We start from the raw sequence: 144,179 nt of genomic DNA on the forward strand, positions 1-144,179 counted from the left end.
ATCAGTGGTGGGGCTGGGTTACACAGATTAGCTTGACTGCTCTTCAGATGTAGTCCTGTAATGATAATCTTCTGCTGATAAAACAGATTGAATGAAAACTATAATACATAGCCTAATAAGTGACACATTCCTGGAATCAGGACTTCTTTATTTTTATTATGCTTCTCTCATATTAAATAGCAAGAACCTGCTGACAGATTCCCTTTAAAAACGACATTACCGAAGAAAGTTTTACTATAGTCCCCTGTAAAATTGTACCTATTGTTTCATATCTTTAATCTAAATACAACCAAACATTGTACAGCCTAATTCCATTATATCTTTATATATTTTATGTATTATAAAAAGCTTTAATCCTTGTGAACACACGGTAAAACAATGAAAGGGAATCCGTGACAAAGCAGCAGAATGTTGGGACTGAGACCGATTCCAGCTATGCGTCACTTTTGATACAGGCACTGTATTCTCTGCTGCAGATCTCAGTGCTCAGAATACTGAGCCCTATATCACCCTGTGCACACCAGATTGACAAAAATCTGCTAATTATTGGTAGGGACTGAGTTACACAGACTAGGTGACTCACAAACACGAGGCAGCTAGTCCTGTAGTGATAATCTCCTAATGATAAAACACAGATTGTATTAAAACACACAGCCCAGTAAGTGACAAATTACTGGAATCAGGCTCTCAGCCCCTACATCATCTTGTTCGCAGATTACAATAATATAAACCTGCTGACTGATTCCTTTTTGCCAACATAGAATTTGGGATGTATTTGAGTTTGGTAAATAGAATACACTAAATGTAAAAAGCAGTTGCTTGGATTCAGAAGTTGTACAATGCTCTTTGACATTACTATTATTTGAAATAGACATGGTTATTATGTGCTTTTGGGGAAAAGAGCAGTAATATATATTTTTTAAATGTTTTACTTGTAAACAGTTACTCATGAAAAATACAATGGAATATTTTAAGAAAAATCAAATTGCACTCTCAGGGTACATCCACATGATCAGTGTCTGCAGCGTTTTGGATGTAGCGCGTTTTCCGTGTCCAAAACGCTGCGATGTACAGTACACGCACAGTGGATGGATTTATAGAAATCTCATGCCCAATGTACTTTTTTTAGCAGCATAAACTGCCTGAGCTGCAGCATGTCACTTTATTCTTGTGTAGACACAAGTATTCTCCGCGTGGAGAATACAGCAAAAGTCTACAGCACCCCAAACCCTGATAGTGGCCATGGGCTGCTGCAGTCTCCTGCAGATAACACTCACATCTATGCAAGAGAAATGTCACGGTGTCTAGGACGCAGGGTCATCTGGATTGTGGGAATGTACCGCAAAGATGGACTGATCTCCATCAATGTTTTGGATTGGATTTTCCATCATTGTTTGGTCAGTAGGTTAGTTTTATATTAGTGTTTTATTAGGTTTTCTTTCCTAAATGAGGAGGCTCTCTCTTAGGCTGGGCACTTGCGTATGGCTTCTGATGCAAGAGCAACGGATGCAATACGCAGATCCCTGGCTCAGGCTCTGCTGCGAGCTTGAGCTGAGCCTCATGCGACTGTGACTAGATCTTGCGATTGGGTCACAGCTGCGGAGGAGAGGGCGGGCGCTGCGGAGGAGAGGGAGGGGTTAATCTCCCCATCTCTTCCATTGTCAGCCTGTGCCTATATCGCACTGCACTTGAATGACATCCGAGTGCAGTCTGATGGTTTTCTCGCACCCCTAGATTTGAATGGGTGCGAGTGACAGGGCTCTTGCAGACAATCGCAGCATACTGCGATTTTGTCCTCAGTTCGTTTAGGGCTGAAGAGAAACTCGCAGATCTGAGCTGCAGCATTGTCTTAAATGGGGCCGAGTGCAATGCGAGATTTTCTCTTATTGCACTTGTGTGAGTCATATGCAAGTGTGACTCTGGCCTTAGAAACAGTCAGTGAAAAACAGACAACACTAGGATGCAATCAAGATGCCATCACTGTTCTGTCCGAGTTTTTCAATGCCCAATGGACTTGAGCATGCAAATTTTGATTGGATCGAGATCAGACATCTTTTTTTCTTTAAATAAAAGGATATATGAACAGCTACATACAACATGTACCCTTTAAAGTCTGTGAAAAGCTACATTAGATGATAGAACTCATATGTGAAACACAGACATCGGTATGAGGCCTTAACATTCAGGTTTTGGAGTTAATCTCCCACTTTATTTTTATGTATGAGATACAAAACGTGTGTTAGTGCTGCCTAGACTACAAATCAGGTCTTCATTTTCAACCCCCTACTCCAAAAAGCAGGTTAGACAGTTTGCTATGATGCCACACACCTTGTTACAATAGATTCTGGCTCAGATGCACGAGGACCTCCCCTCCAGGTCAGGACGCTTAGCTGGCCCAGATCACTACAGAATTTATTTCACTAAGAAATAACTGTTCGGATCACAGATCACACACACAAAGACATGGCATGGTGATTTTTCCACACTGGTGATATTTTGACATGGGATGAAAGTCATCCGATGCCAATGTTTGCTCCATGTCAGTATTTTTAGGATATGATTGCCTAAAGTAGCACACTAGTTATGTATACAACCATAAATATCTGCTCTGGATGACATGACAAAATTAATTGTGCTTAATGGAGTATTTCACCAAATGTACTCTTTTAATTTAATTAACAATACAGGCTCGCAACACTTTCCAAAGAGTCTGTCTCCGATAATCTAGGTATTTTTTTTTTAAGTTAGAAAAAAATTGATAAAGTGATTTGATAAAAGATGGACGACTTTCAATGCCTCCAGTTAACCATTAAAGTGAACCTGTCAGGTGCAATATGGACCCAGAGCCACCAGCATTTCTGGGTGTATATTGCTGATCTCTGCCTACCAGTCCCTGCATCTAGTAGCATAGATAGAGATCTTTAGAAAAAGTATTTCTAAAGATCCTTTATATGCTATGCTAATGAGGCCAGCAACTAGTCGCAAGGGTGTTACTTTCCTTGGCTAGTCAGCCCCCTCAGCATATTAGCACACCCCTGTGGGTGTACTAACATGCTAATAAATAATAATAAATGCGCAGAGTCAGAGACATGGTTACTCTCACCTCTGCTGCCACCGCTGGTTTTTGGCTCAACGCGCACAATCAGAACATCCCCGGACTTTTGGTCGTGCACACTACACCAGTTTTAAGCCGGAAAGCAGACACCTGGCTTCATAGTGCGCATGACTGGAAGTCCGGAACTTCTAATCATGCATACTGAGCAGAAACCCAGCATCGCATGCGGTGTCAGCAGAGAGCGGTGAGACTGACCATGCCTCTGACGCTGCGCATTCATTAGCAAGTTAGCATGCCCGTAGGTATACTAACATGCTAAGGGGATCATCTAGCCAACGGAACTAATGCCCTTGTGACTAGTTCCTGGCCTCATTAGCATATCATAAAGGATCTTTAGAAATACTTTCTCTAAAAATCTCTATATCTATACTACAAGCTACAAGGACAGTTAGGCAGGGATTAGCACTATGCACCCAGAAGGGCTCGTGGTTCTCTGTGCCTATTCCACCTGACAAGTTCCCTTTAAATAGAAAAGATATACTAATTAAGAACAGCTCAGGTATCAGACACATTTTTGAAAGGAAAGCTGGATTCACAGTTTAAAAATTGTACTAGGGGCGGTTTCTGAAACTTTACAGACCTGGCAGGGGCCCTATAATAGCTAAATCAGATCTCCAGTTATTATAAAGATGGTTAAAAATTGAATGAAAATGTCCAATTGCTTCCAAGAGGTCACTGAACATTTACTGTAAACTAACTTTTATAGATACATTCACAATATATTAGGATAGCGATTTTGAGTTCATTCATGATGTCAATGCTGGAATTCAGGTGGGGTGTAACATTGCCAACTAATGAGGTCAACCAAGTAAAGAAGATAAGAAAATCACGACTATCAATTGGAAAAAGACTTATAATAACAGAAACTGCTGTTAATTATAGGTTTCTACTCTCTGTGGTTTCTGATATATACTGATGGAAACAGAAACCATCTCTACAGCTGCACTACTCACCCACAGTCAGAGGCAGACCTGTGAATAACAATCTGCTTGTAACTAGCTTATACTAGGCTCATAGTCACAGACTACAACTATTTGGTAACATGAGAAATTTTGGTAATAAATAGGCAAAAAACAAAAACGTTGACAATATGGTGTTAAAAACAAAAGTTATTGTCCAATATCTGCATCCAATGAGTTGTTCTCAATTACTTGAAATATTAACAAAACAAAAAAAACAAACAAAAACATAGAAATGTTATAGCCAAGATTACCACTATGGTGACAAATTGTACAGATGTGTCCTGCGTTACCTTTTCTCTTGGCTTGATATATGCCGAGATGTGTGGGCTATATGATTGCCATCTTTAAATTAGAAAAAAAATAAAACATGATTTTACAATTTATGGGACTTGTTCTATGATTTACATGGCCACCGAGTAGCTGTGTTGTGTATAGGTGCTTGTTGGGGTAATGTATTGATTTGTATTGTAAAGGAATCGGGAGTGCTTTATGAAATTCCAGGCATGGAAAGGTGCACACATTGGAATAATCTGCTACTGTTTTCTCATGTCAGGTACCCATAAACTACAGTTTTAACCTCCCTTTATCCATAAAATCTCTTTAATTATTTGGATCTCTCTGCAGCATGACATTGTGGACCACCATCTCCTCCTCAATAGACTCTGCTCATCTTTCTAGGATACTGCATACTTTTGGTTCTCTTCTCCTGACATTTCCTCGCATTACTACAAAATAACAATGATTGTTTGTGGTCTCTAACATCATGTCCTTTCTAATTTAAAATTAAACATTTCTAAAACTGAGCATCTTGTATTTCCTCTCTCTACTAACCTACCAAAACGCACCGTCATCATAGCTTTATGTGATTTAACCTTAAAGGGAACCTCTCAGGTGCACTATGTTCCCAGAACCATGAGCAGTTCTGGGTGTATATTGATAATCCCTGCCTAAGTGTTCCTGTATACACTAGCATAGATAAACAGATCTTTAGAAAAAGTATTTCTAAAGATCCCACATGATAGGCCAGTGAGTAGTTGCAAGGGAGTTCACTTGGTTAGTCGGCCCCCTTAGAATGTAAGCACACCCCTGTGGGCGTACTGACATGCTAATGAACGAGCAGCGTCAGAGGCATGGTCGCACTCACCTCTCTGACCACTGTATCAGACGCTGGAGTTCAGCTCAGTGCGCATGACCCCGGACGTTCAGTCATGCACACTACATGAGTTTGAAGCCAGGACAGACCAGGATAATGCACACAGACCAAAAATCCAGGAGTCTGACGGGATGGCAGCAGAGATGTAAGCGCGACCATACTCTGATGCTGTGCATTCATAAGCATGTAAGTACGCCCAAAAGGATATGCTTACATGCTAAGGGGGCTGACTAGCCAAAGAAGTAACACCCTTATGACTAGTCGCTGGCCTCATTAACATATCATACGTGATCTTTAGAAATAGGTTTTCTAAAGATCTCTTTATGCATGCCACTATAGGCTGGGACTGCTAGGCAGGGATTAGGAATAAGTACCCAGAACTGTGCGTGGTTCTGGGTGCATATTGCACCAGACAGGTTCCCTTTAACTCCCAAAAATAGTACGCATATCGTCTTGGGGTTATATTTGATCTTTCCTTCACTCCATATAGCCAATTACTTACTCGCTGCTCATGACAGCTTCACCTTAAAAACATTTCCACAATCCAAACGTTTCTTACCTCTGTACTGCAAAGACTTTTATTGACACTGTCTAATACTACTACGACGCCCTATTAATCAGTCTCCCCATTACTAAACTCTCCCCCTTATAATCTACACTACATGCAACAGCCAGGCTCACAGTTCTGTCTAGCTGCTACACCAATGTTTCCATGCTATGTCAGTGATTGCACTGATTACCCATTCTCTAAAGAAAACAACCTAAACTTATTACAATCAAATCAACCCAGATTTTGCCCTCAGTCCTTTCACATGTTCTCCGTTCTGCTAATGATTCAATATCTTCCTTCTTTTCCTCTCGCTTCCTAAAGCTCTATGTGGCCAAAACTAAACTGATCATCTTTCCTCCATCTCGCCTACACTCTCTACCTGATCTACCCATTACAATAAATAACATCACGCTCTCCCCAGCACACAAAGTTCGGTGCCTCGGAGTGACCTTTGACTCTGCTTTGTCCTTCATACCACACATCCAATCCCTGACCACCTCCTGCCGTCTTCAACTCAAAAATATTTCCAGAATCCGCCCTTTCCTCAATTCCCAATCTACAAAAATGCTAGTGCATGCCCTCATAATCTCCCACCTCGACTACTGCAACATCCTCCTCTGTGGTCTCCCTGCTTACACGCTCGCCACTCCCCAGTCCATCCTTAATTCTGCTGCCCGAATGATCCACCTCTCTCCTCAATACCACACCGCTTCTCCTCTGTGCAAATCCCTTCATTGGCTCCCAATCTTCCACCGTATCCAATTCAAATTACTAACACTGACCTACAAAGCCATGCATAATCTATCTCCTCTGCATATCTCTGAACTAATTTCTCACTACTCTCCAAAACTCAATCTCCGATCCTCCCAAGACCTCCTTCTCTCCTCCTCTCTCATTTGCTCCTCACGCAACCGACTCAAAGACTTCTCCCAAGCATCCCCAGTCTCCTGGAACTCGCTGCCTCAACATGTCCGACTATCTACTACACTTGCAAACTTCAAAACAGAACTTAAAAACTCCTCTGTTCAGAAATGCCTATAACCTTCAATGACCTCACTGCTTCACCACCACCATGCGGAGCTGCCACCCCACCACCGTGCGGAGCTGCCGCCCCACCTACACCCCACCTACAGTTTCCTCCCCAAAATCCTATAGAATGTAAGCCCGCAAGGGCAGGGCCCTCTTCCCTCTGTACTAGTCTGTCTATTGTAACTTGTATATGTATTCTGTATGTAACCCCCTTCTCATGTACAGCACCATGGAATCAATGGTGCTCTATAAATAAATAATAATAATAATAATAAAAACATCCTCGCTAATACAACTGTCCCACTCATATCTCCAAGAATTTTCTCATGCTGGACCAGTTCTCTGGAATGCACTCCCGCAGACAATCCAGCTAGTTGCCAGTATCCACCGATACTCTCAGTATCAGTATCCGATACTCTCGGTGCACTCTGTATCTGTACATGCAAATACTGGCTCAGGACCAGTACATACAGCTTTACTCGACAATAAATGACAAATACCTTTTACTTTTTAGGTCACTCCTAGCTTGCAAACAGGCCCTTTTCTCCTCATGTATTGTTTTATTTCCTGCCCATGCCCATTTTGAATTACAGAGTGCTGCAGAATAAGGGGGTTCTGTAAAAATAAACATTGTGAAAAATAAATAGGTCTAGTCATCTTAATATGTCATTTGCCCTTACACTTAGGAATAGCAGCTGTCCCAGCGACAAATAATCAAACTCCCCATTAAAAATTCATGCTTGGTGGATGTACATGTGGTTTTAAGGGTGAGAAGAAGCCCCTGCGAGATACATCCAAAAGTAAAATCTTTTTTATTGGACGGCACACAGACTATGTCCTATTGTCATTGTCAACATCAGATGAGAATAGGACACGATGAATTTCACAGATCTCATAAGCAGTGATTTTCTCAGATATGTGAATGGATCTGTGAGACTATGGATCTGGGTTTCTCCCATAAAATATTGGCCAGCACTCGGCCACTTCACATGGGTGTGTGAATATACCCCAAGTTATCACCAGGAAGTCGGATTTACTGTTGGTTACTAGATTTTTCAGACTCCCTATGGCAATAGCCCTACTGCTCATCCCGAAAGGGTTCGTTAACAGAAAAAGTACTACATGTGTTCTTACTGAATATTAAAAAAAAAAAAAAAAAGGCAGAGATTTCTTCCAAGAGGAGGCCACAATATAGGCATACACTATCTTATACAGCATTTGGAAGTCAGTAAAGTAAAGATATTATAAATTAAAAGAATAGAATATATAGGAACAGTAAATTTATTTTAATTTGATATCAATGGGATCTGATCCAGGTCATTATCCATGCCAGACGATTTCCATATATTCTTTAATTTCCAGAAGAGAATGTAAGGAGTCTTGTCAGAAAATCTTCAGGGTAATCTTCTCATAAAAATTGGCATTGTTGGTTATGAGTAATCTTTCGATGGATAATGTATAACTGATGGAGTAGCGTTGAACCGGATTTTTTTTTTCCTTCAACCGATAACCTTATTTTGGTTGTAAGCATTAATATCCAGGAAAAAGCCCAAAACAAAGTGTTTATCCAATATATGTCATTATACATTTTTTATTAATCTCTCAGTGATTCACATCATCTACTTTGACGCTATGTTACAGTAGCTGTAAACATGTGTTAGATTAAAGGAATTTCTAGATTTTCATAATTCTCTGGGCTACATAATCCATTAAAATCATATACTGAAATGTGCTGCAATTGTTAAAATTAGTTTCCCTTCAAAGCCAAAGAATCTGACTTGTATCTTCAATGTATATAATTTACGCTACGGTCTTTTTATAGTGTGTATCGATCAGGCTTACAATAAATTAGAAATAACCTATAGAACTGCAGAACAATGGACACATCAATTCACAAGGTATGCAAGTAAATGACTCAGAATTATCTTGAGAGATATTTTGGCAAGCATAGCTGGAGAACATACAATAGGAGATAAACTGGAAATGTACAATATAAAACAAAACAAAGGTTAAATAAAGCAATCAGAATTATTCTTTACAATAGCAGATAAAAATAAAAAAAAGTATTTGAGCAAGGAGTGTTAATTAATAGGGATGTACAGTAAATGCCTAAATCTTGCCCAGTGTAGGACGCTTTACATACTGAATACATTTCTTGCTACTTGCCAGTGTGTCACTTTTTATAAAGACATGTCAGGATTAGTAGATATATACATCATGTGCATGACTTAGAAGACAATTATGCAATGAAATCCACATCTTCTTCACATTTTATGTCTCAGTAGAGAGCTCATTCTTAGGTTTGCAGGGTTTTCTGCATTACAGAGAGCACAAAGGCACTAATATCCGACACTGTAGACTCCAGGACAGCACGATATATGTTGGTCCAGATTTGTGACCCATATTGCAATTGCTTTGCAATAATACAAAAGTATACGCTGTATTTTTCTCTTCTTACTAAGGCAAGTCTTAACCTATGCCCACAGCATCTTCAACAGTAGTTTAGCAGCCTTCTGGAACCATCCATTAGAATAGCACCATCAGTACCCCAGTGAAAGGCTTTAGGTGGCTTTTTTCTGTTGTCACCGTAGATGTGTCACTACTCCTGAAAAGGTCCCAAGCAATATAATGTGTTCCATCTGTAGAGAATAGAGAATTGTAAGTTGGTTTTCACAACAGTAAACTAAAGTTTAAAATTTAGAAATGTTAACAAGTCGCCACCTAGTGGGCATTAGTTGACGTTCACAAGTAAAGACCTTATTATTTAAAGGGAACCTGTCACCAGATTTGGTGAGTTGTGATCACCACCCGTAGGCTCTTATATACAGAATTCCAGAATGGGTGTCTACTCTCCGGTCCGGTGGCTCCCCTTTGCAGTAATGTCCGTCCTCTTCCTACCCAGCCCAGATTGGCATTGCGGTCTTGTGCAGGTGCACTTTGATTTGCCCTGAGCAGGGCAGATCAAAGTACTGCAATGCGCAGACTCGAGGAAAGGTTAAAGGCCAGCCGCTCATGTACACTACAGTACTTTGAGCTACCCTGAGCATGCCTGCGCAGAAGTGCAATGGAGGACTCTGTGGATGACGTAGGACATGTCATGCACACAGGCCTCAGAAAAAGGAGGACAGCGATCTCCGCAGGGAGGAGGCGCCAGACCGGAGAGCAGCGACAGCAATCAGACTGGCCTGTCTCCTAGGTGAGTATAATAAAAGTGTTTAAGTTATGCAGATTGGCCTGGGATGTTATATACAGTCATATGAAAAAGTTTGGGCACCCCTATTAATGTTAACCTTATTTCTTTATAACAATTTGGGTTTTTGCAACAGCTATTTCAGTTTCATATATCTAATAACTGATGAACTCAGTAATATTTCTGAATTGAAATGAGGTTTATTGTACTAACAGAAAATGTGCAATCCGCATTTAAACAAAATTTGCCAGGTGCAAAAGTATGGGCACCTCAACGTAAAAGTGACATTAATATTTTGTAGATCCTCCTTTTGCAAAAATAACAGCCTCTAGTCGCTTCCTGTAGCTTTTAATGAGTTCCTGGATCCTGGATGAAGGTATATTTGACCATTCCTGTTTACAAAACAATTCAAGTTCTGCTAAATTTGATGGTCGCCGAGCATGGACAGCACACATCAAATCATCCCACAGATTTTCAATGATATTCAGGTCTGGGGACTGGGATGGCCATTCCAGAACATTGTAATTGTTCCTCTGCATGAATGCCTGAGTAGATTTGGAGCGGTGTTTTGGATCATTGTCTTGCTGAAATATCCACCCCCTGCGTAACTTCAACTTCGTCACTGATTCTTTCACATTATTGTCAAGAATCTGCTGATACTGAGTTGAATCCAAGCAACCCTCAACTTTAACAAGATTCCTGGAGCCGGCATTGGCCACACAGCCCCAAAGCATGATGGAACCTCCACCAAATTTTACTATGGGTAGCAAGTGCTTTTCTTGGAATGTCGTGTTTTTTTTCCTCCAGGCATAATGCCTTTTTGTATGACCAAACAACTCAATATCTGTTTCATCAGTCCACAGGACGTTCTTCCAAAATGTAACTGGCTTGTCCAAATGAGCTTTTGCATACCTCAGGCGACTCTGTTTGTGGCGTGCTTGCAGAAACGGCTTCTTTTGCATCACTCTCCCATACAGCTTCTCCTTGTGCAAAGTGCGCTGTATTGTTGACCGATGCACATTGACGCCATCTGCAGCAAGATGATGCTGCAGGTCTTTGGAGGTGGTCTGTGGATTGTCCTAGACTGTTCTCACCATTCTTCTTCTCTGCCTTTCTTATATTTTTCTTGGCCTGCCGCTTCTGTTTTCTTCCATTTCCTTACTATGTTCCTCACAGTGGAAACTGACAGTTTAAGTTTCTGAGACAACTGTTTGTATCCTTCTCCTGAACAACTATGTTGAATAATCTTTGTTTTCAGATCATTTGAGAGTTGTTTTGAGGATCCCATGATGCCACTCTTCATAGGAGATTCAAATAGGAGAACAACTTGCAAGTGGCCACCTTAAATACCTTTTCTCATGATTGGACACACCTGCCTATGAAGTTCAAAACTCAATGAGGTTAGAAAACCAATTTAGTGCTTCAGTAAGTCAGTAAAAAGTAGTTAGGAGTGTTCAAATCAAGAAATTGATAAGGGTGCCCATACTTTTGCACCTGGCAAATTTTGTTTAAATGCAAATTGCACATTTTCTGTTAGTACAATAAACCTCATTTCAATCCAGAAATATTACTGAGTCCATCAGTTATTAGATATATGAAACTGAAATAGCTGTTGCAAAAACCCAAATTGTTATAAAGAAAAAAGGTTAATATGGAAACTAGAAAAGAGAAGCGCTGATAGGGTTTTACCAGATTACACATATGGTTTAGCATATATCACAATACACTCACCGATTCAGGTTGTGAGAGGTTACAACCACCATAGATAGCATCAGATAATGGCGGCTGCAGCGGCCCCACGTGTTTGCAGATCAAAGTGGAGAAGGAGAAGGGGTTAAACCCGTGCAATCCGCCAGATAAATTCAGAGGAGATGTTGATAATTCAGAACATTCTTTTAATCCATGGGTCTACGCGTTTCAAGGTCTGTGACCTCTTCTTCAGGACCAGCAAATCAACACTACATGTACATACAAATGAAGCCTTTTTATACCTGTGGTAACCACCAAGTACCGCCTCCCGGCACTTTGAAAAAAGTCAGAAGGGAAAGAAAAAAAAAAAAAAAAGGATCTGCATGCATGATACAGCGTTTTTCACAGATATCATATACTTTGTAGAATGCTATTATACTGGTCATAAAAACAATTTATATGAGAAATACACATTCATAAAATGGAAAATTATAAAATAAAAAGAAAAGGAAAGAAAAAAATGTCAAAGATCAGGACACGAACTCCAAGAAAGTTGCCCATAAGGTAACCTTCGATTTTTGTGGTGTACGCCACCAGTAGTTCTCAAAAAGCTGTGTATCCCTAAAGTTATGTTCACAAGGTTGTCATATATGCGTACGATTAAATAAAACATATGTTTAATAAATATATTAAAAACATTTCAATATAGAAAAAATGATAAAGGAAAGAGATGAAATAAAATGATAATAAAAATGCATAATTTGCTGTGAACTTTTTATGCTGGTCCTGAAGAAGAGGTCACAGACCTTGAAACGCGTAGACCCATGGATTAAAAGAATGTTCTGAATTATCAACATCTCCTCTGAATTTATCGGGAAAGAAAAAAGGTTAACATTAATAGGGGTGCCCAAACTTTTTCATATGACTGTACAGTATTCTAGCATGCTGTATATAAGCGCTCACTGGTGGTGGCCGCAGCTTATAGCCACCAAATCTGGTAACAGATTCCTTTTAAAAGGAAATATGTACTACATCATCCACAGATCACTGCAAATCTAGTACTTGCACAGTTAAAGCAAAGACCTGTGCAGGCACTCTATGCTCTACCCTGCTAAGGGCAGACCAAATTCCTAAAATATACAGACACCTATTAACCTGGAAGTGAATTCGGTGCCGGCGTGTGCACACTAAAAGACTTTGCTCTGCCTTTAGTAGGGCAGAGCAAAGTGACTGTCCAAGTCTGCACTTCAACTATGTGGGTAGAAGATTCGTAGCAATTTGTGAACGATGAAGGACACATCATTGACATCAATCAAAAAAATGACGCCCATTGGAATGGAGCGCGCTTCATGCCAGAGGCATTTCAGGTATTTTTTGACATATGCAAGGAGCGCTCAGGGCCTAAAAACAGGTTAATGGACATTAGTAGTAGAGCAGATCAAAATGAAGACTTTAGTTTATTTGGAATCCCTAGTGACAGTTTCCTGTTAACCTAATGTAAATCACAAAAGTGAGTACACCCCTCACATTTAAGTACATTTTTATTATATGTATTCATGGGACAACACTGAAGATCTGACACTTTGATACAATGTAAAGTAGCCAGTGTACAGCTTGTATAACAGTGTAATGTGGTGTTCTCGCTAAATAATTTGCACTATAGGAGTAAAATAAATATACATTAATAAAAAAATCTGTACACCCCTCATGTTTGTAATTTTTACATTTTTTTTTACATCTTTTAGGTCTTAACAGCTGGCAAGAAAAGTGAGTACACCCCCAAATTAATATGGCCAAATTGTGCCTAAAGTGTCAATATTTTGTGTGGCCACCATTATTTTCAAGCACTTGCTTATCTCTCTTGGGCCTGGAGTTCACTAGAGCTTCACAGGAGCCGCTGGATCCTCTTCCATCCTCAATGATGGCATCACGGAGCTGGTGGATGTTAGAGACCTTGTGCTCCCCCATCTTCTATTTGGTGATGCTCCACAGATGCTCAATAGGGGTTAGGGCTGCAGACATGCTTAACCAGTCCAGCACCTTCACTGTCAGTTTCTTTAGCAAAGAAGTGGTCCTCTTGGAGGTGTGTCTGGGGTCGTTACATTGGAATAGTGTCCTGCAGCCCAGTTTCTGAAGAGAGGAGATCATGCACCGCTTCTGTATATCACAGTACATATTTGCATTCATGGTTCCCTCAATGAACTGTAGCTCCCCACAGCAGTCAGCATTCATGCAGCCACAAAGCATGTCACTCCCACCACTATGCTTGACTATAGGCAAGACACACTTGTCTTTGTACTCCTCACCTGGTTGTCATCATCTGAACCAACTAAGTTTATTTTGGTCTCATTAGACAACAAGACATGGTTCCAGTAAGCCACGTCAGTCTCCTTGTTTCATGTAAACGGTTTGCAGGCTTTCATGTGCATCATCTTTAGAAGAGGCCTCCTGACAGCCATGCAGACCAATTTTATGCAGTGTGCAGCATATGGTCTAAGCACTGACAGGCTCACCCCTCATCCCTGTAACAATTCTGGCAGCACTCATATGTCTATTTTGAAAAGACAACCTCTGGATATAATGCTGAACACGTGCACTCAACTTCTATGGTCGACCATGGTGAGACCTGTTCTGAGTGGAATCTGTCTTGGCCACCATGCTGCAGCTCAGTGTCAGGGTATTGGCAATATAGCCTAGGTCATCTTTATGTAGAGCAACAATTTTTTTTGTTCAGATCCTCAGAGGACTCTTTGCCATGAGGTGCCATGTTGAATGTCCAGTGACCAGTATGAGAGAGTGTGTGAGCGATAACACCAAATGTTAACACGTGATCCCCATTCACACCTTGAGACCTTGTAACATTAATGAGTCACATGATACTGGGAAGGGAAAATGGATAATTATGCATAATTTGGCAGTTTTCACTTAGGGGTGTTCTCACTTTTGTTGCCAGTGGTTTAGACATTAATGGCTGCGTGTTGAGTTTAGAGAACACCAAATTTACATTGTTATACAAGCTGTACAGTGACATTACATTGTATCACAGTGTCATATCTTCAGTGATGTGCCATGAATACACATAATAAAAAGAAAATTACAAGACATGAGGGGTGTACGCACTTTTTTATTACTGTATATTTATTTTACTCACCTATATTGTGTTATTAATTCCACAGCACTTTACACAAATTATCACTATTTCCCCTGGGGATCACAATCTAACTTCCCTAAATGAGGGCTTGTGACAAGGCGCGGTGGTTTTTATAACCATTCTGTGATACACAGAAGCTGGAGTTTGTTTATTTTAACTGGTCACCCATTAAGGCTACTTTCACACATCAGTTTTCTGCATTCAGGCACAATCCTTTTTTTTCCTGATGCAAAGGATCCGGCAAAAACGGATGCAAACTGTATCCACCGGATCCGGTTTTTAACGGATCCGTTATGCCGGATGCGTACAAAACCGGATCCGGTGGATACGGTTTGCATCCGTTTTTGCATCCGGTTTGTCCTTTTTTTTGAAGGATCAGCTTTTTTAATTAATTTGGTGCATGCGCAGTTTACAAAAACGGATCCGGTAGCCGCATCCATTTTTTACCGCATTGCGCCGGATCCGGCGTCCATAGGCTTTCATTGTAAAACACGCCGTATCGCGCCGGATCCGGCGCGATGCGGTTTTTTTGCCGGACAAAAAAACGTTGCAAGATACGTTGCCTCCGGCCGCCGCTTTGATAAATTTTGCCGCATCCGGAAAAAAACGGATGCACCGCAAAGCCATCAGGTACAATCCGGTACCAATGCAAGTCTATGGGGAAAAAACGGATGCGGTACCGGATCCGTTTTACCCGTTTTTTTCCGGATTGAACCTGATGGCAAAAAACTGATGTGTGAAAGTAGCCTTACATGAATATTTTGATTATTGCAGACTGTTACAGTAATCTGAGAATCATTACAACGAAATATTGAGTTTTCAAAGGAATATTTTTTACTTACTTTACTAAATGAGAGATTTTTCACTGTCTTGTTTTTCCTCAACATCTTCATCGGAATCTGCAAGCAAGAAAAACTATTCAAAATTGAAGTAGTGGAAAAAGGAACAATATAATATTTATTCACTGATATAGTGCCATTAATTCCACAGCGCTTTACATACATCAGCAACACTGTCCCCATTGGGGATCACAATATAAAGGTCCCTATCACTAGGTCTTTGGGGTGTGGGAGGAAACTGGAGAACCTTATTAGGTGGCAGATTCCTTTTAAAGGAGATAAGCTGCCATTAGGCATAGCAGCATATTTTTATGGGAGCTGAAATTGCCTATATTTGTAAAAACCACAGACTGTAGCTTGTGAGCAGGACCCTCACTCCTCTTGCAAGCTGTTGAATTGTATTACTCTGTAATGTGTGATATTGCCTGTATATGTCCCCTCTGAATTGTAAAGTGCTGTAGAATATGCTGGTGCTATAGAAATAAAAATCATTATTATTACTTGTAAAAAAAAAACAAAAAAAAACAAAAACAGAAACCAAACCCTGAAGGAATACAGAAACATTTTCCCAAGTGGGCAACTCTACAAAGCGTCAGCTATCAAAGGGATCAACAAATTAGAGCCTTCAAGGTGGAAGCAGAGGAGGTGGTAGTGTCCACAGCATCCGTCTTCTGATGCACTGTGGGCTCTAAAATGAAGCGTAATCAAATATGAAGTAGATAAAGTAGTGAAGGAATGGTAGGGGATTTTAATCAGTATATTAGAAAAGAGAAAGGATTCTTACAATAAGTACATAGCCACTTAAAATCAATATTCGTTTCAGACCAGCCATTGACACCTCAAAATTGCATCACAAGCAATATAAGCCACTGCACACCAACACTGGCAAATCAGTTGATTTAAACGATGACACCCTACACTCTGGGTCAATAGTAGTTTTATGTAGGGTTACTCCAATATGAAGGATTGCTTCACCTGCAGGAGATTCCGGGGGTGAGTAGAACTGACCATCCGACCTTGGTCCTGGCGTCAGCAGTGCAGCTCGCTCAGAAACACTCTGGATTACTAAACGACCTGAAAAGAAAAATGCCACCTTTTTTTGCATATTTTTTACATTTCAAAATAGAATACCATATATAAATTATTATATACAGATGAAGGCTATATTTAGCCATTTACGGGCTACAAATAAAGCTTGTCTAGGCCGGGGTAAGAAAATCACATGATAAATCGACTGACTGTCAACTATATTACACAGATCGTATTCTATCCGTATGTCTGTATTTTATGTCAGTGTGACATTAACACTTTAAAATATACAAGATCAAATACAGTTTTTTAATATTGGCAATGTATCCGTTAGGAATATGGCTGGGCGGATCCGAACTGTAAAAGTCCGAAATCCACGTGGTTTCAAAGATTTCCGGGTGCAGGACCCGGATGCAGTATTCTGAGTGCACGATCCGGATCCGGCACTGGTGAAAATAATTGAAAAATAAAAGAAAGAACAGGAATAAAACAGCATTTCATACTTACCGAGACTCGGTGTCATGGCGGCACACTGCTTCCGGGTCGCGCATTCACTTCCTGTACTGTGCATTGTATACACACAGCTTTCCGTGTTTTCCCCGCCCACCGGCTGTGATTGGTTGCAGTCAGCTGACACGCTGCCACTCAGGGTGGGGGCGCATCTAGCTGCAACCAATTACACATGCCAGTGGGTGGGCAAAACAATGAATATTGAATTGTCGGCTCCGGAAGGGAAAAGCGTGACCCGGAAGGAGTGTGCAGCCATGACACAGCTTCGGGTAAGTACACCACGCACGCTCCTACCCCCTTATCCCTTCCACAAACGTTTTTAGTCTCCGGATTCTGGTCCCCATAGACTTATATGGGCACCGGAACCCGGAGCGAATCCGGATTTTATTTTCAATAGTTTATAGTTCACCCATATGCAAAACAAGAATGCCGCGGAGACACCATCACGTTTCTCCACGCTGGCAGGAAACTGGCCAGGTCTTTCACCGGGAAGGAACAACCACGGAAAGGGCAGTCTCCAGTCAAGGAAACCGCCTATACCAAAACATGGTATACATCCACAGACAGCAGTTTTGGGGTATTTGCCCCTCATCAGTGTGGAGTAGGAAACTGGCTAGTGGGAGCAATGCCTAGTGGAAGACTGCATAGGTAAGGATGGTTGACCTTGACCTGCCAGCGTTGAGAAACATGTGATGGTGTCTCCGCGGCATTCTTGTTTTGCATATTTTCCCAGGGGGCCTTGTTCTAGTGTCACTGCGTTGAGAAACACGTGATGGTGTTGGATGTTAATCTCCCCGTGGTCAACCATCCTTACCTATGTAGTCTTCCACTAGGCATTGCTCCCACTAGCCAGTGTCCTACTCCACACTGATGAGGGGCAAATACCCCAAAACAGCTGTCTGTGGACGGATACCATGTTTTGGTATAGACGGTTTCCTTGACTGGAGACTGCCCTTCCCGTGGTTGTTCCTTCCCGGTGAAAGACCTGGCGAGTTTCCTACCAGCGTTGAGAAACAGGTGATGGTGTCTCCGCGGCATTCTTGTTTTGCATATTTTCCCAGGGGGCCTTGTTCTAGTGTCACTGCATTGAGAAACACGTGATGGTGTCTCCGCGGTGTTGGATGTTGATCTCCCCGAGGTCAACCATCCTTACCTATATAGTTCATCCATCATAGGCTGGAATAGGCAAGTCTCATTTGTAACACAGAAGATAATGTTGCATGATTCCCCCCCACATAGACTAAAGCGGGCTTTACACAGTGCGATCTCGCTAGCGAGATCGCAAGTGATCGTACCCGCCCCCGTCGGATGTGCGACACTGGCAAATCGCTGCCCATGGCGCACAAGATCGCTTACTCCAGTCACACGCACTTACCGGCCCTGCGACGTCGGTCTGGCCGGTGATCCGCCTCCTTTCTAAGGGGGCGGTTCGTGCGGCATCACAGTGACATCACACAGCAGCCGTCCAATAGAAGCGGAGGGGCGGAGATGAGCGGGACGTAACATCCCGGCCACCTTCTTCCTTCCGCATTGCCGGTGGACACAGGTAAGGAGATGTTCCTCGCTCCTGCGGTGTCACACACAGCGATGTGTGCTGCCGCAGGAACGAGGAACAACATTGCTAATAAGCAGAAAACGATTTTCTTGTTTTAAGACGACCTCTCCGCAGCAAACGATTTTGACCGCTTTTGCGATCGTTTAAGGTCGCTCATAAGTGTCACACGCTGCGATATCGTTAATGACGCCGGATGTGCGTCACAAACAACGTGAACCCGACGATAAAACATTAACAATATCGCAGCGTGTAAAGCCCGCTTTAGTGTCCGTGAAAAACAAAACGGTCATCCATGCTGCCAGAAAAAAAAAAGGACATGTGTGTTGCACTGATATGTCAACAGCACCATAGATTATAAAGGGTACGTGTGACATTCGTGAAAAAAATGGAAACGCGGACATGTGCAGGAGGCCTTAGTCTGTTCTTTTTACAGGTTCTTTAATCTTCAAATTTTGTACTGTATATATGAAACAATGGGCTGAAATGCTTTGGAAATCCATGCAGCACATGAACAAGAGTCTGATATTAGGGGACATAAAAGGTATACTGTAATATAAAGCATGACATCATAAAGGAAACCAGTCAGCTCCCAGCCCTTCCAAAGCTGCCTTTATAACTTTGTATAAGCCTATTCCTGGATTATAAGAAGGTCTGCTATGTGCCATACACTTGTTTGTAAAAAAAAAAATTATAAATCTAATTATAAATCTAGCTTATGGTATACAAATTGGTCAGGACTAGTCCTGCCTCAGAACCGTGAGTATGCTGGCCGCTGCCAGTATTGAGGAGGAGAGGGATGCCCACCAACAGTCCCCTTGGTGGGGTGGGGGGGAGGGCACCCTGAAGCTGCGGCTGGAGACACAGATCCTGGAAAATCAGAGCCCATGCTTACTGATGTGCTAACGACTGTGAATTCTTGACATAGCATGCTGGTCACTTTAATTCCTCCCATCTGCATGTTTGAAGTGGAAATCTCATCTATCAGACAGGAGCTGCAGGTGGTGTTAATGTGCGGGTAGGGGCCCTGGAGGAACATGTCAGCTCCACAGAGGGTAATCTCTCCCATCGGACAGAGAACCTTGGCAGAGCAATCCACAATATCTCGCTGATCAGGGCCAAGGTGGACGACCTGTTAAATAGGTCCCGCAGAAGCGATCTCCGCTTCGTTGTCCCAGAGAAGGCAGAAGACAATAACCCAGTGGCCTTTTCTGAAACATGGCTTCCTAAGACCTTGGGCACGTATCTGTTTTTTTCCTTCTTTACCATCAAGAGGGCACATAGGGTGCCCACCTGACCCACACCAACAGAGGCACCTCCCCGTCCTATACTCAATAAGTTGCTGCCCTTCAGGAACAGGGATTCTGCGCTCCGCAGGGCCTGGGAGATTAAGGATCTGGCTATTGTTGGCCACAAGGCCTCACTGTTCCCGGATTATTCCGCAAAAATCCAGCAGTGGAGAGCGCAGTTTATTTATGTCAAAAAACGTCTGAGGCAGATCCCTTACTCAATGATGTACCCTACCAGACAGAGTGGTGGGGGATGGTGGGACACAATTTTTGACATGCCAAAAGATGCAGCAGTATGGTTCGATACTTGTCTTGCCTCAGAACTTGTACGCACACCCTTTGGGCATGACCACTGGGCACCAGTAAAGCAGAATGTTGCATTAACACACGAGAGTAGCAGTCACCTGTGTAGTGGATGTTAGTCATGTTCCCCTGGGTATAAAGATCTGAATCAGGACTAGTCTGGGAACCAATGTCCTGCCGCATTAGTCCTGGATCATCTGCATACCACAAGCCAGATTTATAATTTAATAAAGTGTATGGCACAGAGAGGACCTTCTTATATTCCAGGAATAGGCTTATACAATGTTATGGTGGCAAGGATTTCCAAGAGCACATTCTATTTAGGATTACAAAACACACATTTTTTAGTGACTGTGGCACTAAACACAAAGCTGGTGCTGAATCAAGAGAGTAGGTATATTAACCCTTTAGTGACGGAGCTAATTTTCACCTTAATGACCAGACCAAATTTTGCAATTCTGACCAGTGTCACTTCATGAGGTTATAACTCTGGAACGCTTCAACGGATCCCGGTGATTCTGAGATTGTTTTTTCGTCACATATTGGACTTCATGTTAGTACCAAATTTAGGACAATATTTTTTGTGTTTATTTATGAAAAAAATTGAATATTGGCAAAAATTTTGAAAATTTAGCAATTTTCAACTTTTGAATTTTTATACCGTTAAACCAGAGATTTCTGTGACACAAAATAGTTAATAAATAACATTTCCCACATGTCTACTTTACATCAGCACAATTTTCGAAACAAAATTTTTTTTCGTTAGGAAGTTAGAGGGGTTCAAAGTTTATCAGCAATTTCTCATTTTTACATCAAAATTTACAAAACCAGTTTTTTAGGGACCACATCACATTTGAAGTGACTTCAATAGGCCTAGATGACAGAAAATACCCAAAAGTGACACCATTCTAAAAACTGCACCCCCCAAAGTACTCAAAACCACATTCAAGAAGTTTATTAACCCTTCAGGTGCTTCACATGAACAAAAGCAATGTGGAATGAAAAAAAGCAAAAATTAAATTTTACCTAAAAATGTTGCTCTAACCCAAATTTATTCACTTTTAGAAGAAATAAAACAACAAAATGGACCCCAAAACTTGTTCCCCACTTTCTTATGAGCGCGCCGATACCCCACATGTGGTCAGAAACCTCTGTTTGGACAAATGGGAGGGCTCGGAACAGAAGGAGCAATATTTGAATTTTGGAAAGCAAATTTGGCTGAAATAGATTGCGAGCACCATGTTGCATTTACAGGTCCGCTAAGGTACCTAAACAGAAGAAATCCCTCACAAGTGACACCATTTTGGAAACTAGACCCCTCAAGGCTTCTATCTAGGGGTATAGTGAGCATTTTGGATCCACAGGTACTTCACAGATTTTGTTAACGTTACGTTGTCATATTGAAAATTTTAATAATTTTCTCAAAAATGTTGCTTTAGCATCAATTTTCTCACTTTTTCAAGAGGTAATTCCAAAAATTTGACCTCAAAGTTTGTTAACCATTTTTTTATGAGCGCGGTGATACCTCACATGTGGTCTGAAACCTTTGTTTGGACAAATGGGAGGGCTTGGAACGAAAGGAGCAATATTTGAATTTTAGAAAGGAAATTTGGCTGAAAAAGATTGCGGGCACCATGTCGCATTTGGAGGTCCCCTAAGGTACCTAAACAGCAGAAACCCCGCACAAGTGGCCCCATTTTGGAAACTAGGCCCCTCAAGGAATTTATCTAGATGTTTGGTGAGTACCCTGAACCCTCAGGTGCTTCACAGAATTTTATAACGTTGAGCCATGAAAAAAAAAAAATAAAATTTTACCACAAAATTGTTATTTCAACCAGGTAGCTTTTTTTTTTACAAGAGTAAAAGGAAAAAATTCAGCATAAAATTTATTGTGCAATTTCTCCTGAGTTTGGCGATACCTTATATGTGGTGGAAATCAACTGTTTGGGCGCATGGCAGGGCTCGGAAGGGAAGGAGTGCCATTTGACTGCAAAATTGGCTGGAATCAATAGCGGACGCCAGGTTGCATTTGGAGAGCCCCTGAGGTGCCTAAACAGTGGCGGTCCCCCACAAGTGACTTCATTCTGGAAACAAGACACCTCAAGGCTTTTATCAAGGTGTATAGTGAGCAGTTTGAATCCACGAGTACTTCACAGAATTTGATAAGCTTAGGTTGCCATATTGAAAATTTTCATTTTTTTCACAAAACTGTTGCTTTAGCATCAAATTTCTCACTTTTTCAAGAGACAACAACAAACCGTGGACCCCACAGGTTGTTATCCAATGTCTTATGAGCACAGGGATACCCCACATGTGGCCAAAAACCTCTGTTTGGATAAATGAGAGGGCTTGGAATGGAGGGAGCACCATTTGAATTCTGGAAAAGTTGAAATAAATTGCGGGCACCATGTCACATTTGCAGGGCCCCTTGGGTACCTATACATCAGAAAACCCCCACAAGTGACCCCATTTTGGAAACTGGATTTTATTCAGGAGTATAGTAAGCATTTTGAATCCACAGGTACTTCACAAAAATGTTGCTGTAGCAACAAATGTCTCACTGTTAGGCTATGTGGCCATGATCCAGCGACACGGCATCTAGTACACAGTGTCAGCCTCCTGCAGAGATGTGAGTGTTGTCCACGGGAGAACGCAGCTGCCCAAGCCCACGATTTGGGTTCAGGCCGCTGTGGAGCTCTATGCTACCTGCAGAGAACACTCATCTCCGCAGCATAAATTGACATGCTGAGGCTCGGGAAGCTGCGCCACAGGTCGGTTTATGCTGCGGAGAAAAGAAGCACAGTGGGCATGGGATTTCTAAAAATCCTTCCACTGTGCTTCTACTGCACAACGCAGCGTTATGGACACAGGGAAAACACTCTGCGCCCAAAACGCTGCAAACCCTGATTGTGGGCACACAGCGTAAAATGCTACAATGGATGAATGGATAGATGTCAAACAAATATAACGTCCCATTCCCCTGCATATTCTAAGCTGGCGCCCTTTAGTGCCTTTCATGTGGCACTAAAGGGTGCCTAGCCTTGTATTTAGCCCCCCAAAAAATTAATAATTAAAATAAACGACGTGGGGTCCCCCCTATTTTTGATAGCCAGCTAGGGTAAAGCAGACAGCTGTAGCCTGCAAACCACAGCTGACAGCTTCACCTTGGCTGGTGATCAATTTGGAGGGCTCCCCAGGCGTTTTTTAAAAAAAAAAAAAAACGTGGGGTCCCCCCCAAATTAGATCACCAGCCAAGGTGAAGCGGACAGCTGGGGTCTGGTATTCTCAGGGTGGGAAGAGCCATGGTTATTGGACTCTTCCCAGCCTAAAAATAGCAGGCCGCAGCCGCCCCAGAAGTGGCGCATCCATTAGATGCGCCAATCCTGGCGCTTCGCCCCAGCTCATCCCGCGCCCTGGTGCGGTGGCAGACGGGGTAATATATGGGGTTGATACCAGCTGTAATGTCACCTGGCATCAAGCCCTGGGGTTAGTGATGTCACGGCATCTGAACAGATACCCGACATCACTAACCCAGTCAGTAATAGAAAAAAAAAAGACAAAAAAAAAATTTATTTGAAAAAACACTCCCCGAAACATTCCTCTTTTACCAATTTATTGAAAATAAAGAAATTCCGGTCGCTATAATCCATTTTGGAGGTCCCACGCCGGCTCTGGATCTTCTAGAATATGGGGGGCACGTTCAGGGAACGTATCCCCCATTTTCTGGAAGAGCAAGCTCTCCATGAGCAGTGTGGGTGCAGTAATCTGAGAATACTGCACTCACACTGCCCCGGTCCAACCTAGGGCAGAGTGACCTGCAGTAACCTCATTCCAGAATATGAGGGGCACGCTCACAGAACGTACCCCCCATTTTCTGGAACAGCAGCCTCTCCATGTGAGGAGTGTGGCTGCAGATCACTGCACTCACCCTCCCCCGGTCCACAGTGGAGCCTGTGCATCAGCGACGTCAGCAGGATTCCTGCTTGCAGGGATCCAGCTGACAGCCGCTGTCTGCGCATGCGCCGCCAGCATTGAAGAAGGAGGCGGCGATCGCGGGCCCGGAGCGGCAGACAGGTAACGTATAACCGGGGGCTTGGGGGGGGGGGGGATGACGGGGGGTGACCTAGTGGGACCTGGGGACACCTTTCTGCCGCATGTGACGTGTCACATGCGGCAGAAAGAGCAGAATGAAGGCGGCCGCGCGCTGTGCGCCGCCATCTTCCACGCTCCGGAGGGGGGAGGGGGGAGGCGGCTCTGGAGACCGGAGGGGGCTCCGGTGACCAGAGGGCTCCGGTGGACCGGAGGAGGGGTCAGGGGGAGGACATTTCCCTCCGATCTGAAATGCTTGATCATTTCAGATCGGAGGGAAATGACTGCAGAGCCGGCGCCGGCGGCAGTTTTCTGTGCGCTTCGGCGCCATTTTGGATGTCCGGTGGGGGTAGGGGTGGGGGTGGGGGGACTCTCCGGTACCGGGGGCTTTGGGGGCACTAGGGGGTTAGATTTCTTTCTCATCTGACATGTTTGATCATGTCAGATGAAAAAGAAATCAGTTTTACCGGCCATTTCTTTTTTTTTCATGTGTTCGTCGGTATACGGTGTATACCGGCGATCACATTATCGGGGTCCAAAAAAAACACCCCGATTCATAATCTGGGGGGTCTCAGCTACCCCCGGTAGCTGAAACCCCCGAGATTTTCGGTCGCTGGGGGGCGCTACAGGGTTTTTTCGGGCCGCCGCTTTAAAGCGGCGGAACAGAATAAGTACCCTGTTTTGCCGCCGCTTTAAGTCGTACGGCCGTCGTTATGAGGTTAAAGATTAAGGTCATCATGTCATGTATTGTTTTTTTATATGTTTTATGTGAGGCCTTGGAAGCTACTGTAAGTTGATGAGGTTTGTTATAGAGCGACTGCATGCTGTATCTGTACTTCAAAAGGAAAAGCTCTTATGTTTTCTGTACACAAGACTAGAAATGCAGAGTTGGCTTTACACATGTTTTTGCAACAAGCAGAAGTTGAATTCCTGAGTGTGAGGGTAAAAAGCCAACTCACTAGAGAAAGCAATAGATCCTTGTCACATAGCAAACAAAAGGAATATGGAAACCCCATGCCCCCTGGTCTTTAGTGCTCTGCATTCAATACTTGTCTAATACGTCTCCATACAGGCTAACATTATCAGAACCCAACAATATTGGCTGCATCGGCTGATAGTCTATTCATGGGGCCCACCAGATTCTCCCAATAGAAGATGTTAGGGAAGGGTCTGCAGAAAGACGTCTGCTGGAGACAGATATCGAGTGAGGGCAGTATTCCTCTGTTCACCGAACCAGACAAGACAAGCGGAGGAGCAGAGTGAGGACAAAAGGCGAATATAACCTTTCTGACCGAGATAGAACTATTTTCTTATCAGCGTGACAGATTTATGGAAGGGCAGGCCAGCATGGCGCTACTGGAATAAATTGTACAAACTGTCTTCTGCTTTCCCTGTCAGGATCTGTGAACAGAGGAACGCATGTTCATGATACCCGACAGGACACTGCCCTCACCCGATGTCTGTCTCCAGCCTTTTTACACAGCAGGTCCTAAGACGTGGGATGGCTGGTAGCTGACGTTTTTCAAGTCCTCAGTGCACCAACTATAGATTACCTTTTTGCTGCATTTTTGCTAAATAAGGTATTCAATAAAATTTTTAATATTTACAGTAAGTGTACTGTGTGTTAGTCATTTATTCTTATAACATTTCTAGGAGTAACCTTTAACAAACTTTGCTGCCTCAGGAGCAAAGGTCTTTTTGCATTGCTTGTTATTTCAGTTTGTGGCATATACAGTGCCTTGCAAAAGTATTCAGTCCCCTTAAATTTTTTTCTCACATTTCAGGCTTCAAACATAAAGATGTAAATGTTATGGTGAAGAATCAACAACAAGTGGGACACAAACTGTGAAGTTGAATGAAATTTATTGCTTATTTTAAACTTTTGTAAAAAAAGAATAAACTGAAAATTGGGGCGTGCAATATTATTCATCCTCTTTACTTTCAGTGCAGCAAACTCACTCCAGAAGTTCATTGAGGATCTCTGAATGATCCAATGTTGTCCTAAATGACTGATTATGATAAATATAAGCCACCTGTGTGTAATCAAGTCTCTGTATAAATGCACCTGCTCTGTGATAGTCTCAGTGTTCTGTTTAAAGAGCAGATAGCATCATGAAGACCAAGGAACACAACAGACAGGTCTGTGATACTGTTGTGGAGAAGTTTAAAGCTGGATTTGGTTACAAAGAGTTCCACAAGTTTAAACATCCCAAGAAGCACTGTGCAAGCGATCATATTGAAATGGAAGGAGTATCATACCACTGCAAATCTATGAAGACCCGGCCGTCCCTCAAAAATTTCATCTCAAACAAGGAAAAGACTGAACAGAGATGCAGCCAAGAGGCCCATGATCACTCTGGATGAACTGCAGAGATTTACAGCTGAGGTGAGAGAATCTGTCCATGGGACAACAATCAGTCGTACACTGCACAAATCTGGCCTTTATGGAAGAGTGGCAAGACTAAAGCCATTTCTCAAAGATATCCATAAAAAGTGTCATTTAAAGTTTGCCACAAGCCACCTGGGAGACACACCAAACATGTGGAAGAAGGTGCTCTGGTCAAATGAAACCAAAATCGAACTTTTTGGGCACAATGCCAAACGATATGTTTGGCGTAGAAGCAACACAGCTCATCACCCTGAACACTCCATCCCCACCGTCAAACATGGTGGTGGCAGCATCATGGTTTGGGCCTGCTTTTCTTCAGCAGGGAAAGGGAAGATGGTTAAAATTGATGGGAAGATGGATGGAGCCAAATACAGGACCATTCTTGAAGAAAACCTGTTGGAGTCTGCAAAAGACCTGAGACTGGGACTGAGAGATTTGTTTTCCAACAAGACAATGATCCCAAACATAAACCAAAATCTATAATGGAATGGTTCAAAAATAAACGTATCCAGGTGTTAGAATGGCCAAGTCACAGTCCAGACCTGAATCCAATTGAGAATCTGTGGAAAGAGCTGAAAACTGCTGTTCACAAACGCTCTCCATCCAACCTCACTCAGCTCCAGCTGTTTGCAAAGGATGAATGGACAAGAATTTCAGTCTCTCGATGTGCAAAACTGATAGACATACCCCAAGCAACGTACAGCTGTAATCGCAGCAAAAGGTGGTGCTACAAAGTATTAACTTAAAGGGATGAATAATATTGCACGCCCCACTTTTCAGTTTATTATTTTTTATAAACGTTTAAAATAGGCAATAAATATCGTTCACCTTCACAATTGTGTCCCACTTGTTGTTGATTCTTCACTATAACATTTTAATTTTTTATCCTTATGTTTGAAGCCAGAAATGTTGGAAAAGGCTGAAAAATTCAAAGGGGCCGAATACTTTCTCAAGGCACAAAGTCTAAAATACCCCATCTAACAGACAGGGATCAATTTGCAGAGGCCTCTATCTTTTTTCATGTATGGAATAGCGCTACTTGCTGTTAAATCTGTCAGAATAATATACTCGAAATGTGACTGCTGCAGGCAATCACTACACTTCACTGTCACGTGTTGAGATATACGGTAAGCAGCAGAAGAGGAATGTACTGACTTCAACCCTTATGGATATATCAATTTGTGGCATATTTAGTTCATGAAGTATGGACGTACGGCAGATTTCTTTTTGATGGGAATGCTTTTCCATTAAAGGTGAATCTGTCACCAAGTTTGCTATCCCACCTAAAAGCAGCAGAGACCATCCAGCATTATCACTTACAGTGTTGCTTGCTGCAGTTTTGATATCATCACTATATCTGCTGCAGATCTACCAGATGTCTGCATGCTGAGCTCTGTATATCAACCCCCCCACACTAGTCACTGTGCATAGGCAGAAACTTGGCATAAAATGGTGGGGGCAGAGATTATACAGAGCTCATGAATATGCAGAGCTACATGGCATCAGGTTTACTTGTCTTCTCGTGATCATCTCTTGCTGATTAAAAAAAAACAAAAAAAACCAAAACTATTTTATCAAGACGGCAGCAAGCAGCTCAGTAAGTGACACATCGCTGAAATCAGAGTCTCTGTCTCTACATTATGCTGCTCTCAAATTAGGTGGCAAACAAATGGTGGCACATTTCCTTTAAAAGAGGCATAACCCTAACAACAACAACAACAATAATAAAAACAATACAAAATATTGAACAAAATTTATAACTCACGATTTTCTTCTTCAGCTTCTTGTGGTAAAACTTTAAAATCTAGGAACCAAGCTTCTATCCAGGCCAAGATAAAGGACATAATAGGAAGGACATAACCAAAAGCACCTTGGGAAAATATCTGGGAAATACAAGTATTTATACTTTTATTATCACTTTTATATGAGGAAAAAAGACCAAATAGAAGAAAAAAAAAATATATACCATATTTTTCAGATTATGAGACACTTTTCCTCCCAAAAATGTGGGAGCAAAATGAGAGGTGTGACGACATGGACTCTCATGGGTTAAAGTTTCTTAAAATTCAGCCAGACAGGATGATAGATTGTTTATAGACGGGGGATAAGTCCCTCATTGTTTTTACAAGACTCTTGTTGACTCATGTAATTGTGTAGGCCACTGAAAGCCAGACGTATTGTTTCTCCAGACTCTTCCAGTAATCATTGTATTGTAGTTGTGTATTGCTAATGTGATTACCTTAGTAGCCATTGTCGAGCCTGTGACTTGCAGACTTCATGTAGATACCCTCAGTCTTTCTGTAGACATCATTTGGATGAACATTGTCCATGCAGCTTGAGGTTCATCCAATGGGAGAGGCGATCTTGTCCAACCAATCGATGAGGACGCAGTGTATCCAAGTGGAAGGCTGTGGCTATAAAAGGGATTTCTTTAAGCCACCAGGTGGTTGTTGATGGATGCTGATGGATCCAGTCTAAGCTCTTAGGAGCTGACTAGAGGATCAGGATATCTTATGGCTTCAATCTAGGGACTCCGGTTCCGGTTGGAGACCATATCCACAGCCTAGGGATTTCGACTCCGGCTGCCAGGATTGTAACATCATACCAGGACTACATAAGGAGGACACTCAGATTGGGACAGTTCAGTCACCTGTTACAGACTTTGCAGACCTCAGACAGCTTCCTAAATCTGGCATTATTCCTTTCTCGGTGGGTGCCCGCCAAAAGCGGGGTGCTGCTGGATTGGAGTAAATAGCCCTGGAACCTCTGAGGCATGGACATTCTAAATCCCTGGTGAGCCAGCGGAAGGGTGAGACTCTGTTGCCTGTTACATTGTGATTTGCTGGTTATATGTTATGTGCCGTTAATTGTTTGGGGATCCAATAAAGTCTAATTATTGTGGTTCCCTCACCCTGTGTTGTCCGAGTAGTGTTACGCCCACGGTTGAGGAGGCCGGCGTTCAGTTGGGATGAGCCCTGAGCCACGCTGTCTTTCTAAAGGCAGCGGGTTTTAGTGGACGAGAGCACCCACTGAGCCCCGTGTCTCCACAAGGGGTGTGTCTTATAATACGAATGTAGCTTAGGCCCGTTTCACACGTCAGTGAAAAACACAGACGTTTTTCACTGGCGTGTAAAACACGCACATGTCCCTGCGTGTGCCGAAAATCACGGCACACGTGGGTTGTCTAAGTGCAATCCGGGCTCCGTTCTCCGTGGCCCGTGATTGCATTTAGAGATTCACTCACCTGCGCCCGCTCCTGCTGTCCATGGTGCTGATCGCTCCCGCGACGCAGCATCCGGCCGGCGGTGACCCCTGCAGAAGCTGCTTCCGGGTCGGCTGTGTCGCGCATAATGAATATGCGCGACAGTAATCAGCCGGCTTAAAAGCAGCAGGGAGAACAGGCTGCAGAGGACATCGCTGGACGCCGGGTGAGTTGAAATGTTTTTTATTTTAAAAGCACGTTTTTTTCTGGCACGTGTTTCACGGACCACACCACTGCGTGGTCCGTGGAACATCAGTGATGCCAGAAAAAAATGGACATGTCTCCGTGCAGCAATCACGCACACGCGGGTACGCTGCACGGAGACACGTGCAGTGACAAATCACTGACGTGTGAGCAGATCCATTCATTATAATGGGTCTGCGTATGTCCGTGATTCTGGTACGTTTAAAAAAAGCACAAACGTACCAGAATCACTGACGTGTGAAAGGGGCCTTACAGGGATGTGGAGAAAGGGCGCTGTGCTGGCTGCGGTGGGGGCTGTGCTGAGCAGGTCAGTGCGGTGGGTGAGAAGCCCTGTCGGCGGTGTGGGTTTCAAATAATGGTGCCCGGAGTCGCACTGCCTCCGGCCCACTGATCTCCAAGCAGCATACTTAAGGAAATGGCGCCCGGAGGTGGCACGTGCGCAGATGAGATCTTGGCTTTTCATTGAGCAGAGAGCTCAATCTGCACACGGCGCTGACGCTGGGCGCCGTTTCCTTGAAGCCAGCACTGCTCCGCCTCCCGTGACCCTGCTCCAACACCGCTGCCACTCCCCCTCCGGTAGGACACCACCGTAGTATAAAGGCCACTTTACACGCTGCGATCTCGCTAGCGTGCGCACCCGCCCCCATCGTTTGTGCGTCACGGGCAAATCGCTGCCTGTGGCGCCCAAAATCGAGCGGACCAGTCACACTACTTACCTGCCTAGCGACGTCACTGTGACCGGCGAACCGCCTCCTTTCTAAGGGGGTGGTTCGTTCGGTGTTACAGCAACGTCATTAAGCGGCCACCCAATCGAAGCGGAGGGGCGGAGATGAGCGGGACTGCCACCACCTCCTTCCTTCCTCATTGCCGGTGGAGGCAGGTAAGGAAATGTTTGCCGTTCCTGCAGTGTCACATAGCGATGTGTGCTGCCGCAGGAACGACGAACAACATCGTACCTGCAGCAGCAATGATAATTGGGAATAGGGGAGCATGTCAACAATTAGCGATTTTACACGTGTTTGCGACGATTTTCAATCGCACGTGTCACACGCAACGGCATCGCTAACTCGGCCGGATGTGCGACCCGAATTCCGTGACCCCCAACGACATCGCTTTAGCGATGTCGCAGCGTGTAAAGCGGCTTTTAGACAGACCTTTTTTTTGTGAAAATTTAAATTTGGAAATTTGACCTAAATTTGGGGTGCGTCTTATAAAACGAAAAATACGGTACATATATGAAATGGATAACTGTCATTGCACAGTACACAGCAGGGGCATATAAATAAGATAGTAATTCCAAGATCTATTGCTTAAAATGTACTTTGTTCATGAGACAATCCCTTTAATAAAGCTGTGTGAGACAAAATTAAAGGACTTCTCATCTCACAGAAATAACACCACCCTTGTCTGTAGACTATCTGGTACTGGAGCCCTGTCTCATTAAAATAAATAAGCTTATAAACTCTTATTCACAAAAAAAACTGGAAAACCTGTTTTTACCATGGACCAGACCATTATGTTCTAGGAATAAAGGTTATAGTTGGCACAAATTTCTGTAATAATTTGGTGCATTTATAGTGTGAGCATAGTAGCTGTACTGAAGCCATCATTTGTAGAAGCTGGCGGTTAGAAACTGCTGACAGCCCGCTCTATGCGGCTGTTATTAGAAAATTCTGATCCTGGCAGTTCCAGAGAGGCGGAATAATAATCTTTTATATATATATATATATATATATATATATATATATATATATATATATATATATATATATATATATATATATATATATATATATATATATATATATATATGTGTCCCTGCGGTGTACTGTGTAATGGCCGTGTCTGACTGCACAGGGACATGGTCTGATCACACCACAGCTCCTAGGCAGGGGAATGAATGATAAGTGAGTATACAGACAAATTAGCAAGGGGTCTCAGCTGCTGCTTTCCGAAATATCAGATTTCCCTGCTTGAGCGAACTCATTTTCTTTCCTAAGGTAGCACAAGAGCGAGTGTTCTGACGCATTTCCAGCCCTCTGAGCTAACCATAAAAGTAAAGTCAGTGACAGGTGCTTCAGCGGCCACTAAGTTTATATATCACTGGCTAAATTTATGATGAGCTCACAGAACAGGTGACATGACAAATACTCATTCCTGTGATAAGACAGGTCAGGGAAATGCGTTACCTCACAAAGAAGCAGCATGAGCTCCTATGGTTTCATCTGAATACTCATTTATCACAAGTGACTTCCCCTGCCCAGGAGCTGTGGTATGATCAGACCATGTCCTTGTGTACAGTCATGGCCAAAAGATTTGAGAATGCTACAAATATCAATTTTTACAAAGTCTACTGCTTAAGTTTTTCTAATGGCAATTTGCATATACTCCAGAATGTCATAAAGAGTGATCAGCTTAACAACAATTACTTTCAAAGTCAATATTGGCTAAGAAAATGAACTTCAACCCCCAAGACACATTTCAACATCATTGCATTCCAGCCTTAAAAGGAGCAGCTAACATTGTTTTAGTGATTGTTCCATTAACACAGGTGTGGGTGTTGATGAGGACAGGGCTGGCGATCAATCAGTCATGATTAAGTAAGAATGACACCACTGGACACTTTAAAAGGAGGCTGGTGCTTGGTATCATTGTTTCTCTTCAGTTAACCATGGTTATCTCTAAAGAAACACGTACAGCCATCATTGCTCTGCACAAAAATGGCCTAACAGGGAAGAGTATCGCAGCTACAAAGATTGCACCTCAGTCAACAATCTATCGCATCATCAAGAACTTCAAGGAGAGAGCTTCCATTGCTGCCAAAAAGGCTCCAGGGCGCCCAAGAAGGACCAGCAAACGCCAGGACCGTATCTTAAAACTGTTTCAGCTGCGGGATCGGACTACCAGCAGTGCCGAGCTAGCTCAGCAATGGCAGCAGGCTGGTGTGAGTGCTTCTGCACGCATTGTGAGGCGGAGACTGCTTGAGCAAGGCCTGGTTTCAAGGAGGGCAGCAAAGAAGCCACTTCTCTGCTGAGGACTGGGGTAAAGTCATTTTGTCAGATGAATCCCCTTTTCGATTGTTTGGGACATCTGGAAAACAGCTTATTAGGAGAAGAAGAGGTGAGCGCTACCACCAGTCTTGTCTCATGCCAACTGTTAAGCATCCTGAAACGATTCATGTGTGGGGTTGCTTCTCAGCCAAGGGAATCGGCTCACTCACAGTCTTGCCTAAAAACACAGCCATGAATAAAGAATGGTACCAGAATGTCCTCCAAGAGCAACTTCTACCAACTGTCCAAGAGCAGTTTGGCGCCCAACAATGCCTTTTCCAGCATGATGGAGCACCTTGCCATAAAGCAAAGGTGATCACTAAATGGCTCATGGAACAAAACAGAGATTTTGGGTCCATGGCATGGAAACTCCCCAGATCCTAATCCCATTGAGAACTTGTGGGCAATCATCAAGAGACAAGTGGACAAACAAAAACCAACAAATTCTGGCAAAATGCAAGCATTGCTTATGCAAGAATGGACAGCTATCAGTCAGGATTTGGTCCAGAAGTTGATTGAGAGCATGCCAGGGAGAATTGCAGAGGTCCTGAAGAAGAAGGGTCAACACTGCAAATATTGACTTGCTGCATTAACTCATTCTAACTGTCAATATAACCTTTTGAAACTCATAATACGATTGCAATTATATTTCTGTATGTGATGTAAACATCAGACAAACACAATTAAAAACCAGAGGGCAACAGATCATGTGAAAATATAATTTTGGTGTCATTCTCAAAACGTTTGGCCATGACTGTAGTCATACACGGCCATTACACAGTACATAGGAGAAACACATATATAAGATAATCTCAGCACAGGAACATTTTATATAACATCCAATTGTGGAAATTATTATTATTTCCAGATCTACATCTTTATCTATGATAAATATCATCAATTTGTTGCCATTCCTTACTAACTCTAAATCCTTTTAAATAATTTAGCCCCTTTAGATAGAAGAAAATCTTATGTAAAAGAAAAGACCCTGCTCACATAAGTACATTTTACAAGTTAGGTGCCCACAAAGTCATATTTAGGAGATCTGATTATCATTGTGAGAGGGAAATTACTCACGCTTCTGCTTACCTTGGATAAAATGACTTTCACTATTAGGAAGGCACAAGTAATTGCAGTGGTCACCTATGGGGGAAGGAGAATAAAAAGTCATTTTAAAATCATACATAAACAGGTTGTTTATGACTTATTCAAATGTACGTCAAACTATTAGAACCCTTTTAACAACCCGGAGGTCAACAACCAAGGTGACCACTAAACATTCTTTCTTGCAGTCTGCAAATACCTTCTGCTACATATAACATGTACAGTATACATTTTACATAATTACCGTATTTTTCGCTTTATAAGACGCACCGGAATATAAGACGCACCCCAAACTTAGACATAAAAAAAGGTAAAAAAAAGAAAAATGGGGTCCGTCTTATACTCCGATGTTCTCTTACCGGAGGGGGGCAGCAGTGGTGGTGAAGCGGGGTCACAGGAGGCACAGGTTGTGCTGGCAGGCGCGGCAGGTCAGTGGCAGCGGGGTCCGTGGTTGCAGGTGCCGTGGCGTCCGTGGTTGCAGGCGCGGTGGTGTCCGCGGTGGCAGGATCCGTGGGGTCCGTGGTGGCGGCAGCAGCCGTGGCATGAGAGCCGTGCAGCAGGCCGGTGCAGTGAGTGTCCGCGGTCCCGGTTCAGTGGTGGCAGCGGCGGCGGCGGCGGCTCAGTGGTGGGAGCGGCGGCAACTGCTCAGTGGTGGCAGCGGCAGGGACTGCTCAGTGGTGGCGTGTGTCCGCGGTCCCGGTTCAGTGGTGGCAGCGGCGGCGGCGGCGGCTCAGTGGTGGGAGCGGCGGCGACGGCTCAGTGGTGGAGTGTGTCCGCGGTCCCGATTCAAGTAATGGCGCCCGGAGCGACGCATGCGCAGATGGAGCTCTCATCCAAGGGCTCCATCTGCGCACGCGCTGACTCCCGGAGCAGCGCGTGCGCAGATGGAGCTCTCATCCAAGAGCTCCACCGGCGCCATCATTTGAAAGTGGGACCGCGGACAACTGGTAAGCTGCACAGCCGCCCGCCCCGCATGCACAGAGTGGCAGCCAGCAGGCTGCCCGCCCACTCTGCGTACAAGCCGCCGGGTACCTGTGCTTGCGTGCGGTGGCAGCCGGGTACCCATGGCTGTGTGCGGGCGGCAGATGGGTGACTGTGTGAGGGCGGCAGCCGGGTACCTGCACGGTCACCCGACTGCCGCTCGCACACAGCACCCGGCTGCCGCCCGCACACAGCCATGGGTACCCGTCTGCCACCGCATGCAAGCACAGGTACCTGGCTGCCGACCCCACACAGCACCCGCTGCCGCCCGCACACAGCCACGGGTACCCGGCTGCCGCTGCATGCAAGTACAGGTACCCGGCCGCTTGCATGCAGCCACAGGCACCCGCCCGATCGCTTCAGACAGGACCCCCCCCCCCCGCTACCGCTTTATAAGACGCACCCCCCATTTTCCTCCCAAAATTTGGGGAGGAAAAGTGCGTCTTATAAAGCGAAAAATACGGTATATACCATTCAAGAAGGGAATACCATATCTTATATACAACTTAACATCACAAAAGCTGCACCCAAATGGATTTACAATCCAGTGGCTGTAAAGGTGGTGTCACACACAGCGACGACGACAACGACGTCGCTGCTACGTCACCATTTTCTGTGACGTTGTAGCGACGTCCCATTGCTGTCGCTGTCTGTAACATCCAGCAACGAGCTGGCCCCTGCTGTGAGGTCGTTGCTCGTTGCTGAATGTCCTGCTTCATTTTTTCGTCGTCGCTCTCCCGCTGTGAAGCACACATCGCTGTGTGTGACAGCGAGAGAGCGACGAAATGAAGCGAGCAGGGAGCGGGAGCCGGCATCTGGCAGCTGCGGAAAGCTGTAACCAAGGTAAACATCGGGTAACCAAGGGAAGACCTTTCCCTGGTTACCCGATATTTACCTTCGTTACCAGCCTCCGCCGCTCTTGCTGCTAGTGCCGGCTCCTGCTCTCTGCACATGTAGCTGCAGTACACATCGGGTAATTAACCCTATGTGTACTGTAGCTAGGAGAGCAAGGAGCCAGCGCTAAGCAGTGTGCGCGGCTCCCTGCTCTCTGCACATGTAGCGACGTTATGATCACTGGTGCGTCGCTGTGTTTGACAGCTAAGCAGCGATCATAACAGCAACTTACAAGGTCGCTGTTACGTCACAGAAAATGGTGACGTAACAGCGATGTCGTTGTCGCTGTCGCTATGTGTGAACCCAGCTTAAGATACAGGGCTGTGAAGACTTAATTTTGGTCTCATTAAGGCTGTGTGCACACATTGTGCTTTTAAGGCTAGTTTCACACTTGCATTGTGCAGCATCTGTCGCATTGCGTTGTGTGACGGATGTAACGGATGCGTTGCATATAGTGGCACAACTGATGTGACGGATCCTGCAAAAGAACGGAATCCGTTGTCGCTTTTTTTTCAGCAATTTACTCAACCGAGCATGCGCAGTTGTGTAAAGACTGATCCGTAACAGGAATCCGTTAAATGACAGATTTCGACAGATTCTGCCACCATAGGCTTCCATTATAAAAATTACAAAACGCTGACGGAATCTTGCACATTGCATTTTTTTTTACGCTCAGCGAAGCGTAGAAAAACGCTACACACTGCTTTCTTTCCGCCGGCGGATGCAACGCAAGGCCATCAGTCGCAATGCGTCGTCCATACAAGTCCATGGGAAGCAGCGGAATCTGCTAACGGATTGCGCCGTTTTCCAAAACGGCGGATTGCGACTGAAGGAAAAAAACGCAAGTGTGAAACTAGCCTAGTATTGTTTTTTGATGTATTTTGTCACAAAACCACAATCAAATCCTTATGCCAGCAAAGTCAATGAGAACCCCGAAGTGTAGTGCACATTATTGAGCATTTGTTCCTTACAGATTTGGTACAGAAAATATTTTTCAGCATGTCAATTCTTTCTGCGTTTTTCACCATTGAAAAGAACGAATAATGCATCAAAAACGCATGCAAAAAAGAGCAAAAACGCGTAAAAAAAAAAAAAAAAATCAGATGAAAAATGCACGTTTTTCCTGCAAAGAGATGCAGAAATTTCTGCATCTAAATAATCAACGTGTGCAAATACCCTAAGGCTATGTGCGCACTAGAAAATGGACTTTTCTTAAGAAAAATCCGCATCCTCTGGCAGAATACCGCACCCGCGGCAAAAACCATGCTAAAAACACACCCGTATTTTTGCCGCGAGTTGGTCCCTGCGGTTTTTTACCATTATCTATGGCAAAAATCGCAGGTACCTGCCGAAAGGAAGTGACATGCACATTCTTTTTGCTGCAGAAATTCTGCAGCATGATTACAGCAATCCTCCAAAGAGGGGTACCACTTAGAATTAGATTAATCAAGCAAAATTAAGAGGCATAAAATGTAACTTTTAATCTAGTTATATTAAAAGCTTTTTGACAATCTAGTAACCCAAAGCTCACTGGACTGCTGATATAACCAGCTTCAAGTACAACGTCCAGGGAGCCTATGATATATAACAAAATAATCAAAAAAACACAACATACATAAAAGAAAAATTGAGTAGGATAGTCTCACTCAGGAAAGAGACAGTGGTCCCATTAATGAGTGCCAAAAAAAATTATCAAACTTAACTCAATACAAGAAAAACCATATAGTGTGAGGTGGTCCTCAAAGAGGAATCCACCACTATAAAAGCTTATTTACAGAATGAGTTGTAAACGGTCTCACCCATTCATCGCAGCTTGGGGTAAACAGAACTTCCTCTATGGGTCCTCACAGCATCCAGCTGGCCCTATAATATCCCTGAGGAAAACTAATAATGTCTGTTACCCCAATAGCTTCTGCCCTTACAAGGGCAGACCACATCTAACCCTCTCTCTTAGTGCCCCTACAATGTTCCTGGCCCTCGTCCTGACGCGTTTCATCTCTCTAGATTCATCAGGGGACTCTGGTAACACATAGGAGGTTAGAGGTCCTAAGCCCAAGCTCACATAGCACACTGAGGAGCCGGGGCGAGCAAAACAGAGGGTATATAGGCATAGTAGAACCAATCATAGAATGCATATAATTAAGAAACTTACCAATGAACTGGTTTTATTCCCAGATGTTAGCATTCAGCCATTAGGATCACCCTTCCCACTATTACTGGTCAGCCCCATGAGCTAAGCACATGGTCCCAGAATGTAGATGCAGCGTGCGTTCCACCAGGAATTAAACATCCGGTGTGTGTTCACATCCGGACTCGCCCCATAGGGCGTGCCTATGGAGACGTCATACATAAAGTTCCATTTCATCAAAGGGGATCCAGCGTGACAAGCACGTTTGGCTCTTTCTGGTGGGCGTGTCGATCATACGCGTCACATACAGAGGGAACGCCCCCAGACTTCCTGTGCCGGCTCCAAGGCATTGGAACGCACATATCCGCGTTCCACAGGGATGGAGGAAGTACCTCACATGTAGGGGCGTCACAAAGGAAACATTGTGACTATCGCGTCCAGGTCTCATTGGTAGACGTGTCAGAAGGCACGTCACAAATGCAGAGGGAACGCCCCCAGGTCTTCTACGCAGACTCCACTAATGGAACGCACACATCCGCGCTCCATACTACAGGGGAGGTGCCACACCTGGAGGGGCATCACATAGCAGAAATTTTGCAGCAAAACCTGTAGAGGAGAAAAAACGCAGTGTGCACATGCCATCTTTTTTTTACCATACGTTTTGCTGGGGAAGGACTGCAGAAAGGTTATGAACATTTTCTGCAGCAATTTATAATTCATGCGGCAAATCTGCGGCAAAAACCATAGCGTGCGCACAGGGCCTAACATAGGTTTAAGGCTATATGCACACGTTGCTTTTTTGTGTGCTTCTTTTCTGCACATAAAGCATGTTTGGCAGGTAAAAAGTAGCTGAAAAAAACCACGCATTTTTATTGGGTTTGTCTGTTTTTCCCTGCTTTTATTTTTTAGTCATGATGATAATGGGGGTTCAGACACTATGCCCCTTCGATTGCCGCCAGGAACCTGGCTCTCTCTGCCCGGAGCAGTGTCCGTGCCGATCCCGGTAGTTTAACCCCCTGAATGTTGCAATCCATGAGATCGCAGCATTCAGAAGGCAGGGAAAGGAATCGCTTACCTCTCCCTGGCGATAGGGTCCCTGTAATGTGATCACAGGGACCTGATCACTGCCATGGTAACCCTGGGTCGTCACCATGGTGACCCTAGGTTACTGAGCTACAGAGAGGCTCACACACCATGCTGAATGCACGGTGTGTGAGGCAAAGTGCAGCGATATACTCCCCAGTAGTGATAAAGCTCTGCAGGGGATTATAGAAATGTAGGAAAACAAACACAGAAACAAGTGACATGCTGCTTCTGTTTTCAGCAACAAAATCTGCAAGGAAAAAAAGAAGCAGCGTGTGCACAGAAAGTCAGGAATCTCAGACTTTGATGGGATGCTTTTTCCTTACTTTTATTGATTTACATCTGCAACGAAAAATGCTTGAAAAAACACAACAGTTGCAGATAGCCGAAAATTCTCCAAAGCATATTCTGTAAAGGAGACTACAAAGTCCCAGGCTTCGCCAAGCATTTTAGTTTGTGATTTAAAAGGCTTTATGTGGTCCAGTCTTACTGGCCACATCTACTTGTTCAGTGGGGACCAATCCAGTACACTTCATTATTTATCAATCCATTATTAAGTCTAAAATATATCTAGTGATTATATAGAAATGATTCTCCATCAGAATGAATAGCCAGAATCCACCAAAACATACTTTAATGACCCAATGTATGGCTACTTTCACATTATGTCTCAGGCTCTCCTGTCTATGAGGAAAAGTCTGCGGTCACTCTACATTACAGCAGACTGACCAATTGTGAGAGTGTGAAATACATACACTGTCAGGATTCCTCCAGGAGGACCCGTGTCAGCGAGCGGCAATTTGCATACTTGCAGTCACATGTCGACTAGTGTCATCAGGTTTCTATCAATAGAAGGGGATTGTGAGAAGCCAAGTGAGACTAGTCTGCACTGGAATCAAGTATGCAAAATCGCAGACCTACTCCCACGCATAATACAGGGGAGTTGTGACACTGTTGGCATCGCACTCACTCACATTTACGTATTTTTTGCATGTATATATAATTAAATGTAAATTTTAAGTACCCATTATTAACATTCAGTTTCTACAGGAATAATATCATTGATATAATACTTACTGCTACTGCCCACCAGTGACGGATTTTGCATATCGCATAAGCAATAATTAGGACATTAAATCGAAGGAATGATAACAACTGTAGAGAAAAAGAAAGTTACATTAAAACAATACAAAGTTCAATACATTAAACAGGTTGTCTAATAGTTGTGAAATAAAAGTAAGATCCTCACCTCCCGCACTGGCGCTGTTCCAGCAATGTCGGTGCTGGGTCTCCAGTGACATTATTTTGCCATGTGAGCCCTGCAGCCAAACAGTGGCTGGTTTTGGGCTGCTGCGCTGTCATATCTTCCACTTGTTGTGAGGTTTGTCCAATAGAAGCGAGAGCGCAGAAGCCCAATTGGCTGCAGGGCTCATATGTAATAATGTCACTCAAGCCCCAGGAGGCTGGAAACCGAAAATCGCTGCGATGAGTATCTGTTAATTTTATTTTACAAAGGGGACTACTTCATTTAGAAAGTAATTGTCTATGTAAATGGCCAACCCTTGTAAATGTATAAGGAACAACAAGTTATGAAGAGAAGCAGTGTTTACGTATGATATTTCAGCACATTATGCCAAACAGCATCCTGAACCTGTCTGCCTCGCTCCCTAGACCCCATATTCAGTATTTGGTCTACAGAAGCTGCTTCTAGATCCAGGGAAAGGCGTTAGGGGTCCTGTACATCTACGTGCTAATCCCCAGAAAGTATTCAATTCATCCAGGAAATGCTGGGTGATTTGTAGGAATCCAGGAAACCACTAGCAATTTTTTTTTAAGTACCTGTTCACCTTAGGCTGGTTTCAGACGTCCGTGTTTTAGGTACGTGTGACATCCGTTTTTAACACTGATGTCACACGTACCCATGTTAGCCTATTATGTACTACACACGGCCTTGTTTTCACATGGACCGTGTGGCCCCGCTATTTTACACGGAGACGTGTCAGTTTTTCTGCGACAGCACGGGTGTCACACGGACCGCACACTGATGTGATCCGTGTGACATCAGTGTGACACGTACCGGAGAAAATACGGGTTTTTAAATAATATTTTCTATATTTAACTGTATCCAGCGATGCTGTCTTCGGCTCTGCTGCCTCCCGCTCCTGACCCCCACTCATTTTCATTGATTATTCACTGCAGTGAGCAGCTGGGAACAGGGGCATCGCGGTGACAGAGCAGGAGACAGCATCGCCGAGGACAGCATCGCTTGGGACATCGCTAGTGACAGGTGAGTATCCTGCCAGCAGTGTGTGTGCAGGGACGTCCAGGAGGTCATCGGATTTACCAATTAACTCTGATGACCTCCTGATGACACCACTGCAACAACTGCGCTACAGCGAGTGTCACGATGGTGACTTCCAGGGGTTCATGAGAGTTCATTGGGAAATCAGATGACCCCCTGGATGTCACTGCACAAACTGCTGTATACTCACCTGTCACCGGCGATGTTGCCGGCAGTGCTGTCTGGCTCTGTCCCCATGATGCTCCGGCTTCCAAATCCTCGGGCAGTGAATAATCAATGAAAATAATGAGCGGGGGTCAGGAGCGGGAGGCAGCAGAGCCGAAGACAGCATCACTGGATACAGGTAAATATAGAACATCTTTTCATTGCAGAGACATGTGTTTTACCCGGTACGTGTCACACGTATGCAAACACGGATGTCACACGTGTGACCATAATCATGTGTGTGACTGGTACCTGATTAAACACGGACGTCTGAAACCGGCCTTAGGGGAATTATTCTTTTACTTTGCATGTATTTTAGGATTAAAAATCATTTTTGCAATTAGGATTCATTAAACAAGTTGTATTATTCAGCTTCGCAGGCCTTTTTGTTTCCTTGCAAATTGAACTTTGATGTGGTCTGTGGCCATAAATCAGCTGCGAGGCGCTCAGAAAAAGAAAGGCGAAAAAGTTACTAACTCCCCATCAGACTATTAGAATGAGGTCACTGCGAGAATCACAGATAAGGGTACTTTCACACGTGTGTTAATTACCTTCAGTTACAATCCGCTCTTTTGGAAAACAGCGGAATCAGTTAATGGATTCCACTGTTTCCCATAGACTTGTATGGGTGACGGATTGTGCCAAAAGTACCTGCGTTGCTTCCGCTGGCCGACGCAGCGTTGCTTCTGCCGGGCGGAAGGCACGCAGCATGTAAAGTTTTTTGAGCGGCGGAATCCTCTATTTTTCACTGCGCATGCTCATCATTTTTTTCTTTTAAAATTACAGAAACTTTATTTTGTCTCTCGGTGGCCGAACGTTCAGCTGAGCGCCCGGTCGCCGGCATGTGAGAGCGCTCAGCTCAGCCATTGTGCCATTATATGCAACGCATCCATTGCATCCGTCACACAACGCAACGCATCCGTTACACAACGAAATGCAACGGATGCCGTTCAACGCAAGTGTGAAACTAGCTTTACTCATTCTGCAGGCAAAAATGGACCCAATTGGCAAAAGTATTATTCATGCATTTAACATAAAAATAAACAAATAAAAAAAGAAAAAAATTGTTCCCAAAGATGGGCAACCTTTGGAAATTTCTATTTTCTGGCCTGGATCTTTATGGAACGATAGACTGCGGGTCTGGTAGCCCTTCCTGGCCTGCTTTTGCCTTTACTGCTTATTCATTATTTAGGATGGTTGGATAAAGCTGTCTGAAGAGGCAGAACTTGTCTGTTCAGGACACTGTTCATCGTCAGTTTTACTGGTGTGAGATCGTACATGACTATATTTTGTTTCTTCTTCAGGTAGTTGGTAGCTTGCCTGTATAGCCAGAAAAGATGATGTCTAGTGAGTGCTCAGCTGTGCAGGTGTTATGATGATGGGGTTATGGTGAATGGGAAGAGCGCAGGGGACAGCAGCTCCTAGACTGGACCTCAGGCTAGAGGACCCTGGCTATACCTTATCTCAGAGTTACCTATGAAGGTGAGGATGTCTAAGCCGCAACATCCTGTCCCTGCTCATGCCCAGCCCTCATCTTATACCCTCCCCCCCACCCCTGGGGAGGGCCAGGACAGGAGTATGATAAAATCAACAGAGATAGCCAAACAGAGGTAACCAAAACTATCTCACAGCATGCTCACACAGAGGTATAAGACAATAACCGCATAGGAGGAAAATAAGAGCAGGGAGGAAACAAGACAATGGGTTTCTTCACAACAACCACAAAACAACACACTCACCAGCAGGACTGGTACACAACAGCACACAGACCAACACAGCATACGACTATAGTCGGCATGGGAAGATAGATTCCACCATCTTAACAAGGCAGGCAGTAACTGATAGGTTTCCAATAACATGTGATCCCAGATGTATCCAGCAGGCTAGTAGAGTTTAACTCTTGCTAGCCTGATCATTAACAAGCACACAGCAGATCAATGCCCAAGTCCGGCTGTGTAACACTAAAGAAACCATAGTGTGAAGTGTAGAGGTACCGTCACACTAAGCGACGCTCCAGCGATCCCACCAGCAACCTGACCTTGTAGGGATCGCTGGAGCGTCACTACACGGGTTGCTGGTGAGCTGTCAAACAGGCAGATCTCACCAGCAACCAGCCCCCAGCCAGCAGCAACGCGTGGAAGCAATGCTGCGCTTGGTAACTAAAGTAAATATCGGGTAACCAACCCGATATTTACCTTGGTTACTAGCGCACACCGCTTAGCGCTGGCTCCCTGCACTCCTAGCCAGAGTAGACATCGGGTTAATTACCCGATGTGTAGTCTGGCTATGTGTGCAGGGACTGGCAGCATGAGAACGGCGGACGCTGGTAACGAAGGTAAATATCGGGTAACCAAGGAAAGGGCTTCTTGGTTACCCGATACTTACATTGGTTACCAGCGTCCGCAGAAGCCGGCTCTCTGCTCACTGCACATTTAGTTGTTGCTGTCTCGCTGTCACACACAGCGATCTGTGCTGCACAGCGGGAGAGCAACAACTAAAAAATGGTCCAGGACATTCAGCAACAACCAACGACCTCACAGCAGGGGCCAGGTTGTTGCTGGATGTCACACACAGCGACATCACTAGCAACATCGCTGTTACGTCACAAAAGTCGTGCCTCAGCAGCGATGTTGCTAGCGATGTTGCTTAGTGTGACGGTACCTTAAGAATCTGTAGTGTGAACAGCGCCTGATGCCACCATGAGACTCGGCGAGTTTTGAGCAAAACTCCATGTCACAGCAGGACTTCAATCTGTTTTGTGCCTGCATATTAAGGCATGGCATTTATGTTGTACACCAAATATAAAGAACAGATGAATCCATGTCTCAGACACAGCTAATCTTACACAACATACACAAACAACAACGTAACTACATATATCATATTTCCTGTAGCCACAAATAAGGGGAACCGGTCAGGTCAGATAACGCTATTAATCAGTGTTAAGAAGGTGCTTGGCCTCTGTAGTGAAAGTGCCAAACCCGGGAGAAAATGAATTTATTTGCTCCCGGGATCCCGTCGGCTTTTAGCCATACACTCATGTAAGTTATCGCTCAGTACACAGTGAGCAGCGGCTGTATACATGTCCTAGCACTTGGACTGACAGCACTACAGTGCATTGGTAAAGATACAGCTGTCATTCAAAGTGCCAGAATGCATGTATGACTGAAAGCCGGCGGCTCCTGAAATGAAAAAATAAAATAAAAATAAAAAAATGCTATTGGGAGCCATCCTTTCAGTAAAGCGGTTGGGCACCTTCTTAACGCAATTAGACTGCAGATTAGCGGTATCCGAAGTGACAGGTTGCCATTACTGTACCTATATTCCAACACTCCATGCATGTCTCCTCTTTTACTACTGATTGCAAACTAATACCAACTATAGCAGATGTATCTTAAACTTCTTTCTTCACACCTAAATACTTACAAAGATGTCAAAAAATGAATAGTAGTAGTCATATTGCAAAACCTCTTTCTGCAGGGCTTCTAGAATATTTTTTGCCTAAACGAAAAAAAAAAAAAATAATAACAATTTCATATATTTTAGCATGATACCGAAAGTCCTTAAAATGCAGATGAGTTGCTTCAAATCCAATAAAGGTGATTAATAGATTACAGTCAGAATAGCAACACTGCACTCTCAAGAGCAAAAATGAAGACTGAACAAGGCTTGTTCTTTGCAAAATTCGTGTAGTTTTATTTTTATTGAAAATGTGACAGGGGAACGTTTCGGCCTAATAGAAGGCCTTTCTCAGGCAGCAAGAGGATTCAGTCCACCGCTTCATAGTAACCCCTGATGAACAAGCCACAGATGGAAATTCCCTTCACCTTATAGCTAGCGCTACATTACAAACAAGATTCCCCATTTTCTACAAGCTTAAGGTACAGCGTATGAAATATCTCCTTAACTACCTTAACTACCATACACACCTCCAAGGACGTGTATTCCCTTTAAAGGGTAACAAAACAGAAATTGTTTACTGTGAGCTCAAACCAGCCATATTCTTGGTGGATCTCATCTATGTATCCCTGCACCTGCAGAACCTCCTTTATAAAAGTCAAATCTCCTACTTGAAGGCGTGAGAAAGGCCTTCTATTAGGCCGAAACGTTCCCTTGTCACATTTTCAATAAAAATAAAACTACACGAATTTTGCAAAGAACAAGCCTTGTTCAGTCTTCATTTTTGCTCTTGAGAGTGCAGTGTTGCTATTCTGTGTTTCTGGACCTTGGTCCCCACATTTGCACCTCGAAACCCCCCCCTCTTTTGGCCGTGTGCACACCATACATCCTTAAAATTAATAGATTACAGGCAGTGTGTAAATGTGTGTAGAGAACACAACTGTTTATATATACGGCAGTACGAATATTGCATCAACATCATCATCAGCCGCATAAAGTACAAACACAACATTTTTACCAAACCCCAAACACAAAAAAAAAAAAAAAAAAGAAAAATCAGCAGAAGTTTCAGAATGTGATATTGGTTTTAGAATAGTGGCCACACGCAAGTTAAAATAACACGTGCAAATAATATGACTGAATTATTACTTAATCTTCTGCACCAAAAAAGTCTAAGGCGGGCTTTGCACGTTGCGACATCGCAAGCAGATGCTGCGATGTCGCACGCGATAGTTCCCGCCCCCGTCGCAGGTACGATATCTTGTGATAGCTGGCGTAGCGAAAATTATCGCTATGCCAGCTTCACATGCACTCACCTGCCCTGCGACCGTCGCTCTGGCCGGCGACTCGCCTCCTTCCTAAGGGGGACGGGTTGTGCGGCGTCATAGCGACGTCACACGGCAGGCGGCCAATAGCGGCGGAGATGAGCAGGATGTAAACATCCCGCCCACCTCCTTCCTTCCGTATAGCCGCCGGCGGCAGGTAAGGTGAAGTTCCTCGCTCCTGCGGCGTAACACACAGCGATGTGTGTTGCCGCAGGAACGAGGAACTGCATCGTACCTGTCGCGGCAGCTTAATTATGGAAAAGTTGGAGCCTGCACCGATGATACGATAATGATGCTTTTGCGCTCGTTAATCGTATCATCTAGAATTTACACACAACGATGTCGAAAGTGACGCCGGATGTGCGTCACTTTCGATTTGACCCCACCTACATCGCACGTGCGATGTTGCAACGTGCAAAGCCGCCCTAAGTCTGAATTCATTGGTCTGTGTATCAAGGTCCGAGTATGAACACGATGCATGGGCTGGTAATGGGTCTACTGAGCCAAACCTGGCAGCTTCATAGGCATATACAGTTCTGTTTAGGCATTTGTGGATAAAACACTGCAAAATAAGAATGCTATGAAAAATCAAAGCAGTAAAAATAAATTTGGATCAATTAACAGAATACAAAGTGAATGAACAAAAGAGTAATGCGGGCGTCACACAAGACGATATATTGTGCAATATATCGGCGGGGTCACGTTGTAAGTGACGCACATCTGGCATCGTTTGATATATCATAGCGTGTGACAGCTACGAGCGACGGTGAACGAGCAAAAATACTCACCTTATCGTTGCTCGTTGACACGTCGCTCATTTTCAAAAAGTCGTTTCTTCTTCTCTGCGCCGGTTGTTCATCGTACCCGGGGCAGCACACATCGCTCTGTGTGACACCCCGGGAACGACAAACACAGCTTACCTGCGTCCCGCCGGCAATGCGGAAGGAAGGAGGTGGGCGGGATGTTTACGTCCCGATCATCTCCGCACCTCCGCTTCTATTGGCCGGCCGCTGTGTGACGACGCTGTGACACCGAACGTCCCACCCCCTTCAGGAAGAGGATGTTCGCCGCCCACAGCGACGTCACTCAGCAGGTAAGTACGTGTGATGGGGGTTTAACAACTTTGTGCGCCACAGGCAACTAATTGCCCGTGACGCATAAAACGACGGGGGCCGGTGCGATCGCTCGTGCGATCGCACGATAGATCGTCTCGTGTGACACCTGCATAAGTCTAAATCAAATCAATGTTTGCTGTAACCGCTCTTTGCCTTAAAAAAAAAAAATCAATTCTTCTAGGTTCACTTCCACACAGTTTTTGTGAGAACTAGGTAATGAGGTTGTTCCAAACAACTTGGAGAACTAACCACAGATCTGTGGTTGTCTGTTTTGTCGTTCAGGCTCTTTATGTATTTCCAGGCAGACTTGATGTTGAGCTCAGGTCTCTGTGGGGCAATATCATCACTTCCAGGACTCCTTGTTCCTCTTTAAGATGAAGATTATTCTTAATAACGTGCTCCAAATTTATGCTGCAGCAGGACAATGGCCCCAAAGATACAGCCACTCAGATACCTCCCTAATGGTATTGCATGATGAATAAGCATTTTTCTTTATTTCTCAGAATTGAGAATAATAATTCTGACAAAATTCCTAACACAAATTGCTGAAAAACAGACCCAAACTTGCAAGAAACCTCTACCATGCTGCACTATCACCTGCAGACACTCGTTTTTATACTGCTTTCCAGATGTCCAGAGACCAAAGTGTTACAGCCAAATATTTCAAATCTGACTCATCAGTAGAGATGGGTGAACTTGAACAGTAATGTCCAGTGCAGAACCCAGACTCTACCTATACGTCCATGTTTTTTATTTATTTCAAATAACGACAAAAACACAGAGAAAAAAACCCAAAAACTTTATTTCTGTTGACCCACAAAGTTAGTAATGGGGGTGTCTCAGACATCTCTCCATTACTAACCCAGGGCTTGATGGCAGCTGTGATTTTTGACAAATCACATGCATCATCAACCACATATATTACTTCGATTGCCACAGCACCAGGCAATCGAGGTGAGCAGGGTAAAGCACCAGATTTGGTGCACGTAATGTGATGAGCCACTTCTGGAGCAGCTGCAGATTCCTATATTTCAGCTCGGAAGGGCCATTAACTTTGGACTATCCCAGCCTGATAGTAGAAGCTCGCAGCTGTCTGCTTTATCTGTGCTGGCTGGGAAAAAAAGGGGGGCACCCCACGCCATTTTTTTTAATTAATTATTTACTGCATGTGTCTAGTGCTGACTACTCTCTTCAGCATTGCCTGGTTTCGCTGTTTGCATGAATACCAGACGAGTATAATGACAGTTGTAATCAGCAACCGGCAGCTGTAAAAGCAGCAAATTCAGCGCTATTCACAGCCGCTGGGTACAGACTACAACTGTGTGGTCTCCCTGTGATCAGCGAGACCAGGAAAGGATGATGACAGTTGTAATAATCACAAAAGTTTGGGCCCCCCATTTAATTGTATGGGGTTCAGGGTCAAGTTCAGGTACTGTTCTGTTACCCAAATCAAACTTTGTACTAAAGTTCAGCAGAACTTGCTGAACCTGAACGTCCCTGGGTCCTCACATCCTTTACTCGTCAGTGCAGAGCACTTGCTGCAATTTTTATGCACAGTAGTTCCTATGTTTTTATGCATGGTTAAGTCGCTTGGCCTTGCCTATGTAAAAGGGATGGCTTTTTGGGCGCAATTCTTCCAAGGAAACCATTTTTGGCCAGACTTCTCTGAACAGTAGCTGAGTGTATCATGGGTCCCACTAGTTGTTGCACATCTTCCGATTATGAAGGAAAGCATTATGTGCCTTTCATCTGCTGTACTAAGTTTCCTTGGCTAACCACTGTGTCTACTGTCCTCAATGTTTCCCATTTGTTTGTACTTCCTCAAAAGAGCTTGAAAAGGACATTTTGAAACACCAGTCTGCATTGGAATCTTTGGCTAGGAAAACTTGGTAGTGCAGTAGAACTACCTTGTGTCTTATTGCTGTGCTCAGTCTTTGTATGATTTATGACCTGAGACGTGGAAGAACAACAAAAAGTTCTAAAAGTGATTCAATGGCCCCCACAGAGCCTTGATCTCATCATTACCAAGTCTGTCTGGGATTTTAATGAAGAGACTGAAGGATCTGAACAAGCCTATATCCAAATTTATGAGGTTTGGGACAACGTCACTGCAAAGTTTCTTCAAAAACTGTGTGCAAGTGTACTTAGAAGAACTGATGTTGTTTTGAGAGTAATGGTGGTCATATCAAAAATTGATTTCACTTTGATTTGTCTTTTGGTCATTCAATTTGCTAATTGATAATAAACTTTTATATCCTCAATTTTATAAAGAATTCTTACTTTGCAACATTTTTGTTCTACATCTGTCTAAAATGTTTACATAATACTGTAAGAGACTGTCAAGCTCTGGTCAGGAGACCGCGGTCATCTGGTGCGTACCTGGACCATGATACATGGACATCTAAATGAGGCTTAGGTCTTTATAATAAATTTGCATACTTTGAAATGTAAAATAGAATATGTAATTCAAAAGAATATATTACTACTCAATTAATGAAAAGGGAAAAAAACATTAGGACACATAAAAGGGGAACATATATTTAAAGGGTATCACTCACATTTAGTTCTATAATCCACAACAAAGCGACAAACAGGAAATCAAAAGTGACGAAAAGGCAAAATGTTCTTCTGACATCCGATATGCTTTTTTTCCCTGAGCTCTCATAGGATTCAAGTCTTGCCACCAACTCAGCACTATTAATTGAATGGACGTCAAGCAGAGAACCATGAGACTCCAAAATCCTGTTCTGCGCGTACTCGTCAACCGGCGGCTGGTTCATTGTGACTGAGCCCAGGTTGGCTTCTTTTTTTCTCTATCATCACCTAAAGGTATGTGTATCTGTGCAAAGGAATAAACTGTTAGAAGACATATATAAAGTCAAGTACCATTAATGTTTCAGAGCCAGTCAGTCAGCTTTACAGCATTGTGTCATTACACGAATGGTCCATCTTGGTGGTGATGGCACAATATGAATGGAGTTGCCTTATTTCAACAACCCCTTCTCAATCACCTATTAGGGTATATGAACATCATAGAACTATCATTTCTAGGAGTGAAGGGCACCTAACAAGCAGTGGCAGACACACTTTTTCTAGGAATTACAAGGGTGGCCATTTATTTACATGACTGCATATGATGCTACAACTCCCATGTAGCACGAGCAGCCAGCCTTCCAGGAACAGGTCTGCTGGAGTCTTAAGACCATGGCAAGGTTTAAGGTGACTATCCACATTACGTGAATGCCTGCAGAAACGACTGCCATGAATGCTTGGCTTATATTTGCAGGGAGAGGTAAAAGTGAAGAGCTGAAAAGTGTTTGGCCAACAGCTATCTAAAGTGTACCACCACCTTAACCCCGTTTTCCGTTGTTGTTCCCTCCCCTTCTTTCAAGAGCCATAACATTTTTATTGTTCTGTCAATATAGCCATATGAGAGCTTGTTATTTGCAGGAGGAATTTCCAACTTATCAAACTATTTTCAGGGTCATCAAATATCAGAAATTCCAAATAATTCAAATGACCCGAATTCTCATAAAACATTAAATTCTTTATTATTTTATTTAGACAAACACACAAGAAAAATATTAAAAAGATGGATAATGATATAAAAATATCCTGGGTTTAACAAATGTTAATTTTTCTTTTTTTTAAATATTATACATAATCAATTCACAGGTTCATCACACAATTTTTTTGAACAAATTTTTTGTACATATGTTTTTGTAAAGTTGGTCTCTTGCAAAAGTATTCAACCCCTAATCCGCCCGCATCAAGGTCGACTATAATATATAATTTATGATCTATAGGAAAGTGCTAGTGCATTAGCATACAACTAAAAAAAAAAAAAAAAGTAAAGAAAAATTAACACTTGTTAAACCCAGGATATTTTTATATCATTATCCATCTTTTTAATATTTTTCTTGTGTGTTTGTCTAAATAAAATAATAAAGAATTTAAAGTTTTATGAGAATTCGGGTCATTTGAATTATTTGGAATTTCTATTTGCAGGAGGAGTTGTAATTTTGAAGAACACCATTCACTCTGCCCTATATTGTACTGGAATATGCAAAAAAAAATTCCAAGCGTGGAGAAATTGCAAAAATAAAAGATTTTTTTTATTTACCATGGTCACTATTTGGTAAAAAAGGACCTGGAATTATGATTCTTCAGGTCATGACGAGTTTGTAGATATCAAACATGTTCAAAAATTGTTAAAAAAAAAATTGCGCTTTTTTCACCATTTGACGAGACTCTCAATGTTCTTATTTTTTGAGATCTGGGGCTCAGCGATTGCTTATTTTTTGTGTCTTGAGGTTTTTAAGTATACTATTTTTGGGTAGATGCAATGTTTTGATCGCTTGAAATTGGATTTTATTGTAATGTTGCAGCAAACAAAAAAAACGTAATTTTGGTGGTTTGATTTTTTTCTCACTATGCGCTTTAACGATTAGATTAATTGATTTTATGTTTTTATAGATCATGCATTTCTGACAGAAGCAATACCAAATGTGTTTTTTTTTTAATTGCTTCATTTTCAAATAGGGCAAAAAGGGTGTGATTTGAATTCATTTTTTTTCTTTTAAAAACAATTTTTTAACCTTTTTATAAATTTTTCTAGTCCCCTTAGGGAACTTGAAGCCGACACGCTCCGATCGCTTCTGCTGTTCATCATAGCCATGCATCAGCCCTGCTCTGAACAGCAGAAAGGCTGATCTCCTGTGAATGCCAGCACTCACAGGAACTATGTCATGACAGCCACAGGAGTCATCAATTGACCCCCAGCTGTCATAACAGCCCATCGGCACCCAGCAATCGCTCACGGGGCCGCCGATTGCAGCAGGGAATGGCGAGCTCCATGCTGGATCACGTTAAATTCTGCTGTCAGAGATTGACAGCGGGATTTAATTAGTTAACAGGTGAGGGTGGATCGCCGATCCAACGACACCTGGTGGCTGCACATGTAGGCTTATCAGATCAGATGACATTGACATGTGCAGGGAAAAATGTGGGCTTGTCTTCAGCAAACGTTTTGTCGGCTTTCTTGTGCATTATCTTTAGAAGAGGCTTCCTTCTGGAACAACAGCCATGCAGACCAAATTTGATGCAGTGTCTGATGTATGGTCTGAGCAAGGAAAGGCTGACCCTGACCCCTTTAACTTCTGCACCAATGCTGTCAGCACTCATATATCTATTTTGAAAAGACAACATCTGCATAGGACACTGAGCACTGGCACTCAACTTCTATGGTTGACCATGGTGAGGCTTGTTCTGATTGGAACCCATTTTGTTAAACCACTGTATAGTCTTGGCCACAGTGCTGCAGCTCAGTGTCAGGGTGTTGGCAATCTTTTTATAGCCTAGGCCGTAGAGCAACAATTGTTTGTTTTCTTTCAGATCTTCAGTGAATTCTTTGCCATGAGGAGCCACGTAGAACTTCCAGTGACCAGTATGAGAGAGCGTGTGAGTGATAACACCAAATGTAACACCTGAGCAAAGGAAAAAAAACCTAAAAATATACTTTATTAAACAACAATTAAAAACATGGTATTAAAAACCAAGTGTAGTGAATCTGCCACAGTCAGTACAGGGTCAGAAAATAGTGAATGGTCAAACTTCTACAGACAGATCAAATTGATCAAGAAAAATGGGGAGGGGGGGAAAAGGGGGTTTTCATACCCTCAGTGTGCCTAACTGCAGAGGTTGGTACCCTAAAGTAGATCTGGTGCTCCCTCTTAACGTGAGCTAGCCCTAAGCGACCCTAGTGTGGCCTCCCTTCCAAAAACCACCACCGTCACGCAATAAAGTGCTGAAGTGTGTAATAATAATAATGCTGTCTAGTTATACAGAGCCTTAATCAAATTTCAAGCTGTACAATTGAATATAGCGTAGACAGTTATTGGTCTATTTAAGTAGATAATAGATGCTTAATACTTTGATAAGTAACCTATGTATCTTTAGACCCATCCCAATGCTTTTCCCCCTATAATCAAGTCAAACGGTTCATCAGGGCATGATTCGTAATGGAGGCTAGAGAGCTACAATGAGCCTTCTGCCCACCTGTAGATGGAAAGCGGAGTGGGTTCCACAGTAGGAACGCCCTTTTTTTTATCAGCAGGGACATCCCCGAATCATCACGTGGAGAAACACACTCATCATCCAACACTAGCCACTTATGGTACATTACCTAGGTTTAACGCATGTGTACTCTAGTGCGAACGTCACTTTGGGTGACGCAATATGCTCACTGTGAGTGTCCGAATCTATGGAACGTATTATGCGCTCAGTGGGTTGAGTGTGTTAATCCTTGAGATGATATGGGAATTTTCAAGCTACAAATACTAAAAACTCAAGACATCGTTAGGCCTAAAAATTTCTATATGTAACTCTTATGTTGGCTTTATATATCAGTAGACAACGTTTTCCCCCCTGCACACAATAAAAAGATTAATCAAAGAAACCCGTGTGAAGCTGGGTAATTCTACGAATAATCCATAGTGAACACGCGGAAAACTTATTGGCCACCAGAGTGACCTTTCAGAAGATCAGCACAATAATGTGTGCAGAGGTTGGAGCTCACTTAGCATATCTATATACCTGTAAGAAGCATTCTTCACACTTCTCTATCCACAGAATAGGACAAAAGTGTTTTCTCACAGATCTTTATTGGCCAGAGTCCAGAACACGTCGCCTTCCCCATGTGATAGTATTGTAAATGAAGCCTGGGTCATTGAACTCTGTGCAAAGAGGAAACTGGAGAGGGAAAGAAAAAAGAATGTATTTACATGAGTGAAACTTCTCTTCTGTGCCATTTTAGATGTTAGGAGAACAAAAATAAAATAAAAAGAAAAAAAGCTATAGGAAGGGTATTTCTGTCTGCAGGCAAGAAGAACATCAAATACGAGGTGAGGAAGGACTTCTCCAAATCCTATGACTGTTACCTTGTAATCACAAATTCTGATGTTCCTGTTATACTGTGGCTGAAGGCAATATGTTCATTCCTCTTGTCACTTCATTCGTTTAGCGCGTTGATATTAATTTGGCTGAGTTCCATACCTGACAATACAAAAATACACAAAACTGTCAGGAGCCGATCATTTGCATATATTGAGACTTCAAACTTAAATTGCTAAAATAATCCATTATCCACATCAAAATGTCCAGACACGTCACACCTTCTAAGCAATAATGTTATAAAAGTGTAGGCCAAATGAAGAATAACTATCCAAACCTATGAAGTGAAATTTACAGAGATCACCAAACAACTTAATACACTGTATCACAATAGGCAAAGGTCCAAGTATTGAGGAAGGTCTGACAGATAAGATTTGGAGTCAGACATTGCTGTCAGCCTGACTTTTAAGTACAATTTTTGCTAAGATTTTTTTAATATGTTGTTCTCCTCTTAATTGCAGGTAGATCAGTGGAGGATTTGGGTTCCCAGATTCCCACCGATTACTCAAACATTCTTCAAGAGATGCACAGCTCAGGAGAAGACCTCACACATACAGTGCTATGCAGAAGTTTGAGCACCACTGGTCAAAATTACTGTTATTGTGAACAGTTAATCAAGTTGAAAATGAAATGATCTCTAAAAGGCATAAAGTTAAAGATGACACATTTCCTTTATATTTTAGGTAAGAACAAAAAAAAATATTTTCATCTTAAACATTTTAAAAACTACAAAAATGAAAATGGGCCAATGCAAAAGTTTGAACACCCTTGGAGATTTGTGTGCTCAGATAACTTTAACTATCATTTCAGACCTTAATTAGCCTGTTAGGAAAGGGCAGGTGATGCAAATTTCACAGCTTTATAAAAACCCAGCTTCCTCTAACCTTGTGGAAATAAAACAACAGCCATGGGTTTTTCAAAGCAGCTGCCTAGCAGTCTGAAAATCAAAATGGTGAAGGCCCACAAAGCCGAAGAAAGCTAGAAGAAAATAGCAAAGCGTTTTCAAGTTGCCCTTTCCTCGGTTCGAAAAGTAATTCAGAAATGGCACTTACAGAAACAGTGGAGGTCAGGATAAGGTCTGGAAAACCAAGGCAAATTTCTGTGAGAGCTGCTCGTAGGATTGCTAGAGAGGCAAATCAGAACCTTCACTTCACTGCAAAAATCCTTCAGGAAGATTTAGCCAACTCTGGAGTTGTGGTACATTGTTCTACTGTTCAGAGACACCTACAGAAAAATGGCCTTCATGGACGAGTCATCTGAAGAAAACCTCTCCTGCATTCTAACCATAACATATAGCATCAGAAGTATGCAAAATAACATCTAAACAAGACTGATGTATTTTGGAAACAAGTCGTGTTAACTGACAATGCTTTTTCCTGGGAGATAAGACGCCACCAGGCATGTGATGAACTGCTCCTGTCTCTTACTGAAAACACTGCACAAATGTCCTAATATGTTTTTATATGCAGTAGAAAGGATATATACCTGTTTGTTAAACAAGAGTTTGGAAAACTGTTATCTAAACTGTATGGGCACAGCGTGCTACCCGCAATGCATGGCGGCAGTGAGGAGGAATTTGAATGGAGTGCCACTCAAGCATTGCTACTCTATTTTTGAGGTACTGGGGTACCTGTATTGTTTTTAAAGCAGAAGACGCTCCGGGGAATTGCTGGCAGTATTTTTTCAGAATAGTCTTTGACGTCCTTTGCGTTATTTTTGTGGCAACTTTGCTGCTGGCTTTTGATGTTTGAAGCAGTTGAAAATAAGTTACGAAAGACACAACATACAGGCAGTAAGCTGTTTTGACTTTGCAGTACATATGTTCATTCTTTTGGTATTTTTTTTTTAATCCACCTAAATAAGGCACCGTGTGCACATACCCTTAGGGGCTAAATGTGCTGCTGTACATGGTCTGTGGCAGGGCAAACATTTTGAAGGAAATGTGAAATCCAATTTTTTTTAGTTTAAATAGCAATATTTTTCATCAATTTTTCATATGCCAAGGTGTTGAAAACCTCACTACTGAAAGAAAAAAAAAAAAAGGAGCGATGTGTAATTTCTCCAAGGCAGAATCAGGATGGAATCCACTCCAGACTTGTCATTGTCACTTCAAAATCACTGTGTGGAAAACTGCTTAGAAAAACACTTCAGGAAAAAAAAACCTGACGGTGGCTCAGTGGTTAGCACTGCAGTCTTGCAGCGCTGGGGTCCTGGGTTCAAATCCCACCAAGGACACCATCTGCAAGGAGTTTGTATGTTCTCCCTGTGTTTGCGTGGGTTTCCTCCGGGGTCTCCGGTTTCCTCCCACACTCCAAAGACATACAGATAGGGACTCTTGATTGTGAGCCCCAATGGGGACAGTGTTGCCAATGTATGTAAAGCGCTGTGGAATTAATACCACTATATAAATGAATAAAATTATTATTATTATTCTACTCTTAAAAAGCTTGTTGGATTTTTTTCCACCTCCAAAATAATCTTAAAGGGAATCTGTCAGCAGGTTGTTGCTATGTATGCTGAAGCCAGCATGCTGCAAGACATAACACAGAAAATTCAGGGTTGCCTGTCTTGTCACAGTTTGATCTGTTGTTTGCTATGTTTAAGCAGCAGGACCCTTATCATTTCATGACTACAAAGTCAAGCCCATGGCAGTCAAACATGCCCCCTCCAATGAGGTGTCAATCTCTGTTGAGAGCCTGGAGTGGGCAGAGTCAGCTCCCTGGACTCTGCTACATGACTAAACCTAAATATTCTGATTGTGTCAGAATGGCTGCAGCCAGTAATCTAAGTGATACATCATTGGATTGTGGATCTCTTTGCCTACATCATGCTACTCTCAGATGAGGAAGAAAAAAACCTACTGACAGATTCCCTTTAATATTCTGGCTTCCCTCCCCCCATTTGATTCAAAATTGACAGCACTCTGTTACATTTACCTTGTATATGTAACATGTCACACTCAGCACTGACACTCATTGCTGCTATATTTCAAGGGAAAGTGTATAGTAAGATCATGTCAGTAAGGCCGAGAGATCCTCTTTAAAATAAACATATATAGTAAATTAAGGGTAACTTCCCATGATGAGTGTTTGATGCTGCATATTTTCACTTCTCAAAAAATGTAGCATATTACAGTTTCTGCAAACTCGAAAGGATTTCCAGAAATCTCATGCCCACTGTGTTTTTTGGGTTGTTTTTTTTAAACCTGTGTAATCTGACCTGGGGTAAGTTTGAAATCTGTAACAGGTTAATTTCTCTTGTGGATAAGCTGAATTTTACATGCATATCTTCCTTACAGAATTGCATTAGATGCAGATAATCTGCAGGTAAATCAAGCATATGTATTTCTGCTGCAAAAACGCACTAAAAACGCATGGAATTCACACATGATTGTATCAATAAAGTCTTGTCAAAGCCAATACTAAGAGGTATCACAAACAATGCATTTTTATTAAAAACATGACATGCTAAAAAGAGACAAAAAATTACATATATATATTACACACACGCACATATATATATATATACTAGCTGTAGTACCCGGGTGTTGCCCGGGATAGTAACTGTCTCTCTCCCAGTCTCTGTCTGTGTGTCGCTGTCTGTCTCTTTCCTTGTCTGTCTGTTTCTATCTCTCTGTATTTGCATCAGTCTGTCTCAATCTCTGTATCTGTCTCTTTGCCCGGGCTGTCTCTGTCTCTCTCTATCCGTCTATCCTATCTTATACTAACAGTTTATTTTGTTCCTATAGCAACCACTGACAGTTGCTATTTACAGCCTACTGTATAGCTCGCAGCTCCATTCAGTTTAATGGCTGCAGGATTTTTGTAGAGTAACTGGAAAGCACGGGGTTAAATTTTCCCGCCCAAACATAGTCTATGACGTTCCCTGGGTCCCTGGGCGTCTGTGCAAAATTACGTGATTGTAAATGCGACGGTGCGGATTCCTTTAGCGGACATACATACACACACACTGAGCTCATATTATAATATATTTATATATATATATATATATATATATATATATATATATATATATATATATATATATATATATATATATATATATATATATATATATATATATATATCAATAATCAGAGCAAAAAACTACATGGAAAAACACTGACAAATGAAAGATGCAAGTAAGCTAATTTACCTAATAGAAGCAGAAGTTCTGCAGCATAAAAAAAAACAAACTCCCCAAATATTCATTGTGCAAACATAGCCTAAAGGAAAATAAATGTAACACCCTCTAAAAGATTAATTCTAAATAACAGTGATTAGATGACTCATTTATGCAGACTTATGAGAAGTAAAGTGGTTACCACTGCAATCATCAGATCCTGTAACACGACTGCTAAGTGTACGTCTTCCATTAGATCTAGAGTGGGCTGGCGGCCAGCTCAACACATTCCTTAGTCTCCTGAAGATTCTACATTGTAATGTTGTCAGCCAAAAGAAAACCTCAACTGTGGAATTGCTGCAAAGACAATGGAGACGTTTCAGCAAGAAGTTTTTGTGACATTTTCTGGGGTAGATTATATTGAAATGTTGCAAAACTCAATGTGACTCAAAAATATAGCCACTTTTGGTGGTCTTGGGCTATGTGCGCACGTAGCGTAATTACATGCAGTTACGCTGCGCTTTGTAGCGCAGCGTAACTGCATGCGTCCTGCGTCCCCTGCATAATCTATGGAGATTATGCAGGAGACGTGCGCATGTGGCGTTTTAGAGCGCAGCGCTTCGGCTGCTGCCCGAAGCGCGCGATCTAAGAAGTGACATGTCACTTCTTTCGTGCGCTTTGCCGGCAGCCCCTGCTCTGTCTATGGGAGAGGCTGCAGGCAGAGCGCATGGAATTGGCTTTTTTTTTTTTTTCTCTACGGACATTTTCTGCAGCGATTTGAAGCACACGTGTGCTCTTCAGATCGCTGCAGAAATTTCTGCAGGGCTAGTACGCAACGTGCGCACATTACGTCTGTCCGGGAGAGCTCCATCAAAATAGGTGGAGCGGGACGGGGTGTGCCGAAGCCTGCCCAGCAAATTCATCAACATTTACACCACTTTGGAAGCGTATATGACGCCAGAAATGTACTCCAGTCAGTAACATTTCTGGTGGAGACACACGGCACTTGTAAAATGCGCCTAATTCATTAAGTAGCATACACCTCTTAATGTATAGGCTCATCTTTCTCTAGCGTCCCTGACAGTCTTAAAGGAGTTGTCCGACATAAACTCAAAAAAAAAAAATTAAGTTAATCTGTGCTGTATTGTCATATAAAACACCCCCTACATTATTTTTTTGTTTTCTAACTTTTGTTTCTCTTGATTTTTCACTTTATTCTCTGCAGTTCTTTGTTTACATTCAGCACAACCTAACATGACATGTTTGACTGCCAAACCCACAGTCACAGCTGGCACCGCCCTCGGCCTCAGTGTCCAGCCCCGCCCTCTACCCGCCCCCAAATTCCGTCAGTATACTGCCCCAGCACCTGATCAATGAGTACTAGGTAATGAAAATTATATATAGCCCCTAATCTGAGTCTATAGGATGGATACACACACATACACACACACACACACCGTGAGTTATACAATATATTATACATAATCCCCCCTCATGCACTCTGTTCTCTCCCACTGCACTGTCTCCTCTGCCCTCCAGCACTCCCCTCTCACCCCCATGAACTCTCGTCTCTGCCCCCCCCCCCACACTCTGTTAGCTGTGCACGCTCTTCTCTGCCCCCCCCCCGCTCTCCCTTCTCACCCATGCAGCATGCTGTCTCTTCTCCGTGCTGTGATGATTGCAGTGTCCTATACAGAGCTCAGTGCTGTTGTTCGCTGGTGTCAGGTGACATTCCTGCTTCTGACTGTATTCAGAAGCGAGGGGCACGGGAGGCTGCATTCATCCCAGAGACAGCGCACGGGGGAGGGGGGGGTCACAGTTGCCCGGGCACCATACAACATAATGAGCTGCGGACACTGTTGGGCAAACAGCGCGCCTCACGGTGTCCTAGACACAGAGGGCAACCCTGTATTTGTCCACCACATACAGGACACAGATAGCAGCGCACCGGGAGGAGGGTGGGGCTCATCGCACTGTACCCGCTCAACAGGCCGGCAACATGCAGTGGCAGATTTGCATGTCAACATGGTCCTGCCCATGTTGACATGAAATGACCGGAAGTAGCAAAATCACAGCAGGAGCAGTCACATGACCACTCTGAGCCGGGGGAGAGGGGCTGACAGCAGGGCAGGTAAGTGCTCACTATCTACTTACCTGCCGCAATGTAGCCCAATAGTGTAAATAATTAAAAAAGCAAAATAAGCCAGATAACCCCTTTAATTAAATCAGGGGCAATGGGGAAGTACAAATAGGCAACTTTTTTCTTTTATATATCTGACTATAATTACTCCTATTCGTTTTTTAAGGAGTATTGTTGTTTTTTTTTTAGGGAACCTGCTATGTGGAAAAAAAGCTATTAACCTGCAGATATGGAGTTAATAGTGTTTTGAATCTGCCCGATACCTGCACTTAAAGCTCCGTTCCCAGGACAAAATTACCGTATCTTTAGGCCATGTGCGCACGTGTGCTTTTTTTTTCATACGTTTTAGTTGCGGTAAACTGCACCGTGTCAATGACAAAATACATGCGTTTTGCTTTCCTAGCAAAGTCTATGAGTCAGAATTTCCATCCGCACGTTGCTTTTTTTTTTTTTTTTTTTTTTTTTTTAAGGCAGCGTTTTGTTTGACAAATATTTGTCAAAATCGTTGCATAAAAAAAAAGCAGCACATCCCTTCATTGTGTTTTTTGAGCATTTTCCACCCATTGAAATGAATGAGATGTGTCAAAACACAACCAAAATGTTTAGCTGTGCGTTGTTTGCACTGCATTTTTGGTAAATTTTGCATCCGTTCTTGTCAACAACAACACGGGTCTCTCTCTCTGTCAGTCTCGGTCTCTCCCTCCTTCATATTTACCGATCACCGGCGCGGCTGTCACACTGCTCCGCAGCCTCTCCTGCTTCTGAAAGTGCCGGACACTCATTAGGGTCATCTCATATTCCCCGCTTCCCCCGCCCATTGGCGCATATGATTGGTTGCAGTCAGATGCACCCCCACGCTGAGTGACAGCTGTCTCACTGCAATCAATCACAGCCGCCGGTGGGTGGCTCTATATCGTGCAATAAAATAAAAAAAAGAACAAAAACAAAAAAAAAAAAAAAGAAAATCACATGACGTGCTGTCCCCACCCCGATTGATACCCAGCTAAGATAAAGCCTCACAGCTTCTAGCTGGTATTCTCAGACTGGGGAGGCCTATTGTTTTTAGTATGCCCCCCTAGCCTAAAAATATCAGCCAGCAGCCGCCTGGAATTGCCACATCCATTAGATGCGACAGTCCCGGGATCTTACCCAGCTCATCCCGATTACCCTGGTGCAGTGGCAATAGAGGTAATAAGGAGTTAATGGCAGCCCATAGATGCCACTAAGTCCTAAGTTAATCATGGCAGGTGTCTATGAGACACCCCCATGATTAATTTGTAAGTGAAAGTAAATAAACACATACACCCAGAAAAAAACTCACCAGAAATAAAAGCCACCAGCCAAAACAATGGTCAAAAGCACACACAGGAGCCCCCACCATGATAAAAGGTTGGAATTGCACAGGTGCAGAATACCAATAGAACAACCACCCACAGCCTAATATGTCAGGAAGTGGCGGTTGCTGACATGAAAACTGCACACTAATAGGATCTAACATAGGGCGTTAGTCACACAGGTACATGCAATGCAGTGTCAAGGCAAAGCCTATTGATGACGCCCTTCTATTAGATCAGGTGGGCTGCCCAGCACCACCAGCTCTGCTACATTGGAAGCTGACAGCGAGCAGCCATAGAGCACAACAGCTTGCTGTGAGCTCCACGCAGCAACTGAAGTGAGTCGTGCTATCAGCGGTGACGTCACTCAGGTTAGGCGCGGCCACAGCTGGAGTCCTCCACCTGAGACAGCAAATTACCCGAGTGACTGAAGTGAGCCGCCTGATCAGCGGTGCAGTCAATCAGGTGATTTCTGGTCACAGCTGGAGTCCTTCATCTGTGACCGCAAAGCAGGCCACGACACAGAGACAGGGTCGCGCTGAGAATGAACTCGGGTGAAGCTCTGACGTAACGCCTGCGGGCCCCACACTACTGCCTGTGTGACGGCACTGACCTCAGAGGTTCATCCGAGATCATTCTCATAGCATGGCTCTGTCTCTGTCTGCGGGCAGTCATGCTATCTATTCTTCTATGTATTCTAGTTATCAAATCCTATCTTATAATTTATTTCTCTATTAAAAACGCACTGTCCAAAACGCAGCTAAAAACGCATGCGTTTTTACCGCTTTTTTTTGTCAAACGCAGTGTTTACATTTGTCAAGAGTCTGCCAGAGGGTGCATTTTTGTTGTCAAACCAGAACGCAGTGTGCAGACATAGCCTTATTCCTCCCAGCAGCATTCAGCTTTCAGTCATAGGGGTGGTAAAGGTGCGTCTTCAGTTAACACACTGCGTATAGTGAGCAGCGGCTGTAACCAAGCCTCCCCACACTGACTGACAGCCGCCACAACATTAGAGCTCAGTGATTGGCTGCAGTGGTGATGCATGCTTGTGCTGACATCACTACTGCAGCCATAACGCAACGACCGCAGTTGCGGCAGGGAGCGGAGACTGGGGACTGTGGGATGGCAAGTAGTATATGTCTTTGCTATTTCACATGACCGCATACGCTTGCTGACCACTTTTCAGAAAGTGGAAAACACATTAAGGCTATGTGCACACACTGCATTTTTTGCCACGGATTTTGATGCAGAATTGGTGTAGTTTTTGCTCATAAGCTTCATGCAGTCCTTCCCCAGGAAAGTCTATGAGAAATCCAAAATGCTGTGCGCACGGTGTCTTTTTTCCTTACAGGTTTTGCTGCAGAATTTCTGCAGTAAAAAGAAGTAGCATGTCACTTCTTTTCTGCGTTTTTCCCTGTCTTCTGCCACTGACAATGTTAAAAAACCGCAGGGACAAAACCACAGGCAAAAACGCGGTAAATCTGCACCAAAAACGCAGCATAATACGGTAAAACCGCATGTTTTTGGTGCGTTTTTTCCGCAGGTAGATGCATTTTTCTGCCAGAAGGTGCGTTTTTCGCTGGAGAAACAAATCCGCAGTGTGCGCACATAGCCTTAACCCCTTCACGACCGGCTGATTTTTCGCTTTCCGGTTTTTTTTTTGCCATTCTTTTTCTGAGAGACGTAACTTTTTTATTTTTCAGTCAATATGGTCATGTGAGGGCTCATTTTTTGCGGAACGAGCTGCACTTTTAAATTAAACCATCAGTTTTACCATATAGTGTACTGGAAAACGGCAAAAAAATTCCAAATGCAGAAAAATTGCAAAAAAAAGTGCGATAGCACTATGGTTTTTGAGATATTTTATTCACTGTGTTCACTATATGGTAAAACTAATGTGTTGCTGTGATGCCTCAGGTCAGTGCGAGTTCGTAGACACCAAACATGTATAGGTTTACTTTTATATAAGGGGCTAAAAAAAAAAAAATCGGAAGTTTGTCCGAAAAAAGTGGCGCACGTTTTACGCCATATTCCGTGACCCGTAGCGTTATCATTTTTCGGGATCTATAGCTCAGTGACAGCTTATTTTTTGCGTCTCGAGCTGACGTTTTTAACGGTACAATTTTTGCGCAGATGCTACGTTTTAATCGCCTCTTAATGCATTTTGCGCATAAGTTGTGGCGACAAAAAAACGTCGTTTTGGCGTTTGGAATTTTTTTGCCGCTACGCCGTATACTGATCAGATTAATTGATTTTATATTTTGATAGATCGGGCGTTTCTGAACGCGGCGATACCAAATGTGTGTATTTTTTATTTTTTTAACCCTTTAAATTTTCAATGGGGCGAATGGGGGGTGATTTGAACTTTTAGTTTTTTTTGTTTTTTTTTTTTAATTGTTTAAAACTTTTTTTTTACTTTTTTTTTTTTACTAGTCCCCCTAGGGGGCTATAGCAATCAGCAATCCGATCGCTCTGCACGATCTGCTGATCACAGCTACACAGCTGTAAACAGCAGATACGTTCACTGTCTTTTTCACTGTGCAGCGGGCACAGTGAAAGTGAAAGCAAGTCATGTGTAGTACAGGAGTCATCACATGACCCTGTGCTACCATGACAACTATCGGAAGTCACGTGATTGTGTCACGTGACTTCCGGTATCAGTCGGTAAGTAAATGTTTACCGCGATCGCGCTTATAATGGCGCTGTCACATATTGACCGCGCCATATAAGGGGTTAAACGGCACGAGCAGATAACGATTCTGCTTGTGCCTAGCAGGCACACATCTCAACTGTGAAAATCAGCTGAGATGTGTGCCGATCGCAGCATGCTGCTGCCAGCAGACCGCGGGCAGTAACGTTATGACCGCTAGGACGTAATTTTACTGCCCGCGGTCGTTAAAGGGTATTTCACTATTGAACTTCTGATTAATGGGCTCGGGGATGTTAAAAAAAAAAAATACAAAAAAACAAAAACAAAACTGCTGCTCACTTCCTGGACTAACGCTGCTCCCCTATACTCAGCACAGCATCTGTCACCAGTCTACTGGAAGCGTTGTCTAGCAAGGGTATTACTTGAGGGCTGCAGTGCTCAAGTAACACCCAAACTGAATACGGATCCCAGCAGTAAGGCGAAGCACAGAGAAGTGAACAAGTCCACGAGGCAAGTATCAATTTTTTTTGTTGTACTTCCCTGGGTCCATTAATGAAAGTTTGTCCCGTAGTGGAAAATCCCTTAAAAATATGTTTCTGTATGTAAGCCCAAACCAAAGACATCCATGATTTTGGTTTGGCCACTATCCCTTCTCCTACTTGAAGTCCCTCATCACTGCGGGTATACAAGTTTTCCATAGAATATTATTCATCCCATCTTCTACAATGCAATGTATCTGATGAAGGGAAAAGATGACAACCGAAATGTCATATACAATTCACTTTCCGATTGCTGATAAATACTCCGTTAATCATCCATTTGAGTGCCTGGTTATTCTGACAACATATAGGTGGTAGCACCATACTAACATATCACCGTCCTGGAGCGTTGCGTTCTATGCTAATTGTCATTTCACCACAACACTGTTTTAGAGGTTTTGCTCCTCATCAGTACAGAGTAAGTTCCTGAAGAGACTGATTATTGCAGTTTTGACATTGGAAATCTGGAGGAATTTCCGGTACAAAGCAAGTGGTAAAGTTTTACACACCCAATTCACATGTAGTGGAGATCTGCGGAGAATTTCCTGCATGTTGTGGATCTGAAAATAAGCCCATCCTGTTACGGAAATAGATTATCATCACAGCTTTCAACCTTAGTAACGCAAAGGGACAAATTCATTGCCAATTGCAAAAAAATCTGCAACTTATACCTATGATTTCTGTGATAATAACAGCAGTGTAAGAATATACTCTGTAAATCTTTCTGCTGTGCTGGACCCAGTAAGGACTATTGCTTTAGCTTCTATAAATGAGTATGGGTAAGGCCTCATGCACAAATGTTATTATATACTGTATATCAGATCCATACAGTTCACCATAAGAAGCACTAGACATATTTGCTGATACAGGTTCAATTGCGATGTAAATTTGCCAGCTACAATGATTTTCTGATATCGGAGCTGAAGAGCTTAAGACCTAAAATCAAACAAAACCTCATTATTTTTCTTCATAACTAAAGCAATAAACCCGGTTATGCTTCAAGTGGGCTACCTTATATATTTCAACAAGTCAATTACATGAAATATTTATGCCAGGCTTATAATTGTACAGGACTAGTCCAGTGGGACATTATTCCCTCCATAATAGTCTGGCCACAGATCCTGTTAGGCTCACTTGGTGAGCTTGATCCTTCAAGCCCTAGGTCCAGGTGGACACAGAGGTACTACTAACCGCAGGCAGGCAAGAGGCTAGTATAAGAAGTACTTGAAAATGCAGGAGGCTGTTACCAGAGACAGTGGAAGCCGCAGGCACCAGAGGTACTGGAAGTTGCAAGAAGACAGAAGGCCGGAAACAGGCAGCAGAGGTCCTGGAAGACCGGGAGTAAGGATGTCGTGTACAAAAAAACTAAAAGTCTTAACACCAAGACAGATAGTAGGCCAGGGAGATGATCACATGAAATCACGCCTGGCCATTTGCAAAAACAGACATGGGGCACAACAGAGTTTAGCGGACCAGAATGAAGGAAACAAAGCCCGGAAATGGGACAGGTACATAATACCTGTATCTGCACCGCTTTGGTGGTCATTGATGTCTTCTTCACTGAACCCATCACTGTAGGACATTATGTACCTGTCGAGATTTGTTGCACTGAAGATATAAATGATAGGCATAGTGAAGAGGACGTCAATAACGCTGAGGGGCCAGACTAGTCTTGGAAAATAGACACCACAATGGGCTTGTTCTGACAACCTTACAGATCATGAGTGACGCTACAAAAGTATTTTTACCACACAACAGGAGAGTTTTTGGAACAGGCAACACCTAATTACAATACAGGACTAGGGTCCTGAAGGATAATCATGGCACTTTAAGGGCCTTAGTGGACCTGATAGGTTCCCTTTAATTTAGTAATATTTTGCAGACATATTAAAAATAATAATTAACAGTATTTCCCCACTATGGACAGAATAAGTGTTAAACATTTGATCACCAAAAACGAGACCGCAGTTTCCCAAGTATTTTGAATGGAGTATCGGATGAGCAAGCACTAACTTTCTATTCCAGGTCTATGGGGATGACTTAATAGCCTTGGCCTGTGCTGCAATTTAGATAAAACCGGCTAAGATCTTGTTTGTGTTGATACATTTAAGGCCCCTTTACACTAAGGGGTGCTTCACACACAGCGAGCTCGCTGCCGAGATCGCTGCTGAGTCACGCTTTTTGTGACGCAGCAGTGACCTCATTAGCGATCTCGCTGTGTGTGACACTGAGCAGCGATCTGGCCCCTGCTGCGAGATCGCTGCTCGTTACACACAGCCCTGGTTCGTTTTCTTCAAAGCCGCTCTCCTGCTGTGACACACAGATCGCTGTGTGTGACAGCGAGAGAGCGACAAATGAAGCGAGCAGGGAGCAGGAGCCGGCGTCTGACAGCTGAGGTAAGCTGTATCCAAGATAAACATCGGGTAACCAAGGTGGTTACCCGATATTTACCTTAGTTACCAGCCTCCGCAGCTCTCACGCTGCCTGTGCTGCCGGCTCCGGCTCTCTGCACATGTAGCTGCTGTACACATCGGGTTAATTAACCCGATGTGTACAGCAGCTAGGAGAGCAAGGAGCCAGCGCTCAGTGTGCGCGGCTCCCTGCTCTCTGCACATGTAGCTGCATTACACATCGGGTTAATTAACCCGATGTGTACAGCAGCTAGGAGAGCAAGGAGCCAGCGCTCAGTGTGCGCGGCTCCCTGCTCTCTGCACATGTAGCTGCATTACACATCGGGTTAATTAACCCGATGTGTACTGTAGCTAGGAGAGCAAGGAGCCAGCGCTTAGTGTGCGCGGCTCCCTGCTCCCTGCTCACACTGGTAACTAATGTAAACATCGGGTAACCATACCCGATGTTTACCTTAGTTACCAGTCTCCGCAGCTTCCAGACGGCGGCTCCGTGCAAGCGCAACGTCGCTTGCACGTCGCTGCTGGCTGGGGGCTGGTCACTGGTCGCTGGTGAGATCTGCCTGTTTGACAGCTCACCAGCGACCATGTAGCGATGCAGAAGCGATCCTGACCAGGTCAGATCGCTGGTCGGATCGCTGCTGCATCGCTAAGTGTGAAGGTACCCTAAACAACTTACCAGCGATCCCAACAACGATACAACCTGATAGGGATCGCTGGTAAGTTGCTAGGAGGTCGCTGGTGAGAGGTCACACAGTCAGACGCTACAGCGATCCCACCAGCAACCTGACCTGGCAGGGATCGCTGGAGCATCGCTACACGGGTTGCTGGTGAGCTCACCAGCAACCAGCCCCCAGCCAGCAGCGACGCACTGAAGCGATGCTGCGCTTGGTAACTAAGGTAAATATCGGGTAACCAACCCGATATTTACCTTGGTTACCAGCGCACGCAGCTACACGTGCAGAGAGCAGGGAGCAGCGCACACTGCTTAGCGCTGGCTCCCTGCTCTCCTAGCTACAGTACACATCGGGTTAATTACCCGATGTGTGCTGTAGCTACACGTGCAGAGAGCAGGGAGCAGCGCACACTGCTTAGCGCTGGCTCCCTGCTCTCCTAGTTACAGCACACATGGGGTTAATTACCTGATGTGTACTCTGCTACACGTGCAAGGAGCAGGAGCCGGCACTGACAGTGAGAGCGGCGGAGGCTGGTAACGAAGGTAAATATCGGGTAACCAAGGACAGGGCTTCTTGGTTACCCGATGTTTAACGTGGTTACCAGTGTCCGCAGAAGCCGGCTCCTGCTGCCTGCACATTTAAGTCCCCTTTACACACTGAGACTTTCTAGCGATCATGCTGCACAGCGGGAAACAAAGGACCAAAGAATGGTCCTGAACGATTTGTAGCGATCAGCAACTTCACAGCGGGGGCCAGGTCGCTGATGTGTTTCACACACTGCAATGTCGCTGGGGAGGTCGCTATTACGTCACAAAACCGGTGACGTTACAGCGATGTCGTTTGCGATGTTGCAGTGTGTAAAGCCACATTTAGGCTACACTCATACTCTTTGGCATCAGCTATCAGTGGCTCTGTCAGGGCTTCTGTGTGAAGCTCTGACAAATAGGATTTGGTCAAAACTGCCGCCTGTACCATTGAGTTTAAAGGGAACTGGTCATGTAAAAAATGCTATTAAAGGGGTTGTCTACTACTTGGTCGACCCCTGCTCATTCCCCTTGTCGCCCCCATAAAAATAAATAATCCTATGCTCACTTCTGGTGTAGCCGCCGTTCCAGCGATGTCTAAATCTGCGTTCCCGGGGCCCACGTAGTGTTATGAGGACACACGAGTTGCAAGACCAATCAGCACCTGGCGTTAGTCTCCCGCCTTCGGACATTTGAGTAGGATGTAAGAGATGCGCTGACTTCTTGCTCAAGCGTCTGAAGGCGGGGAGAAGGAAGCTGGAGCAGATTGGTTGTGGGGCCCAAGTGTCATAAAAATGCCACGTGGGCAATAGACTTGAATAGACTTGAATGGGTGCGAGAGAAACCAGGATCGCATTACAGTCGCGGCATGCTGCGATTGTTTTCTCGGTCTGATTAGGGCTGAGAAAATAATCGCTCATGGGTGCTGACACAGAGTAATATTGGTCCGCATTGCACTCGCTCCGATTTTCATGCCATGTGTCTTAGGCCTAAGAGCCCCACTGATGGAGGAAGTAAACTTCATTCCTTCCAGCAGCCTCGGGCATTCAGTCATAGAGGCGATGTCGATGCAGTTTCAGTGAGTGGTGGCTGCAACCACGTCCCAGCACTGACTGACAGCCGGCTCTGTACTGATGCAATCTGATACTCCATAATAATTGGGACCCTTGCTCTCATTTTTGGTGATAAGATATTTATCACTTTTTCTGTCCAGAGTAGGGAAACCCTCTTAATTATTTGTAGTATGTCTGCTAAACATTGCAGGGGCTCTCATTTTGGCAGGTGCATGACATTACAACGCTATTAACCAAGAGATTAACCCCATATCTGCAAGTTAATAGCTTTTATTTACATGGCAGTCTCCCATAAATGAAGCAGACGGAGTCCTTTTATGCTTTGTCTGATCTCCTTTTCAGCTTTTTTTTTTAGGAAAGTTTATCACACTTTTGTGCCAATCTCAAAAAGGCAGACACTGGAAAAAAAAATGGGAGGTCAAAAAGGGAACAAAGTGACTCTGTATGTTCATTAATGTCAACGGCCCAGTCAGTAGATAACCCCAAATCCTGCTTTTCATAGCATCAGGCTGAATGCCCAAAGGAGTAAAGCTGGGTTCACACATAGCGACATCACTGTTACGTCACCATTTTCTGTGACGTAACAGCGACCTTGTAAGTCGCTGTTATGATCGCTGCTTAGCTGTCAAACACAGCGACGCAGCAGCGATACATGTGCAGAGAGCAGGGAGCCGCGCACACTGCTTAGCGCTGGCTCCTTGCTCTCCTAGCTACAGTACACATCGGGTTAATTACCCGATGTGTACTGCAGCTACATGTGCACAGAGCAGGAGCCGGCACTAGCAGCAAGAGCGGCGGAGGCTGGTAACGAAGGTAAATATCGGGTAACCAGGGAAAGGTCTTCCCTTGGTTACCCGATGTTTACCTTGGTTACAGCTTTCCGCAGCTGCCAGACGCCGGCTCCTGCTCCCTGCTCGCTTCATTTCGTTGCTCTCTCGCTGTCACACACAGCGATGTGTGCTTCACAGCGGGAGAACAACGACGAAAAAAATGAAGCAGGACATTCAGCAACAACCAACGACCTCACAGCAGGGGCAGCTCGTTGCTGGATGTCACACACAGCGACAGCGACGGGACGTCGCTGCAACGTCACAGAAAATGGTGACGTAGCAGCGACGTTGTTGTCGTCGCTGTGTGTGACACCACCTTAACTGACAAAGATGCAAGGTGTACAGGCCCTAAGTATGTTGAAAATGAACAAAAATAATAGATTAAACAATTATTAAAATGTGTGTCCACAAAGTAATTACTGTTAATGTTCCTAGGCATTTCAAATGCGTTTACACCGACTTGCTACGTCAGCAGAGGGAGTCGTTACTAAACACTCTCATGGTATTACTGTATTATCATTCTGTACAACGTCAAGCTTGTATGCAGCAGTGACTCTGTGCCCTTAGAAAACCATGTGGCCCTACCATAGAATTAATCCACCCAATAAGAATAACGTGATGGTGGCTGATCAATTAAAGTATTATTCGTTCATTGTTTTGTGGAGTTTGACTCCAAAATATATGAGCTGCACGTGAACAGGTCAATGCTAAACATTCCAAGACTCACCCATTCCCGATAACAGTCACGTAAGATCACTTGCAGGGTGCTTCTTTAACGCTCAAGCTGCCTCAAGGACATATTGTAGATAAAGATTCTGCTCGGATGTGGTCACATGATACTATTTCATGCATACTGGTGTATCAGTCAGGTGAACATTAACATAGAATCAAGCTCCTTTCACAAGGGCCAATAATTCAGCAGAACAAGAATTTGTAAAGGCCCCTTTACACACCGCAACATCGCAAACGACATCGCTGTAACGTCACCGGTTTTGTGACGTAATAGCGACCTCCCCAGCGACATTGCAGTGTGTGAAACACATCAGCGACCTGGCCCCTGCTGTGAGGTCGCTGATCACTACACATCTCTCAGGACCATTCTTTGGTCCTTTGTTTCCCGCTGTGCAGCATGCATCGGTGTGTTTAACACAGTTACAGCAACTTCGTTAGCGACTTCCCTTTCAAAAAGCTGTTTTACAACGTCCCCAATGACTAGCTAGGTCGTTCTGCAGGTCCGTATCGCTGTTGCGTCGTTTTCCAGGTATGCCTGTTTGACAGCTCACCAGCGACTCACCAGAGACTTTGTAGCGATCCCGGCCAGGTTGGGATCGCTAGAAAGTTTCAGTGTGTAAAGGGACCTTAAGAATGCCCCATCACAAATATTTGCCCTTGTAGACAGCAGAGTTCAGCTAATCACAAGCTATGTGTGTTACGGGGGGACCGGCAGATTAGGACCAGGGGTATATATATCCCAATCGCCAGTTGGGGCCCACCGTTCTCCAGATGGTAATGGAGCTGCTGGCACCCTGTGGGTTAGGCGGAGACTATAAAGCTGGATGGCTCTGAGATAACTCAAGGAACCGGTCACGTGTGTAGGGACACGTCAGACCGGACGACAACCCAGTTAGCGTTTCGGTGGAGCGGACGCTACTCCGACCACGTGTGTAACAACACGTCAGGCCAGATGGTAACCAGTTAGCGTTGACCGAGAAGACCGCTGCGTTTCTGGCCACCACTCGACTGGCCACGTGTGTAAAGGACACGTCAGACCAGGTAGTCACACCAGTAGCATTTGACTGGGAGGCCGAGGAGGATAATAGGGTTCACACACCCAATCCGGGAACACCCTGTTAACTTCACAGGGGTTCTGGGGTGTGCTGTCCGTGCGCGTAGAGGGCACAACCGGACAGGTGGCGTAGCAGGTACACTGTCCGTGTGCGTAGGAGGCACAACTGAACAGGTGACGCAACAGTCGCAGCCCAGTTAACGCCACTGGACTGCTCTAGCACAACAGGAATGGTAGCAAGGAAGCACGGCGCCTGACCCTCATGTGCTGAGCCACGAATCTTGGCGTGACAGGCACCGTTCGCCTAGCCCTACCTACCGCTTCCAACAAGGCTTATGTCACCAAGAACTCTAAATGAAGACTGCGCACCTCCATGTTGTCTCCAGCCCCTTTTATAACCTGGGTCCGCCCCAAACCCAGGGTGAAACCACCAAGGTCCAATAGCAGAGTGCCATGTCATCAGTGACGTCACATGCGACCTATCCGGAACCGCCACGTCATTGATGACCTCATGGCAGCCACGCCCCAAACACTTCACCAGTCATCGTCTGACGACCAATGGTGAGGTGCCAGATGATAGGGGCGGGCCTCTGCGAGCCAGTCCGGAGTTGCCACGTCATCAGGGCACCTGACAACCTTTGCCCTATCAGGGCCTGCCACCTCACAGACATGCTCAGTGAGGTCCTTACCGGACCTAGCCTCTGATGCACTAAGTGCCTGAGCAACAGGCTTAGAAAGCAGACTATCAGTTTGAGCATGCTCAGTAGGCACATCCCAGAACTTAGACACAGCACGAAGTCCAAGTACCTGTGCAAAGAGGCTGTTAAGGTTAATTGTGGGAGCATGCTCAGTAGCCTGAACTGAGGATTTAGTCTCAGACATAACACAAACAGGCTGACCATGCTCACTAGGCAAAACACCGGGCTTAAACTCTGGCTGGGGTAAATCGGCACCCGCATGCGCACTAGCCGCCTCTCCACACTTAGACGTGGTGGAAGGAGCAGCCAACTGGACGATCCGAGGCATGGCCAAGAACGGCAGCCGGCGCCTGGGCGCAACAGGAACTGCAGCAGGCTGCTTGCGGCTATGGCAGCGCCGGTTCGTAACAATGTGAGTCCTGAAGAGACCTACCGGCTGTCAAGAGCACATCTGCCATGATACACATGTTTCTAAAAAGACAACAATACGAGGATCAAAGGATTGTATTAACCATCGTTCATATCCCCCATTGGTTAGTACAAAAAGGTATAATTTGAAAGGCAATGGATTTGTTATATCGTTGATCATCATTAGCGATGGACCTTTAGGCCTTACGAGCATGGACATATTACTGATCACTGTTACACTGGCCCATAAGCCACCTCTACTGGACTTAGTTTTTATTACATGCTGTATTAGAGGCAACCGACAATACCACAATGTCACATAGTGTAGAGAAGTATGGCTGGATATAACACCTTTTTAATGCCCTTATATGCTGCATGAGCCCCCACACAGCCTCTCTATAATGCAAAGGATATCAAAGTGTAGACTGGAGGAAAAACGGGTTTAAAAACCGCGCTAGGAAACCACGAGCAAGGATGTAAATGAATATTTTTCTTTTATTTAGATAATTCCAACGCGTTTCGGTGACCCATCTGTCTCCTTCCTCAGGGAAAAAAAGTTTCTTTTTCCCTGAGGAAGGAGACAGATGGGTCTCCGAAACGCGCTGGAATTATCTAAATAAAAGAAAAATATTCATTTACATCCTTGCTCGTGGTTTCCTAGCGCGGTTTTTAAACCCGTTTTTCCTCCAGTCTACACTTTGATATCCTTTGCTCAGACACGGGGCCGCTGCTGAACCACCAAAGCACTCATCCACGTTCTCTAAGGGGTTGTGACTGGCACAACCCAGCCAGGTGAGTGTGTTTTAACCCTTTTTCCCTCTGCCCTGTAAATCGGGTAAGACCCTATTGCGCCTTTTCTCTCCTACTACAGCTTCTCTCTATAATGCAGCAAGAGCCCCCACACAGCCTCTCTATAATGCAGCAAGAGCCCCCACACAGCCTCTCTATAATGCAGCAAGAGCCCCCACACAGCCTCTATATAATGCAGCAAGAGCCCCCACACAGCCTCTATATAATGCAGCAAGAGCCCCCACACAGCCTCTCTATAATGCAGCAAGAGCCCCCACACAGCCTCTCTATAATGCAGCAAGAGCTCCCACACAGCCTCTCTATAATGCAGCAAGAGCCCCCACACAGCCTATATATAATGCAGCAAGAGCCCCCACACAGCCTCTCTATAATGCAGCAAGAGCCCCCACACAGCCTCTATATAATGCAGCAAGAGCCGCCACACAGCCTCTCTATAATGCAGCAAGAGCCCCCACACAGCCTCTCTATAATGCAGCAAGAGCCCCCACACAGCCTCTCTATAATGCAGCAAGAGCCCCCACAGAGCCTCTCTATAATGCAGCAAGAGCCCCCACACAGCCTCTCTATAATGCAGCAAGAGCCCCCACACAGCCTCTCTATAATGCAGCAAGAGCTCCCACACAGCCTCTATATAATGCAGCAAGAGCCCCCAAACAGCCTATATATAATGCAGCAAGAGCCCCCACACAGCCTCTATATAATGCAGCAAGAGCCCCCACACAGCCTCTATATAATGCAGCAAGAGCCGCCACACAGCCTCTCTATAATGCAGCAAGAGCCCCCACACAGCCTCTCTATAATGCAGCAAGAGCCCCCACACAGCCTCTCTATAATGCAGCAAGAGCCCCCACAGAGCCTCTCTATAATGCAGCAAGAGCCCCCACACAGCCTCTCTATAATGCAGCAAGAGCCCCCACACAGTGTTACGGGGGGCTGTCTGATAATAACTGAAAGGAGTATCAGACAGTCAGGGTCCACCGTGCAAAGACTTTGCTGCAGACTATGGCAGAGTGCAATACCTCTGTTAACTCACAGAAGGATATAATAAGTAAGTAAAGCAATTCCTCCCTTACTTGGAGGGTGTGTGGAATGATCTCTGTTAATAATCACAGAGACAAAGGCAATGTGTGCGAAATGGCACCTACCTAGGTCCGCTCTTCTAGTGGTGCAAAAGAGACGAACAGCAGCGTAAGCCGCACAAAGCTCCTACCTGCGTTCGCTCCACTAGTGTGCGAGGACACGAACCACTAGATATGGCACCTGCCTAGGTCCGCTCTTCTAGTGGTGCAAAAGAGACGAACAGCAGCGTAAGCCGCACAAAGCTCCTACCTCTGTTCGCTCCCCTAGTGTGCGAGGATACGAACAACTGCCAGACGCAGTATAAGGAACGTTACCCTAGCGGCAACGTCCACCTACGAGTAGAATCACAAGGCCCAGCCAGACCATGTGCCTCAGGCACCTGCCTATGTCCGCTCCCCTAAGAGAAAAGGATACGGACAGCAGCCGAAGCTGTAAGGTATAAGAACGCTACCCTGCCGGTAGCGCTCACCTAGCATAGACAGAGGAATGCCTAGAGGAACGCGCACAGAGCGTCTACTCATATGCATGAACCAAGAGGACTGAGCACCATGCGGCGTGTGTCAGGGTCTTATATAGACTCTGTGCCTCATCCAAGATGGAGGACACCAGAGCCAATCCGCTGCCAGAACGACAGGAGTGACGTCATGCTGGCCTATCACCGAGCAAGACGTCACAAGCACATGACCAGCGACCAATCGGCATAGAAGGTGTCAGAGACATGTGACCTCGTGTCAGCGATGATGTCACCCGCACATGTGCAATGGCTCCAAGATTGGACTTAGTCTCCGGCGCTCGCACATGTGCAGTAGCAAGAAATCTGGACTTAGTCTCCAGCGCTCGCACATGTGCAGTAGCAAGAAATCTGGACATAGTCTCCAGTGCTCGCAGCAACCGTAACAGTACCTCCCCCTCAAGGGCCCCCCTCCCGGCGACGCAGGTAATCGGCAACTAAGTCGGGAGCATGGACAGCCTCCTCAGGCTCCCAAGAGCGATGTTCCGGGCCATAGCCCTCCCAATCTATCAAGAAGAACCTGCGCCCTCTAACCATCTTAGAACCAACTATGGCTCGTACCTCATAGCTAGAGCGAGAGGAATCAGAGGCAGGAGAGTGCACTTCACGAGCGTGAGGTAAAATAGCCGGCTTTAGCAGTGAGACATGGAATTTGTCATGAATCCTAAGATGGACAGGTAACTTCAATTGATAGACTACAGGATTTACCTGTCGAAGAACCTCATAAGGACCCAGGAAGCGAGGAGCAAATTTGACAGAGCTCACTCTAAGTCTCACGTGTTTTGCAGAGAGCCACACAAAGTCCCCTGGAGAAAAGACAGGAGCCGGGCGACGAAACCGATCGGACACCGTCTTCATACGGTCCTTAGCTGCTTGGATCGACTCTTGAGTCCGATCCCAAACCTCTCTGGCATTAGTTGCCCAGTCGGCCACAAGAGGAGGAGGTGCAGCAGCGGGAAACGGTACTGGTACCCTAGGGTGTTGCCCATTATTGAGTACGAACGGTGTCTGCCCAGTGGCCTCAGCCAGCGAATTGTTAAGGGCAAATTCTGCCCAGGGTAGGAGGGAGGACCAGTTATCGTGGTTCTCAGCAACAAAGTGTCGAAGGTATATAATCATAGATTGATTGGTACGTTCAACCAAACCATTAGTCTCCGGATGGTATGCCGAAGAGAGATTCAACTCAATTTGCAGAATGCTACAAAGATCTCGCCAGAAACGGGAAGTAAATTGCGGGCCTCTATCACAAATGATACGATCTGGCATCCCGTGAAGCCTAAAGACATGCTTGAGGAATAGTTTGGCTAGTACCCTGGAAGATGGGATTCTCGATAACGGTACGAGATGAACCATCCGGGAGAAATGGTCCGTAATGACCCACACAAATCTATGTCCCTGTGAACATGGAAGATCACCCACAAAGTCCATGCCTACCACCTCCCATGGTCTATCTGGCACTGGTAAAGGATGCAAGAGCCCAGCCGGTCTCTGCCGTAATGGACGGTTGCGAGCACACGAGTAGCAGGAACCGACATATCTCTTGACGTGGCTGGCTAAGTGTGGCCACCAATACCACCTCTCCAGTAACTCTCGTGTCCGCCTAATACCAAAATGCCCACCCACCTTTGAGGTGTGGGCCCATGACAGTATATCATTCTGTCGATCAGGCGGAACAAAGGTCTTGCCCGGTGGGATTTGGTCTAACGTCACAGGGGAGAGCGTATGAAAAACCCTGGAGGGAAGGATAAGACGAGGTTCGTCAATCTCTTCCTGGGTAGAAAGCATAGAGCGAGACAGGGCGTCTGCCTTGTTATTCTTACTCCCAGACAGATAGTTGATGGAGAAGTGAAAGCGGGAGAAAAACAAGGACCAGCGGGCTTGGCGAGGATTCAGACGCTGAGCGGTTTGTAAGTACGTCAGATTCTTATGGTCTGTATAGACCTGGAAAGGATGTTTCGCTCCTTCCAGCAAGTGACGCCACTCCTCCAAGGCTAATCTCAAGGCGAGCAGTTCCCTATCCCCAATGGTATAGTTTCTCTCTGCCGGTGAAAAGGTTTTAGCAAAGAAGAAACACGGCCTTTTTCTACCTGCACCGTTCTTTTGATACAAGACCGCACCAGCACCCACTGAAGAGGCATCAACCTCTAAGAGGAAGGGCTTATTCTCATCGGGTCTTTGAAGAACGGGAGCAGTTGAAAAGTGTCTTTTTACTGCCTCAAAAGCCTGAGATGTCTCAGTAGACCAGGCTTTGGGATTAGCACCTTTCTTAGTCAAGGCCACCAAAGGGGCCACCAAAGTAGAAAAATGGGGTATGAACTGCCTGTAATAATTTATGAATCCTAAGAAGCGTTGCACCGCCTTCAAGGAATGAGGTTCGGACCATTGCAGGACAGCAGAGAGCTTCGCAGGATCCATAGCCAGACCCTCTTGTGAGATAATGTAACCCAAAAAAGGCAATGAGGACTGCTCGAATACACATTTCTCGAGTTTAGCAAACAATGAGTGCTCCCTTAAACGGGAAAGGACACGAACGACATCCTGACGATGAGTCTCCAGATCAGGAGAAAAAATCAGGATGTCGTCCAGATACACCACTACTGAGGATAACAGTAAATCCCTGAACACATCGTTTACGAAGTCCTGAAATACTGCGGGTGCATTACATAACCCAAAAGGCATGACGAGGTATTCATAGTGACCGTCTCGGGTGTTAAAAGCGGTCTTCCATTCGTCACCCTTTCGAATTCGTACCAAGTTATACGCACCCCGCAGATCCAACTTCATAAAAACTTGAGCTCCTCTCAGTCTGTCAAAGAGCTCCGAAATTAAAGGTAATGGGTATTTGTTCTTTATTGTGATTGCGTTGAGACCCCTGTAATCTATGCAGGGACGCAAATCACCCTCTTTCTTCCGAACAAAGAAAAACCCAGCTCCCGCGGGAGAGACAGACTTACGAATGAACCCCTTCTCTAAACTCTCTCTTATATAGGTCGACATGGCCTCCGACTCAGGTATCGACAGGGGGTAAACCCTGCCTTTAGGTGGAACCGAACCTGGGATAAGGTCTATGGCACAGTCATACGGCCTATGGGGTGGAAGAACCTCAGCACCCTGTTTGGAGAACACGTCAGCGAAATCCAAATAGGGTGTAGGTATGGGAGAGAGATCAGTTGATGCAACCGCAACGACCTTAGGTGGTAAGGGAAGACATCGGGACTGACATTTCGAACCCCAACTAATAATGCTGTCAGACTCCCAGTCAATGTGAGGAGCATGAGTCCGAAGCCATGGAAGACCCAGAAGGACGTCGTCTATACCCTCAGGCAAAACAAGAAAAGAAATCTCCTCTATGTGACCCTGAGACAGGGAAAGGCGCAAGGGAACTGTCCTCAATGTAATGGAGTCAGACAACATAGTTCCATTAACAACACGGACAGGAATAGGCGCCTCTAACATGATAGAGGGAATATTGTGTCCCTTTACAAATCCTGAGGACACAAAAATCCCGTCAGCTCCGGAATCCACAAAAGCCATAATAGGCCATGTATTCTCAGATAACGAGAGCTGACCTGGGATACAACACTTAGAGGGTGCAGAAGACGTCTCTAGTAACCCCCCTCTAATGGTTACTAGGCCAGGGAGTTTCCCTGACGACTAGGACACTTGTTGGCATAGTGCCCAGCCTGACGACATACGTAACATATAGGAGGACCAGACTTGCGTAGTCTGGAGGACGTATGACCTAACTCCATAGGAGTGGGAGATGTTTCAGATGCTGAGGAAGATGGTAGTGGACCCTCAACAACTGGAATAGCCCGATGCTTAGGGCGTGAGGAAGAGACCTCGAGTCTACGTTCCTTATGGCGTACATCGATCCTCGTTGCTACTGTGATCAAGTCCTCCAGAGAAGCAGGGACCTCACGAGTAGCAAGGGCATCCTTGACATAGCCTGCCAACCCTCTCCAGAAGATAGGAATCAACACCTTCTCTGGCCAATCTAGTTCTGCCACCAGAGTTCTAAAAGCAATGGCATAAGAACTAGTGGATAACGAACCCTGAGATAGATCTAACAGTCTCAGGGCCGCATCATGGGTAACCTGCGGACCCATGAATACCGCCTTAAGAGCATCAAGAAAGTCTTGATGTCTCAGAGTAACCACATCAGAGCGCTCCCATAGGGGAGTCGCCCATTCTAAGGCTTTGTCCTGAAGTAAGGAGATGATAAAGCCTACTCTGGACCTCTCCGTAGAGAAGCGAGAAGAGTTGACCTCTAGGTGTATCTGACACTGACTAATGAAACCACGACATGATCTGGCATCGCCAGAATATCTGTTTGGCAGAGCAAGTCGAGGATCATGTGCAGATGTCACCATGGTCTGAGGTTTATCCTCTATACTCTTGAGCCGTGACTCAAGTACTTGTATGTAACGGTGTAACTGCTGATATTCTGCCATAACTGCCAGACCCTTGGCTCAGTCCTAATGTTACGGGGGGCTGTCTGATAATAACTGAAAGGAGTATCAGACAGTCAGGGTCCACCGTGCAAAGACTTTGCTGCAGACTATGGCAGAGTGCAATACCTCTGTTAACTCACAGAAGGATATAATAAGTAAGTAAAGCAATTCCTCCCTTACTTGGAGGGTGTGTGGAATGATCTCTGTTAATAATCACAGAGACAAAGGCAATGTGTGCGAAATGGCACCTACCTAGGTCCGCTCTTCTAGTGGTGCAAAAGAGACGAACAGCAGCGTAAGCCGCACAAAGCTCCTACCTGCGTTCGCTCCACTAGTGTGCGAGGACACGAACCACTAGATATGGCACCTGCCTAGGTCCGCTCTTCTAGTGGTGCAAAAGAGACGAACAGCAGCGTAAGCCGCACAAAGCTCCTACCTCTGTTCGCTCCCCTAGTGTGCGAGGATACGAACAACTGCCAGACGCAGTATAAGGAACGTTACCCTAGCGGCAACGTCCACCTACGAGTAGAATCACAAGGCCCAGCCAGACCATGTGCCTCAGGCACCTGCCTATGTCCGCTCCCCTAAGAGAAAAGGATACGGACAGCAGCCGAAGCTGTAAGGTATAAGAACGCTACCCTGCCGGTAGCGCTCACCTAGCATAGACAGAGGAATGCCTAGAGGAACGCGCACAGAGCGTCTACTCATATGCATGAACCAAGAGGACTGAGCACCATGCGGCGTGTGTCAGGGTCTTATATAGACTCTGTGCCTCATCCAAGATGGAGGACACCAGAGCCAATCCGCTGCCAGAACGACAGGAGTGACGTCATGCTGGCCTATCACCGAGCAAGACGTCACAAGCACATGACCAGCGACCAATCGGCATAGAAGGTGTCAGAGACATGTGACCTCGTGTCAGCGATGATGTCACCCGCACATGTGCAATGGCTCCAAGATTGGACTTAGTCTCCGGCGCTCGCACATGTGCAGTAGCAAGAAATCTGGACTTAGTCTCCAGCGCTCGCACATGTGCAGTAGCAAGAAATCTGGACTTAGTCTCCAGCGCTCGCACATGTGCAGTAGCAAGAAATCTGGACTTAGTCTCCAGCGCTCGCACATGTGCAGTAGCAAGAAATCTGGACATAGTCTCCAGTGCTCGCAGCAACCGTAACACACAGCCTCTCTATAATGCAAGAGCCCCCACACAGCCTCTCTATAATGCAGCAAGAGCCCCCACACAGCCTCTCTATAATGCAGCAAGAGCCCCCACACAGCCTCTTTATAATGCAGCAAGAGCCCCCACACAGCCTCTCTATAATGCAGCATGAGCTCCCACACAGCCTCTCTATAATGCAGCAAGAGCCCCCACACAGCCTCTATATAATGCAGCATGAGCTCCCACACAGCCTCTCTATAATGCAGCAAGAGCCGCCACACAGCCTCTCTATAATGCAGCAAGAGCCGCCACACAGCCTCTCTATAATGCAGCAAGAGCCGCCACACAGCCTCTCTATAATGCAGCAAGAGCCGCCACACAGCCTCTCTATAATGCAGCAAGAGCCCCCACACAGCCTCTCTATAATGCAGCAAGAGCCCCCACACAGCCTCTCTATAATGCAGCAAGAGCCCCCACACAGCCTCTATATAATGCAGCAAGAGCCCCCACACAGCCTCTCTATAATGCAGCAAGAGCCCCCACACAGCCTCTCTATAATGCAGCAAGAGCCCCCACACAGCCTCTCTATAATGCAGCAAGAGCCCCCACACAGCCTCTCTATAATGCAGCAAGAGCCCCCACACAGCCTCTCTATAATGCAGCAAGAGCCCCCACACAGCCTCTCTATAATGCAGCAAGAGCCCCCACACAGCCTCTATATAATGCAGCATGAGCTCCCACACAGCCTCTCTATAATGCAGCAAGAGCCCCCACACAGCCTCTATATAATGCAGCATGAGCTCCCACACAGCCTCTCTATAATGCAGCAAGAGCCGCCACACAGCCTCTCTATAATGCAGCAAGAGCCGCCACACAGCCTCTCTATAATGCAGCAAGAGCCCCCACACAGCCTCTCTATAATGCAGCATGAGCTCCCACACAGCCTCTCTATAATGCAGCAAGAGCCCCCACACAGCCTCTCTATAATGCAGCATGAGCTCCCACACAGCCTCTCTATAATGCAGCAAGAGCCGCCACACAGCCTCTCTATAATGCAGCAAGAGCCCCCACACAGCCTCTCTATAATGCAGCAAGAGCCCCCACACAGCCTCTATATAATGCAGCATGAGCTCCCACACAGCCTCTCTATAATGCAGCAAGAGCCGCCACACAGCCTCTCTATAATGCAGCAAGAGCCGCCACACAGCCTCTCTATAATGCAGCAAGAGCCCCCACACAGCCTCTCTATAATGCAGCAAGAGCCCCCACACAGCCTCTCTATAATGCAGCAAGAGCCCCCACACAGCCTCTCTATAATGCAGCAAGAGCCCCCACACAGCCTCTATATAATGCAGCAAGAGCCCCCACACAGCCTCTATATAATGCAGCAAGAGCCCCCACACAGCCTCTCTATAATGCAGCAAGAGCCCCCACACAGCCTCTCTATAATGCAGCAAGAGCCCCCACACAGCCTCTCTATAATGCAGCAAGAGCCCCCACACAGCCTCTCTATAATGCAGCAAGAGCCCCCACACAGCCTCTCTATAATGCAGCAAGAGCCCCCACACAGCCTCTACATAATGCAGCATGAGCTCCCACACAGCCTCTCTATATGCAGCACGAGCCTGCGCACAGCCTACTAAATACAGCATGACTCCGCACTTAGCTATGCGCGCACGTTGCGTACTGGCCCTGAAGAAATTTCTGCAGCGATTTGAACAGCACACGTGCGCTTCAAATCGCTGCAGAAACAAAAGCATTATGTATCCTGTATGTCCGGTAATGGAGGATTTTGCTCCTTATTATTTGGGGTTATATGGAGGAAGTAGGATCCACAGATATTTGAATCTTGCTACATACATCTTATCCGGATGGTCTTTGTTCTCCTCGTGTGATAACGGAGGATTCTCCTTCAGATGGTGGGGGTACGAGGATGAAGCAATATCTATTGATGAATCTGGGACAAATTGGACTTTATATTTATAGTTGAATCAAGTATTGGCTGGCCTATTATGGCTTTTGAGACCGTAACTTCAAGCCACATATAATTATGGTTCCTGTATTCAGGAGTTCTATTAGACAGCTTTGAACTCTGATTATTCCTCTACCCTCCTCATCCAATGGAAAAATGAGGATTCATCAGCAGTTGTGATCATGTTGATGTTATGCATAATTATTTTATATATATATTCTCTGAGACGTGTACATTATTGTCTTGGTTGTATATCATTCTCCTCATGCGGTAAACTTTACATTGAATATTAGCTTATATATACCTGATGGATGTTAGGTTCTGTAATTTTGTATAATTTAAGTTATAATAGCCGGCAATATGTTTGTCTCCAGTGATTTAATACATGCAGCTTCTTCCATTCATATTCTGCTGATAAATCTACAGGGGTTATTGTGAACTTAATTTGTATTATTTCTATGATGAAGTCTGGCACTTAAATTCTATTGCAAGTCAAATATCTAAAGAATACTTTATACTTATATGTACCATCGGGGGTATGCGCTCGCGCAGCCATGATCCTCCCGGAACTAAATGAAGGGCGCATATTTTGGGACCAATCTGCGTCGCTGCACAACTTCCGGTGCTTGACACGCAGGTTGCGTTCCGGGGTCGCCTAACAGGAAGTCCGTTTTTAATAGGGCGGTAAAAGGCTGACGCGAGCGCTATTGATCCCCCGATTGGTGGAACATCAGTACTTAACTCCCGTGTTTCCTCTTGCCCGGCACGCCCCCTGTTGAAGCCGGGTGCGAAATGCGCGTCGGGTCATTCGGGACAGCAGCACATGGTACATCCTCCGGTCAGGTAAATTCGCTTTTTTATTTGTACTTCATTTCATTGCGGTGCGCAGTGTAACGTGTATGCCATCATACTTACAGCTTTTTCATACTGTGCTTAACACGTGTATCACTGCATATGTACACCCGGTTTGATTACCATATTGTAGCACAAATGATTTCCTTACCGGGAGGCGGTATTTAATGTCTTTAAACCTCCAGGAGTGACAGGCTGATCACTCACTCTACAGAGGCGTTGGATCCTTTAAACCTATCTACCTCATCAGTGGGATATGTGCAATTTGGACACTATGTACACTTTATCTGGAGTTGGTTTTTTGAATCCAGAGTAGCTCTTACTGATATTTCAGGCACATGTCACTTTATCTGGATGGAGAGGAGAAATTTTATGCCAATCTGTAGATGCTGCTAGTCCCGCTATTACTTTGATACTCTGCATACATCTCTTTTATTGATGTGGTTTTTTGTCATGTTGTTGTACAATAAAAATTAATTTTTGATGTGAACTGGACATTGTACTCTCCTTCTTTTGAGAAAATATATCTTTAATTTTTTCATGATGAATTGCTTATGTTTATGGGAGTGTCCTAATATTGATTGACCGTTTCTAAGTATATTTAATGTCACAGTGTAGAGAAGTATGGCTGGATATAACACCTTTTTAATGCCCTTATATGCTGCAAGAGCCCCCACACAGCCTCTCTATAATGCAGCAAGAGCCCCCACACAGCCTCTCTATAATGCAGCAAGAGCCCCCACACAGCCTCTCTATAATGCAGCAAGAGCCCCCACACAGCCTCTCTATAATGCAGCAAGAGCCCCCACACAGCCTCTATATAATGCAGCAAGAGCCCCCACACAGCCTCTCTATAATGCAGCAAGAGCCCCCACACAGCCTCTCTATAATGCAGCAAGAGCCCCCACACAGCCTCTCTATAATGCAGCAAGAGCCCCCACACAGCCTCTCTATAATGCAGCAAGAGCCCCCACACAGCCTCTCTATAATGCAGCAAGAGCCCCCACACAGCCTCTCTATAATGCAGCAAGAGCCCCCACACAGCCTCTCTATAATGCAGCAAGAGCCCCCACACAGCCTCTATATAATGCAGCATGAGCTCCCACACAGCCTCTCTATAATGCAGCAAGAGCCGCCACACAGCCTCTCTATAATGCAGCAAGAGCCGCCACACAGCCTCTCTATAATGCAGCAAGAGCCCCCACACAGCCTCTCTATAATGCAGCAAGAGCCCCCACACAGCCTCTCTATAATGCAGCAAGAGCCCCCACACAGCCTCTCTATAATGCAGCAAGAGCCCCCACACAGCCTCTCTATAATGCAGGAAGAGCCCCCACACAGCCTCTATATGCAGCACGAGCCTGCGCACAGCCTACTAAATACAGCATGACCCCGCACTTAGCTATGCGCGCACGTTGCGTACTGGCCCTGCAGAAATTTCTGCAGCGATTTGAACAGCACACGTGCACTTCAAATCGCTGCAGAAACAAAAGCCGATTTCATGCGCTCTGCATGTAACCCCTCCCAGCCCCTCCCATAGACAGAGCAGGGACTGCATGCAGAGCGCACAAAAGAAGTGACATGTCACTTCTTAGAACGCGCGCTTCAGGCAGCAGCCGAAGCGCTGCGCTCTAAGGCTGCTTTCACACTACGTTTTTTTAACATCCGTCATGAACGTTTTTTTAACGCAAAAACTGATCCAGTGCAAATGCGTTTTCATTTCAATGCATTTGCAATGGACTCGCGTCAACATGCGTTCACCTGCGTTTGTGTGCGTTATAGTAAGGATCCAGCGAGTTGCAGTTTTTTAACATTTTTCAAAAACGCTACTTGTAGCGTTTTTGGGCTGCGTCCAAATACTGCAAATTGCTGGATCCTGACTATACTGCATGAAAACGCATGTGAACGCTGGCATGCTGATAGAAAGGATCCTGCTTGCTCTACTGAGCATGCCCAGAAACCAGCCTGGTGTGATCAGTCTCTCTCTCCCCCTCCCTCTCTCTCCTCTCTCTCCCCCTCCCTCCTCTCGCCCTCCCTCACCCCCCTCTCGCCCTCCCTCTCCCCCCTCTCGCCCCTCCCTCCTAACCCCACTCTCGCCCCTCCCTCCTAACCCCCCTCTCGCCCCTCCCTCCTAACCCCCCTCTCGCCCCTCCCTCCTCTCCCCCTCCCTCCTCTCCCTCTCCCCCTCCCTCTCCCCCTCCCCCTCCCCCTCCCTCTCCCCCTCCCCCTCCCTCTCCCCCTCCCCCTCCCCCTCCCTCTCCCCCTCCCCCTCCCCCTCCCTCTCCCCCTCCCCCCCCCTCCCCCTCCCTCTCCCCCTCCCCCTCCCCCGCCTGAGAGTTGCGGACACTCGTAACCAAGATAAATATCGGGTAACCAAGCAAAGCGCTTCTCTTAGTTACCCGATGTTTACGTTGGTTACGTGTGCAGGGAGCAGGCAGCCCAGCTCCTAGCACCTGCGGATGCTCGTAACCAATGTAAATATCGGGTATCCAAGCAAGTTACCCGATGTTTACCTTGGTTACGAGCCTCCGCAGCTGTCAGAAGCCGGCTCCCATTCTATCACGTTCAGTTCCACTGAATCCCGATCACATGACTCCAATGCCTGCCCATAAACTTAAAGTGACAGGATCCTGCAAAATAACACATGCGTTTGCATGCGTTTTTTTGCTGTAAAAGCAGGATCTGATTTTACAGCAAAAAAACGTTCATGATGCATGTAAAAAAAACGTAGCGTGAAAGCAGCCTAATACGCCACATGCGCACGTCTCCTGCACAATCTCCATAGATTATGCTGGGGACGCAGGATGCATGCAGTTACGTAGCGGTGCAGATCGCAGCGTAACTGCATGCAATTACGCAACGTGTGCACATAGGCTACTAAATACATTACAAGTATATATCATAGCCTCCTATATACACTTTATGAACCCATAGACAGAGAGAAAGGAAAAAAAATGCATCACATACTCACTTCACTCCAATTTCCTTGGCACACTCCTGCATTAAATGGCACTGTTGTGACGTCATCGAATCTGCTTTTCCACAGAACCAAATAAAAGTCATCAGGAGGCAGGCAGCGGTGGAGCCACAGTGGCGGTGGGCACAGTGCAACTCGCGGTGCACTGTTTTCAGCCCTATGGCTATCTCGATACGCAGACCAGAGTGGAACAGCAAGAGGGATGGATGTGGCCCATGGGCGGCATTTTGCCCAGCCCTGGTCTAATGTGCATGGGGGTATTTGGCAGAAGATATCATGGGACATAAGGATCTGCCATGTTTGATGTTACACTGCCGACGCTTTTGCTCTCTAAGAGATAAGCCGCCATTACTGATGTTTGACAGCGGTTCCCTCATACAGAACCCAGGAGCACTTGGCAATAGGTGAGACAGTTGCTGGCCATCAGTCGACAGCTAGTTAATGTATGATTTGGTGCGTTTAGGCCAGTTTTACAGGATATGAACCAGAAGAATATGCATTAAATCTGGCGCTACCGGTATGAAGAGCTGCTGCAGATCCTTCTAACCATTTAATAAAAATCTATACATTAAGGCTGAATCACTATACAGATCCGTATGGGATGAAGTAATGTGCAAGGTACTAAGTGTGCTCACGATGGGGATGTGATACATTCACCACAGTCTACAGACAACCCAAATCTCTGTCCTATTTAATCCTTGCACTTTCATTTCCTGACTTTCCACTAAGTACGCAGTGGCCCATTTATATCCGGCTGTAACAAGAGAATGGATTAAATACATGAACCATTACTGAAGATCAAAGCGGTTATATGGAACAAGATATGCTCATCTATTACTGCAGTAAAGCAACGCCATAATATCTCTATACACCAATTACAGCCATGCCATTAGTAAGGAGCAGTAATCCGGATATAAAGAATGGAAACAGTGGTACAATGAAATCCTTACTGTTGTTCTTCCAGTGTGAGTGAATGTACGGTACTGGTGCACGAGCGATCTTCACAGGGCACTACTCTTGGCCATTTTTCACCTGAGACAATGCTAGATTCATTGTGCATGTACCGATCTGTGATGTGGACGAGACGACATTTCATACAGATACACTCATGTCCACAATTGGCCTATTCATTACCAAACGATCTCCGGTACACTACAGCTCCCCACTTATATCAGATGCAACCAAGAACTCCACCATAGACCAGGTCAAGTACAGCACCCCCATATATCAGGGGTAGAACGCTTCCTTTTATCAGGTACAGTAGAGCTCCTCACTTATATCAGGTCCAACACAGATCACCTTCTTATACAAAGTCCAGTACAGCTTTCTCCTTCCACTAACATCAGGTCCAGAATGACTGACAACTTAAGGCCCAGTCACACTAAACAACTTACCAGCAATCCCAACAACGATACAACCTGATAGGGATCGCTGGTAAGTTGCTAGGAGGTTGCTGGTGAGATGTCACACTAAGCGACGCTCCAGCGATCCCACCAGCAACCTGACCTGGCAGGGATCGCTGGAGCCTCGTGGAAGCATGCTGCGCTTGGTAACTAAGGTAAATATCGGGTAACCAACCCGATATTTACCTTGGTTACCAGCGCACACTGCTTAGCGCTGGCTCCTTGCTCTCCTAGCTATAGTACACATGGGGTTAATTACCCGATGTGTCCTGCAGCTACATGTGCACAGAGCAGGAGCTGGCACTGACAGCTGAGAGCGGCGGACGCTGGTAACGAAGGTAAATATCGGATAACCAAGGTAAGGGCTTCTTGGTTACCCGATGTTTACCGTGGTTACCAGTGTCCGCAGAAGCCGGCTCCCTGCTCACTGCACATTTAGTTGTTGCTGTCTCGCTGTCACACACAGCGATCTGTGCTTCACAGCGGGACAGCAACAACTAAAAAATGGCCCAGGACATTCAGCAACAACCAACGACCTCACAGGAGGGGCCAGGTTGTTGCTGGATGTCACACACAGCAACATCACTAGCAAGTTGTGCCTCAGCAGCGATGTTGCTAGCGATGTTGCTTAGTGTGACGGTACCTTTAGGCCTTGTGCGCACTAGGCGTTTTTGCCGCGTTTTTAACCGCGTTTTTGTGCTGAAAACGCAGTGACATTGCTTCCCCAGCAATGTCTATGGGTTTTCATAAGTGCTGTCCGCAAACAGCGTTTTTTTGTAGCTGCGTTTTTGTGGTGACCACAAAAATGCAGCATGTCAATTATTTCTGCGTTTTTCACTGCGTTTTTCACCCATTGAGTTCAATGAGATGTTCAACAACGCAATGAAAAACGCATATAGCCGCGTTTCTATGACTAAAAACGCAGCTATAAATGCAAGGGGTGGGCAGTAAAGTGACGTATACAGGAAGAGGATTCCTTCTGTTGGTAAACACAGAAGCATGAATACTCCCAATACCGTCACCGCTGCCTCCACCTCCCGTCCGGTGCCATGTCAGCTCCGTGCGGCGCCATGTCTGGGCGGGAGGTGGAGGCAGCGGCGAAAACCAAAGTGAACAGTAGAAAAAAAAAAAAAGTCATATATACTCACCTGTCTGCAGGGTCCCGGTGCCATGCCCGCTCCCATCTCCTCCCGGTACCGCCGCTCTGGCTGTGTGCAGTCTCCCCGGGGCAGGACCTTGCTTGCAGGACCTGGCGGTGGATCAGCTGATGCAGTCACCTGACGCATCAGCTGATCGTAGTCTCGCGGTGTCGCCGGCTTTTTCGCGCCCGGCCGGCTATCAGCTGATCCTGCCGTCAGGGGACTTCATCAGCTGATTACCGGCAGCTCCTGCAGCGATCGGACAGGATCAGACTCCCGTCCAATCGATCGCTCCAGGAGCTGCCGGTAATCAGCACAGCACATAAGTGAGTATGTATTTATTTTTTTTTATTTTTTTTCCACTGATGCATCAGCTGATTGTATAATCGGCTTTTATACAATCAGCTGCTGTGTCGTGTGATTCACGTAGTTTAACCTGACACATCATCTGATCGCTTTGCCTTCCAGCAAACCGATCAGATGATATTGGATCCGGATTTATTTCAATAAAGATGGAGTCACTAATTGTGTTGTGTTTTATTTCTAATAAAAATATTTTTCTGTGTGTTGTGTTTTTTTTTTTTTCTCATTACTAGAAATTCATGGTGGCCATGTCTAATATCTAATAATAATCTAATAACACCATGAATTTCGGGCTTAGGGCTAGCTGATAATATACAGCTAGCCCTAACTCCATTATTACCCAGCTAGCCACCCGGCATCAGGGCAGCTGGAAGAGTTGGATACAGCGCCAGAAGATGGCGCTTCTATGAAAGCGCCATTTTCTGGGGTGGCTGTGGACTGCAATTCGCAGTGGGGGTGCCCAGAAAGCTTGGGCACCCTGCACTGTGGATTCCAATCCTCAGCTGCCTAGTTGTACCCGGCTGGACTCAAAAATTAGGCGAAGCTCACGTCATTTTTTTTTTTTTAATTATTTCATGAAATTCATGAAGTAATTAAAAAAAAAGGGCTTCTCTATATTTTTGGTTCCCAGCCGGGTACAAAAAGGCGGTTGGGGGCAGCCCGTACCTGCCTGCTGTACCCGGCTAGCATGCAAAAATATGGCGAAGCCCATGTCATTTTTTTTTTTTTTTAATTATTTCATGAAATTCATGAAGTAATTAAAAAAAAAGGGCTTGTCTATATTTTTGGTTCCCAGCCGAGTACAAATAGGCAGCTGGGGGTTGGGGGCAGCCTGTACCTGCCTGCTGTACCCGGCTAGCATACAAAAATATGGCGAAGCCCATGTCATTTTTTTTTCTTTTTGGGCAAAAAACTGCATACAGTCCTGGATGGAGGATGCTGAGCCTTGTAGTTCTGCAGCTGCTGTCTGCTCTCCTGCATACACTAGTGAATGGAAGATGCTGAGCCTTGTAGTTCTGCAGCTGTCTGCTCTCCTGCATACAATGAACATTTTGAAGAAGGAAATGACATCAGAACTTTTTTTTTCATCAACAATCTTTAATGGCATTGTGCACTGATTAAAAACGCAGTGAGCAAAAACGCAGCAAAAAACGCACCAAATCGCAGCAAAAACGCATGCGTTTGTCGCGTTTTTTAGCCGCGGGTGCATTTTTTGAGACAAAAACGCACATAAAAACGCAGCGTGAAAAAAAACGCCTAGTGCGCACATACCCTTACAGTCTACCAGACACATATCAGGTGTAGAAGAATCTATCAGCAGGATTTTGCTCTAATCTGAGAGCAGCATAATGTAGGAACAGAGTCCCTGATTACATTGATGTGTCACTTACTGGGCTGTTTTGCTGTTTCAATATAATCAGTGTATGATCAGCAGATCATCACTAAAGGACAACTGGCCCTGTGCCTCTTAAGCTGGGTTTACACACTGCAACATCGCAAAGGACATCGCTGTAACGTCACCGGTTTTGTGACGTAACAGCGACCTCCCTAAGTCTCTGGTGAGTCGCCGGTGAGCTGTCAAACAGGCAAACCTGGCCAACGACGCAACAGCGATCCGGACCTGCAGAGCGACCTAGCTGGTTGTTGGGGACGTTGATAAGCAGCTTTTTGAAAGGGAAGTTGCTAACAAAGTCGCTGCAAAGTCTTTCATATACTGAAACTTTGTAGCGATGCTTGCTGCACAGCGGGAAATAAAGGACCTAGGAATGGTCCTGAACGATTTGTAGCGATTACAACTTCACAGCAGGGGCCAGGTCGCTGATGTGTTTCACACACTGCAACATCGCAAACAACATCGCTATTGCGTCACAAAACCGGTGACGTTACAGCGATGTCGTTTGAGATGTTGCAGTGTGTAAACCCAGCTTTAGTCCAAGCCTGCTCTCAGCATTGATAAGCAGCTTTCTGTCTCTGTACAATGTACACAGAAAGCAATGGTTGGATGACATTATACACAGCTCCACAACTGAGCTCTGCAGCACAGAAAACTGTGATAATCATACCTAAAGCGGGCTTTACACGCTGCGATCTCGCTAGCGAGATTGCAAGTGATCGTACCCGCACCTGTCTGTTGTGCGACACGGGCAAATCGCTGCCCGTGCCGCACAACCTCGCTTAACCCCGTCACACTACTTACCTGCCCTGCAATGTCGCTCTGGCCGCTGAACCGCCTCCTTTCTAAGGGGACGGTTCGTGTGGCATCACAGCGACGTCAAACGGCAGGCGTCCAATAGAAGCGGAGGGGCTGAGATGAGCGGGACGTAACATCAGCCCACCTCCTTCCTTCCTCATTGCCGGCGGCCGCAGGTAAGGAGATGTTCCTCGCTCCCGCGGTGTCACACACAGCGATGTGTGCTGCCAGGGAACGAGGAACAACATCGCTAATAAGCAGAAAACAATTTTTTGTTTCAGGACGACCTCTCATCGGCAAACGATTTTGACCGCTTTTGCGATCGTTTAAGGTCGCTCATAAGTGTCACACACTGCGATATCGTTAATGACGCCGGATGTGCATCACAAACACCATGACCCCGGATAATTCATTAACGATATCGTAGCGTGTAAAGCCCGCTTAATAAATTAAGAAATACGTCACAGGGGTCAGTCTATGTCCCTACATCTTGCTGCTGTCAGTTTACATCGCGAAAAACTGCTAACAGATTCCCTTTAATGTCCACTATGATATCCCTCTACAGGATCTTCACCGATACGAGCCCCCCCCCATTACATCTGCAGCGGTACGAGCTCCCCCCCCCCATTACATCTGCAGCGGTACGAGCTCCCCCCCCCCATTACATCTGCAGCGGTACGAGCTCTCCCCCCCATTACATCTGCAGCGGTACGAGCTCCCCCCCATTACATCTGCAGCGCTACGAGCTCCCGCCCATTACATCGGCACCAGTATAGGCTCCCCCATTACATCGGCACCAGTATAGGCTCCCCCATTACATCGGCACCAGTATAGGCTCCCCCATTACATCGGCACCAGTATAGGCTCCCCCATTACATCTGCACCAGTATAGGCTCCCCCATTACATCTGCACCAGTATAAGCTCCCCCATTGCATCTGCACCAGTATAAGCTCCCCCATTACATCTGCACCAGTATAGGCTCCCCCATTACATCTGCACCAGTATAGGCTCCCCCATTACATCTGCACCAGTATAGGCTCCCCCATTACATCTGCACCAGTATAGGCTCCCCCATTACATCTGCACCAGTATAAGCTCCCCCATTGCATCTGCACCAGTATAGGCTCCCCCATTACATCTGCACCAGTATAAGCTCCCCCATTGCATCTGCACCAGTATAAGCTCCCCCATTACATCTGCACCAGTATAGGCTCCCCCATTACATCTGCACCAGTATAGGCTCCCCCATTACATCTGCACCAGTATAGGCTCCCCCATTACATCTGCACCAGTATAAGCTCCCCCATTACATCTGCACCAGTATAGGCTCCCCCATTACATCTGCACCAGTATAGGCTCCCCCATTACATCTGCACCAGTATAGGCTCCCCCATTACATCTGCACCAGTATAGGCTCCCCCATTACATCTGCACCAGTATAAGCTCCCCCATTACATCTGCACCAGCATAGGCTCCCCCATTACATCTGCACCAGCATAGGCTCTCCCATTACATCTGCACCAGCATAGGCTCCCCCATTACATCTGCACCGGTATAGGCTCCCCCATTACATCTGCACCAGTATAAGCTCCCCCATTACATCTGCACCAGTATAGGCTCCCCCATTACATCTGCACCAGTATAATCTCCCCCATTACATCTGCACCAGTATAAGCTCCCCCATTACATCTCCACCAGTATAAGCTCCCCCATTACATCTGCACCAGTATAAGCTCCCCCATTACATCTGCACCAGCATAGGCTCCCCCATTACATCTGCACCAGCATAGGCTCCCCCATTACATCTGCACCAGCATAGGCTCCCCCATTACATCGGCACCAGTATAGGCTCCCCCATTACATCGGCACCAGTATAGGCTCCCCCATTACATCGGCACCAGTATAGGCTCCCCCATTACATCTGCACCAGCATAGGCTCCCCCATTACATCTGCACCAGTATAGGCTCCCCCATTACATCTGCACCAGTATAATCTTCCCCATTACATCGGCACCAGTATAGGCTCCCCCATTACATCTGCACCAGTATAAGCTCCCCCATTACATCTGCACCAGTATAAGCTCCCCCATTACATCTGCACCAGTATAAGCTCCCCCATTACATCTCCACCAGTATAAGCTCCCCCATTACATCTGCACCAGTATAATCTCCCCCATTACATCTGCACCAGTATAGGCTCCCCCATTACATCTGCACCAGCATAAGCTCCCCCATTACATCTGCACCAGTATAGGCTCCCCCATTACATCTGCACCAGTATATTACATCTGCACCAGTATAGGCTCCCCCATTACATCTGCACCAGTATAGGCTCCCCCATTACATCTGCACCAGTATAGGCTCCCCCATTACATCTGCACCAGTATAGGCTCCCCCATTACATCTGCACCAGTATAGGCTCCCCCATTACATCTGCACCAGTATAGGCTCCCCCATTACATCTGCACCAGTATAGGCTCCCCCATTACATCTGCACCAGTATAAGCTCCCCCATTACATCTGCACCAGTATAGGCTCCCCCATTACATCTGCACCAGTATAGGCTCCCCCATTACATCTGCACCAGTATAGGCTCCCCCATTACATCTGCACCAGTATAGGCTCCCCCATTACATCTGCACCAGTATAGGCTCCCCCATTACATCTGCACCAGTATAAGCTCCCCCATTACATCTGCACCAGTATAGGCTCCCCCATTACATCTGCACCAGTATAGGCTCCCCCATTACATCTGCACCAGTATAGGCTCCCCCATTACATCTGCACCAGTATAGGCTCCCCCATTACATCTGCACCAGTATAGGCTCCCCCATTACATCTGCACCAGTATAGGCTCCCCCATTACATCTGCACCAGTATAGGCTCCCCCATTACATCTGCACCAGCATAGGCTCCCCCATTACATCTGCACCAGTATAAGCTCCCCCATTACATCTGCACCAGCATAGGCTCCCCCATTACATCTGCACCAGCATAGGCTCCCCCATTACATCTGCACCAGTATAATCTCCCCCATTACATCTGCACCAGTATAGGCTCCCCCATTACATCTGCACCGGTATAGGCTCCCCCATTACATCTGCACCAGTATAAGCTCCCCCATTACATCTGCACCAGTATAGGCTCCCCCATTACATCTGCACCAGTATAAGCTCCCCCATTACATCTGCACCAGTATAATCTCCCCCATTACATCTGCACCAGTATAAGCTCCCCCATTACATCTCCACCAGTATAAGCTCCCCCATTACATCTGCACCAGTATAGGCTCCCCCATTACATCTGCACCAGCATAAGCTCCCCCATTACATCTGCACCAGTATAGGCTCCCCCATTACATCTGCACCAGTATAGGCTCCCCCATTACATCTGCACCAGTATAAGCTCCCCCATTACATCTGCACCAGTATAGGCTCCCCCATTACATCTGCACCAGCATAGGCTCCCCCATTACATCTGCACCAGTATAGGCTCCCCCATTACATCTGCACCAGTATAGGCTCCCCCATTACATCTGCACCAGTATATTACATCTGCACCAGTATAGGCTCCCCCATTACATCTGCACCAGTATAGGCTCCCCCATTACATCTGCACCAGTATAGGCTCCCCCATTACATCTGCACCAGTATAGGCTCCCCCATTACATCTGCACCAGTATAAGCTCCCCCATTACATCTGCACCAGTATAGGCTCCCCCATTACATCTGCACCAGTATAGGCTCCCCCATTACATCTGCACCAGTATAGGCTCCCCCATTACATCTGCACCAGTATAGGCTCCCCCATTACATCTGCACCAGTATAAGCTCCCCCATTACATCTGCACCAGTATAGGCTCCCCCATTACATCTGCACCAGTATAGGCTCCCCCATTACATCTGCACCAGTATAGGCTCCCCCATTACATCTGCACCAGTATAGGCTCCCCCATTACATCTGCACCAGTATAGGCTCCCCCATTACATCTGCACCAGTATAGGCTCCCCCATTACATCTGCACCAGTATAGGCTCCCCCATTACATCTGCACCAGCATAGGCTCCCCCATTATATCTGCACCAGTATAAGCTCCCCCATTACATCTGCACCAGCATAGGCTCCCCCATTACATCTGCACCAGCATAGGCTCCCCCATTACATCTGCACCAGTATAATCTCCCCCATTACATCTGCACCAGTATAGGCTCCCCCATTACATCTGCACCGGTATAGGCTCCCCCATTACATCTGCACCAGTATAAGCTCCCCCATTACATCTGCACCAGTATAGGCTCCCCCATTACATCTGCACCAGTATAAGCTCCCCCATTACATCTGCACCAGTATAATCTCCCCCATTACATCTGCACCAGTATAAGCTCCCCCATTACATCTCCACCAGTATAAGCTCCCCCATTACATCTGCACCAGTATAAGCTCCCCCATTACATCTGCACCAGCATAGGCTCCCCCATTACATCTGCACCAGCATAGGCTCCCCCATTACATCTGCACCAGCATAGGCTCCCCCATTACATCGGCACCAGTATAGGCTCCCCCATTACATCTGCACCAGTATAGGCTCCCCCATTACATCTGCACCAGCATAGGCTCCCCCATTACATCTGCACCAGTATAGGCTCCCCCATTACATCTGCACCAGTATAATCTCCCCCATTACATCGGCACCAGTATAGGCTCCCCCATTACATCTGCACCAGTATAAGCTCCCCCATTACATCTGCACCAGTATAGGCTCCCCCATTACATCTGCACCAGTATAGGCTCCCCCATTACATCTGCACCAGTATAAGCTCCCCCATTACATCTGCACCAGTATAAGCTCCCCCATTACATCTGCACCAGTATAGGCTCCCCCATTACATCTGCACCAGTATAAGCTCCCCCATTACATCTGCACCAGTATAAGCTCCCCCATTACATCTCCACCAGTATAAGCTCCCCCATTACATCTGCACCAGTATAATCTCCCCCATTACATCTGCACCAGCATAAGCTCCCCCATTACATCTGCACCAGTATAGGCTCCCCCATTACATCTGCACCAGTATAGGCTCCCCCATTACATCTGCACCAGTATAAGCTCCCCCATTACATCTGCACCAGTATAGGCTCCCCCATTACATCTGCACCAGTATATTACATCTGCACCAGTATAGGCTCCCCCATTACATCTGCACCAGTATAGGCTCCCCCATTACATCTGCACCAGCATAGGCTCCCCCATTACATCTGCACCAGTATAGGCTCCCCCATTACATCTGCACCAGTATATTACATCTGCACCAGTATAAGCTCCCCCATTACATCTGCACCAGTATAGGCTCCCCCATTACATCTGCACCAGTATAGGCTCCCCCATTACATCTGCACCAGTATAGGCTCCCCCATTACATCTGCACCAGTATAGGCTCCCCCATTACATCTGCACCAGTATAAGCTCCCCCATTACATCTGCACCAGTATATTACATCTGCACCAGTATAGGCTCCCCCATTACATCTGCACCAGTATAGGCTCCCCCATTACATCTGCACCAGTATAGGCTCCCCCATTACATCTGCACCGGTATAAGCTCCCCCATTACATCTGCACCGGTATAAGCTCCCCCATTACATCTGCACCAGTATAAGCTCCCCCATTACATCGGCACCAGTATAGGCTCCCCCATTACATCTGCACCAGTATAGGCTCCCCCATTACATCTGCACCAGTATAAGCTCCCCCATTACATCTGCACCAGCATAGGCTCCCCCATTACATCTGCACCAGTATAGGCTCCCCCATTACATCTGCACCAGTATAGGCTCCCCCATTACATCTGCACCAGTATAAGCTCCCCCATTACATCTGCACCAGTATAAGCTCCCCCATTACATCGGCACCAGTATAGGCTCCTCCATTACATCTGCACCAGTATAGGCTCCCCCATTACATCTGCACCAGTATAGGCTCCCCCATTACATCTGCACCAGTATAGGCTCCCCCATTACATCTGCACCAGTATAGGCTCCCCCATTACATCTGCACCAGTATAAGCTCCCCCATTACATCTGCACCAGTATAAGCTCCCCCATTACATCTGCACCAGTATAAGCTCCCCCATTACATCGGCACCAGTATAGGCTCCTCCATTACATCTGCACCAGTATAGGCTCCCCCATTACATCTGCACCAGTATAGGCTCCCCCATTACATCTGCACCAGTATAAGCTCCCCCATTACATCTGCACCAGTATAGGCTCCCCCATTACATCTGCACCAGTATAGGCTCCCCCATTACATCTCCACCAGTATAGGCTCCCCCATTACATCTGCACCAGTATATTACATCTGCACCAGTATAAGCTCCCCCATTACATCTGCACCAGTATAAGCTCCCCCATTACATCTGCACCAGCATAGGCTCCCCCATTACATCTGCACCAGTATAAGCTCCCCCATTACATCTGCACCAGTATAATCTCCCCCATTACATCTGCACCAGTATAAGCTCCCCCATTACATCTGCACCAGTATAGGCTCCCCCATTACATCTGCACCAGTATAAGCTCCCCCATTACATCTGCACCAGTATAGGCTCCCCCATTACATCTGCACCAGTATAGGCTCCCCATTACATCTGCACCAGTATAGGCTCCCCCATTACATCTGCACCAGTATAAGCTCCCCCATTACATCTCCACCAGTATAAGCTCCCCCATTACATCTGCACCAGTATAATCTCCCCCATTACATCTGCACCAGCATAAGCTCCCCCATTACATCTGCACCAGTATAGGCTCCCCCATTACATCTGCACCAGTATAGGCTCCCCCATTACATCTGCACCAGTATAAGCTCCCCCATTACATCTGCACCAGTATAGGCTCCCCCATTACATCTGCACCAGTATATTACATCTGCACCAGTATAGGCTCCCCCATTACATCTGCACCAGTATAGGCTCCCCCATTACATCTGCACCAGCATAGGCTCCCCCATTACATCTGCACCAGTATAGGCTCCCCCATTACATCTGCACCAGTATATTACATCTGCACCAGTATAAGCTCCCCCATTACATCTGCACCAGTATAGGCTCCCCCATTACATCTGCACCAGCATAGGCTCCCCCATTACATCTGCACCAGTATAGGCTCCCCCATTACATCTGCACCAGTATAGGCTCCCCCATTACATCTGCACCAGTATAGGCTCCCCCATTACATCTGCACCAGTATAAGCTCCCCCATTACATCTGCACCAGTATATTACATCTGCACCAGTATAGGCTCCCCCATTACATCTGCACCAGTATAGGCTCCCCCATTACATCTGCACCAGTATAGGCTCCCCCATTACATCTGCACCAGTATATTACATCTGCACCAGTATAGGCTCCCCCATTACATCTGCACCAGTATAGGCTCCCCCATTACATCTGCACCAGTATAGGCTCCCCCATTACATCTGCACCAGTATATTACATCTGCACCAGTATAGGCTCCCCCATTACATCTGCACCAGTATAGGCTCCCCCATTACATCTGCACCGGTATAAGCTCCCCCATTACATCTGCACCAGTATAAGCTCCCCCATTACATCGGCACCAGTATAGGCTCCCCCATTACATCTGCACCAGTATAGGCTCCCCCATTACATCTGCACCAGTATAAGCTCCCCCATTACATCTGCACCAGTATAAGCTCCCCCATTACATCTGCACCAGCATAGGCTCCCCCATTACATCTGCACCAGTATAGGCTCCCCCATTACATCTGCACCAGTATAGGCTCCCCCATTACATCTGCACCAGTATAAGCTCCCCCATTACATCGGCACCAGTATAGGCTCCTCCATTACATCTGCACCAGTATAGGCTCCCCCATTACATCTGCACCAGTATAGGCTCCCCCATTACATCTGCACCAGTATAGGCTCCCCCATTACATCTGCACCAGTATAGGCTCCCCCATTACATCTGCACCAGTATAAGCTCCCCCATTACATCTGCACCAGTATAAGCTCCCCCATTACATCTGCACCAGTATAGGCTCCCCCATTACATCTGCACCAGCATAGGCTCCCCCATTACATCTGCACCAGTATAGGCTCCCCCATTACATCTGCACCAGTATAGGCTCCCCCATTACATCTGCACCAGTATAGGCTCCCCCATTACATCTGCACCAGTATAGGCTCCCCCATTACATCTGCACCAGTATAAGCTCCCCCATTACATCTGCACCAGTATAGGCTCCCCCATTACATCTCCACCAGTATAGGCTCCCCCATTACATCTCCACCAGTATAGGCTCCCCCATTACATCTGCACCAGTATATTACATCTGCACCAGTATAAGCTCCCCCATTACATCTGCACCAGTATAAGCTCCCCCATTACATCTGCACCAGTATAGGCTCCCCCATTACATCTGCACCAGTATAAGCTCCCCCATTACATCTGCACCAGTATAGGCTCCCCCATTACATCTGCACCAGTATAGGCTCCCCCATTACATCTCCACCAGTATAGGCTCCCCCATTACATCTGCACCAGTATATTACATCTGCACCAGTATAAGCTCCCCCATTACATCTGCACCAGTATAAGCTCCCCCATTACATCTGCACCAGCATAGGCTCCCCCATTACATCTGCACCAGCATAGGCTCCCCCATTACATCTGCACCAGTATAGGCTCCCCCATTACATCTGCACCAGTATAAGCTCCCCCATTACATCTGCACCAGTATAATCTCCCCCATTACATCTGCACCAGTATAGGCTCCCCCATTACATCTGCACCAGTATAAGCTCCCCCATTACATCTGCACCAGCATAGGCTCCCCCATTACATCTGCACCAGTATAGGCTCCCCCATTACATCTGCACCAGTATAAGCTCCCCCATTACATCTGCACCAGTATAATCTCCCCCATTACATCTGCACCAGTATAAGCTCCCCCATTACATCTGCACCAGTATAAGCTCCCCCATTACATCTGCACCAGCATAGGCTCCCCCATTACATCTGCACCGGTATAAGCTCCCCCATTACATCTGCACCAGTATAGGCTCCCCCATTACATCTGCACCAGTATAAGCTCCCCCATTACATCTGCACCAGCATAGGCTCCCCCATTACATCTGCACCAGTATAGGCTCCCCCATTACATCTGCACCAGTATAAGCTCCCCCATTACATCTGCACCAGTATAATCTCCCCCATTACATCTGCACCAGTATAAGCTCCCCCATTACATCTGCACCAGTATAGGCTCCCCCATTACATCTGCACCAGTATAGGCTCCCCCATTACATCTGCACCGGTATAAGCTCCCCCATTACATCTGCACCAGTATAGGCTCCCCCATTACATCTGCACCAGTATAAGCTCCCCCATTACATCTGCACCAGTATAGGCTCCCCCATTACATCTGCACCAGTATAGGCTCCCCCATTACATCGGCACCAGTATAAGCTCCCCCATTACATCTGCACCAGTATAGGCTCCCCCATTACATCTGCACCAGTATAGGCTCCCCCATTACATCTGCACCAGTATAGGCTCCCCCATTACATCTGCACCAGTATAAGCTCCCCCATTACATCTGCACCAGTATAAGCTCCCCCATTACATCGGCACCAGTATAGGCTCCTCCATTACATCTGCACCAGTATAGGCTCCCCCATTACATCTGCACCAGTATAGGCTCCCCCATTACATCTGCACCAGTATAAGCTCCCCCATTACATCTGCACCAGTATAGGCTCCCCCATTACATCTGCACCAGTATAGGCTCCCCCATTACATCTGCACCAGTATAGGCTCCCCCATTACATCTCCACCAGTATAGGCTCCCCCATTACATCTGCACCAGTATAGGCTCCCCCATTACATCTCCACCAGTATAGGCTCCCCCATTACATCTGCACCAGTATATTACATCTGCACCAGTATAAGCTCCCCCATTACATCTGCACCAGTATAAGCTCCCCCATTACATCTGCACCAGTATAAGCTCCCCCATTACATCTGCACCAGTATAGGCTCCCCCATTACATCTGCACCAGCATAAGCTCCCCCATTACATCTGCACCAGCATAAGCTCCCCCATTACATCTGCACCAGCATAGGCTCCCCCATTACATCTGCACCAGTATAGGCTCCCCCATTACATCTGCACCAGTATAAGCTCCCCCATTACATCTGCACCAGTATAAGCTCCCCCATTACATCTGCACCAGTATAGGCTCCCCCATTACATCTGCACCAGTATAAGCTCCCCCATTACATCTGCACCAGTATAAGCTCCCCCATTACATCTGCACCAGTATAAGCTCCCCCATTACATCTGCACCAGCATAGGCTCCCCCATTACATCTGCACCAGCATAGGCTCCCCCATTACATCTGCACCAGCATAGGCTCCCCCATTACATCTGCACCAGTATAGGCTCCCCCATTACATCTGCACCAGCATAAGCTCCCCCATTACATCTGCATCAGTATAGGCTCCCCCATTACATCTGCACCAGTATAGGCTCCCCCATTACATCTGCACCAGTATAAGCTCCCCCATTACATCTGCACCAGTATAAGCTCCCCCATTACATCTGCACCAGCATAAGCTCCCCCATTACATCTGCATCAGTATAGGCTCCCCCATTACATCTGCACCAGTATAGGCTCCCCCATTACATCTGCACCAGTATAGGCTCCCCCATTACATCTGCACCAGTATAAGCTCCCCCATTACATCTGCACCAGTATAAGCTCCCCCATTACATCTGCACCAGTATAGGCTCCCCCATTACATCTGCACCAGTATAAGCTCCCCCATTACATCTGCACCAGTATAAGCTCCCCCATTACATCTGCACCAGCATAAGCTCCCCCATTACATCTGCACCAGTATAAGCTCCCCCATTACATCTGCACCAGCATAAGCTCCCCCATTACATCTGCACCAGTATAAGCTCCCCCATTACATCTGCACCAGCATAAGCTCCCCCATTACATCTGCACCAGTATAGGCTCCCCCATTACATCTGCACCAGTATAAGCTCCCCCATTACATCTGCACCAGTATAGGCTCCCCCATTACATCTGCACCAGTATAGGCTCCCCCATTACATCTGCACCAGTATAGGCTCCCCCATTACATCTGCACCAGCATAGGCTCCCCCATTACATCTGCACCAGTATAGGCTCCCCCATTACATCTGCACCAGCATAAGCTCCCCCATTACATCTGCATCAGTATAGGCTCCCCCATTACATCTGCACCAGTATAGGTTCCCCCATTACATCTGCACCAGCATAGGCTCCCCCATTACATCTGCACCAGTATAGGCTCCCCCATTACATCTGCACCAGTATAGGCTCCCCCATTACATCTGCACCAGTATAGGCTCCCCCATTACATCTGCACCAGTATAGGCTCCCCCATTACATCTGCACCAGCATAGGCTCCCCCATTACATCTGCACCAGTATAGGCTCCCCCATTACATCTGCACCAGCATAGGCTCCCCCATTACATCGGCACCAGTATAGGCTCCCCCATTACATCGGCACCAGTATAGGCTCCCCCATTACATCGGCACCAGTATAGGCTCCCCTTACCAGTGAGGCACATCTCCCCGCAGCAGTCCTGTGTCTGTGGAGTCAGTGCTCGCCTCCGCCACCGCCTGTTCCCTCCCGTTGTTTTCGCTCTTCGATATCCGGCCTGTCATAGGCTGACGCCGTCCCGTCACTTCCCCGGTGTAGCTCCGCCCTCCTCCATGCAGGCCGTGCCTCATTCTGTCTGTGACGGCCGGGGGAGGCCGTGGCGCTGTGCTCGGGCTGCGGACGGTTCCTGGAGACCGCAGCTCGGCACCGTGAGGGGAATGAAGGCGCAGTTGTGCCCTCAGCTCCATTAGAGCACATGGAGAGTGTCCCCGGCGCGTGTACTGAGCTCCCTGCGGTCTGCTTCTGCTGTAGCAGGGCGCCATTATGCTTGTCTATGGGTCCTCACATACAATAAGTCAATAGGAAGAATTGCTGCAACCCATTCCTAGACCTAAGAGGCGTTCATATCAATGGGCTAGCCATGGAGTAATTAGCAAAAGATATGGCGCCTCACAGCTCTGCCTTATATCATGAAACTCCCAAAGTTTCCTTTTTCATCGGTTTTTCAGTCCTTCACTTGGAGACAAAGCTCCCAGGTCTGTGCCACACAGCCAGCATCCATGGGCCGTGTATGGACAGCCCTGTGCCACACAGCCAGCATCCATGGGCCGTGTATGGACAGCCCTGTGCCACACAGTCAGCATCCATGGGCCGCGTATGTTCAGCCCTGTGCCACACAGCCAGCATCCATGGGCCGTGTATGGACAGCCCTGTGCCACACAGCCAGCATCCATGGGCCGTGTATGGACAGCCCTGTGCCACACAGCCAGCATCCATGGGCCGTGTATGGACAGCCCTGTGCCACACAGCCAGCATCCATGGGCCGTGTATGGACAGCCCTGTGCCACACAGCCAGCATCCATGGGCCGTGTATGTACAGCCCTGTGCCACACAGCCAGCATCCATGGGCCGTGTATGGACAGCCCTGTGCCACACAGCCAGCATCCATGGGCCGTGTATGGACAGCCCTGTGCCACACAGCCAGCATCCATGGGCCGTGTATGGACAGCCCTGTGCCACACAGCCAGCATCCATGGGCCGTGTATGGACAGCCCTGTGCCACACAGCCAGAATCCATGGGCCGTGTATGGACAGCCCTGTGCCACACAACCAGCATCCACGGGCCGTGTATGGACAGCCCTGTGCCACACAGCCAGCATCCATGGGCCGTGTATGTACAGCCCTGTGCCACACAGCCAGCATCCATGGGCCGTGTATGGACAGCCCTGTGCCACACAGCCAGCATCCATGGGCCGCGTATGTTCAGCCCTGTGCCACACAGCCAGCATCCATGGGCCGTGTATGGACAGCCCTGTGCCACACAGCCAGCATCCATGGGCCGTGTATGGACAGCCCTGTGCCACACAGCCAGCATCCATGGGCCGTGTATGGACAGCCCTGTGCCACACAGCCAGCATCCATGGGCCGTGTATGGACAGCCCTGTGCCACACAGCCAGCATCCATGGGCCGTGTATGGACAGCCCTGGGTCACACAGCCAGCATCCATGGGCCGTGTATGGACAGCCCTGGGCCTCACAGCCAGCATCCATGGGCCGTGTATGGACAGCCCTGTGCCACACAGCCAGCATCCATGGGCCGCGTATGGACAGCCCTGGGTCACAGCCAGCATCAATGGGCCGTGTATGTACAGCCCTGTGCCACACAGCCAGCATCCATGGGCCGTGTATGGACAGCCCTGTGCCACACAGCCAGCATCCATGGGCCGTGTATGGACAGCCCTGTGCCACACAGCCAGCATCCATGGGCCGTGTATGGACAGCCCTGGGTCACACAGCCAGCATCCATGGGCCGTGTATGGATAGCCCTCGGTCACACAGCCAGCATCCATGGGCCGTTTATGGACAGCCCTGTGCCACACAGCCAGCATCCATGGGCCGTGTATGGACAGCCCTGTGCCACACAGCCAGCATCCATGGGCCGCGTATGGACAGCCCTGTGCCACACAGCCAGCATCCATGGGCCGCGTATGGACAGCCCTGGGTCACACAGCCAGCATGCATGGGCCGTGTATGGACAGCCCTGTGCCACACAGCCAGCATCCATGGGCCGCGTATGGACAGCCCTGTGCCACACAGCCAGCATCCATGGGCCGCGTATGGACAACCCTGTGCCACACAGCCAGCATCCATGGGCCGCGTATGGACAGCCCTGGGTCACACAGCCAGCATCCATGTGCCGTGTATGGACAGCCCTGGGTCACACAGCCAGCATCCATGGGCCGTGTATGGACAGCCCTGGGTCACACAGCCAGCATCCATGGGCCGCGTATGGACAGCCCTGGGTCACACAGCCAGCATCCATGGGCCGTTTATGGACAGCCCTGGGTCACACAGCCAACATCCATCGGCTGTGTATGGATAGCCCTCGGTCACACAGCCAGCATCCATGGGCCGTGTATGGACAGCTCTGGGCCTCACAGCCAGCATCCATGGGCCATGTATGGACAGCCCTGGGCCTCACAGCCAGCATCCATGGGCCATGTATGGACAGCCCTGGGTCTCTGCAGTCCATGAATACTCGAACCCTGAATGTAATGTCAGATATGTGAAATAGACCTGACTCAGACCTTATAACATGTCCCTGTCCTTGTCTTGCTCGTTTTGATAATCTTCTTTTGCCTCTCTCCACTTACTTTTGACTGGGATCTAAGGACTAACGTTTCCTGTTGTAGAGCATTACATACTGACATGCCAATGTGAGGAGGCTTATAAGCCATGCAATGCTCTTCTGGGCAATTTATCTGTTTTACTCACTTATAAACTGTATAGCGCTATTATTACCACAGCGCTTTACAGACATGATCATCACTTTCCCCATTGAGGCTCACAATCTAAATTCCCTATTAGTATGTCTTTGGAAACCCACGCAAACACGGGGAGAATATAAAAACTCATTTCAGATGATGTCCTTTGTGGGATAGGTTGTCCTTCTTGACTTTGGATGTACCCCATACGTCCTGATGGCCATTGCGCTCCCAACCCAGGATGTACGAGGTACTTCCTAGCGATCGTGCAACCCACGTGACTTCCACCAGGACTTTGGCTTTCCGGACAGCTGAGCCTTGGCTCTCACAGCCAGGGATGGTCCCCACGTCACTGTTGCCAGTGTGACCCAAGGTCATCCTGATTACCTCTGTGGACACCCAGGTACAGAAAGCCTCTGGAATCATGCCAGGAGCATGGCCCAGAGGCCTATGTCAGTGCTGCACTGACAGTATAATGTATTGCCATACATCATAGCTGTGACCAGGGCAATAAAAGGTAATGTTCCATATAAGGACTAGGTAAAAATATAAAAAATCAGAAAATAAAGACCAAAAACAAGAAAAAAAATTCTACCAATAAATATGTAAATTCATATAAAAACAAAAAAGTACACATTTGGTGTTACCCTGTCCTTAACCCAATCTAATAAAATATAACAAAAACTATCTTTTCATCACACAGCTGACAAAAAAGTGGAATAAAACGTGATCAAAAACTCATATGAATAAAAAATGGTATAGCTGAAAATGTCATTTGTCTTGCAAAAAACAGCTGCCATACAGCTCTGTCAGCAAAAAAATAAAAAATCTACAGTATATCTATCAGAATACAGCAATGCAAAACCTTTTTTTGTTCTATAAAAATTATTTTTATGGTGTAAAAGTGGCAAAACATAAAAATAAAATTATATAAATTGTGGTATCACTGTATTGGTACTGGCCTGAAGAATAAACAGTGATTGGCGGAAAACACAAACAAAACAATTCCTAAATTGCTGTTTCTTCTTGATTCTGTGTCACATAAAACAGAATAGAAAGCGATCAAAAAATATGTGGCTAAAAATGGTACCAATGAAAACTCCAACACATCCTACAAAAACCAGGCCCTCACATGACTGTTGGCATAATAATAAAAAAAACTATAGCTTTCAAAATTTGGTGATGCAAAACACCTTTATTTTGTAAAAATCATTTTTAGTGTGAGGCTAAGTGCGCACGTAGCGTTCTGTTCCTGCAGAAATTTCTGCAGCGATTTGAACAGCACACGTGTGCTTCAAATCGCTTCAGAAAGAGTCCGTAATGAAAAAAAAAAAGCCGATTCCATGCACTCTGAGTGCAGCCCCTCTCATAGACAGAGCGGGGGATGCATGCAGAGTGCACGGAATAAGTGACATGTCACTTCTTAGAAAGCGCGCTTCGGGCAGCAGCCAAAGCGCTGCGCTCTAGTACGCCACGTGTGCATGTCTCCTGCATAATCTTCATAGATTGTGCTGGGGACGCAGGACGCATGCAGTTACGCTGCGGTGCAGATCGCAGCGTAACTGCATGCAAATACGCAACGTGCTCACATAGCCTGATAGTTGCCAAGCCTAAAAAAAACTGTATAAGACCCTGTGCACACACTGCTTTTTTACTGTGTTTTTGGTGCAGAATCGGTGCACTTTGTGTTCATAAGCTTCATGCAGTCCTTCCCCAGCAAAGTCTATGAGAAATCCGAAATGCTGTGCGAACGTTGCGTCTTTTTTCAATACATGTGACTTCTTTTCTGCAGGTTCCTGCGTTTTTCCCTGTGTTTTGCCATTGATAATGTTTAAAAAATTCTGGGACAAAAACGCAGGCAAAAATGCGGTAAAAACGCATGTGTTTTTTGGGTGCATTTTTTCTGCCAGAGGTGGGTTTATCTACCAGAGTGCATTTTTTGCTGCAGAAACAAATTTGCAGTGTGCGCACATAGCCTAAATCTGGTATCTCTGTAATTGTACTGAACAGACGAATAAAGCTGCCCTATCACTTATAGTGCACGGTGAATGGCATAAAAAATAAATAAAGATAATTCTTTATTGCTGTTTATTTGTTCATTCTGCCTCCCAAAGACCGCAGTGCGACATTTATCCTGCGAACTACGCTGACACGAGGGATTACGTGTACATTTCTGAAAAACGTGATTCAGACTAAATTCTCAATGGAAAATTCAATGCAATGAGGCAAAGGGAGTCACTTTTAACTCCCATCTGGCCGGCGGTCTGGCGGTGTCTATCTTTTTACATGTCTTTTTAGGTATGCACAAAAGTGCGGTCATGAACAGTTTTGTTCTCTCTTGAAAAGATGGACACCGCTGAAAAGAGGCCAAATGTATAATGTATTATGCGACATGTTTTACCTATTCCCCTTGGAATATTGGAAATCTGGGGTTATAACAACATTTTAGTGGTAAAAATGTAATTATTATAGTATAACATTTTTTGACACACCTGTAGTGTCAATATGCTGACTGCACCCCTAGAGGAATTCATTGAGGGACACAGTTTGTAAAATGGGGTCACTTGTGGGGGGTTTTTGCTGTTCTGGCGTGACAGGGGCTCTGCAATGTGACCTAGTACCCACAAACCATTCCAACAAAATTTGAACTCAAATATGGGTCTCCTTCCCTTTTTCACTTTGTAATGTGCCTCAAAAGTAGTTTTTGACCACATATGGAGTATTGGCATACTCAGGAGAAGTTGCACAATAAATTGTACAGTGAATTATCTCCTGATACCCTTGCAAAATGAAAGATTTGGGGTTGATGAAACATTTTTGTGGCAAAAATGTATTTTTATATTTTCACAGCTCAATATTAAAAAATTCTATGAAGCACCTGGGGGTTCCAGGAGCTCACCAAACATCTAAGTACATTTTTTGAGGGGTCTGGTTTCCAAAATGGGCTTACTTCTGGGCTTGTTTCCACTGTTAAGGCAGCACAGACTCTCTCCAAACGCAACATGGTGTCTGCAAATGATTCCAGACAATTTTGCATGTAAAAAAAATCAAATGACGCTTATTCCCTTTCAAGCACTTTTGTGCCTAGTTTTCCACCACATGAGGCATCGGCATACTCAGGTTAAATTGCACAAAAAATTGTATGGTGCATTTTTTCTTGTTACCCTTGTGAAAATGAGAGTTGGGGTTATAGCAACATTTTTGTGGTAATGTATTTTTTAATTTTCACTGATCAATGTTAAAAAATTCTATGGGAAAAAGTACAATTTAAATTTTTTACTTGCACATTGATTTAGTTCCTGTGAAGCACCTGAAGGGTTAATTAACTTGGATGTCGTTTTAAGCAGCGTGAGGGGTGCAGTTTTTAGATTGGTGTCACTTTTGGGTGTTTTCTGTCACATAGACCTCCCAAAGTACTTCAAATGGGATGTGGTCCCTAAAAAAATGGTTTTGGATGTTTTCTTGGAAAAATGAAAAATTGCTGACAAACTTTGAGCCCTTCAAATTTCCTAACAAAAATAAATGATGTGTCAAAAATTGTGATGTAAGTAGTCATGTGGGAAATGTAATTATTTACCAACTATTTTTTGTGACATAACTCTCTGATTTAAGGGAATAAAAATTCAATGTTTTAAAATTGCAAAATGTTCTCGAAATTTCCGATATTTTAACAAATAAACACACAAAATATCATCCTAATTTACCACTATCATGAATTAAAATATGTTATGAAAATACAATCTCTCAGAATTACTGGGATATCTTGAAGCATTCCAAAGTTATTACATCATAAAGTGACACTGGCCAGAGTCCTGCAAGCTCCCTGCCTTGGAGGAACCCCTGACTGCCCTCTCCTTCAAACCACAATTCCAAGTCCTTTCCACCTCTTGCTGACTCCAACTCAAACATATTTTCACAGATTCATACATTCCTTAACTGAAAATCTGCAAAAGCACTAGTGTATCATCTCACACCTCGACTACTGCAATCTCCTGCTCTGTGGACTCCCTTCTAGCATGCTCACACCCTCTAATCTATCCTAAATCTGCTGCCCAACTAATCAACTTGACCCCCCCCCGCCCCGTTCTGCTATTCCCCAGCCTTCCTCTGCCCATTCCTTCTCTGGCTTCTCATTGACCAAAGTCTCCATTTCAAAACCCTAACCGACTGCTGCCGGACTTGGATTCTTACATGCATGCATAGTGGTTGTGACTGGCACAACCATTATAGGTGAGTGTAACACTTTCTTTCACCCTCCCATCACCTGGGTAAGACCCTATTGCGCTTTCTCTTCCACAGCCCTTTTATCTACTGAATTTGGGACCTGATGTGACCGGTCCTCCCTTCGTGGATTTTGCGGCAGAGGGTCAATTCGGATATATCATGGATTATTTTAACAATCGACTGTCATCCAGGGAGAGGCTGATCCTGCAGACAATAGGCTCTCCCGAATTACATGACATTGACATTGATGCTAATCTGCCTAATGTTTATTCTAATGAAGATACTGACAATATGAAAAAATTGTTTTTACGCCTAGAAGATCTCCTTAAGGATTAATTACATTTCAGCTTGGATGCAAGGTTTCTCTCCATTTATATGGAAGAGAAACTGTGTCCGAGGGGTTTGAGGGTAAAACATGAATCTCCCTTTCCTGCGGACCCTGTTTTCTCTGCTGAGTGGGAGGACATTTTAAATGTTTGTATGCAAGGTATGCTACAGTGATCTAACTTGGCCAAAGAAGCTACTAATATTATTGCGGAGGTCTATAAAGAACTTAGTCGTTATGATTTGCATGCTGAGTTCAAATTTTTGAACTCAGACATTAATACCAAACTCATCCAATTGGAGCAAGACTCCATTTTTAGAAAATCTAGAAAGATGCAGAGGGATAGACAAGACAAAATTGGGGAAAAAAAGGGGCCCCTCAGATCAGTGGGACCACCACTATGACCCGAAATAGATCAAGATCGACGAGTTTTAATAGAAATTTTTTTAATAGTAAATTCCACAAAAAAACCCTAATAAACCTAACAGTCCTCACCCCACTACTGTGGCACGGTCTGCCCCGAGACCCACACAGTCTAATTCTAATCCTGATTCAGTAACTGGCCGTGAGCCTCCAATCACCAAGATCACGTTCACTCCCAGTACTGAAACTAGTGCCCCGGGCAATACTGAGAAGTCTAATCCTCTCCATATAGATTTTGAAAAGACCAGGGAACAGCTGGCACAAATCAGACATCAGATAGAAAAAATTCGTAAAGAAAGGGATCGCACTGAGGTCCTAGATACTACCGATTTGATACCTCCAGAGGGGATTCCCCTGGGTAGGGACTTCATTGATCTCATGGATCTCTCTACCCATGAGGATTATATCCCACTCCCTTTAACACTTGATAGGGTTGAGGAGACCACTATCCTTTTACCCCAGGAATTGGTCCCCTCAACTCAAGCAGGAAATACCATCACTATAGACAACTCTGCAAAGAACGACATGTGCGTTCCTTTTTTATCCATGGCCAAAACTCCCACCACAAGAGTGACACAGGCATCTATCACAAACTTCCTAACGCCCAGATCGGGGAAAAGAAAAAATTACGGAGAGGAAGAAGAGCTGGCCTCAGAGTACAACAAGAAAGAGAAAAAAAGTCTCGTCTAACTAATAAAAACACTGGCATTTTTAATTTGTCCAGCTATATCCTCACCAAGGAAGAAACCCAGGTCCTGAATAAAGGCCTCTCTTTTTGTCCCTCCTCCGTTGCCAATGATTTTGAAGTTTTTGTTGACTTTCAAAAATATATCAGGAAACTTACTCTAACTAGACACTTTCTCATTAATAAGTCCAAAACTGCCAGCAACATGGAAAATGAAAAAGGGTTTTTTCACACTGATTTCAGACAGAAGTCAAAATTCTATCCCTTACAAAGCAAGGGTCACCATATAAAAACTTTTAGTGACCTAGTGCTTGAGGATTTCAAAAAATTGTCCTCCTCTAGAACCCACATAAAAGTGAATCTTAGTCTACAAGAGAAAAAAGCGATTTGTTCTCTTAAGAATAATCCAGATATTGTCATCAGGAACGCTGACAAAGGAGGGGGGATAGTAATACAAGACAAAGAGACCTACCTCAAAGAGGCCTATAGGAACTTGTCTAACCCCACACATTATGAAATAGTGGAAATTGATGCATATAATAGGGCCATCACGGGATATCAGTCCCTAATACAAGAAGCCTACAATATAGGAATCCTGAATAAAAATGAGAAAGCCTAATTGGAGATCAGAAACCCCAAGATGGCTTTCTATTACCATCTACCTAAAATACACAAGAGTTTGTCGGATCCTCCTGGGAGACCGATCATTTCAGGGATAGATTCACTCACAGCTAATTTAGCTGCATATATAGACTATATAATGCAGAGTCATGTATGTAACTTAAAGAGTTTTTTTACGGGATTCCACTCAACTGATTGACCTTACTAAGAATGTCAAATGGAATGATACCTTTCTTTTCATTTCTTTGGATATAGCGGCCCTATACACTAACATTAGTCATACTCTTGGACTAGAATGCTTCAAATTATTTTTAATGAGTGATGATCGCCTACCGATTGACCAAAGAAACTTCCTTTTAAAAGGTATGGAGTTTATTCTTACTAACAATTTTTTCACCTTTCAAGAGAAAATATACCATCAGCACTGCGGGACTGCGATGGGATCGAGGGTCGCACCGACGTTCGCTAATTTATTTATGGGTGCTTTTGAGATTGTATATATTTATAATTCCATGTTCTTAAAACATATCATCATGTACAAAAGGTACATTGACGATCTGTTCATTATATGGGACAATACAGGGAACAATGTCAATTCTTTTCTTAGTCATTTGATGAACAATGATTGGGGGCTTACCCTCTCACCTAATATACAGAAGGATGCGATCAACTTCCTTGATTTGACTATAATGCACAATGGAAGTCAAATTTCCACTAAAACTTATTTCAAGGAAGTTGATAGCAATGGCTACATACATTATTCCAGTAGCCACTATAACAAATGGCTTAAGAATATCCCCCATAACCAATACAAGAGGATTAGGAAAAATTGTTCAGATGATGCTGATTTTAAAGAACAAGCGGATATTTTAAAAGGGAGGTTTCTTGAAAAAGATTACCCTATGTATCTACTCAAAAAGGCCTTTAATGACACTAAGAATTTGTCACAGCTAGATCTTATAAAAACAAATAGGTCAGGCAACCGTATCGCTCCCCTACACAATTTTTCAGCCAACTTTTTGACCACCTTTAGCAGTGATGGTGAACAAATTAGGAATATTTTAGCCCGTCATTGGAGAGTTCTTCGCAATGATCCTTTTTTAAGAGATTGCCTACCTGAGAGACCTGGAGTCACTTTTAGGAGGGCCTCCAACTTAAAAAATCTTGTGGCCCCTAGTAGACTGAAGAATGCCCACCAGCTACAATCCACTGCGCTTTCTCTTCCACAGCCCTTTTATAAAACCCTAACCATGACAAACAAAGCCATCCACAATCTCTCTCCCCCATACATCTGTGACCTTGTCTCCTGGTACTTAACTGCACGCAAAATCCAATCCTTACAAGATCTCCTTCTGTACTCCACTCTTATGTCCTCTTCCTACAATCGCATATAAAGGATTTTTTGCATCTCCCATACTCTGGAATTCATTGCTCCAATGTATCATCAGACTCGCCTACTGTGGAAACCTCACAAAGGAACTTGAAGCCCTACCTCTTCCAATAAGCCTACAACTGTCTGTAACCCTCATTACACTATACCACTGCACTTGGTTTAAAAAATTCAAATGGCGCTCCTTCCATTCCGACCCTGCCCTGCGCCCAAACAATTGATTTCCACCACATATGAGATATTTGAGTACTCAGAAGTAATTGCACAATAAATTTTATGGTCCATTTTATCCTGATACTTTTATGAAAAAAAGCTGTCTGGTTAAAGCAACAATTTTATGGTAATTTTTTTTTTATTCTCTTGGCTCAACGTTATATTCTTCTGTGAAGTCCCCAGGGGTTCAATGTGCTCACCAAACATCTAGATAAAATCCTTGAGGGGTCTAATTTCCAAAATAGGGTCACTTGTGGGGGAGCTCCACTGTTTAGGCACCTCAGGGGGTCTCCAAATGCGACATGGCGTCCACTAATGATTCCAGCTAATTTTGCTTTCAAAGTTTCAAATGGCGCTCCTTCCCTTCCGAGCCTTGCCATGCGCCCAGACAATTGATTTCCACCACGTATTAGCTAACAATGTACTCAGGAGAAATTGCACAATAACTTTTACGGTGCGTTTATTCCTGATACCCTTGTAAAAATACAAAATTTTTGGCTAAAGTAAGATTTTTGAGTAAAAAAGTAAAATTTTCATTTGTTCCTTCCACACTGCTTTGGTTCCTGGGAAGCACCTAAAGGGTTAATACACTTCTAGGATGTGGCTTTGAGCTGTGTGAGGTGTGCAGTTTTTAGAATGCTGTCACTTTTGGGTATTTTCTGTCACTTAGACCTCTCAAAATCACTTCAAATATACTGTGGCCCCTAAAAAAATAGTTTTGAAATTTTGTTGGAAAAATTAGAAATTTTTGTTGAACTTTGAACCCTTTTAACTTCCTAACAAAAAATATATATATATATTTCAAAAATTGTGCTGATATAAAGTAGAGATATGGAAAATGTTATTTAATAACTATTTTGTGTACTCGGATTTATGGGCATAAATTTTCAAAGTTTGAAAATTGCTACATTTTCAAAATTTTCGCCAAATTTCTGATATTTTCACAAATAAACACAAGAAATATCTGTCTAAATTTACAATTTTCATGAAGTACAATATGTCACAAAAAACAGTCTCAACATCATCGGGATCTGTTGACATTTTACAGAGTGATAACCTCATAAATTGACACTGGTCAGAATTGTAAAAAATAGCCCGATCAGAAAGGTGTTTTCTGGCACGGGGGTGATGGGGTTAGTGTACTATGTAACTGTCATAGCAGCTCCCATAGAATTAGTCAGAAGCCTATTATGACATCATGGTTCCTGACTGTGAAAGGTCTTCATTGTGGCAAGTGCAGTGGTTCCATCTAAGCAAGTTTTTTGTCCCGCAGGCTGCCATATTTTGACCTGGCCTAGGTCTAATGTTCTGAACAGTCATGGCATTTTGCAGCCTTTAGAAATAAGACAATGGTTTAAAAAAAAAAAAAAAATACAAAAAAACCCCCAGAAATACTGTGCATAGCTATGCCATTGGATAAACAATCAACTTTTATGGCAGTTCCCAGAGAGTTAAACATAAATATGTAAAAGCCTGTACACTTCAATTGTGGCTGGACTCTATTGATCTTGTTTTGGATCGATATTGATAGTCTGATAGGTTAATATGGCAGAAACCTGTGTTACTACTATATTTTTCTAAGTCTTAGTTTTGTGGGTCTGCGCCTGCACAGGTATATAAACCTATAAACAAAAATATAGCCAATACACAAATAGTGACAATAAAAACAAATTTTATTAATGAATGATTAAAAACAAGGTAAAAAGTGCAAATTGCACAAAAAGACAGCACGACGGGGGACAATAGTAAATACAAAATTACAAAAAATGCATTAAATGACTCCACATAAATTATAAGATGTAGTATGAATTATAGTGTGAATTAAATGTCCAAGGTAATATATATATACTAAATATTAATTAGTTTCACATATAGCACAAGATTGCACAAAAATGTAATATGTAAGAAAAAAGAAGGTGACGCAGTAGATGTAAAAATAAATAAATAGGTAAGTAGTTCCACACAGTGAATAAAGTGCAGCACTACAGTGCAGGGAATTTATACTAAAGTACTACCAATGAGATGCATAATAGGGATAAAGCCCAGGTGGGCACTCATATAAATGAAGATATATAGTATGAAACCTGACACAATAAATAAAGTGCAAAACTGCAATATAGAGAATTATTAAAGTGCAATCATAAGATGTTTAAAGCCCAAGTGGGTACTCATATCCAAGTACTAATACGTGGCAAATGTAATAATAGATGGATTAATACCAGGACAAAAAAATCAAATGGAGGAAAGCATTATGTGTATAGTGAGGAGGGTTCACCTGAGGTCATGTCCCGCTGCCGTGCCGACGCCAAACCAACACATGTTTCGGCACGTGGCCTTCGTCAGGGAGGTGTGCACAGGTATGCAGATCTTTAGTGTCCTGCGTATAACCGGCTGCTCATAAGTGTTATGCTTTCCAATATGCAGGTCCTGGGCGGCAATGTATTGTGACGCTTTCTCATTTCCTAAGTCCCATCATTGTAGATGTACAGCTGCTCGGGTTCGCTAGTTGTAGTTGCATTGATTAGATGGGTCTCTTGATGCGGTGAGAGAAGCTGCGCATACGTGCATCATGTAGTAGGCTATGGATTGGATTAACATGCGTTCCAGTGTGCGGGTCACGGACGGCATGACCTGTGTTTACTATGGAATAGCATGGCTCCAGGATGTACAGACTACAGATGATGATGGACATTGGCAATATCCTGTGACTGTATGTGATCAACCACTTGGTAGGTAGATGTGCTAATTAGGTGGGCTGATACAATTGCAATTAGATGATTAGGATGGTTATATTAGGAGATCTTTTTGGATCGGCTGTACCTTGACCCTTGGAGATACTACATTTGAGCAGCTGGAATGGGTTTGCTTCTGTGATCCTTTAATTGTTCCCCTGATGAGTCCTTGCCAAATGATGAAACATGTTGGGAAGAAGACACAGATGATTAGCTAGGGTCAGGTCACAGGGAGAGCTGTGGCCTGTCCTTGTCAGGACAGACGTATGTTGGATGTTTAGGGTAAGATCCTCTTTCAATAAGAAACCTATATGCCTAGGGTTCCCTGTATGGACTACCAGTATTACACCTGGACACTGCTAACAATCCTCACAAGACCCCTCACAAAATGGGGGAGATAATTCCTACTTATTTAGCATATGTGCCTGTCTTTTGATGAATTGTGTTAATGTGTGATGGTTATTGATTTATCTGTAACTACGAGTTTTTTTCTGTCAGTATTTGATGTGACCACTGTCAATCAGATAGGTATTTCTTCTGACCTAGAACCATGTAAAATACTCATTCAATTTGTAACCACGAGGACTTTTTTCTGTCAGTATTTGATGTTACCACTGTCAATCAGTTAGGCATTGCATTTTTTGGTCTATAACCTTGTGGACCTAAGATATATTGCACTATTGTTACCCCCTTTTCTGATTTGTGGGTGCCTATTGGGACAGAGCCATATAGGAAATTTGTTTATGGCTATATCTAAATTGTGGGATACATCTGGCATCCATAAATCAGGATTCACTGTAATTGATCCATATCTTGAGTGATCTAGATGGGTCAGAGTAGTGTCTGAAACAACCCCTTACGACAGTGTTGGAATATTTGAAATTTTATTCTCCTGGCTTGTGGCTGTCATTTTTTTTTCACTTAAATACACATGTTTTAATATTTTAAAATAGAGACTAATAAAAGTTATGTTTGAATTCTCACATACATTTGCTTTTATTTATAATGATAACTGAGTCTTAGTCTGGTGGCTATACTGACATTTTGATTGCTATATATAATTGATTATTGTGGCAAGTATGGTAGGTTTCCTGACAGTGGGTTTGAATGCAGAGAATTGATTGGCTGAGGCTAAAGAGGTCTTTTCAGACTCAAACATTGTTCAACAGAAATACTCCTTGTCCTACAGTTCAGCATTCAAGGAGCTCACCTGTAGCTATTGTGACAACACGCTCCGGGATCGCCTTTGCTGGGTTCAAAGGGCACGTATTCACCTCAGGCAGACAGCCGAATTCAAGGTGTAACTGACGCTTGGTCAGGTTTATTGCAGTGAAGCATAAACAAAAAGAAAAAAAACACCAACAAAATAAATCCTTGCCTGTCCGGCACTAACTATACACGGTGTTATCCTAACTACCAACTGGAGGGCTTCTCCCTTGCAGCTAAACCATACAAACATCAGGCACTGCTCCTCACAAGTGTCTCCTACACAGACAGGCTTACTGTGTTCCCAGATGGAGACCCTCCCCCAACTTCCCAGATTCCTTTTACCTCCGTCCTTCACCTCCCATTAATCCATTAGTAGCCAGGTGATCCTGGCCAGGCTAAGTCACATAGGACCGATACCGGGGTGAGAGATACCTGCCCTTATCCACTAATCCCACATGAGTCTCACACTATAAAGATCAAGTTACCTCCTGGTGGGAGGTTCAGATTCTGGAGAACTACCTCAAATCATTGTACCTAGGGGATTGAGGATTACACTCACCTTAGGAGTGAGATATCGGGACTTTGAATTTACTGCCAGGTGGGAAAAAGAGGCCACGGAGAGCTCCTTGAGGTTTATGCAGTTTGCTGTTGGAAAAAGAAAAAGCAACGCTTGAAACCCTAACAACCTCCCTCAATGAACAGATAAAGGCAGTAAAAAAGTTCTCTTTGGAACCTTGAATATACCAAAGAAACAAAATTACAGAATACCTTGGAATGGTTTCAATAACATCTTAACACTAGAAGTCCCAGAGAGGGGTCATTTAACATTTCTAACTTTGGAACCCAGAGACGGGTCGAATGATCTGAAGGATTTTAGCTAACATGCTATAATCACCGTCTTTTGTTCTGTAATTAAGGCCATTACTGTCGCACCACAGGAGGTTATTGTTTTCCATTGAGTTTAGCCATTTAGTTTCTAGTTAGTTCTATTGGGTTCTAGTTAGGTCATTTGACCCTCTTTCGGGACTTCAGGGGGGAGCTCGAAATTTCTGGGACCGTGCTAAGGAACGTTAACATAAGCAGTTCTTACGAGATATACAGGATTTCAAAGAGAATAGAGCATATAGTCATATCAACAGCAATCCAGTGGGTGTTGACCGCCATAGGGATATCTCTTCAATAGATACCGAGGCTTCTGACGTTGAGATAGACCCGAGGGATTAGAGAGAGATGTATAGACAAAAAGGAAGGAGAAGAAACTTTAGGGGTTACAAATCTGGTGACAGACAGACTCAAACACAAACTAATTATCATTTTTTGGGTCACGGTTAGAACTTTAGAAATCGTCCCAACCTAAACAGGAGTCTGAACTAAGTAATGACCTTCAAATTGTTAACCTCTCCAATACAACCTTCTATGACACTGAACTGGCCCTTTTGAAGACAGGATTATCGTTTGTGCCAAGCTTGGATTTTGACCTTTTCAGAGCAGTAAAAGATCTGCATCTCTTCGTTAAAAAGAATAGGTGGAGAAAACACTACACTATGTCAGATAGTCAACTATGCACAGACCTTGGCATCCCTGAGGATATTTTGGGAAATGTAAGGTTCTTGGAGAGTTTGAGAGACATTAACCCCAATGAACAATGAAAGGGCCCCTTTAGTGACTTGAAATCAAAAAGTAAAAAGATGCCACCTCCGACATATGACCTCTCAGTAATGAGTAACCATTCTATTAGTTGCTGCCCATTGTTCCAGCTTGTTTAGATCTTGTTGAATCCTCAAATTACTATGAATGAATATGAATAGTGTTCTGCAGCAATCCTGTCACAAGATCGTTTTGTGGTTTGAGACAGCAAATACACTCTTCATAATACATGTCTATGGAGTACAAAAATTATTTGTTATTAACAGAGTCAAATTAATGATCACAAATATAGGATACAGTAACCCAGTGGAACCTAATCTTGTCGGATTGCTCCTTTAAATTAATTAATTTAATTATAAAACATGAAGAGAAACTTACAAAAGTCCCATAAGATCTGGACATACTTGAACAGAATTACATAAAGGATGCAACACAGATACAAATTGACGAACTGGAAACAAATATGAGAAAATCTGTTGATAAAGCAGAAAATAAAATCATGAACATTAAAAAGAGGAAATTTAATCGGGACTCATATGACTACACAAATAATCAAGTACAGTATATGAATGGGGCCCCTGAGAGAATACGCAGAGATCAATATTGTGAACTCCACGCTCCAATAAAAATTGGAACAGACAACAATCCATCAGGGTTTCATTCAGCTCCACAGAGCTTGACACGTCAGTAAGCCAAAGCGAGGATTCAGAATTGGACCAAGGAAACTATCAGCAAGCCCAACCCTCGAACTCAAAAAACTATTTCAGAAAGAGGACTTTTTCAAAAAGAAAAATAGGAGGAGAGGAGGGAGAAAGCATCGATCCAGGGGTCTTCCAGAAGCACAATCCACGACGACGCAAGACATAGGGAAGTTTGACATTATTAATTTGTCTAAATTTCCCCTTAATGATGAACAGAACAGAGTTCTCTCCCTAGGATTGAAGTTTTCTCCTTCTTGCAATTTTGATTTATTTTCAACAATTTGTGATATTAATAAGTTTGTTAGAGATTTGGTTTTGAAAAAATAATTTTCTGAAAAAAGTGACCCAAATGTCAGTGCTGATGGTGCCATAGACACAAATCAAAAAAACATGTTTGAATCATTTAACTTTGAGCATCAGGTTACTCTCTCTTGTCTGAATGATTTAACAAGAGATTCAAGCGCAGAAATTTGCAACATTATCGAAGCAAATCATCCCAAAGTTAAAAATAAAAGATTTTATCCAGCGCAGGACCGTTGTCCTTTTATGGATACATTCTAAACCACCATGGAGCGGGACCTCAGGAATTTGTCACTTCAAATTGATAAACACCAAAAAATCCCACTAAATAACAATTTGTCTACTGAAGCGAGAATAGCAATTAAACAATTAAAAGATAACTTGGACATAACTATTAAATGTTCAGATAAGGGGGTTCGGTGGTAGTGATGAACACTACGGATTACATCCAATTGATCATGAATATGTTAAGTGACACCAGTACATATTCATCACTCCCATCGGACCCCACACACAAATTGAAAATTCATTATGATAGACTCATAGAAGAAGGTTTCCATTAAAGGTTCCTTAAAGAAACAGAAGCCACAACCCCAATTATGCACGCATAACCCAAAACACACAAGGGGATTTTACCCCCTCCCACGCGACCGATCATAGCAGGAATCGTTTCCATTAGCGAACAATTGGGGGAATGGTTAGACAGAATACTACAACCCTTAGTACGTAGGGTCCCTGGTTATCTTAAGGATACCTCCTCTGTTTTGCCAAACATGAAGCAAATTCGGTGGTCTCCACATTATTCATGGCTAACTATAGATGTAGTATCTTTGTATCAATCCATACCAGTAGCAGTGGCACTATCAGCACTCAAATACCATCTAACTATGTACTCTGATATAAACATAGAAATTATTAACTATATCATAGATGTGGTCCTATTCCTCATGTTGAATAATTATTTCTATTTTAATGGTAAATATTTTCTTCAGAGTGCAGGAGTCTCAATGGGGGCCAAATACTCACCCTCTGTCGCAAATCTGACCATGAGTTGGTGGGAAGGAATGTACATCTATGACCAGCAGAATCCCTTTTTGAAAGAGATAGTTTGGTACGGCAGATTCATAGATGATATGTTAATCATATGGTCAGGCTATGAATCTGCCGTACAGGATTTAATTTTTTATTTAAATAATAACATCTTTAACCTTGAATTCAAAGTTCAATATAATCGCAATGTTACTCAATTTTTGGATCTAACTCTGGAGGGTAGGATGTTTTCACTGATTTTTACTAAAACATATAGAAAACAAATAGCAGGCAATACAATTTTACATGCCACTAGTCACCATCCAGCAGACACAATCAAAGCAATCCCCTTGGGTGAAGTTGTCAGAGCAAACCGCAATTGTAATACCGCTGATTCTTATATTGCAGAAATAAATAACATTGAGACCCGTTTACAAGCTAGAGGATACAAACATTGGATGATTGAAAGAGCCAAAAAAATAGTGGACACTAACATAAATGTATCTAAATTTAAATCAAATGAAAAATCTAATAAATGGAAAAAGGATAACACATTGCAGAACAAGTCACTTACACTTATATTAAAATATAGTAACTAATTTTATACCATCAAACGTATGTTTCATAAAAACATCTCCATATTGAAAGAGGACTTTAAACAATATTTTACATAATAACTACAAACTAGTGTATAAAAAAGCAACTACATTGGCTAACATCCTCTCACTTAGCGCCATCAGATCCTCTAAACACAAAAGGAGGAAGGGCACCAACCCGTGGGATCTCCAGGTATACAGAAAACTATGCCAAATTGAAAAGAAGAAAGGTATACCAGATACGGGATCACCACAAAATCAAGTTATATAGAAAAATTACTTTATTGTACAGAAACCACATGTCTCCAAACCGAGAGCATAGTACACACAAGGAATGGTTAAAAACACTTAAAAAAGCCTATGGCATAATACACCAAACACATTGGGAAACATTAATATCAATATGTATAAATACACAATACAAATAGCTTCTCCTTATGCACAATAAATTTTGCATAAGGAGAAGTAGTAGTTACCTGTAGTCTTTTGGCATGATCAATAACGAAAATTTGCTTGTAAGTTAGGAACAGAGATTTATTCGATTCAAATTTGAACATACCCCCTAAAGGGTTAATGATATTATGCACCTTCTACTTCATGCTTGATGATGGGATCCTATGGTATGTGCAGAACCAGCTGCACATATGGAGAAACAATAGTGACTTCCTGCGCTTGCGCTGTATGAACCTGCATATGTGTATATATTAGAGGTGCTCCTATGTGATGGGCCTGCATGAGGTATCCATAATGTTATGCGCCGGGTAGGAATGCAGTCTGATAGCGCTATAAGCATTTATATCGGGCACATGCGCAGTGTGAGATGGGGGCGGTTCTCTCTTTGTCATGTGATGTAAATCGGATTTGCTGGCGCTGTATAAGTCCGTACAGAAAATAAAAACTATATTCGAGCACCGCCACATTATATATTTACAGCCAGCATACTTAACGGTATGCGATGATGATTTTTTTTTGAGCACTGCCCGCTTTGACGGTCGGCGCATGCGCAGTACGAGTTTGGGGGTTGTACCTTTTTCATGTCACGTGACTCAAACAAGATGGCGGCCGCCATCGGAACGCTGCAATCACATGAGACTCTCCAGCTGCGTTACTGGTGAGTGCTAATACATTCTCCTTATATATGACACATGAGGAGGTAATGCACAGCTTTTCTCTTTCCCCTGAGGAAGCCACCCTTAGAGGTGGCGATACGCGTGGGGTCATTCCATTGGGAAACCCTTCTCCTTATGCCACTTTTACTTATATGGTTCTTTCCATCGTAGTGATATCTTAAAGATAGTGAGTATAGACTGGTATATCCTAATACTTCGTGCAGGTACAGTTAGGTCCAGAAATATTTGGACAGTGACACAATTTTCGCGAGTTGGGCTCTGCATGCCACCACATTGGATTTGAAATGAAACCTCTACAACAGAATTCAAGTGCAATTTGTAACGTTTAATTTGAAGGTTTGAACAAAAATATCTGATAGAAATTGTAGGAATTGTGCACATTTCTTTACAAACACTCCACATTTTAGGAGGTCAAAAGTAATTGGACAAATAAACCAAACCCAAACAAAATATTTTTATTTTCAATATTTTGTTGCGAATCCTTTGGAGGCAATCACTGCCTTAAGTCTGGAACCCATGGACATCACCAAACGCTGGGTTTCCTCCTTCTTAATGCTTTGCCAGGCCTTTACAGCCGCAGCCTTCAGGTCTTGCTTGTTTGTGGGTCTTTCCGTCTTAAGTCTGGATTTGAGCAAGTGAAATGCATGCTCAATTGGGTTAAGATCTGGTGATTGACTTGGCCATTGCAGAATGTTTCACTTTTTTGCACTAATGAACTCCTGGGTAGCTTTGGCTGTATGCTTGGGGTCATTGTCCATCTGTACTATGAAGCGCCGTCCGATCAACTTTGCGGCATTTGGCTGAATCTGGGCTGAAAGTATATCCCGGTACACTTCAGAATTCATCCGGCTACTCTTGTCTGCTGTTATGTCATCAATAAACACAAGTGACCCAGTGCCATTGAAAGCCATGCATGCCCATGCCATCACGTTGCCTCCACCATGTTTTACAGAGGATGTGGTGTGCCTTGGATCAGGTGCCGTTCCCTTTCTTCTCCAAACTTTTTTCTTCCCATCATTCTGGTACAGGTTGATCTTTGTCTCATCTGTCCATAGAATACTTTTTCAGAACTGAGCTGGCTTCATGAGGTGTTTTTCAGCAAATTTAACTCTGGCCTGTCTATTTTTGGAATTGATGAATGGTTTGCATCTAGATGTGAACCCTTTGTATTTACTTTCATGGAGTCTTCTCTTTACTGTTGACTTAGAGACAGATACACCTACTTCACTGAGAGTGTTCTGGACTTCAGTTGATGTTGTGAACGGGTTCTTCTTCACCAAAGAAAGTATGCAGCGATCATCCACCACTGTTGTCATCCGTGGACGCCCAGGCCTTTTTGAGTTCCCAAGCTCACCAGTCAATTCCTTTTTTTTCAGAATGTACCCGACTGTTGATTTTGCTACTCCAAGCATGTTTGCTATCTCTCTGATGGATTTTTTCTTTTTTTTCAGCCTCAGGATGTTCTGCTTCACCTCAATTGAGAGTTCCTTAGACCGCATGTTGTCTGGTCACAGCAACAGCTTCCAAATGCAAAACCACACACCTGTAATCAACCCCAGACCTTTTAACTACTTCATTGATTACAGGTTAACGAGGGAGACGCCTTCAGAGTTAATTGCAGCCCTTAGAGTCCCTTGTCCAATTACTTTTGGCCCCTTGAAAAAGAGGAGGCTATGCATTACAGAGCTATGATTCCTAAACCCTTTCTCCGATTTGGATGTGAAAACTCTCATATTGCAGCTGGGAGTGTGCACTTTCAGCCCATATTATATATATAATTGTATTTCTGAACATGTTTTTGTAAACAGCTAAAATAACAAAACTTGTGTCACTGTCCAAATATTTCTGGACCTAACTGTATAATGCTCTGGTCTGTCTCAGGTGATAACTAGCCAACTGCTCAGGACCCCTGGATTTCATACTGTGTTATTTTATAGCATAGCAATCATTTGTATGATTTCTTGGGGATCCTATGTAGCTTGCCATATTGCTAGTGGTGTTATAATCCTATAGACAGTGAATATAGACTGGGATATACTAATGCTCTGTGCAGGTCTAATACTCTGGTCTGTCTCAGGTGATAATAGATCACTGGTTATTATGTGTTGGTGTTGACACAGTCAGAACTACACAGCTTGCTAAACTGTTCAGGACCTCAGGATCGATACTGGGTCTCTTCATAGCATAGCAACAATTTATATAGTTCCCTGGGGACCCTATGCAGATCGCTAATAGTGGTCTAACCTTTTGTTCTGTGGTATATTAAAACTGACGGTGTTACTTAATACTAACCAGAATTACAAGGCCAATGTATCACTCATAATATGTAACTGTGTTTCAAAATGTATTGTGCATAAGGAGAAGCTATTTGTATTGTGTATTTATACATATTGATATTAATGTTTCCCAATGTGTTTGGTGTATTATGCCATAGGCTTTTTTAAGTGTTTTTAACCATTCCTTGTGTGTACTACGCTCCCGGTTTGGAGACATTTGGTTTCTGTACAATAAAGTAATTTTTCTATATAACTTGATTTTGTGGTGATCCCGTATCTGGTATACCTTTCTTCTTATCAGATCCTCTAAACCAAAAAATAATTGGTTATCATTAAAGGGTTTCTACAAATGCGGTTTGCACAATTACAAAATGTGTACAGTGGCTAAAAAATGTAATTTTTTTTCAATGCAGCAGACAGCAAAAAATATCAAATTAATTCTTTTTGAATTGCAATACCCGGTGGGTCACATATATTATAGAATTCAACAAATGCAATCTTAAATATGTTGGCAGTACAAAACGTTCTGTTTGTACTAGAATCAAGGAACATATCCGTGATATTACCAAACCCAATTTATTAAAAAATATATCACAAGCTTCTAAACACTTTATCCAGGAACATAATAGGACAACGGAATTTTTTTAAGCGTTTGCAATTGAAAAACTCCAAAAAAAATCCAGACACAGTTTCAGTTTAAATGATTTAAGAAATAGAGAAGCATGGTGGATCTTTCAATTAAACACCACAAGGTTTGAATCTCAGACGAGACATCATGCTGCACTATTAAAGTCACTGTTATGAACTTGGTCGCAATACAGATTACTAAGGTGCTGCGACTTTTATTATAATGGCAATTTGTTCAAATTAATTTATTTTCTGAAATAATTTCGAACATAACATAAATATTCTTAATAATTGTAACAACTTGGATTCATACACAATAGCAATACATTATAAAAAAAATAAAATCTTGAAATCGTTCACGGACACTGTCTGGGAATTTAAATTAAATTTAACATCCAAAATGATCGCTATAATTTTATTCTGAACTTATCAGAGTGTCATAGTATTGGAATGTCAAACAGGATACTTCGTTTCACTATTAGAGTGGCTCTGATGGTTTTGGATACAACGCAGACTATCCATGTGCTGCGTCCTCAATCACAGTAACGATATGTTTGAAAGTGGAGTGAAAATCACTTTTTTCCACAGTTAATTTAACCTAAAATAAAATCTTGACATAATATGTCTAACAATTTTAATGATTAATTGCAATTGTATGGATATATGTGTCCATTTATTATTGTAAATTACTGTATAACAATCTCCATGATCATTATTTATTGGAACTGTATCTGGATATATAAAATGTATTTCTTAAATAATCAACCTTGATTCACATGTACTTACATGGTATAAAATATGTTCCTGAATATTTATTTGATTTTGTCACTGCATCCTATATTTGTGATCATTAATTTGACTCTGTTAATAACAAATAATTTTTGTACTCCATAGACATGTATTATGAAGAGTGTATTTGCTGTCTCAAACCACAAAACAATCTTGTGACAGGATTGCTGCAGAACACTATTCACATTCATTCAAAGTAATTTGAATGCTTTCACCATGCCTGGTACTGGAGAATCTCTGGAGAAGCCGAATTTCTAACATTTGTTTAATCCGAGTGAACATTTTCCTGTATTTCCTCAACAATACGAACTGTCATGATAATTACAAACTATATGGACTAAATATGACTCTCCATAACATTTAACACTAGAACTACTGGACTCGTGACACCTATATAGAAATACATAGTGCAAAGTAGTCAAAATGACTACCTCAGTAGTTTGTGTTAAAGGAGAAAAAAAATCTGTAAAAACTCTTAAATTTTTAATTTTTTTTCTCAGAACTTTAAAACATTTTATAACAACAAGGATAATGATAAAAAAGTTTTTTCTATGACGTATATGTATGTTCGTAATTTTCCAGTTTCTCTATGTATTTGTAAACGATAACTGTTCATAAACTTATGTATTCCACCACCATGTTATCATATTGATCTTATATTTATGAAACCCCTTATAATCTTTATTTTATATATATATATAATTACATTATCTTATGGTTAAATAATAATAAATTAAAGAATTAATTATATATAGATTATAAGAAGAGTTTTTTTATGAAATTTACCTAACAGTATTTATATAGAATAAATTTAGTATGGGTCTCATATGAGCCCCCAATAAATTTGATTCAAAATTTGGAAAATTTGATTAACTGAGATCTGTCATAACAAGAGCATTATACATGGTTTCAATAAAATGTATGTATTTTATCTCTGCATGTTTTTTCACTCTAATTTCTGTATTATTCAGCATTCCTTGCTGACACATATGTTCCCATTTTCACTTGATTGCTCCAAATGGAGAGGAGAGTATATAGTGGAACTGGCAACACTTACTAGATGTTATGATTAAGGGCGTCAAGCCAGAAATGCGTTAACGTCTGTGCATTGTCTGTACTGCACTGAATAAATCACCATGAACATTCAGCTGGATTACTTCATTCATTTAGTGGACAATGTGGGTCAGAATCCAGGCATTTACCTGGACGGGGTATTGAAAGGATTTGTTGGCGCCCTACAGTCCTTTACGAGAAACACCTCTGACCGTCTACGCAAATTAGATGGTCTAAGTATTAGTCCTGGAGCAATACTAGCTAGTATTGAAGTAGAGGCACTTTTTTCATGAATTTGGACACACGGCGGTAACGTATTTTTTGCAGAGAAGAGGCTGTCAGTTCGGACCACATAATGACTTCATTCTGAGACTTCTTAGATATTGTCTCACAAGGATTTTTTTTCTTTTTAATCATAGGTAGTACCACCAGCTCAGGGGCACTACGATGGGGAGCCCATCTGCCCCCACATATGCAAATTTGTTCCTGGGCTGGTGGGAGGAGACCTGTTTTTTCGTTGATGGCAATAGTGCCAAAGATAAGATCAAAATGTAGGCACGTTACATCGACGATGTGTTTGTTGTTTGGAATGGTTCCGTGAATGAGTTTGAAGCATTTGTGGCTGAACTAAACAGGAATGAGATCAGTTTGCGGTTTATCTCTGAAACCAATTCATCAGTAATAGCATTCTTGGATGTCTGCATAAGGAAAGGAGCTGATTGGGCGATTAACACCTCAACTTACCGAAAACCGACAGCTACAAATTTGTTGCTAAATTGGAGTAGCAGTCATCCAGAGATATTAAAGAAAGGCATTCCGAAGGGCCAATATCTTCGTATATGTAGAAATTGTTTAAGTATTGGAACTTTTCGGAACCAAGCCAGAGAACTCAGGGAAAGGTTTCGGAGGAGAGTGTACCCTGAAAAATACCTGAAACAAGCATTTAATTATGCCAATAGAAAGGACAGAAGTGAATTTTTAGTGCCCAAAGTGAGTGAAAATAACAAGGAGGTAACAAGATTTATAACTACTTTTGACAATGGAGCAGAGGGAGTTAGACAAATTCGCCAAAGACATTGTCCCATACTTCTTTTGGATAAAGATATTGAGAAATATATCAGTGAGAGACCGGATATTACATAGAAAAAGGGGAGGTCCCTGAGGGATAAACTGGTGCATTTTGACCCCGTGAGTGACAACAATTCGTTGAACTCTAAAGTCAGGGGCTGTTTCCGCTGTGGAAATTGTGTGGCATGAAAACACATCTCGGTCGGCAAAACATTCAAGAGTAATGTCACAGCAGCAGAGTTTACAAAATTGACAATTTTATCAACTGCAAGACGCAGGGTGTAATTTATAAGGCAACTTGCCAATGTGGTGTTGAATATGTTGGTAAAACAAAGCGTGAATTTAGGCGCCATATTGGGAATCATATTGGAGACATACAGCATAAGAGAGAAGCCTCAATAACCAGACATATTAACACCACACATGGAGTTGACATTTCTTGATTAAGTTTTATGGGCATTGACCAGATAACGAAACCAGCAAGGGGTGGTGCATGGCAACAGTCGTTGTTGCAAAGGGAACTAAAGTGGATTTTTTTTATCTGAAAACGACTGCTCCCACAGGCTTAAATGAACAGCTGAACTCTAGTTGTTTCTTGTGAATCACCAGGAAACCCCCCCTCCTCCTCCCCAATCACTGATCAATATTTCCCCACCCTTCCTCCTTTGTCTTCATTCTCCCCTTCCCCTCTATTGCCTTTCTCTTCCATTTTTTTCTTTCTCATCCTCTAGATGTTTTGGAAGCCATCCACAAATGACCCCTCTTTTGCCTAAGTAATTTGACGATAGACGTTGTCAATATTAGAATTGACCCAGACTATTATGGTCTTGGTCTCCTATAATTGCACTGTATGATATTATCCTGTTTTTGACAAATTCATCCCCCAAAAAATATTCGGACCATACTTTGTAACACTAAACATAAATATGTAAAAGCCTATACCCTTGAATTGTGGCTGGACTCTATTGATCTTGTTTTGTATCGATATTGATTGTCTGATGGGTTAATATGGCAAAAACCTATGTTACTACTATATTTTTCTTAGTCTTATTTTTGTGGTTCTGCACCTGCGCGGGTATGCAGTCCTTTAGTGTCCTGGGATATATATATAGCAAAGCACGCCTGCGTATAACCGTCTGCCCATAAGTGTTATGCTTTCCAATATGCAGGTCATGGGCAGCAATGTGTTGGGACGCTTTCTTATTTCCTAAGTCCCATCATTGTAGATGTACGCATGCGTGGATCACTAGTTGTAGTTGCATTGATTAGATGGGTCTCTTGATGCGGTGAGAGGAGCTGCGCATACGTGCATCATGTAGTAGGCTATGGATTGGTTATGCCTACTTCAAACCCGGAAGTGACATGCGTTCTAGCGTGTGCGGGTCACGGATGGCATGGTTTGTGTTTACTAGGGAATAGCATGGCTCCAGGATGTACAGACTACAGATGATGATGGGCAATATCCTGTGTCTGTATGTGATCAAACACCTGGTAGGTAGATGTGCTAATTAGGTGGGCTGATACAATTGCAATTAGATGATTAGGATGGTTATGTTAAGAGATCTTTTTGGATCAGCTGGGCCTTGAGTCTTGGAGATACTACATTTGAGCAGCTGGAATGGGTTTGCTTCTGTGATCCTCTAATTGTTCCCCTGATGAGTCCTTGCCAAAAGATGAAACATGTTGGGAAGAAGACACAGAAGATTAGCTAGGGTCAGGTCACAGGGAGAGCTGTGGCCTGTCCTTCTCAGGACAGGAGTCTGTTGGGTGTTTAGGGTAAGATCCTCTTTCAATAAGGGACCTGTAGGCCTAGAGTTCCCTGTATGAACTACTGGTATTACACCTGGGCACTGCTAACAATCCTCACATGACCCCTCACAATATGGGTGAAATAATTCCAATTTATTTAGCATATGTGCCTGTCTTTTGGTGAACTTTGTTAATGTGTGATGGTTATTGATTGTACCATTGTCCTTCAAAGTAATTTAGTGATTTATCTGTAACTACGAGCTTTTTTCTGTCAGTATTTGATGTGACCTCTGTCAATCAGATAGGTATTTTTTCTGACATAGAACCTTGTAAAATACTCATTCAATTTGTAACCACCAAGACTTTGACCACTGTCAATCAGATATGTATTAAATTTTTTGATCTATAACCTTGTAGACCTGAGACATATTGCACTATTGCTAAACCCCATTTCTGATTTGTGGGTGACTATTGGGACGGAGCCATATAGGAAATTTGTTTATGCCAATATCCAAATTGTGGGATACATTTGGCATCCATAAATCAGGATTCACTGTAATTGATCCATATCTTGAGTGATCTAGTTTGGTCAGTATAGTGTCTAAAATGACCCTTTATGACAGTGTTGGATTATTACTCTCCTGGCTTGTGGCTGTCATTTTTTATTTAATTTAAATACACATTTTTTAATATTTTAAAATAGAGACTTTAAGAAAAGTTATGTTTTAATTCTCCCATCAATTTGCTTTTCATTACCATAACATGACTGTAAAAGGATTTGCCTGTAGATATTACAGGACATGCCACACAGCCATGACATCTAAGGGATCCCACTATTTCTGAAGAAAGCCATGTGATGGCTTTAGTCTAACATGTAGGGACCTGTCACATCTGTATGTACATTTTTGGCGAGTACCATGAGTCCTCCAATGTCACCATCCATTCTCACTATTGGCCAGTGCGTGTAGTGTGGCACGAATAGAATCAGAGGAATTATTAAATGTGGTGATATACCGAACCTCTGTGTCATTCTGTTTGTGAGGAGACCGTATCAAAAGGCCCTCCCTCTCTCTTTCTTTGGCCTCCTTAAATGCCGTCTTCAGTATATGGTCTGAGTAGCCTCTCTCTAAATTGATGTCTGAGGTCTTTCGCCTGAGCAAGAAAATCCCCCTCCTGAGAACAATATCGTCGAATACGCAAATATTGACCTTTGGGGATGCTTCATCTCAGGATTTAGTAGTGGTTACTGTCCCAATGTAAGAGGGAGTTGATGGAAGTCAGTTTCCAATAAGTTTTGGTAGCTAGGTTGCCAGTTTCTGTAACAGAAATAAAGACATCAAGAAATAATAATTGGAGGGGATAACTTTCACTGGTGAATGCAAGTTTGAAAGCGTTATTGTTAAGGATTCTCACAAAATTGGAAAACTACTGGTATCTCCCCTCCAGATGACAAATATGTCATCGAAATATCGTGACCAAAAAATTATATTTTCAATCTTTGCAAACCCGCTATTATCAAAGACCAGATTCTCTTCCCATAAGCCCAGGACCAAATTAGCGTAAGAGGGGGCACACGAGCTCCCCATTGCTGTGCCGCTGAGCTGGTGGTATATCTGGCCATTGAAGGTGAAGAAATTTTTTGTTAGAGAAAACTAAAGCAATTGTAAAACAAAAAGATTGTGTCTCTGACACTGGCAACCCCTGGTACTCAAAAAGAATTCCACCTCCTGCAAACCTACTGTATGAATGATAAACAAATACAGTGATCCAACATCTATACCGCCTAAAATCATACCTGGTTCTACAGTAATCCCTTTCAATTTCCTTAATAGGTTGGCCATTAGTATAGGAGTTGAGTGAGACTACATAGATACAAAGAATATGTTCAATTTAGACACCAAGGTTCTAACAGAGGTCCCCCACCCCTGAAACAGTCTTCCCCTTCAGGGGCGATAGGCCATTGTAAATTTTTGACAGGCAATAGAGAGTTGCCAAAACTGGAAGGATGAGTAAAAGAAAATCAAATTCTTTTTTGTTAATAAGATTATTATTATGTCCCTCATAACCCTTCCTTGGGTTGGCCCAGAAAGAGAGAGGTTGGATTGATATCCAATTTTGAATAGCTATTGGAGTCTTGCAGAATGAGCTTGCACATGTTTCTATACTGGGTCCAATCTAAAATCACCACATTTCCACCCTTATCAGATGGTTTGACTATGACATTACGGTCATTTTCTAGTTCCATAAGTGCCGCCATCTCTTCACCAGTGAGATTATTTCTAACTCTGTGGTCCTAAGCAATAAGTTTCTGCAAATCATTAGAGACAAGTTGGACAAAAATGTCAAATACTGAAAGATCATTCTGAACAGGAGGAAGACGAGTATGTTTACTCTTGAGCTTGGTGAAAGGACCATCATCTGACGAGAGGGCGATGTCCTGTGAGAGGCCAAACAGCAGCCTCACATGAGAGAGAATGCCCTTTAGGAAACCTAATTCATGGCTCTTTTGCCTTTCCTCCCATATGGTGTTTCTGCCATTTCAACGTACCTGCAAAAAGATGTAAATCCTTAATGTACTCAAAGCGTTGGGTTGGAGGTAGGAACAAAGGAAAGACCCTTGCTGAGAACACACATGTCCTTATGGGTCTCGAGGAAAGGTTGATTACTTGTGCTGATCTTGCTAGAAGAGGTTGCCAGGAGGTTGAGAATGGGACCTCAAAAGATATTGGTGGTCTAAAAATGGGAATTAGAAAACCTCGCACCCCGTCCACCCTTATTATTAGGTCCCTTAGTTTTGGGTTTGCCTCTCTGATTTTTAGAACAGGTTTTGGTGTCGGAAATGTCTGTATCGGTGGAATATATGTCTGTCTCCGTTGTATGGTTAGTTGGTTTATTAGCTGTGAACAAATAGGCCTTGTGATCTCTAAACTCCTGAAGGTCCCTTAGAAAGTCTTTGTGCTTTCTGTTTTAGATGGAATTGGAACCTTTCTAGGGTGTTTTGTAGGGCCTGCTCATGGGATTTAAATTCAATCTCACCTGAGAAATTTTTTGTTATTTTAATTTGTTCCGCCAATTTCTTACTGAGAAAAGAGAGTATTTTTCTCGTCCTCCAGCAGAAGTTGCATAAGACTCCGAGAGCGTGGTGTTGTCTGCTTCTTCTACTTTTCAACAATACCAGGACATTTATACCTCAAACCAGGCACCAATGTAATTCTCAAATGTTTTGGCACAACGGAGGCTTTAATATAATTATCAAGACTTTGTACCTCCCACTAAGCAGTTGTATGATCTTTGTAGATCTTGGTTAGCTCCTTAAAGGCTGAATTGTGATGGTGTTAACACTAGAAGTCCCAGAAATTTCGAGCTCCCCGCTGAAGTCCCGAAAGAGGGTCAAATGGCCTTTAGTCCAAACTGAATAGAACTAACTAGAAACTAAATGGCTAAACTCAATGGAAAACAACAACCTCCTGTGGTGCGACAGTAATGGCCTTAATTACAGAACAAAAGACGGTGATTATAGGATGTTAGCTAAAATCCTTCAGGCATTCGACCCGTCTCTGGGTTCCAAAGGTAGAAATGTTAAATGATCCCTCTCTGGGACTTCTAGTGTTAATTAGCCTGCACAAATTCACGATCTGAAAACTCCTTCCTGGCCTCTGTCAAACAACAATTTGCACCCAGATCTACAGAAAGTAATCCTGCCATACCATAAATCTAAACTGTTTGTTGGTTTGTCAATTGAGTTACTCATTTTAACCGCAATATTAAAGATTAAGTTTTATTAATTTCTCTACCCTCGCTGATTTATACATATTTTATCTTTGGTGGACTTTTTCACATTGTTGAACAGTTGACTAAAAATGGTACCAATAAAACCAGCTCATCCTGCAAAAAACAAACCCTCACATGAGTGTGTCAGCAGACAAATGAAAAAAACTTTTCACCAGTTACGCGTTAGAAACACCTAAAGAAAATTAGATTCTAATCCATCATCTAGATACTCGGCTGAACTATACCTGTTGTTACATAGGGCTTTTGATGAGGGTATTATTAACAAAAAAGTCCTTGATGGCATCCTGACTGTATCCTCTAAAACTCCAACCTTCTACTTACTACCCAAAATCCACAAAGACCCCCTTGACCCTCCTGGTCGTCTGATCACGTCCAGCATAGAGGGTTTGAACAACCCTATTTGTAAATTTATTGAATACTATCTCAAACCCCTTGTGGAAACTACCCACTTATGTACGTGACATGAAGGAAGTTCTTATAAGAGTCGATGGGGTCTTTGTGGATCCCGACGTTCTTCTGGTCACAGTGGAAGTCGAATCATTATATACCTGTATTTCCCTCGATGATGGATTAAGAGCTTTCCGATTTTTTCTGGGAATGACCAATCGGGATCCTGGTTTGAGCGAACTAGTCCTTGAGCTGTTCTGCTTTGTCCTAACACAGTTTTTCGTCTTTGAAGACCAATAGTATTTGCAGTAACACGGCACTGCCATGGGCGCGGCCTGCGCGCTCTCGTACCCCAACTTCTTCGGTTACTGGAAGAGGGGACTATTTGGCGGCAAGGCCCCTGGGCCATTGACCATTTGCAGTGCTCGTATTGGTATATCGATGATGTTTTGTTGTTTTTGCAGGACACAGTAAAACACCTTGGACAATTTATCAGTGTGTTGAACAAAAATGACATCAATAAACTTACCTTTAAATGTTATCCAGTCAACGTTGACTTTCTGGTTGTCAGCCTGGAGTTTGACTCATCACGGACACTTCAGACTGATGTCTTCAGGAAGTCAACTCCCTGTTACATTTAACTTCAGCACATCATCATTCTACCATTCAAGGGATCCCGATTGGACAATTCCTTCGGATGAGGATGATTTGCTCCACTGAAAATAATTTTATTGAGCAGGCTCAAGATTTAAAAAACAGGTTCGAGGAAAGGGAGTACAGCAGGAGGTCTATCAAAAGGGGATTTAACAGGGCTAAACACACTACATTCACCCAATTGTTAAAACCCTCTCTTTCCAAAGTGAATGAATCTACTTCAGTTAGGTTCATTTTGACCCATAACCAGCAATGGGGTCAGATGCGGTCAATACTACAAAGACATTGGCCAATTCTGGTGTCCAAACCATCACATAAAAGTTGCCTCACTGATGCCCCTTTAATGACCTCTTGTCTCTCCAAGAACCTGCGGGACCTACTGGTTCATATCCACTATGTACCTCCGAATCCTCATTTGTTTGGATCCACTAACCCACGTAAAGGCTGCTACCCATGCAGACATTGTGTGGCATGCAATAACTTCGACAGAGGTACTACTCTTTTCTCTGCCGATGTCAAGCGACACTTTAACACTAGAACTACTGAGGTAGTCATTTTGACTACTTCGCACTATGTATTTCTCCTCTGTGACTACATTTTTTGGAATTCCGGCATGAGACTCGGTGACATTTCCTCAAATAGGATGTTAAAAAAGATTTTGTGGCAATAAATAATTTAGGTGGAAAAATTGCGCATTTATTTCAACATTCACCTATAACTACTAAAGGTAGTCATTTTGACTACCTGCTATGTTTTGCTGTCCTTTTGTCACGAAAAGTTGCTGTAAGTTGCTGTAAAGTTTTGTGCATAATTTTTTCACTGTATCTTATTTACCCTAATGTTCATGGAGATGTAGTTCAATTCAGATGTCAACTTTTCACATTTTCATTGTGTTACCTGGTTTTATTACTGTGTAATGCTGATCTGAATATAGCTTTTTTGTAAAACTGTAGGCTCTTATCTTATCTTATGCTAACGAAGGGAGGTGTTTTTCTCTGGTCCTAGCAGTAGACAGTAAAGCTGGTGTCACACATAACGACTACGACAAAGACGTCGCTGCTACGTCACCATATTCGGTGACGTAGCAGCGACCATAGATGATCGTTATTAAGCTGTCAAACATGTTATATAAAGCAGCGATGGAGCAGCGATCATAGCGACGTCAACGGTCGTTGTGTGGTTTCAGACATGTCGCTGCACGACGAGTCAGACTTTGATAGAGGCGTGGTTTTAACCCCTAGACATGGTTTGCGTTGCCTCTTTTCACGCCCCTCTGTTCCTATTGGTGATCGCTACAGCGCTTTGCGTTGTTTTTCTTCACGCCCCTCTGTTCCGATTGGTGATCACTACAGCGTCGCCTGATTGGGTGACCGTGTCAAACAAAGGAGGACGCAGTAGCGCTTTCATTCATTCTACCTGAGCTTCTTCAAAACGCAGTTTGTTGCAGTGATTCTATCAACTAGTTGATTTCTTCGTGGATTTTCAAACTTCTTCTGACTTAAAGGTAGGTAATTTTTGTGAGCAGTATTATACCAATATTCTTCTACATCGTGACATTAATATAGCAGCTGTATTCTTGTATATTGGGGCAGTATTATAGTTCTTATATTTATCTATGTACATAGGGGGAAGTATTATAGCTTTTCTATTCCTGTACATAGGAATATATATATATATATTTTTTTTATATATATATATATATATATATATATATATATATCTGTATATGGGGCCAGTATTATAGTAGTTATATTCTTGAACATATAGCTATTTTCTACATATATATATATGTGTATATATGTATTTATATATTCAATACCGCTGTACATATAGTTATGTTCTTGTACATAGCGGTAGTATTATAGTAGTTATGTTGTTATATAAAGGAACAGTATTATAGTCTTTATATTATTGTAAATAGGAGCAGTATTATAGTAGTTATATTCTTGTACATCGGAGCAGTATTATAGTAGTTATATTCTTGTATATAGGGGCAGTATTATAGTAGTTATATTCTTGTACATAGGGGCCGTATTATAGTAGTTATATTATTGGACAGAGGAGCAGTATTATAGTAGTTGTATTCTTGTACATAGGTGGCAGTATTATAGCAGCTATATTCTTGTGCGTAGTTTATAACAATGTAGTAATACATTAATTTGCTTTTTTTTTCAGATGTCTTCCAATCAACAAGAATTTATAAGGGAGGTGATTGATATGTATCGATCCCTGCCTTGTTTGTGGCGGATAAAGTCTGTCGATTACAGCAATCGATACAAGAAAAAGCTGGCATATGAGCAGCTGGTTGAATTATTCCAGAGGCACAACCCTACGGAGACCATCACAGCTGAGATTGTGCGCAAAAAAATTCAGGGTCTTCAGACCGTGTATAAAAAGGAACTCAATAAGGTAGAGAAGGCCAGCAAATCTGGTGCCGGAACGGAGGAACTTTACGTCCCAAAGCTTTGGTACTACGATTTGTTGGCCTTCATAAGAGACCAAGAGGTCCCACGTACAATCGCATCACTGTCCTTTGGTCACGAAACACAGCCTGAGGTCCGGCCTGACACCCCAGTTGGAGATGTAAGTACCTTTGTGAAACTTTTTATGTACATGGCATTATTTAATTGAAAATAGTTACTACGGTTTTCTATGATTACTGTTGCAGATTTCAAAATGTATCCCTTCCAGTTCAGATAAGTATACTCCTTTACTAGTTTCACCACAATCTATTTTCATACCGTGTAATGACATTTCATATCTTGTAGTACTAGTCTGCCCCTCCCATTAGTTTCCAGTGCACGTGTATCCCTGTGCCTGCTGCTCATGATATCTGAGTTTAACATCATTTTTATTTTTCCGCAGGATCGGTGTGAAGCTGTGCCAACAGCGACAGGTGGGGAAGATGAAATTGCCGGGACTTCCGAGGAGACCGCAGAAGCTCCATTACCACGGCAGATCTCCTCAACCCGTAAAAAAAGGCAGCCGAACAACTCATCTTCAACAGATCTTGTGGATATGGCAAAGAAGATCCTGGAGCAGCACAGCAAACCATCCATTTGCGGATTTGCCCAGCTTACGGATGAAAGACTCCGTAAGCTGTATGACAAACAAAGGGGTCATGTTGAAAGGGTCATGCTGGAGGCCCTCAACAAGGCGGCAGAGGGGAAACTCACAGACTCCTCAAAAGTGTGTGAAGTTGATCATCGTCAACACTCTTCATGAGACCAAGGGCCATGGATGAGGATGGAGCCTCCACCACACCTCCAGCATGACCCCCCCACGCAGTATCCCATGTTCCCTCCTTCTAACCAATTTTTCAGCCCACAGAGGCAACATTTAAATGACTCTGGGAACCAATATCAAAATTTATAGTTTTTGTTTATTTTTTTAATATTTATGCTGTTTTTGTTATAGTTTAAACAATTTTATGGAATAGTAATTAAAAAGTTCTTTGATTTCAAACTTTTGTACAGCTTTAATGAATTCTGAATAACATTATTCACGGGGTAAAGGGCTGGGTGGAGGTCAGGGCCGCCATCATGGCACAACTCTACAGATGCACATATATAATGTGTGTGTGTGGGTGTGTTTTTTTTTTTAAGAATGTTTTTGTGGGTTCTTTGTTTTAAAGCTGTGGTGGGGAACATAGTGCTCTCCCTGCTGCCTCCTAGTGCTGTCACCTAATGCTCTCTGAGCTGCCTTCTAGTGCTGTCACTGTCAGTGCTGTTTGTGTTATGCCACCTACAGCTCTTTGTGCTGCCACCTAGTGCTGTGTCGCCCTGGGATAGGGGGGAAATGAGATCCGGGCCAAGGGGTCACTTCTGTAGGTATCCCGGTGTCGTGACCCGGACTGTGATCTCAAGCTCCACAAAAAGAGGGGGATTAGGTAGGGGGAATTGTCTGTCACGCCACCTGTGGGTTGCGGTGATAAGGTGGTGGCACCGCCGCTGCCTCTGGGGACCGTGCCCGGGACTGATGGTGTGGGGCAGCAAGGTGGGATACCCTCCACGGGTAGGGGGAGTTATAGTCCCAGGGCCCAATTGGGAGATGTGGTTTGTAGAGTGACGGGTGCAGTCCTCGCCTTGTTCCGGGTGGTGCAGTAGTACTCACAGTATAAACCAATAACTGACCCGAGTCCAGTAATTAACCAAGTTGCTGGTAACTGGTGCCAACGGCCCGCTGCTGTGAAGACGGGTCCCACACCCGTGTGTGCAATTCAGGTGCTCTTTTTCTTCCCGAGGTATGTGTCTTCTTTTCACACTGGTCCGTACTGGGTCCCGACAGCTGGCATCCCTCTCCCGGTCAACTTCGGGTCCCACAAGAAGCTGGTCTATTCCTGAGGCCCTGAGTACCACTCACCCCAGCCCCACACAGGGGCTGCTTATGTGACGCCCTGGACTAGCCAGGTGGTCACAGAGGTAACATCACACACACACACCCTCCCCTGGACAGTCAAGATCATTAAAAAAAATAAAAAAAACTTGTTGCCACTCTCCAGTCTTGATGTCCTCCCGTTTTCGTGGGGAGGGGGTGAGTGGAGTCTGATTGGCTGGTGTGTGTTTGTGTGTGGGAACCTCCCCAAGGGAGAGTGAAATCAGCATCAAAAACATGGATGCAGACTTCTGTGACACCCTGGTTTTGCCAGGGCGGCACAGTGCTCTTTGTGCTGCCAACTACTGCTCAGGGTGATGTATATGCCCCATACTCTTATGGCATGTATATGACGCAGCCTCTCCTGGGATGTATATGCCTCAGTGTTTCCTGTGATGTATATGCCCTAGCTTCTCCTGTGATGTGTATGCCCCCAGACCAAGACCCTCTCCAGACCAAGACAAACATGGAAATGTAGTTGTGAGAATCAAAATGATCAATATCACCGAACATCACAGTCTCTCCAGCCACCACTTTGGGGGTGAGTTTATTAATTATTTTACCAAATTTAGCCGGTCGCGTTTAAGTTGATAATTTGGTGTGGCCCCCGTTGGTTGGTAGAAAATTCCAAATGGCCCCCGGCAGTAAAAAGGTTCCCAAACCCTGTTTGAAAGTTTTGTCCAAAAATGTAAACAACAGCGAAAATAAACTAGAAAGATTTATGGGAAATACAAATCAAAAAAAATATTTAAATCACAAACAGATTGACATTTAGTGGCCCTGCGGTTGGGCTGCCAAAAACTAGGTTAGCATCTCCCCATTTTGCCGGACGGCTTCGGACAAACGGCTGTGTGAGTCCACCAGGTCCTGTAGTGTGGGGATTTCTGTGGAGGGAATGTGAAAAGTTAACCATGCTTGTTCAAACATCGAACTGACAGGTATATGTTTTTTGTTGACCACTTACGGTTTTGGGGTTCATCACCTTCATCCTCCGAGGCGCTGACGGCCCAACCAGATCCTGTGGCTAGGGAACACAAATCAATTATTAGTACACGACAGCCCACCATCGTTTTAACATCCATGTATCCTTTACAACTTGTAGGGACACCATGTTATGTGCATAAATTACAGGAAGGGTAGCCTGCACCAAACTCACCAACTGATGCGGGGGAGAAGGCATCGGGAGACTGTGAATTATGAGGAGACAGGGTATAAGGTGGCGATGGGGTTGAATGAAGAGATGGGGTTGCAGCAGGTGATGGGGTTGGAGAAGGAGAGGGTGCCTCAGCAGGAGATGGTGCAGCAGGCGGAGGTGGTGGATCCGCAGCAGATGCTGCACCAGGAGATGGTGGAGCAGGTGGAGGTGGGGGATCCGCATCAGATGCTGCACCAGGAGATGGTGGAGCAGGTTGCGGTGCCTGTGCAGCTGGAGGTGGTCCTAGGTATAGGAGAAAACTTTTATTGAGCGCATAACTCCAGGCCTCTATGGCTTACACCTGCTTTACCCCATACAATTCTGCATACGATATCGTATGTGATGTGACACGCCCCCATCGTATGTGCGACAAGTTAAATTTGTTGACCGTGTCGCACCTATGCTTTGTTCCTGTCACAAGTACTTACCCTTCCATACGACCATCCATACGGAAGAAGCGGGACGCAGGTAAGTTGCAGTTCATCGTTCCCGGGGTGTCACACACTGCGATGTGTGCTGCCTTGGGAACATTGAACAACCAGACGTTCAATTTTTAGTAATTGAACGACGTGTATGCGATGAACGGTTATTCGTTCAATCGTAATCGCATGTAGGTTTCACACACTACAATATCTCTAACGATGCCGGATGTGCATCACTTACAACGTGACCCCGCCAACACATCGGTAGATATATTGTAGCATGTAAAGCCCGTGTAAAGCCAGCTTTTTTATGTATGTTTGACAAACCTTTTTCTCGGGGTACCAGACACATAGGGACCACTTGCCTCAAAGCTGCAGACATGTTGCATTCATTGAAAAAACAAGGCACAAAAATCAATCACTTAAATTCTTCTATTTTATTCTGTTCTGTAAATAGTACAACATATGGCTTGTACTCAAGGCTTCTAATGTCACTCTGATATGCACCGAGATAACAATGATAATCCGGTCAATGGACAATACTCCAAACGCGATTACATAGCATGGTTTTTTGCAAAATGGTTTTTGCATAGACTTGCACAGTGTTGATCAAATGTTAATATATGCAAAGAGAAAATAATCCCATTATACCCCAGGAGCATTGAAGTTTTTAGGTATCCGAAATTTACGTATAATCAAGTTTGCATACCATACCTTTTACAATGGATAATTAGCTCTTTTTCGCCACCTTGTCCCTCTGATATGCACACTAGATATCTTGGTATAATGTGATTATTTTCTTTGGAATATATTGCATTTGAACTACACTGTGCTTTCCAAACAACCTTGCTCTAATCGCGTTTGGATCATTGTCCAGTCATCTGACTCTCCTTCTTATCTTGGTGCATATCTGAGTGAGCAAGTTTAGAAGCCATATGTGTGTGTATATTTCTAGTGCATATCTTTCAGAAATAAACCCCCTCCTTTGGGTCCTTGCCAAACTACCTCATATTTTACACAATTGTATTATTATTGTTTGTACTTTTTATATAAATTAAGAATTTTTTTTATTATTTTAGTGATTGGTCATTGGCATTTTGTGCCATGTTTTTTCAATTGTAATCACTGGGTCACCAGTGTCGGGGATGAATATCCCAGGTAATGTCCATGTTATGAAAGT

The 144,179-nt window shown here is 44.3% G+C and overlaps 1 protein-coding gene across 3 annotated transcripts; it reads right to left on the bottom strand.

Annotated features, from left to right (window-relative positions):
* Nucleotides 1-8,371: 8,371 nt before the first annotated feature.
* Nucleotides 8,372-104,687, bottom strand: STARD3NL (STARD3 N-terminal like). Of its 3 annotated transcripts, none has more exons than XM_075315121.1 (11): nucleotides 104,579-104,687; nucleotides 54,829-54,943; nucleotides 54,485-54,640; nucleotides 50,449-50,729; nucleotides 45,478-45,552; nucleotides 40,623-40,700; nucleotides 34,445-34,498; nucleotides 28,605-28,722; nucleotides 16,654-16,752; nucleotides 15,682-15,738; nucleotides 8,372-9,448 (listed from the first exon to the last, which is right to left on the bottom strand). In XM_075315121.1, the coding sequence occupies exons 4-10, from the start codon at nucleotides 50,668-50,670 to the stop codon at nucleotides 15,686-15,688; spliced, it is 699 nt and encodes a 232-aa protein (XP_075171236.1). In that variant the 5' UTR covers nucleotides 50,671-50,729; nucleotides 54,485-54,640; nucleotides 54,829-54,943; nucleotides 104,579-104,687; the 3' UTR covers nucleotides 8,372-9,448; nucleotides 15,682-15,685. The 3 variants fall into 3 exon arrangements, with proteins under 3 accessions (XP_075171236.1, XP_075171237.1, XP_075171238.1); XM_075315122.1 differs by lacking the exon at nucleotides 104,579-104,687 and adding an exon at nucleotides 55,894-56,013; XM_075315123.1 differs by lacking the exon at nucleotides 54,829-54,943.
* Between the last annotated feature and the right edge of the window lie 39,492 nt (nucleotides 104,688-144,179).

This window comes from Anomaloglossus baeobatrachus, chromosome 6, assembly GCF_048569485.1.
Source record: "Anomaloglossus baeobatrachus isolate aAnoBae1 chromosome 6, aAnoBae1.hap1, whole genome shotgun sequence".
Taxonomy (NCBI): Eukaryota; Metazoa; Chordata; class Amphibia; order Anura; family Aromobatidae; genus Anomaloglossus; species Anomaloglossus baeobatrachus.

Bases quoted from the DNA above. Each gene is read 5' to 3' on its own strand.
- STARD3NL (XM_075315123.1), bottom strand. From the start codon at position 50,670: ATGAACCAGCCGCCGGTTGACGAGTACGCGCAGAACAGGATTTTGGAG. The intron at 40,701-45,477 runs GTAAGTATTTAG...TTTTCTCTACAG, and splicing joins ATTCATTTTTTGACATCTTT to TTGTTATCATTCCTTCGATT. The intron at 16,753-28,604 runs GTGAGTTATAAA...TTTTCTTTTCAG, and splicing joins AGAAGCTGAAGAAGAAAATC to GTCGTTTAGTAATCCAGAGT.